Source organism: Bradysia coprophila, chromosome II (genome assembly GCF_014529535.1).
Source record: "Bradysia coprophila strain Holo2 chromosome II, BU_Bcop_v1, whole genome shotgun sequence".
Taxonomy (NCBI): domain Eukaryota; kingdom Metazoa; phylum Arthropoda; class Insecta; order Diptera; family Sciaridae; genus Bradysia; species Bradysia coprophila.
Window position 1 is genome coordinate 4463391 of NC_050735.1, and position 142484 is coordinate 4605874.

The 142484-nt window shown below is 36.1% G+C and overlaps 13 protein-coding genes and 2 long non-coding RNA genes across 20 annotated transcripts in view; 7 read left to right on the top strand and 8 right to left on the bottom strand.

The window, feature by feature from the left end:
• Window positions 1-15834: 15834 nt before the first annotated feature.
• Window positions 15835-21761, bottom strand: LOC119067692. Of its 2 annotated transcripts, none has more exons than XM_037170820.1 (11): window positions 21572-21761; window positions 21121-21289; window positions 20912-21045; window positions 20589-20709; window positions 18540-18624; window positions 18234-18468; window positions 17990-18170; window positions 17391-17891; window positions 16819-17328; window positions 16053-16192; window positions 15835-15989 (listed from the first exon to the last, which is right to left on the bottom strand). In XM_037170820.1, the coding sequence occupies exons 2-11, from the start codon at window positions 21270-21272 to the stop codon at window positions 15868-15870; spliced, it is 2181 nt and encodes a 726-aa protein (XP_037026715.1). In that variant the 5' UTR covers window positions 21273-21289; window positions 21572-21761; the 3' UTR covers window positions 15835-15867. The 2 variants fall into 2 exon arrangements, with proteins under 2 accessions (XP_037026715.1, XP_037026717.1); XM_037170822.1 differs by having other exon boundaries at window positions 18540-18621; window positions 20586-20709.
• A 1961-nt stretch (window positions 21762-23722) lies between these two features.
• LOC119067713 (phagocyte signaling-impaired protein) lies at window positions 23723-27945 on the top strand. Its single transcript, XM_037170831.1, has 11 exons — window positions 23723-23803; window positions 23989-24213; window positions 24290-24483; window positions 24618-24916; window positions 24980-25100; window positions 25160-25300; window positions 25365-25496; window positions 25586-25778; window positions 25867-26954; window positions 27107-27308; window positions 27367-27945. The coding sequence occupies exons 1-11, from the start codon at window positions 23746-23748 to the stop codon at window positions 27534-27536; spliced, it is 2823 nt and encodes a 940-aa protein (XP_037026726.1). The 5' UTR covers window positions 23723-23745; the 3' UTR covers window positions 27537-27945.
• Window positions 27946-29589: 1644 nt separating this feature from the next.
• On the bottom strand, window positions 29590-32439 carry LOC119067772. Its single transcript, XR_005086035.1, has 2 exons — window positions 32048-32439; window positions 29590-31602 (listed from the first exon to the last, which is right to left on the bottom strand). It is a non-coding gene; the product is annotated as an uncharacterized LOC119067772 (long non-coding RNA).
• A 1082-nt stretch (window positions 32440-33521) lies between these two features.
• On the bottom strand, window positions 33522-47288 carry LOC119067761 (protein tipE). 2 transcript variants are annotated; one of them, XM_037170909.1, is made up of 3 exons: window positions 46900-47288; window positions 45310-46728; window positions 33522-38904 (listed from the first exon to the last, which is right to left on the bottom strand). In XM_037170909.1, the coding sequence occupies exons 2-3, from the start codon at window positions 46062-46064 to the stop codon at window positions 38835-38837; spliced, it is 825 nt and encodes a 274-aa protein (XP_037026804.1). In that variant the 5' UTR covers window positions 46065-46728; window positions 46900-47288; the 3' UTR covers window positions 33522-38834. The 2 variants fall into 2 exon arrangements, with proteins under 2 accessions (XP_037026804.1, XP_037026792.1); XM_037170897.1 differs by having other exon boundaries at window positions 45310-47288.
• A 2878-nt stretch (window positions 47289-50166) lies between these two features.
• On the bottom strand, window positions 50167-57868 carry LOC119067722 (ATP-dependent RNA helicase bel). Of its 2 annotated transcripts, none has more exons than XM_037170840.1 (7): window positions 57575-57853; window positions 53793-53995; window positions 53645-53724; window positions 53387-53578; window positions 52894-53320; window positions 51686-52818; window positions 50167-50857 (listed from the first exon to the last, which is right to left on the bottom strand). In XM_037170840.1, exons 1-7 carry the CDS (start codon window positions 57617-57619, stop codon window positions 50736-50738), a joined length of 2202 nt encoding a protein of 733 aa, XP_037026735.1. In that variant the 5' UTR covers window positions 57620-57853; the 3' UTR covers window positions 50167-50735. The 2 variants fall into 2 exon arrangements, with proteins under 2 accessions (XP_037026735.1, XP_037026741.1); XM_037170846.1 differs by having other exon boundaries at window positions 50523-50857; window positions 53645-53721; window positions 57575-57868.
• Window positions 57869-59335: 1467 nt separating this feature from the next.
• Window positions 59336-61554, top strand: LOC119067740 (CXXC-type zinc finger protein 1-like). Its single transcript, XM_037170871.1, has 3 exons — window positions 59336-59539; window positions 59604-59722; window positions 60152-61554. The coding sequence occupies exons 1-3, from the start codon at window positions 59516-59518 to the stop codon at window positions 61440-61442; spliced, it is 1434 nt and encodes a 477-aa protein (XP_037026766.1). The 5' UTR covers window positions 59336-59515; the 3' UTR covers window positions 61443-61554.
• A 655-nt stretch (window positions 61555-62209) lies between these two features.
• LOC119067750 (gustatory and odorant receptor 24) lies at window positions 62210-73764 on the bottom strand. 2 transcript variants are annotated; one of them, XM_037170888.1, is made up of 10 exons: window positions 73699-73764; window positions 66443-66592; window positions 66197-66379; window positions 64523-64666; window positions 64440-64468; window positions 64231-64315; window positions 62959-63011; window positions 62597-62888; window positions 62440-62535; window positions 62210-62385 (listed from the first exon to the last, which is right to left on the bottom strand). In XM_037170888.1, exons 2-10 carry the CDS (start codon window positions 66542-66544, stop codon window positions 62248-62250), a joined length of 1122 nt encoding a protein of 373 aa, XP_037026783.1. In that variant the 5' UTR covers window positions 66545-66592; window positions 73699-73764; the 3' UTR covers window positions 62210-62247. The 2 variants fall into 2 exon arrangements, with proteins under 2 accessions (XP_037026783.1, XP_037026774.1); XM_037170879.1 differs by lacking the exon at window positions 73699-73764 and adding an exon at window positions 66662-67220.
• LOC119067737 lies at window positions 71515-74039 on the top strand. Its single transcript, XM_037170858.1, has 4 exons — window positions 71515-71696; window positions 71777-72900; window positions 72959-73237; window positions 73296-74039. The coding sequence occupies exons 1-4, from the start codon at window positions 71653-71655 to the stop codon at window positions 73601-73603; spliced, it is 1755 nt and encodes a 584-aa protein (XP_037026753.1). The 5' UTR covers window positions 71515-71652; the 3' UTR covers window positions 73604-74039.
• A 2416-nt stretch (window positions 74040-76455) lies between these two features.
• LOC119067780 (beta-1,3-galactosyltransferase 5-like) lies at window positions 76456-81986 on the bottom strand. The gene is made up of 4 exons (XM_037170923.1): window positions 81922-81986; window positions 81731-81853; window positions 81160-81675; window positions 76456-77132 (listed from the first exon to the last, which is right to left on the bottom strand). Exons 2-4 carry the CDS (start codon window positions 81827-81829, stop codon window positions 76635-76637), a joined length of 1113 nt encoding a protein of 370 aa, XP_037026818.1. The 5' UTR covers window positions 81830-81853; window positions 81922-81986; the 3' UTR covers window positions 76456-76634.
• A 4697-nt stretch (window positions 81987-86683) lies between these two features.
• Window positions 86684-87625, top strand: LOC119067802. Its single transcript, XR_005086049.1, has 3 exons — window positions 86684-87329; window positions 87399-87488; window positions 87555-87625. It is a non-coding gene; the product is annotated as an uncharacterized LOC119067802 (long non-coding RNA).
• A 1030-nt stretch (window positions 87626-88655) lies between these two features.
• LOC119067794 lies at window positions 88656-89870 on the top strand. Its single transcript, XM_037170944.1, has 3 exons — window positions 88656-89597; window positions 89661-89750; window positions 89817-89870. The coding sequence occupies exons 1-3, from the start codon at window positions 88788-88790 to the stop codon at window positions 89868-89870; spliced, it is 954 nt and encodes a 317-aa protein (XP_037026839.1). The 5' UTR covers window positions 88656-88787.
• Window positions 89871-90551: 681 nt separating this feature from the next.
• On the bottom strand, window positions 90552-93726 carry LOC119067787 (aspartate aminotransferase, cytoplasmic). Its single transcript, XM_037170934.1, has 6 exons — window positions 93419-93726; window positions 92013-92120; window positions 91882-91955; window positions 91340-91817; window positions 90966-91274; window positions 90552-90901 (listed from the first exon to the last, which is right to left on the bottom strand). The coding sequence occupies exons 1-6, from the start codon at window positions 93531-93533 to the stop codon at window positions 90753-90755; spliced, it is 1233 nt and encodes a 410-aa protein (XP_037026829.1). The 5' UTR covers window positions 93534-93726; the 3' UTR covers window positions 90552-90752.
• Window positions 93727-95696: 1970 nt separating this feature from the next.
• On the top strand, window positions 95697-99440 carry LOC119067808 (probable serine incorporator). 2 transcript variants are annotated; one of them, XM_037170961.1, is made up of 8 exons: window positions 95697-95877; window positions 96029-96276; window positions 96337-96554; window positions 96625-96815; window positions 96880-97128; window positions 97194-97308; window positions 98763-98922; window positions 99007-99440. In XM_037170961.1, exons 1-8 carry the CDS (start codon window positions 95842-95844, stop codon window positions 99152-99154), a joined length of 1365 nt encoding a protein of 454 aa, XP_037026856.1. In that variant the 5' UTR covers window positions 95697-95841; the 3' UTR covers window positions 99155-99440. The 2 variants fall into 2 exon arrangements, with proteins under 2 accessions (XP_037026856.1, XP_037026866.1); XM_037170971.1 differs by having other exon boundaries at window positions 95699-95877; window positions 98772-98922.
• Window positions 99441-104951: 5511 nt separating this feature from the next.
• LOC119067819 (UPF0687 protein C20orf27 homolog) lies at window positions 104952-110930 on the bottom strand. The gene is made up of 2 exons (XM_037170985.1): window positions 110463-110930; window positions 104952-107847 (listed from the first exon to the last, which is right to left on the bottom strand). Exons 1-2 carry the CDS (start codon window positions 110485-110487, stop codon window positions 107345-107347), a joined length of 528 nt encoding a protein of 175 aa, XP_037026880.1. The 5' UTR covers window positions 110488-110930; the 3' UTR covers window positions 104952-107344.
• A 22143-nt stretch (window positions 110931-133073) lies between these two features.
• Window positions 133074-142484, top strand: part of LOC119067832 (fatty acid synthase-like) — a 10693-nt gene continuing 1282 nt past the window's right edge. The window contains exons 1-8 of the mRNA XM_037171009.1: window positions 133074-133220; window positions 133594-133807; window positions 134297-134393; window positions 136474-137059; window positions 137214-138646; window positions 138705-138934; window positions 139272-141371; window positions 141980-142484. The exon at window positions 141980-142484 is cut by the window's right edge and continues 120 nt beyond it. Coding sequence (XP_037026904.1) covers window positions 133119-133220; window positions 133594-133807; window positions 134297-134393; window positions 136474-137059; window positions 137214-138646; window positions 138705-138934; window positions 139272-141371; window positions 141980-142484 — 5267 coding nt within the window. The 5' untranslated portion in view covers window positions 133074-133118. The remainder of the gene's footprint in view (window positions 133221-133593; window positions 133808-134296; window positions 134394-136473; window positions 137060-137213; window positions 138647-138704; window positions 138935-139271; window positions 141372-141979) is intronic.

Sequence of the window (142484 nt, forward strand, 5' to 3'; positions counted from 1 at the left end):
GAGAAACGTCAACCTTGTGAATTAATAAAAAAAGTCGTTTACTCAGCAATTTTCGAGAATAGACCCTCACGACGTGACGTTCTCAAAGCGACTGAATGAATTCGTTTGTTGGCTGTTTGTTGAACGAAATGCTGTTATGTTTCACTTTTCGTTGGAAGTGAAAGAAAGAGACAACCACATGAACTGCGATAATTTCCTGTAGTTTGGTTGTGTTTGGATTTTACTGCAATTTTTGTGTGATGTTTACAATGAGAGATGAGCAGTGGAAAATCGGAAAACAAACCTTAGTACTGATATAGTTCTAGAGTATTGACTATGCTCTACGTATAAGTATATGTATCTGTTTTTATAGCGAATTCAGTTCAGACTATATGAAGGAATTTGAACCAAGTGACCACAAAATGCCTGTTTATTTTCAATCAACATTTTTATTAACAAAATTCATATGTACCTACAGTGCAGTTTGGAAATTGAAGAAAAAATTACAACAAGAAATATATGTACTTCGTTAAGTTTCTCTGAATCTGGCAACGAGCCCATGATACAAGCTGCATTTGACCTCTGGATAGTAATGCTGATATTTTGTATTAAAAACGTTTTAGACCTCGGTTCACCGGAAGTCTGTCTGATCAATGAACCCAGGCTGTTCACCAGATCAATAGCTTCATCACACCAGGGACCAATCGCACGTGAAAGGAACAAATAAGTAATTCTGTTCGATGATGTCGGAATAAATTGACCTTTTCCGCGTTGCAGCCATCTTTGCGACGGAACCAGCCACCGCAGAGGAACTTTTAAGGATGCAGCCACTGTGTCCCAACAGGTGGCATCTCACACCAAAATCTGTCCATGCGACCACGGAACTAGCGTCATTCCGTCCGGGCGCTTTCCGTCATTTCTACGCAAAGCTTCCGGTTCCAATTTATCTGAAATTTCTGCTGAGTGAAATGCCCTCTTAAGAATGTCATTCAAATGACGATCAACACTTTTTGTCGCATCAATATAAATAAATAAAGCATTTATGCTTTGGGAAATACCGTCTTAACATTTGGGCGCGGGACGTACATTATAGTTTAGTGTAAAGTGTGGAAAAGAGGGACTTCATACAAGTATATGGGCTTTAACCTATCTGATACATGTTAGTAAAGTGGAAAATCGACTAAAACTATATATATATATTACACACTTGTCACGAAGAAGTCGAGGCTTGCCGAGACTGATAGTGACAAGTGTGTACTCTATTTTATCACATAAGCGAAAACGACACAACAACATAGACCTCAGTGTAATTTTTGAATTATTGTTCTAGTTAAGTAATTTTGACATCCGAACCAAGTCTGTATACTTTGGGGAGGTCACGCAGATACAGATACGCGGGTTACACACCACAGTTGATGATAAAATGGCCGATTTCATACAAAAATTCACCTACTCTGATGATTCTCGTCGTCTGGATGATGTGGTGAATTTTTTGTATATGTAAAGTCATCAGAAGTGGTGTGTTCCCGCGTATCTAGTCACGCAGATACAGATACGCGGGTTACACACCACAGTTGATGATAAAATGGCAGATTTCATACAAAAATTCACCTACTCTGATGATTCTCGTCGTCTGGATGATGTGGTGAATTTTTTGTATATGTAAAGTCATCAGAAGTGGTGTGTTTCCGCGTATCTAGTCACGCAGATACAGATACGCGGGTTACACACCACAGTTGATGATAAAATGGCCGATTTCATACAAAAATTCACCTACTCTGATGATTCTCGTCGTCTGGATGATGTGGTGAATTTTTTGTATATGTAAAGTCATCAGAAGTGGTGTGTTCCCGCGTATCTAATAAAATGGCGGTCTGCGTGACCTCCCCAAAGTATACAGCCTTGATCCGAACACCGCGCGTATGTGATAAAAGTTCTTAATTACTGTATATTTTCAAACTAGCACAAAGAAAAATAAGGGACTCTGAGGAAATCTAATAATCAAGTCTGTTCCAATAACCAAAAAATTGTTGTTCGGTGGTTGTTCGTTTTTACAGTACGATGGAATAGACCTATAGCAACACTTGTAAAAAAAATCATTTACCCTTACAAGAAAGGATGCACTGAGTCTACTCTGCATTGAAATTAATGCAAGAACTAATTGGCTCACTATATTTAGTTCACGAAACTTTATTATCGAGTGATACATGAATGCACACTAGTATTTATAACTTTGTGGAATTTGTTACAATTTATTGAGTGAAAATCTAATTAATTATTTTAATTTGAAAACTTTCTGCTATACGCTTCTTCTTCTTTGATTATGTTAAGAATCTGACAATAAATGTTAACGGAAACAATAATTTGTGTAACTTGTTGTCGATTTTAAACGGGGGAAAGTATTCCTCTATACCTGGCGCAATCTGCGCTGGTGTATTCTTAAAAAAGAATCTGATCTGCATTCAAGTATCTTTGAAAGTATCCACAGTTTGGTGATTAGTGGTGGGTTGTGATTTTCGCCATTTTAAGAAGAAGAAGAATGACGTTTCAGGTCTATGACGCTCAGTAAATAAACAAATTTGTGAACTATTTATGTTTCAGGCATGTAGTATACGTTGAATAAATTGGTTTATTGAGTCTATGTCTGAATTTCAATAGAAAATGTTGACATTGGCATTGGCGCTGGCGATCAGTTTCGACGGTCAAACCATGAACTTTCATCACAACCCATTGTTGCGATGTTACTGAAGAAATTAACTTGTTTCTCTTTAAATAAGATAAAACGAACAAGGTTCCATTCACAAATTACAAGCTGTCCTTACAGTGATGATAAAAGGTTGGTTGGTAAAAGCGACCGTACATTGTGAGTATATTATAGGTGAGTGAGTATATTATAGAGGTTCAATGGTTATTTATGACATCGAGTGTGAGGTACTTCATGAGGCTCTAGATGCATAAATATGACAAGAGGCAATGAAAGTGGAAACGCTTTCATTGGAGATTATATACCCCTAGACGAGGATTATCAAGACGAGCTTACAATTGTTTGACATGCTATGATATTCTGTGTCAACGCAGCACTTTGCACTGAGATTCATAACGATTCATGCAAAAAAAAAGGAATCTAAAGTTTGCAACTTTTGATGCTGAGTTGCATAAATTAATATAAGCAGTGTGATTAAGTAAAGCAAAAATGTGTGGGATGCAACTCCGCTAATGCATCAAACACTGATATTTGTTTCAAACAAAAATCGTTGCTTTTATGTGCAGTAATTCTCAAGCATATTAGAGTACCAGCTGGAATGGAATTAACTTAGCTCCATTTACAGTTTAGCAATGATAAAAAAATCCTTTTGTCGCGCGTTGGTTAGTAATTCGTTCTTCGTTTTCACATTTTCATGACCTAAGAGATGAATGCATTTTTTTTATTAAATTGTAGAATATTGTAACTATGACACTAAAGCACAAAAAATTCTTCTTTGTGATTTAAAAAAAAAGTTATTTTTCTTTGATATGACAAATTGGAACTTTTAAGATGAATTTATTTTCGCAACGAGCGAACAAAATATTGATTATTGCTCGGATTATGGCGGAGTGGAAAATATTTTGATTGATTTTAAAATACCTACAGCCCGATTCACATTTGTTCGGTGAATATTAACGATTCAGGTGTCGTTGTCATTTCCTTTAAATGTAATCCTCTCAGATCTGAAATGGTTATGGTTATTTGTGTACCTGTTTTGGACGATTGATTTTAGGCAATTTCGCGGATTGTAGGCCGAACGAAGTGAGGCTTACAAGCGAAAGTCCTTCCCTTGTATAGTAATATACTATTTTTACATGTTTTTGTTTTCCCTAGGGTCGAAAGTGGCTTATTACAAACCTAGGGAAAACAAGAAATTTGTCTAGTTTGTCTAGTTTTCGTACGAAAACTGTACTTTTCAACTTTTTATCCCTTGTTGTGTCATAGTTATTTATGCAATCGAGGTGCAAAGTACTTTATTAGGATCTAGATGTGTAGGCCGTCATAATACACATCGTGAGCCTAATAAAATACTTTTCTGTATACGTGAGAGTGTATTGGTGAGTTACGATATGATCGGTCGGTAGGGAAAGTAAACGGTCGAGAAGGAAAGTAACGGTTGTTTTCCCTAGTGATGTAATTCGTCACTTTCGACTGTAAGGAAAAAAATAGTATTGTAAAATACTATTGATGGTTTCAAGGCTCTTATTCTTAAGCTACATTTCAAACAAAAAAAGCCGAAAAACTAGTAGTCTTTTGAGATTTCACTATACGTTTGTACTACGAACGATGATGGACTTAAGCGAAGTGACCAGATCGGTTGGTATTAATTTTTAACCTTGATTTATTCGTCTACATTTTTGTTTTAAACATTCATCAATTATCTACACTTGCATCTGGCGACATAGCTATTTAGGAGTGACTTTTTTTAAAAGTCCTCTTGGCCGTAGTTTCTGTAGTTATTATTCTCCTGAACAAATGAGCAGCTCGTCCTCCTCAATCAATAGGCGAATAGATTCCATAACATCCTAGTCTACGAACAAGTTGCAACATTAAATTGCCCAATTATGTGATCATATCCAGATTTCCTCGTGTTTTTTTTCTCTCTCCTTCTATAAGCAAACTCAAGAGCAATTACTTAATTGAAATGTCTGATTTTGTCAAGGTTCTCAGCTTTATAGTCAATAGTCAATAGACCAAAGTAAACCTCGAAGTAAACAACACTATCATTTTCATCGTTTTAGTCGATCTATTGATATAAGAAGACCTCTATATATACAATGAAACCCTCGTCATCGATAAGACCACCCAACCCCCAAACAAAATGTCACAATAATCACACAATTAAAATCACAATCATTTACACAATTAATTAATTATGTCCAAAGCAACATGGCCTGTAATTATTTTCGTATCTGAGACTTTGTTTATTTTCCATTTTCTGTTACTCTACATTTATAACATCTGCTTGAAAAGCTCTTTTTTCTCCATCTCCAGCGAAACGTTCGTTTCGTTTTGGTGCACACAAATTGAAGTGGAAAGCTTCGTTAGGTACTATGTAGGTTTTTAGATGAGTGTTTCTTATGTATAATGGGTATTGTGCTATTTCCGTTGGATATAATGTGAAAGGATTAAACTGGGAAGAAACAAAGACAATTGTCTCAGCTTTTTGTGAAGTTCTTTAATTCTAACTCAATTTATGAATATAGCTTCGTTTTAATTGAAAAACTCAAAAAAAAGGAATTTCAAACAGTTTTTAAGAAGTGTACCGATGCGATGTCTACCGATTTGTGATTGGTCCTTATTTTTCAGTTTTTACGCAGACATTGCTTCATTATGATCAACTTGAAAAAATTATGCAACAAAGACTCGCAAGGACTTACAGAGTTTTCTTGCCGTAAAGTGCGAATCCAGAGGCTGCAATTTTTTTTTACGATTTCTTTATTATCATCCCTTGACTGACGTGTGTGGGATACGAACGATGATTTATACATATACATACAAAGATAAATACATTTAGGTCGATAGATCAATCCTCTTAAAGAGATTTGTCAAAGAAAAACAAAATAGATAAATAAATTAGATTAATTCGGATAATTAAGGGACTAGAAGGTTACATAAAAAACAAATATCACAAAAAATAATCATCACAAAGGCAGCACTAAATTTCGAATCAGTTAAGGAAAACATAAAGCGATATCACACTGTATTTTCGATCGCTGACTTTCATGACGTCAAACTTGACTCTGTATCTGAAAGACTTTATGCTCGTCAGGTGTCAAAGGCCACCACAGAACCTGTTGTATTCCATCATCGATTGCATCAAAGCGGGATGTTTGTCGGAGCAATGCAGTTGGTTCACTTGACGGGTCCGATATGAATGAGTCTCATGATTAAACCGGACGTCGAAGTTATTCTTTGTAAGCGAGTTGATGATTTTGTGGATGTAGGTGATACGTTCGACAACTGCCAATTTCTCGACCGGAAGTATGCTGATTGATTACAAGAACGTCGATGGCGTGGACCGATGTAGATGGCATTAGGCCTTTATGCAGCGGTTCTGTATTCTCTGTAATTCCTGCAGTTTCGTCTTCGATTCGACGCTGTATATGGGCAGCATGTATGAGATGTTACTCTCGACGTAAGCAAAATAAAGTTGCTTACGTTTATCAATCGAAATGTATTTTGCTTTACGCCACATGAGTGGGATGAACGGCCGAATTTTATTTTTAACATGTTCGATGTGCTGCTTAAACGACAAACTTTCATCAAGTACAAGCCCAAGATACTTGAACGTACTCACACGTTTAATCACCACACCATCTATACTGATGTTCAAGTCTTTGTGGTGTTCATGGTGAGGACGTTTTGACAGAGCCAACTGTGTAGAGCTACCATATCGTCCTGCATTGTGCGTTCAAGTTCTTCCGCCGTCTCACAAGCATAGTACAGAGCGGTATCGTCAGCGTACAATATTAATTTACCAATCAGTCCAAGAGTGAGAACATCGGCAATGTAAATTATGAAATGTAGAGGCCCCATCTTCGAACCTTGTGCAACACCGACGGAAATATTACGAAATTTACTCCAGCTGTCCTTCATTTTTGTGGCGGTGGTTCAACTCTATCTTACGATTAACTACCTGCTACTCTATGTAAGAAAAGTAACAAACCATTTAACGCAATGTTGACCATTCCCTTGGATCTCTTTCGCATGCCCATAAAATTAAATTTGTCTTAGTTGGTCTGGTGTGAAGTTTCTTACATCATGACGTTACGGATGCTGTTGAGTACCATTTGCTCGATTTATAAACTCGTCGCAATCGATTCTACCTCTGTAAAATTGATCATGGCAAGATGTTATAACGTGTATTGGTGTTTCCATGGTGCACCTTTTCATCCTGTATGTTTGAGATTGTGATAGGAGGTACATAGTTTGAGATCAGCCTTTTTATTGCCTCAATACTGCCTTACGGTTTGTCGTTGTCCTAGATTTATCAGTTTCAGTTTGAATGCAATTCAATTATGAAAACACAGAACAAAAAAATTGTATTCATTAACAATGACAAAAACATTTAAACAATAATATCGACCGAACGAACCACTAAAATACCTGGATACATTTCACCCGTTTCTGTTTAATACATCCTATGTGTAAACCGTCACCACATAACGAACGTTCCTATCTTAGCGAGACCATAATGCATAATGCAATCGAAATGTGGATTGTATACAAATACTTATTTATGCAACTAGTTGCGAAAAATGGTAGTTTTTGTCACTACAAACACATCGTGTGACAAAAACTACCACTTTCGCATCGTGTTGCACTGTTGCATACAATGTTTTCTGCAACAAGCTGCGAAAAATGAACTTTTGAAATGCAAAACATAACTCTATCTTTAACCAATGAAAGTGTAAACCACGTATGGTCTATTGTCCGCCTGGAGGACATAAAAATTTGATTTTCGTACTTAAACGCACTCATTTTCATATTATTTTGACATAAAATGTGAGTGCGTTTAAGACGAATTCGCCAATCTACCATACCTGTTATCTACTTTCATTACCTTTAACATACATTCTACTGTATCAACAAAATATTGTATGAACGATCAAGTAGACTGCATTTATGTACGCTTCAAAAGTTGGTTCACTGCGATTATATATCTCAATAGCCGAATGATTACAGGTGTTGCTCGATAAGCATTGGGTTTTGGTGTCGGCGGTTCGAAATTTGGTCAAGGCAGATTTTTTATTTACGGTTAATGGTTCAGATATTCAGAAGTAGTGGTGAAAAGTAAATCCATTTCACCACTAGTGACGAAACCTTCGATCGCCACCCAAATCACGCATGAAAAAGTTCAGTTTTCGCAGTGCATTTGCAGAAATGCATTGTATGCGCACACAATGTATATATCTCTTACCATACCAGATACGATACATACAATTTATTGGAATTGTTTGGTTAACCATTTTCAGTTGTGTTCCACGAAAAACTGAAAAATAATCACCCAACTTGACCATATTATTTGCGATATTTTCATTTTGAATGGTTACCAAGTCAAAAGAATTGTATCTATCGGAAAATGTATCGGTTTATGGTTGGAAAATTCAATGAAATTGGGGAATGCATTGGACACAATAACATTAAGCGCGCGTATAATAAATTATACGTGGTCCCAGCGATTGCGATGCCACACTGTATATATGGGTACTAATGGAGATAATTTATTAAAATACGAAGTTCTGGTAATAATTTATCGGACAAAACGTGTATCGTCTTTTCCAGAAAATGTAATCGTGATCTGTGCAATTGAGGTTTTTGTTCTATCTCACTATTTTTCGTCAGCCACAAATCAGGCTCTCCCCTGACATAAACCAAAACCGTAGTCTTGATTTTGAGTCAAAATCGAATCACAATGTCGCACCACAAATATGTACCGGAGTCGCTAGTAATTTATTTGAGTTTCTCATTCTTTTCTTCTTGTTTTCGGCCGTCTAACGCCATATGTTTCTCTAGCTGAATTTAATAAATAAAATAAAGTCAGGGAAATTCAAATTTATATCCGACGAAAATGGTGAAAATTTTCTTTTTTATTGTTTGCAATAAATTGGTGGAGAGTGTTTTTTGAATGATAAAAACTTTCAAGTTGCCATTTTCGTATATTAAATTTAATTGTGAGCTTTTGAGTTGATTGTATCTGGTTTACGGAAAATAAGGTATTATATTGTAGTGGGATGGATGTATATATATCCCGTGTAGAATTTTAATTTAATTAGCAGCAATTGCAAAAATCGTTTTTAACAAAACCGTCACCCAGCTACAGTCAACTAGTGTTCTAATTTAATATGTCTATTTATACTCCAACCGATTTAACACATAATTGAGCATTTAATTATTTCACATAGTCACGTTTGCAGGGGGTTGAAGAATTATTTTTTTCTCGATCCCATCCAGGATGTATTAAATTTCGACGCCAAATTGACATGAACAAACCGAATGGTTGAAATTTAAATTATGCAATGAAGCTATTTGCCATTTGATTTTCCTACACGTTTTGAAAAACACTCAACGAATCTAATTTTACGCTAATACGAGGGTGAATTGCTACCATGTCAGTGTACATTAAAACATTTTTTTGCTGATTATCATCAGTTGGATGGTATGATTGGATTAAACGGAAATGTTTTGCTGTCGAATGAGTGTTAAACGAGAATTTCAATTTTTAGATTGGATTTTTTTCTTTATTAATTAGAACAACGTGTAGAAGGCATAATATGAATCAATTAAGATTTGAAATGCTTATTCATTCAGATGGCAAGGAATATTGTTACCCATTTCAATTTATTCATCAGTTTGCCTCTAAATCACTTAGATTGCCAGATATTCAACCATTAGAAACAGCAAAGTAAATAAATCTTCTGAAGATTTCATTCATTTACATTGTTTAACTTCTCTAAATCGTATGCCTGATATCGAATTGATGTGAAAGTATAGTTTTCGCAAAGAGAATCCCTTTTCTCGATGAAGGAAATCTAAAGTTCGCAAACAAACTTTAAATTTAATTTCCTTAAACTTTTGTCATATGTAAAGTTGAATTCGTTTTTGCTATCAGATCAATGTCAGAATGGAATCCCTGTTGAATCAACTGTATAACAAATAGAAATATTTTACAGTGTACTGGAAAATTGAACATTTTTTGGAAGAGAAGGAAATATTTTTTGACACGATATTAGGGCGATTGCGATTTTCAATAATGTCTTTTTTATCTCCCTAGCTATCACACTGTATAACATTAGATTATTAGATGAGACAAAACTCTCGATTGTCCGTCTCATGTATCGATTTATTTACTCGTATAGGATCGTAGCACAACATTTTTACACGTTTATTACACCTAAGTTCGTTTCTCTAGGCTCGACTAGTCAAAATAAATTGATCATTCAAATTCAAATTCGTGAAAAACAAGAAATAAAAAAATAAAGAAAAAAAAACAGAAAAGAAGGTTGAAAGCAACGCACTTCAAGCAAAAGTGCTATTAATGACAGCTGCCAAATAGAGTACTATATTGAATGAAATTTTATCCCCACTCTTTTTACAGTGTAAAATTTTGTATGGAGCACTGTCAAGTTTCAGTATACTATTTAGAGTACCAAGTGCGTTGTTGAAAGTAAAAAGAACAACAAGATAAGAGTTTTGAGCTTACGCATTTCACAAAAACAGTCCGTTCATAGTTCAACGTCCAATTTGTCCAGCCATTCAATTACATTATCCGTGGCACTATTAAGTTCATAGATTCCTCCAGCAAACTTTCGTGCCTCACATTCGTTCACTAAATGACAGATATCGTTTGATTGGGGTGTCCACAGTCATATTCCGGTGAGATTGATGCGTACCACTTATCATGTATCGATAAAATATAAGTTATCATGTGCGCGAAAACAACAATAGTTTACACTATTTCCAATTTATCAGTCTAGATAAATAATAGTGACGTCACAACATGGTGCGAGTATGATAAAATCATGTTTCTAACTAGTGTTGAAATATTCAATTTCGTCGCGTTGTATTTTACTAATGCTGGAAGGCTTTTTTAGCGAATTCGATACCAGAACTCTCCTCCGGCTTGTGTTGGAATCCTCTCATTCGCTAAAAAAGCCTTTGAGAATGTTAGGAAAATAACTATTATCTGCCTATCTGCTCAATAGGAGTTTAGAAACTAAGTGTAAAATCTAATACAATTTAGTACTTTTCTTCATAAAAAAAACTGCTGTCACTCAATTATTTTTTCACTTCACTGACTTCACTGCTGTGACATTTCATGGGAATGAATCAATGTGAAGTTGTTACACAAAAAAATAGTCCAGCGAGGTTGAAGTACTATAAAAAAATGTGGCGCCTCTACAGGCCAACCGACTAGGCGAATAGTCTGGGGATGAAAAGTATAGTTTTCATGTGAGTTTTGTTGATCCGAGACGTAGCCGAGGTCAATAACCACACGAAAACGAGACTTTTAATTTTTTATGCTGAGTTATGTAATGGATTTAATTTCAGCACCCTGCGAAAATGAAAATTATCGCAAGTATAAGATGTGACACTTGCGATGCGATAACTTACATACAAACAAATTCACCAAAACTGAATTTGTTTGGTGTGGTGAATTTTTTATATGAAACGTGGTGTGTCACCCGCGTATGGGACAAGTTGGTTGGCCTGTAGAGGCGCCACAGTTTTTTCATAGGATGTACTTCATAGGTTTGTTCCAAGGCCATATGAATTGTCAAATTTCATCCACAGAACCATAACCTCAATAATATTTCTGTGTAAATGGCGTAGGCGATGCTGCTCGATTCGTATGAAATATCACGTAAGCGACGTTGCTGTGGATGAAATTGTCGCCACGTTACCGCCACGAGAGTTCCATTTTCTTTGTCTCTATTAAGCGCTTTCATTATTATTTTGAAGGCACAAGGGGTTCTTTCGAACATGAACGAAGACATTCGAAAACTTAAGGATTTCATATAAGTCTTTAAAGGTCGATCGTCGATATTGGTAAATTACGAATGAGTAATCCTTTTAAGACATAATACACTTGGCAAACAGCTTCCGTGTGTTATGTTGCCTATCGCACTGAAACATTAACTCTATATTAAACGAAAAAGAAAACAAATTGAAAGAGTACGTGACTATGTAATGTAACCATTTTGGCACAATGAAAACAAAGATATGTGTTTGGGATGAAGTTTTCTTAATTATGAAATTACATGTAAGAAACGAAATAACGATGTCAATTTATGTGAAGCGGGTAAATGCGTCTGAAGATACTTTCACAAACAAAACGGAAATCTTTTCAAAGCATTTTTAATTACTGTTAAAAACTGCGCTCGATTATTTAGCTGGAACAGTTCAAGTTTTCGTATTCTGATAGCTTAAGATAAACCAACAAATAATATAAAGAAAATTTTAATCACAATCACAGTTGGAAGGAAGTAAATTTAATAATGAGAGGAATGCAGCACACTGCGAACAATGCTACGAGCTACCATCCAATCCCACCGACAATATATACGCGGAGATAATTTCACATAAATGTTATTCTGAAAGTCGAAAGTTTTGGCAAAGTTCGGCGAAAGTCATTAAAAGTTTAGCGCAAAATGCTGAATTGCAATCGTACGAAACTATACCGAAATTTTACACAATTTATCCATTGTATTCTGCTACAATTATTATACGTCTATTGATCTGTCCAGCAATTTCCGCGTTTAATTTTCAATTTTGAAACTGTAATTGCTTTCCAGTTGAACGTTATTGTACTTGGTGGCCTTCAGTAAAACTTTTCGCCAAGTTAAATGTAATACAAGTTTGTTGATTGTATTGGGGTTAGTGGTGAAATTTTCAAGGTTTACAATGAAATTGAGAGTTTCGTGAAAAATTGGTTCTGGTAATAAAAAAGCTGGACCAAGGCAGCTCTCCAGCAACCGAATACACATAGTTCACGAAATTAGGAGAGCTAAAATTGGATATCGTTCGCTTGTAAATCACTTTATCGCATCGGCGCCCGCTAATTTGTGTTTGCTGTGTATGATACAAATTTCGGTAGTAACATCTTTACATCACCATTCTGACTATGATGTTGCAGTACTTTACATGCTTATGCACGGTAAAGTGCACTTTACATCACTGCTTGTGACAGGAAAAATGCGCTTACCGTCCACAAACATGTAAAATGTGTTACGTCACTGCTTGTAAATGCTTGTTTAGGCACGTGTGATTACTCCACTTGCCTTCGACTCGTTACGAATTCCGCAAACCTCACACTTGCCTAAATAAATATTTACATACTATTACCATCGCATGTACCTATGACTGTAATATTTATTTACTTTCAGCACCATCCGAAAGAGAAATTTTCGCAAGCGACACACCGTTGACACTTGTGATAATTTTCATTTTCGCTGGGCTTCGCACGTAAAATACCTTACGTAATTGTTTGAAGATTGTTATTTTGCCAACGATGGATTATAACCCTCGCCTTCGGCTCTGGCTACAAACTTCCCTCTCGGCAAAATAAAAATCTCCAAACAAGGATGTAATGTACTATTACGTAACGATTGTGTCGTTAGTGTCGGTACTGAAAACGGTGGTTTTGCAGAAATTTTCTCCTGTTTTCGTCCCCTTACATGAAAGCGGGTTTTAGGATTTTTCACATGTGGCTGCCCGAACGAAGTGAGACGAAAATGCATTTTTCATGCTTCGGGCCGAAAATGAGGGCAATTTTTCGAATTTTCTCGGGTTGCCGGCCCTCTGCATGAAAACTTACAAGTGCACCTGTTTGGGACGGTTGATTTAAGGCACTTTCGCTTGTAAGCCTCACTTCGTTCGGCCTACAATCCGCGAAATTGCCTAAAATCAATCGTCCAAAACAGGTACACAAATAACCATTGTTTTAATTGATTGAAGGGAAATGATTCCACTCGTTCCGCCTTCGGTTTCACTCGTTCCACGAACATTCACACTCAGAAGTATACTCTCGGACACATTTAAACTCGTGCAATCATGACTCACTTCCTTGAAAATGTATAGTAGTATACCATTACGTTAGAAGTGTGTGAAGTGCTAGGAGCAATGTAATGAAATTTAGAAGCGCATGTTGTGCTATTCTAGGCCTCCTAATTTTGTAAACAATGTGTTTGCAGTTGATAGAGAGCTGCGTTGGCTGGACTTTGTCGCACATACCTTTGGGACGATTTTCGCAATGTCAGTTATAGGTAGATGGATTTGTATTTGTACTCCTATACCAACGGGAAAATTTGATTAGCGCCGCAATCACGTTACCTACATCTGATCTATCTGAAATCCCCACACAAAGGACATCTTTTATCGCGTTTTATTCAAATGAACACACTCATTTTACGAGTAATTTTATATCCAAGTTGCTAGCATAAAATTATATTTATTCTCACATTACAATCTTATGAACCAACAAAATGTTACACCCAGCCATATTGTTCAGATCGCGATAATACATAATATATTATGCGGCAACAGAGACCATTCATCTTCATGTAGAAAAACAAATATTCATAATGCTATAAAACTTTCCATGATATGCCATACACACACCATTTCCATGCAGAAAGTGAAACACAGACTCAAGTATCCCCTTCTTCCCACATTTATGATTCGGATGAATATAAATTCTGACATTGATTTTTATCGCGAATGTACGAACCACTTAACCCAAATACATAAATTTTCATTGATTACACATATCAGAAGTGTAATCCGAAATAGGTTGTGATTTGAGAGATGTCATCTTGGAGGGAAGTATTCGGAATTACTTTGCCAACTTTGAATTTATCAATCAATTTACGAAAAATTTTGCCCCATTTTTTTAGAGTCGACACTTATTTTCCAGACAATTAAAATTTGTCAATGGAATTTACGAGCAGAGTAGCCTTGAGATTCTCAGGTCAACGAAAGTGCCTTGAACACACTTGTAATGACCTACCCTGAGACTATGTATGTTTGAAGTAAATGCGAACTCAGCGCACCATCTTCCAGCAGATTTGAATCAACCCACCCAAATAGACCCCCTAATTAGGTGGTAAAACTCACATTAACTTTCAATAACGCATGATTTAAATCTGCTGACAGCACTGGAAAAAGCGGATGTCATTTATCCCTAAACATAAGCGATGATCTACGGTTTAGGTTATATAGTAAAATGAATGATAAAATAAACGATGTAATGTGCCACTCATGCTTGAGGTGCGTTGACTCAACTGAAAAGCCGTTACTAAAACATGATATATAAGACTTGAACGCCAACCAAACCAAATTATTGTATATCAGTAGACTGTATTATGAGCTAGAATTCTTGACTAGAGCGTAAGTCGAGCTACAATGCTCGAGTCTGGAATACTCGGATCAGGTCAGGTTCCTTTTTTTGACCTGAACCTGAAATTCAAGTCGTCCTGAAAATAATTGACTCTGAACTGTCGGCGTGAGGTAATTTGGTGCTAAACTACGTAAAAGATGAACTCGCACACGATTTTTCGATACCAAAATTTTGTAAAAGGAGTCATCAAGTCGATGAAATGGCTAAAAAGCATTTGCAGCAATAACATTGCGTGTGCGAGTTCACCTTTTACGTAGTTTAAAAGTGCATTCTTTTGTCACCAGGTACCAGATTCCCCGCGACCGAACTGTCTTGACCTGAATTTATCTGAAATTTATGTGTAGTATGCGGCCATAAACTGACTTTAATTTTCAGATTTCAGATAAATTCAGGTCAGGTAAAAGTTTTGAATTCAGGTTCAGGTGCGATCAGATTCAAATCAAGCTGACATGTTCCGAGCCTCTAAATTTCAATGTTTCAATGTATAAAGACAAAGACAAAGAATGGCCGGGATGGCCGGCCTTCCTTTTTTGAAAATGTTTTGGCCGCATATTACAAATGTCTCAAGTCTTATTTGGGCAGTGAACTTTCATGATTAAGCTATTTGCAATTTGTACGACATTTAGGAAACATTTGACTTAATGGAAACGGATCTGATCTATCTATGCAAAGTTTCAATCTTCAGTGAATCTTTGGTGATTCGCCGATGACAATTTCTTCCGTAATTCGATTTTGGTCACCGAGATGATCAGAAGCTGATTTTTTTTTAATAAAATGCGAACATTTATAACTTTTGGAATTATATTTACATCAACAACGATAAATGACTCGATTAAATAGTTTTCCTCAAAAATAGATAATTCACCGAATTTTACAAAAAAGAATAAATGACAAAATAAAAAAAAAATCTTCTTAAGATACACGTAACGAGATACAAACAAAATTCTGCCATCCTCGACACTTAAGTCTGATTACCTTTCCGCAAAAATTCCATTAACTTTTCCGACATGGCAATGTTGTGAATAGCATTGGAATTTTCCACTTTTTCGATTACAATCAGCCCAATGCGCGGCGAATTCAATTCTGAAAATGTTCAAAAGTTAGGAACAATCAAAACCAGTGGACGCCATTTTCATAATGAATTACCCATGATTGAATAAAATGCCAAAGCTGCGGCTAGTTTCTTCTTTTCAGGATATAGTAAGTCCATCATACCGAGCGGATAAACGTTTTTATACCAGAGCTGGAATAGATTTTGCAGCACTCCGATTAATCCCCAGCTCTCCCTGAAAATGTGTTAATTGGTACACATGAAATGTCTGGATTTGCATTTCGAAAGAAATTGGTGCTTCAGATCTTTCACATACGGCAAGGCGAACATATTACCGATATAAATAGAACGAGTCTGTTTTTGATATTGAACTAAGTGCTTCCAACAGATTAATGCCAAGTCTACTACTTCACCAGCTAAAACGTGCTCATTAAAATGACATTAGCTATCATTTCCCATGAGCCATTATTGAGTCTGACCAGTGACTCAAAATTCTAGTTATTCAAAATTGGGTCGAAAAGTTAAGACATCGAACTCTTCACCAAATGTCCCAAAATTGATCTGAAAAACTGGACCCAGAAGAATGAAGATAAGCATCATCGATTAACCTGGCTTTAGAGATTGGAGGAATGAGATAACGTTAAATGTAACAACGACTATACGTAGCATTGGTGACCTCACTTTAGTATAAAAGATCGAATTCATCGAACTACAACGATGATCTACAATAGATTGGTGGAGCTAAAATTCACTAACTGAACTGGAGTGAAGTAGTTAAGGAAGCAGTCAGGAATAAAAGAATTTTCTGTCTTACTGATTTCAGAGAGACTTCCATTAACAGTACCAAAAGCATTCGCTTACCTGTTCTTCTGATTGTTCAGCATTAACGCCACTTGCGATCCGGACCTGCATAGCTCGTTTGTGGCGCTAACAGTTATAAACTGATTCAACAGTTGTAGCACTCTGCGTGGAATAATATCGCTTTCGAGACGAAAGTTCTGCGTCCTTAGCACATTTGGAACCGGGGTGGACATTTGTTGATGCTCAGTTGTTGGAGCTTGACGCTGGCTAACTGGAGATCGATGCTCAATTGCTGGAGATTTTCGCTCAACTATTGCAGGTCGACGCTCAATTACTGGAGATCGACACTCAATTACTGGAGATTGACGCTCAACTATGGGAGAACGGTGAACACTCGGTAGATTCGGTTCATGTTCAGGAACATGTTCGTAGTTTTCCTCCGGCTGAACGATTGGCTCAGGATCACAGATGGAATCTGGCTCTAGGATAGGCTCGGCCTCATCCGGAATGTCCATAGAATCATCGTCCTGATATCCAAAGTCCAGATCGCAAAATTCATCTTGTGGTAATCTGAGAAAGAGGCAAACAAACTGTGAAAGTCGTTCCGTTGAAAATTTAGTTACGACACTGACCTTTCATCGCAAGCCTGAGGATCTCCATCAATCATATCATAAGTAGAACTGGAGCTCTTACGCTTTCGATTTTGCCGTGCTTGATCCTCTCGTTGCAAATGTTCCAACGGTATATCTTCCAGTTGTTCACCTTCCTGACGATTTGAGTTTAAGAAATCTTGAACCATGTTCAAGTCATCCGGTTCCCTTCGCTTTGCTTTCTGTACACGCTTCATTCCCACCATCATTGCAGCTGTATCCATTACGCTTCGAGGCTGCAGCGATCGAAATGCATGGGCCGGCTTACGAAAGTTAATCAGTTTCAACTGAAGCATTATGTATTCCTGCGTAATAGAGTCCGACCTTGAATCGGTGCACCGCATGAGTTTCCTTCCAGTCTCTTTATCACATTCGTGCCGAATCTGTATAAAGTCATCGAATAAACGTCTACGACTTTTTCCCTTGTTAGCTCGTCTTCCCAACAGAAGTCGGCGGGGAAGTGGTGCCAATTGAATACCATCGCTGAAATGACAATTATGTGAACACTTTCAATGTGAATCTGTTCCATCTATTCCAAAATAAGAACCGCATTGAAATATTAGCAACTATTCAAATATTACCTTGATGCACTTTCAGCCCTCTGAATGTTCATTTCGACATTTTCATCCTGATCTGGGATATATACGTCCAACTCTTCATTACATCTTTCAATGTCAGAGAGTGGAGGTTGAGGCAGTGGGCTTAATGGTTGGGGTGACATTGGTGCGTAATAATCATCTTCTTCGTACGGATCACCGTCCGCTGAACCAATAGAAAAACTTCAATTTAAAATGAATTGTGTGGAATGTACACAATCGAATTTACCTGCCATCATGGAGACGCGTTCACTCTGGATGGCGTTCACTATGCTTCGACCTTGTGCAACTAAGTCTCTAATTTCCAGAAAATTTTGCGTGCTGCAACTTTCAGCCGCTTCGAATCCATCGCACTCGGTTAGGTCATCCGGCAATGGTTCAGAAATTACTTCTCGAATCGAAATTTGCTCTCGGGTCATTACTTTCGAACTTTGCAAGATTTTAATTGTAGATTCGTCGTCGACCTTTAATTATTTTTTTTTGAAAATTGTTGGGATCACCATGTTCAGTCACTGAACTTCAGTGTTTCACTTACCCCATTGTCATCTGGAAATTGCCAATCAAATTCGACATGAGAGAATCTTACGCGCTTCGCTGGTAAATGCTCAATTGGGTCACTAAAAAGGTGTTGTGTTCAGTTAATAGGATCTTACAATTTGAAACTGTATTTCACGCTGTCCCTCAGTCGAAATAAAGTCTTGGTGAAGGATCTGATCGGAATCGGACTCAACCTATTTTAAGGAAATTAAATTTCCAAAAATTTTTCCATCACTTTTCGTCATTTCATCTAAAAACACAACAGATTGCATCGTAAATGTTGTTTTTACTGCCTTTTTCGAGGGGTGACTCACTTCCATTTAATCCATTAAATCCATTTAATCCATTTAGTTTTACCGAAATAATTAGGCTACCCACCTAAAAAATTTGTAAACTAATTACGAAAATTAGATCTGCACGTTCTCCAGGGCGTTTAAGTACTCGTGAGGTATAGATATTTTTTTTTGGTAAAAATGGTATTAAATTTATTTAATCCATTTATTCCATTTTACACCAAAAACTTCTAAAAGTGGAATTTTACGCTTTTTAACGTTGTAGTATAAGTTGTCGTACGTCGTTCAATCAAAATCAACCATTTTTAAGACTTCTAACTTCTATTTTGTAAAATTAAGTTTTTTCCTATTTAATCCAATTTTTATTCCATTTAATCCATTTAATCCATTTAATCTAGAAGTGAGTCATCCCTCGGCCTTTTTAGTTGTTGTTCATGTCTTTGAGCTTAACTGATTACTTCGGAATGAGATCTAACAGAAAACAAAATTCGTGAAATTTTAAAAATTAAATTCCTTTAAAAAGCCCCTGGACTCAACTGATACCTGGTTTAAACTCCTTGCAGATCTATCCTCTTTTATTTCTATAATAACTTTGTGGGGGACTCTCTAAAGACCTTCATTTTGGACTGTGAAATGGAAACTGTTTCAATAGTATTTTTCATGCTAGCGATGCGAAAGTCCTTATTTTGTCTAGTATGAAGCGTTTCGAAAATTTTCTCACCTAAAATATGCTATTTATTTTATTTTCGTCAAAGTGGACAAAAATACGGATTTTCGCAAAGCGCAAGCATGAAAAGCGTTGTGTTCACCTCGGGGATAAATAGGAAATTACACCTTGAGCAAATTGCGGCCAGAGCGAAGTGAAAATTGGTGGAATTTACTATTTTCTCCCCTTGGTTAACAAATAACTATTTCTTGTTTGCGTTGTATTTTGCCTTATTTTCTTCCCTCAATACGCCACGAAAAAGTTGTGTTTTCTTGGCGACTGGTTGAATAACATTTCTAATGAGGAATGTGCAGAACTTTGTCTCCCGTGGGGAGAAAATAGAACTTTTTTCATTCGAACTGTCACTTTGGTAATGTTTTCGAAAATGGTATGACTAACCGTTGTTTTTCTTTCGTGGAGAAAAACGGCAGGACACAACATGCACGCATGAAAAACGTTGTGTTCACCTCTGGCGAGAAATAGGAAATTCCAACAAGAGCGAGGGTTGCGGCCAGAGAGTAGCGAGGGCAATAAGTCACACATCACAGGAGAATTAGTAATTTATGCAACTAGTTGCGAAAAGTGGTAGTTTTTGTCACTAGATGTGATGTTATCAAACGAGCGAAGCGAAAAAAATTGGTTCACTGGGATTATGTATATCCATAGCCGAATGGTTAGAGGTGTTGCTCGATAAGCATTGGGTGTCGGTGGTTGTAAATTTGGTCAGTGCAGAATTTTTATTTACGTTCAGATGTTCAGAAGGAGTGGTGAAAAGTAAATCCATTTCACCACTAGTGACGAAAAGCATATATGAAAATCCATTTCACAACTAGTGGTCAAAAGTAAAACATAGAAAAAAAGGCTCTTTGATCGCCACCAAAATCACGCATGAAAAAGTTCAGTTTTCGTAGCGCAGTTGCAGAAATTCTTTTAAGGAAAATCCTCCTGGAGAGGTTTCTTCTATTAATTTTCGTAGTAATCACCCTTTGTGGGTACCTTTTCATAAAACTTCATTTTTATTGAAGGGACACCGTGATTTCCTTACCCGTTTTTCCGCGATCGATTCTTCTTTGCCAGTGACGATGGTTTTGACTTTTGCCACATAGTGATAACAGTTTGACTTCTCTTAAAATATTCCATTGTAAAGTGTGTTTGACGCAAAGTTTCATCTGAAATGTTTATTTCGTAACAATCTCATCGTTCAACAATTGAAAATTGAATGGCCCTGCGTTGAACAGTTTAAATTAGATGAAAAATTTTCCAATGATTAAAGTCTCGCAATATAGGGTGGATATACCAGTAATTCGACACTTATCGGAAACTTTATTTTTTAATGAATAAAACCACTGTCTTAATTACAACGCAACTTACCGTACAAAACGGTGACCTGTTGCTTAAACACAAAAAGTATTCCCGACCAAATGTAGCCCAGTTCGGAAAAGGCGATCGATCGTAGTTTTTTCTTCCTATTGGTCAGTTCTGCTGTGTACTGCATAACGTCAGAACTACCAAATATGTAAATTAGCAAACATGAATTGAATATCTATCACCACAAGGCATTTCTTTCTTCGATGGCATACCACACTGATGCAACGCAAATCGTTTCGATGTCTTCCATGCGTGTAGCTCGTGAAAATTCTTGCGAATTCACACCGGCCTGGTAGATCCGAGTCAGCACTTTGTTTTCCGTTCGCATTACTAACTTTTTACAGACAATCTCTTGCAGAGCCATTGAGTTGATGGTTGACACTACAGAAAATGAATGGATAAATTGGTGGTGGCAGTGATCAGAAAAAAAGAAATGTGATCCTATTCAAAATGAAGAATTTGTTCGGCGATATCATGATTGTGAATCGTTGATAAATAGTTAGAAATCATTGAGAACACTACGCCGTTTATACAGCAGAAGCTCCTTTTTATCAACAACGCAAATGGATTTTGCCCCTAATTCACAGGCATGCTACTTCCGTAAATAATGCGACGAAATCGTTTATAATCATACAAAAAGCTCACAAAAATGAATCGACTTACCTCACCATAGGACAAATTCCCGACGATAGGGCTTTTTTAACTCACACAAAAGTTTAATTGACTGCAAACGCGACACACGAACAACGATCAACCGGCGTGGACAATGATTTTAGAGGAAATATAATTGGAGATATTGCACAACTACGATGTTACACGATACCGTTAGAATTTTATGTCACACATATGGGTGACGCGATTCATGAGAGAAACTAAAAGTGATCTAGGACAAGAGAGAGTATTGTCTAGAACGAATGAATCGACTGTAGGGTTGGGTAACTGCTTGATGTTGAAATGATTCGAAAAAAAATGAAACTTCCTTTTCATATGGTTTTACCACTACCACGTCCGGGCTTGTAACAGTATAAACAAACATATATAAACACGTATGAAAACTTTTGTTTCTAAGAGCGGACCAGCTGAAAAACAGCTGAAACAAATTTCGTTGACTTCCACTGTCCCTATATAACAAAGTTGAATTTTTCATTAAATTTCGATTTCATTCATAAATTACGTAAAGTTTTTTTAGTGTTATCATTTAGAGCAGGTACGAAGGGGTAGAGCATAATGATTTTAAAAACGGATTCAAACACACTCATTTTCATATTAATTTGACATACATATTGATTACGGCCAATAAAATCGACCAATTTTGAAGAATCGGCCACACCTGTTATGTACAGTCAATGGTCAGTTTCATTTTGCTTCTGCTTCTTTTATTTAATTACAGGGTCAAGCAAGTTTAATTTTTTTTTTTTTTGAAGATGCTAAAACTTTTTATTTTTTTGTTTGGTTCAACATCCTAAATTTGTATCAAATTATGAAACAAATTCCACCCATGGAGTGGCTTCTATACTTAACAAAAATTTCCCTATTCTATTTATCCAGAACCATGGAAACTGGCCTGATTCAGGAGAAACAGGAGAAAGGCTTAACTAGAAACTTAGCTAAGAGAAACTGGCTAACAAATTAATCAACAAATCAATCACAGTATATAAAAAATCTCGTCCAACCGTTCGAATTCATTTTCCCTAAACGTTCCCATAACACAAGCTGCATTTGAGCGCTGTAAAGCAATATCTATTCTTTGCTTCAAGTAAGTTTTAGACCTTCCTTCACCAGTTCTTTCACAGATCAAATTGCCTAGGATATCCACGAAACGAATAGCTTCCTCACACCAAGGACCGAGCGTCTCTACTGCGAACGGTGAAATGAAATAACCTTGATCCGAAAGCTCTTTGTAACGGTTTAGCTTGACGTCTGCTGCTTTTCTTGCCACTGAACCAGCCTTTTTTGAACTAAGACGCAGGTATGACGGCGCTAAGGTGTCAGAACATGTCGCATCCCAGACCAACAATTGACCATTACACCATGGTATCAATGTGACTCCGTCCACTCTTTTCTTATCATCTCTGAACATTCCAGGTGGTTCTCTCATCGATGGAAAATTCGCTGTTTTAAGTGAACGATGTATTATATTGTTAAATTCAGAATGACGAGGAATTCTGCCTGTACTATAAAGACAACTTAACCCATGAGTTCCATCTTTACTCACAAACTCACCACACACACACACACACACACTTGTGATGACTACAAATACCTGTACTTATTGTAAAAACTTTTTTTTGACGAATCGTAAACGAACGATGCCATCCTCAAGCCATCACTTTAACACATTTGTGAAAATTTCGGTTATGTCCTCTGTGAATGACGTTTTAACAACTTGGAAGCGACCTATAGCACAATATATGTGAAAACATACAGATAACCCCAGCCGTGACAGAATTCTGAGTATGGAACAGCTGAAAAACAGCAGAAGTAAAGGAAATTGCGTAGCAAATTTGGTTGGGGTGAGCGACAAGGACAAGTCGACAAGGTTAACTATACAGATTCTTTTGGTAAATAATCCACTCTAAAAATTCTTAAATTGTCATCCATTTTCAAATTTAAAACCGAATATAGACTGCTAATGCAAGGACAGCCATGTCAGAGTTCGTAATAGACAAATTTTGACTTCAACCCAAAAATTGTTTAAACCCTGACTAAAATTTGAAAGATTTGTAAAAACCCGCCAGAATTTTGACATTTTTTTATCGATACTGACGTCTCTATTAGCGCCACCACCATGATATCCATAATGGCCATAATGTCAGTCAGTCTACATAACAAAAATTATGGCGCAGAACGTGCAGGACAGCTCTGTTATGGAACGTCGATTACGGCCGGTTTACGGTAATTATCTAGCCCAATCACCAAAAAACCTATCGACCAACATGTTATTCGGTTAAATCATATCGAATTTCCGCAATGTTCTTCATAGTTTTCGTTTTATAAACTTTGTCAAAATCATGCACTGTCAAAGTGTATGAGGAAAATGCACTGTGTGCAGGTTGAGTTATCAGTGAATGTCGTTTCAGATTATCTGGAATCGGGGAACAATAAAAAGGCGCTGCAAGAAGCAGAGAGGGTGCTGAAAAAATCTCCAAATGTTCTGTGTTTCAAGGCGCTCAAAGCATTGGCTCTGTTACGAATGGGTAGAGACGATGAGGGCGATGCATTAACAGGACAGATTGCTGCCGAAAATCCCTTCGACGATTCAACACTACAAGTCATGACGTACTGTTATAAGGAACGGGAAGAATGTATGTTCATTTGAACGTTTTCATTTGCGCATTTCGTGATTGTTTTCATTGATGATTTTGTGGTTCAAATTCACAGTCGGCAAAATCTGCACGTTGTATGCCAATGCCGCCAAGCAAAGTCCCGGATGCGAAGACATTTTATCCCATTTGTTCATATCGTACGTCCGTGTCAATGATTTTGCTGCACAGCAATTGGTGGCGATGCAACTTTACAAGTTGAAGCCGAAAAACCCGTACTACTTTTGGGCTGTGATGAGTGTCTATTTGAAGGTAAAATTTGGAGATTTCGATTTCACGAATTAACGTACGACGAGGTAACGATTTTATGTCTAGTGGGTTGCCTCGAATTGTTTTTAGCCATTGGCTGACGATCGACTCGTTTCACCAATCAAATCTATTTACAGGCAGTTCGAGGTCCGGATAGTAAAGTGCCGGAAAAGAGTAAACTGTTGCTCACTCTCGGTCAGCGAATGATAGACAAACAAATTGCCGAAAATAAAATCGATGCCGAACAAGAGGTGCAGCTGTATTTAAGCATTTTAAAGAGTCAGGGGAAGAATGCAGAGGCTCTGGAATTTTTGGAAGGCGATTTGGGTAAAAAAATTTATCCCGGCGCGCCGGTCGAACTTAAAATCGAACTGTTGAAATCACTTGAGCGCTGGGGTGAATGCAATGTTCTGTTGAAAGATTTGTTGCGAGACAAGTAAGGATCAGCACTTTTTTTGGCATTGAATGCTAGAATTGAGATTTTTTTTGTCGTTTTCAGTCCTGATCGCTGGGACTACCACAAAGATTACATTTTGTCTGTGATCAATTTGAAGCAATCGTCATCGACATTCGCTGGAGCCGACTGTACATTCGAACAGTGCTACGAATTTCTTTGTCAAGTGCGTGAGGACATTCGAACACTTTCGAAATTCCTTTTTATTCATTTCTCCTTATCCAGTTAATCGAAAACGGTACTAAAGCTGTGCGTGGACCATACTTGGGACGTTTAGAGTTGCATCACACAATGACTGAATTGAAGGAAAATGGGGACGAACTGTTGGGCGATTTTCTCGAAATGCTGGTCGAATACTTCCGAAAGGTAAAACCCAAGTCGATCGATCAATCAAGTAATGACGATACTAATGAGCGATTCTATTCACCAGTTTGGGTGTAAACCGTGTTGCACCAACGACATAATTTTATTTTTAAATTTTTTGCAAATCGAACGAAGAGCCGAACTAGCATCGAGATTATTGGCAGAGTGCGAAATTACATCGACTAAGTTACCACAAAATGTAAGTTGGACCAAACTTTGTTCGATTTTTCGATAAGTCCTCCGTGACCCTGACGTATGACTAACACGGTTCCAATTTTTCGTCCACAGAAAGAACAAATGCAAAAACATATCTGCTCGCTGCAAGTATCTCGAATCTGTGGTGCTCATGCTCTAAGCACTGAACATTTAGCCGCTCTATACACGGCATTTAGTTTACATTACGAGCATGGAACGACGGCGTTCGGTAACGATTTACTTCCAACTGATATGGGTCCATCAGATTCGTATGCTCTACTAGCTGGTGAGTTAGGTCTCACATCGTTTACGAACGACCCAATTTACTGTGACTGCTTTGCTAATAAGAATTTAAACATTTTTCCCTCAAACAGTTCACGTTATGTACGATCTGTCGTTGAAACTGCAAACTTCTGAGCATCTAATCGAAGCGCTGTGTCTGTTGCACTACTTACTTAGCAACAGTCCGAGTAACTTCCACGCAAAATTGTTGTGTTTACAAATCTATCATCTGCTCGGTTGTGGTTGGGGTGCACAAAAAACTGCCGAAAGTCTTGACATCAAATACGTTCAGCTCGATTCAATGGGATATTTACATGTGGCACAATTGCCACGGGTGGGCATACCGTCTATAACGAAGCCGTGGTACGATTCGACGTTGCGATTTTTCACGTCCAGTTACAAGGACAGTCTCGAATATCTGGCCATGTGCTACAAGTTCGGTTCGTTTTCGAAACTGGAAGAGTTCATGGATTTCCGTGACAAGCTGACCAACAGTTTGCATTTTCTGACAATATCAACCGAAGCGGTTCTGCTGGAATTCGTTTGTCTGTGCGGAATGTTTGCCCAAAATATGGCTGCGATTAAGGCGATGAAAATCGTGCCGGGTCAAGATCGGGTGAGTCAGGATCGAGTTCAATGGGATCAGCTGACCGACAATCGGGACATATCCGTCATAGTCAAGTGGAATGCCGAGACGAACCCGAATGCTGACGATGAGATGAAAAGGGAAAGCTTTACGCAGGATGTGGAATTGATGCGAATTCGCCTTATGCTAGCGCGCATTATTGTCGGTTGTGTTGAAGCTGTCATGAAAAACGATTCAAAAGCCGGTGAGCTAGAAACAGTAAAGCAATTGAAAACGTCTTGGACGGAATTGTGGCTTCGAATACGGGCAGCCAACTACGTACCAACATCAAATCAATATCTAGTCAATCTGTTGCCATCTCGGTTGCATGGAATTATGGCAGCGCCATATGAAATGTCGATCATGCACTTGATGGAAATGATTTTGGAACTGGAAGAAAGGAATGTTTCCGCGGAAAATAGTTGCAATGTCTTGTGTGATGACTTTAAATCAATCGGTCGTTTGCTGTGTGATACAGTGGCCGAGCACAATCAAAGCGTTGATTTAATGTGGAAGCGGAGGAGTACATTGGAAACTATTGTCAATTGCATTGAGGTGAGACCTTTTACCGTCTTCAGTTCTGTTATTTTGTGAAGAGACAGACCTCGGGCCTTGTCGATAGCACGACCGCACGTCCGAGAAATTTTATTAATCCAATGGAACTGCCACCACATCGAACAGTCACGTTAATTCATTAATTTTTCCAGATATTGTCGCTGGCTACGTTGGTGTTGTCTGTGTGTTCGGAAATTTACTCGAGCGCAGCGAATGTTCCTGCTAAGCAAAATCGAAAAGAGAAAAAGGAAAAGCAAACGATACAGCTGCTGTCGGAAAAGGCCAGGCTTCAACTGACTGTGTCTATGAGTAACAAATTGAAATCGGAACTGAATGATTGTGAGGCTGCTTTAGGTAATTTAATTGATCAAAGTTCGTGATCAATTGTCTTGATCAAAAAACATTTTTGCAGACACTTGGAAAACACCTTGCTGTCCGGACAACATTTTGGATCGTCTAGCATCGATGTCGCTCAACCCTAAGGTGGAGCAATTAGTTAGCGGTACGCTGAAGGAGAGTCACAACATTACTGTGAAAGAACTGAAAACAATTGTCAAGGAAAAAATTCGAATGTTAAAGTAATTCTAAACAAATTCAATGACACCGGATGGAAGTTGATGGCGCAATTTAGTTCCTTTAACTTTTACTCAATCTTATGTGAGCACTCACACCCAAGAATTGCAGGAAAATATCTTGATAAAACTGTCAAAAATAATCATATCATCCGACTGCATTGTGCTTGGGTATGAGTGCCATATCGGAAATTCGACAAAGTTTCTCCTCATCTCTTTGTTTACGCTTTTCTCCCTCCCCCCGTTTCTCTCGCATGGACCGTATTGTTAACTGAAAATGTTCATTTGCAGATCAAATTACGAAGTCTGTAAGCGAAAAAATTTGAGTTCCCCCATACCCACGAAAATTATTTTCATTCAACTCCCAATGCATTGTGACATTTGAATTCGTTTTGAAATAAAAGAAAAATTTTGAAGTCGAACTGTGGTTTCTATCGCAGTTGCATGAGGCAACGTTTAATAGGTACGTCCAGCAAATAATTCTTTGTCTCAATGTAGGTCCATCAAATTGGTTAAGTGGATTAAAAACTGGCTCTGATAGAAATGGCACGATCTTTATGGTTTTTCATCCATATTGCCCGAAAATCTGACGACCTACGTACCAGGACCAGTTTCAGAAAAAAAATCTGAAGAAAGACGAACAGTCGTCGCGACTTCTCGTATTTTTACAAAATGTTAAAAAAAACACGACTCTTGAAGAAACGTCAGCAATTCAAACCATCAACCAAAATTTTATCCAATACCTTGCTTCCCGACTTGGAATTTCTACGATGTGTCACGGCTAAGATAAATGTTATCGTCAAGGCGGCTCTAGCGTTCAACAACAATAGTCATAATAGGGCACTCTACAGCTAATTAATGTCACCTTTCCATCATTGGCACTTTATGGACAATTGCTCCAATTAAATATATCCCAACGCACAAGGTTAACATTTCCTCACATCATCCAGCACATCAGAAGTAGGAGACTGTCACTAAAATGGTGAATCTCGAAATATTCATTGACCAGTAAATCTCCCATGGAATTATTTAGAGTAGATCTCTTTGGATTGTGATCCTATCCTTTAACCGCTTACCTGGTTGTCTTAGCGTATAATATTATGGAATGACGACGGTTGTTGTATAATTTACTGGGTCAACCGCGGAGTTGGAGTGGAAGTAACAGTACTATAAAACAAGTTGCTGCCGGCTTCCAAACGATCTTTCAGATTTATTTTCAATTTAACAGGAAGCTTTCGAATGTCATTAATTACTGTTGTCAGAAAAGGTATGTTGACCTGAGGCTCGTCTTGGGCTTCGATAACCCAAATGGACAAGAACAATTAGATGAGTGTTCTTCAGAGGGAATCGATTTTAAATTTTTGTACTTTCCCTAAGTTTGAAGTTTAAAATTTACTCAATTTTTCGACTTCAGGGAACCAACAAAATATATTTGTTCGATCACTTTCATCGAAAATGTATTTTTTATTAGATTAAGTGCATACTATTTTTTGGGTCAAAGGAGACGGAGCCACAAAATTTCTCAAAGAAAATTGCTGATATGAAACAGAAATAGATTTACCGAATCTACATTTATAAACATTCCTTCAATATGGCATAGAAGTTACAGAAGTTTCTTAGGCTGAAAACACGCGACCAATTTTAGGCCTTCAAACGTTGTAAACAATCTGTGTGATATAGAGCTGCCTAGGTATGTCGCAAATCGGGGTATAATGGAAAACGCAGCGTAATTGTCGATCTCTGTAACGCAAAATTGCCCGGCCTTAAGGCCATTGAGGTTGAATTGGAGACGTGTCATTCCCCTTTTCATTAATCTAGTTCTCAGGGGAATGTTACCAGTATTGCCGGTGCATCTATTGGCGCACTATTTCCTTCTATTGGTCACCAATAGCAAAAAGCAACTATCCCAGTATTTGCTCGTCTAGTCTCGCTGTCGCTGTGTCCCACTGATCACAAGGTACCACTCATGGTATTCATAAGGACAAATCTAATAAACCCTTGAGGCAACTAATTAAATCAACGGAAATCAACGGTGCAGCAAAAGGAAAATCTTTAATTTTTTTAAAAAATTTATTCGTCTTTAATCAATGGCGAAATGGAACTACTTTCACAACTATGTTCCTGGGCCAGGTATTTATATAGCTATGTAGTTAATCCGTGTAATTAAATTTGCTCTTTACAATTTTATAACTAAAAATAACATTTTACATTTTTCGGTTACACGGTTAAGTATCAACACACTATACTGTGTCGTTTAATATAATATGTTCTTTGTTTTTAATTGTTTTAATAATTATATTTCTCTAAATATATACTTTTTGCAGCCGTCAATTGTGTTCAAGTTTGGTCTTACACTCAATTCTCCTTTCGATCTTTTGACAATGTTTTTCCATTCTTCGTTTTATAACCGTGTTTATTGTCGAACAAATTTTAGTGTCCAATCTGATTTCGTTTCGATATAAATGATCAGAGTAATGATGTAGTTGGAATTTTATGGAAAATTACAATTTCGCGGAGACAAAATTTGAACACAATGACCTATTTATATTTAATGTATTATACACTTCAACGATTCAATAGAACATCAAAAACATTTAATTTCATTTCATTTTTATCTATCTAAAATTTTTTTAATTTTTTTTCTTTTTCATAATTTCTTTTTATTTTCAATTCATCTGTGCTACTAGTCTCTAAAATAGTTTTAGTTATACCTAAGGCCAATACAATTAAATTATTTTTTATACATTTCTAATGAGTGCATCTTTGGATCACACGCAGGATAGTTTAGAATTCAGGGACTTATTTTCCCAAATTTTCCTAAATTATTCCAAATTTTTCAATTTTTTTTCTTAGAAAATTAAGGAAATAATGGGAAAAAGTCTAGGAAAATGTGGAAAAATTTCCAAAAAAGGTCCATTGTCTAGATACGTAATGTAATTATCGGCAGCCACTAAATCATCACGAAGAGGGAAACACAATCATATGGACAAACGTTTTGAGGATACATCTTCTTCCAAATTGTAGAGGAGTTAGAGCAGGCCTAAGAGATGGTACATTAAAATTAGAAGACAATGTTTTTCAGGCAAAAGCTTTCTCGTAGAACCAACTCTCATAAAAGCAATTACAAATTTACCGACGAATGAAAAAGGAAAAAGACTCGGGCTGGGAGAGAAATCTTGTTACAACATTTACCTGTATTTGAATTCGCCCAGATTCTTATCACTCATATTTATCAGCTTTTATTGGAAATTCACCGGAATCTACTTAACCACCGTACTTTTTAGTGCTTTTCACCCAAAATTACCTTACCCTCTGCGACCTTGATCGAGTATAACCGAGTCAGTTACCTTTGTTTTACAGCTTACTCTCTGAATCTATTGTTTTGATATGACAATCAATTTGATTTTATCACCGACAATATGAAACAAAATCGAATCTAGAGCATAATAATAGCATTTTAATAACTAGTTAGTAAATGGGTTGTTTTGCGCAATATACGTGAGATTGCCGATACGAACCGATGGCGAACTCGGCAACACATAGTATGCGCAAAGCCCACATTTACTAACGTGTTAGCAACAAGATTTTGTGCAATTCAGTGATAATATTTGATATTTTATTTGCCTCGGATTGGCAATCTGACGTCTAGTGCGATAATATACCTGCATATGATTCTTGTTACATAAATAACTATTATGTACAGCATTCCATTTATGAATCCATTTATGCACAACTTTGATAGCACTGTTGAACAAAAAGTATCGTGAGCCTCGTGAGTACGAGGGGCAACCTAAAAGTTTCGGGAATCGGGAATTACCCGATTCATGAAAGTATTTGATTTGAACATATTGCTAAATTGGTAACAGATTTCATCAGCAATTTTCGGAAAAATCGGAAGAATTAGGTTCACATGCAGTTTCACTGCGAGAGCGGCCCTACAAGATGGATCAGTTTTTTTTTCAGAAAATTTGAGATGTAACATGGCCTGTTTCCTTGTGAAACAATAGCTTATGTTTCAGTTATGAAATTCCATCCCTGTCGAGGCAGAACCTTTTTCCGCTTCTGAGATATTGAGGCTAAGAAATTTAGATCACGACAAAGCCTGATACTGAAGTCTCACTTTGAGATCACATTTTGCTTGCCTAGGCCTATCTCGTGGCTGTTTCTTGGTTAATTTGCTTTGAGTAAACGTGAGGAATTTATAATCTATAAAATACAGTAAAAACATAAGTTCCCGGAAAGTTTTTAGTGAAATTGTTCAAGGACTACACAATTTGCCAAGGGCCACTGACTAAGATCAAACTGGTTTTATCTGCATATATCAAATTATTTCACATGAATTATGACTTTTCTGATAGCTGAGAGTCCAATGCAACAGCAAAGTATAATGTAACATTCAGTCATCAAAACCTGTTTTTGAGGCAGATCTGTGGAGCTCTGAATCCGTCAGCAGTAGGTATTTTTATTTTATCGCATTACTACGAAGTGTCAACATTTGAAGGCCGCGTATATGACTTTGACTTATTACCATTTAGATGGACCATACTTTACATGTAAACATGAAAATATTTTAATAAAAAATAATTGTTTAAATAAAAATAAAAAACGAACAGCACATCAGAAAATGAATTCCTCCATTTTCAATAATGGCCGACAAGCCTTTTTATAAATGTTCCTCAACTCACATCAAAAACTTTTTTTTACTATGTTAAAACGTCATTTTACTTTAAAAATGTTGAAATTTACCAATATGTTCAAATTAAATAATTTTATGCGTCGGAAATGCCCGATTCCCGAAATTTTTAGGGTGCCCGCTTGTAAATACTTGTTTAGGAACGTGTGATTACTCCACTCGCCTTCGGCTCGTTCCGCAAACCTCACATTTGCCTAAACGAATATTTACAAACAGTGACGTAACATACTATTATGCCACAGAGGCATTTAAAGTTTTGTATATTATGATGCTGAATGGCATAAATAACTAAAATTGGATGCCCAGCAATACAACGTTTCCCAATAAAATTAATTTTCATTTTTGCCTCGAGTTAAAACTTTCCACACGAACTACAAAACAAGAAAGCTTTATAACCCTAGGGTTGTAAAATGTATTTGAAAATTCATTACAACACGGAGATGTGCTGAACATATTATTATTATCATTTTCTCTCAATCAGTTTTGATCAGGGATAATTTATTATTAACACGATGAGTAAGAGTGGACAAAATCGATATTTTGTTCCAGTGAGTGCATGGAAATTCGAGTTGATTTGTTGTGAAAATGTTGTGTTAAACTTTTCTCCTGTGTATTGTGGCACCACTTTTCCTCTTCACACCACGCAAATGATCCAACAACCCACTCATTATTTCACAAAATTTAAATAAATTTCTACATTTTCTTCGTTCGTTTCAACAATCACTATAATTTTCTTTAGCTGTCTAACCCCACCACCGTTAGGGTTGATAGTAAATATGTAGGCAATTGAAATTGTTAGCTTTTCAAATAAATACACTTTTCTGTTTTAAATGCCAAAACAAATTTGCTTATTTTTGTTCTATTTAATTTTTACTTTTCCATTTTATATTGCAAAATAGATAATTTTTTACAGTTTCTCCTGTTTTTCGACAATATCGAGTCGATTATATTTAATGTGTTAACAATTTTCCTCTAAAGATATGAAGCAGGGGGACATAAAAACAGTGTCACAGGTGGGTGTTACGAATGGGATACATGCCATTACATCGATGATAATTTATATATTATAAAATAGTCCGTTAGAATGTTGTGCGTTTGGACGAAGATCATGGTTTCTAGTATTTTAATTTCTTGGTTTGTTTGCAATAGCTTCGCGTTCAAATAAGCAATAATTTTAATTTCCGTTTTAAAGAAGCGACAACATTTCTAGATTATTTATTGAGACGTTGAACAGTATCAATAGTTTCTGATGGAAACGTTTACGCGTTACATTGATTATTTTTTGTAGATATTTTTTCCAATCCAATTTTTTTTTCTGTAAATTATTTATTCATGATGGTTTAACCGACCGTCAACCTGTTCATAAACGTGTACTTGTTCGAAACGATGTACATATTTTTCAAATAGTCAACCAAAAAAAACATTAATTATTTATGACACTCATATTCTCGTGCCATAGTGCAAATGTACTACAAAAAAAATCGATTTTTCCTGTTACATATTTTCCATTCCATCTATACGAACGGATATAGTTAATATAAGTAGAACAAGAGACACCAATTTCTTTCTTTATCTATATGACTACTGACTACATATGTTTTCCGCACCGAACATACTAGCTTCTGGACTAGCTTTTACGTTCATAATTCCCGTATAATGATGTTAAGTAATCTTTATGAGCACATTTTTATAAATAAACATTGTGTCATGTTTGGCCGAGTATTGCCTTATATTTACCCTTCCAGCTGTAAGTAAATTTGTTCGTACCTTCTAAAACGGGCTATAACACAGCAATAAACATCAAAATACTCTCTCTCTCTCTGATGTGCATAATATGTGGCGTAGATTAGAAATTGAAAGACACTTTGTGACTGATGTGACTCTTTGACCATGTGATTACACATGGTCGATAACGATACACCACATATGTTGGGAAAATGAACGATTAATTTGAACGCTATTCACTCGATGTGTATAATTTACATTGTATATACCACATCAACCCAGGGCAGGACTGGATACTGAAAGGCGCTCTTGTAGCAAAAAGCGCTTGTAGCAAGAAGCGCTTGTAGCAAGAAGCGCTTGTAGCAAGAAGCGCTTGTAGCAAGAAGCGCTTGAAGTGAAGAAAAGGCGCTGAAAAGCATATCTGAAAGGCGCTAATATAGCAACTTGAATGAACTCAGAAAAGCCGACTTGTGATTTTCCAATATATGGTCAGTCCGGACCTGCATCAAACTTCGGAAAGCATGTGATGTGTATATTCATTTTTGACTTATTATTGTCACGCAAGAAATTCAATAACCCCACCGAATTACGTTCCAGGTTTTCCAATCACATTTGTCTCGTTAATTACTTAATTCAATGGCTTTAATTATACTGTCGCAATGCTAAACGTTTTAAGTTTCTATGGTAAACATTATTGATCCGGTTCAGCTATAATTAAAATTGTTGTGTATTCTGTAATGCGCTATTTCAGATCAGCAATTAATTTGAGTATATTTCGGCTATGCCATTACCATTGAATGATTAATTTTTCATGTAAATGTTTGGAATAATGTCGACTGTCGGCATTTGAAAATATTTTTAGCGATGAGATTGACCAGCAGTCTACCACGTCAGTTTCAGATCGACTTGTTTAAGTAGAGGCGTACCTGAATCTGAAGGTAATTTTTCAGGCTTCAGGTCAGTCTCAGATTTACGAAACAGAAACCGGAACCTGGAAGAAGTTCAGGCTTCCAACATCAGGTTTTCGGTTAATAACAATAGAACTTATTCAAGCTTTCAGGTAAGTCATCTGTTATCAACAACAGAGACAAAAATAGGAATGAGATCCTGGATATTGTTCTTTCTTACATATCAAAGCGTATGCTTAAACTAATGAAGTAATAGATTTTGCATCAAACACTATCAGATAAACAAAAGAAGTAACAGTGATAATATCAAGGCGATTCTATTGACAGTTGCCAAATAGAGTACAATTTTGAATGGACAATTTTTTCAAACAACTTCTATGTTTCACTGTCCAGATTTTGTACCCTCTCTACAGTACCAGTCATGCTTGAAGTGCGTTGGTGATACACTTGCTGTTTGTAAATGGTTTACAATAATCTTTTTATCACGGGTGTGACACTATTCACGCTATTCACATATATTTTTCCGGTGTGTCTAGAGGATGCTTTTTATCTATTTCAGGCTCCCAGTCTTATCAACAAATCAATTAACTGATGTTTGCATATTTTTGATTCGAGAAATATTGTTTTTGTGTCGCATAGCACGGCTTCTAGCATTAAAACTCGCTCATAAATCATCCACACTTGCATGAGTGTTGTTGTGTTTTAACGACATCGGAGAATCTGGCTACTGTGGAATCGCACTCTTGAACTACGTAAAAGATGAACTCACACGAGCAAGTTTAATGCTACAAATGCTTTTTAGCCCTGTTATCGACTTAATGATTCCTTTTACAAAATGTTGGTAAAAATCGTGTGCGAGTTCACATTTTAAGTAGTTAAAAGATATGTTGTTTTAGCACCGGGTGCCAGATTACCCCACGCCCAGTTCAATAGAACTTCGGGGTTAAATGTCTACCATTTTACTCCTTTTAATCAATCATCAATCAATCCAACATTTATGGTTTTTATCCTACAAAAATCTCAGCAGAAATCCATCATTTTATCTCAGAAGTTGGATAATAAAATCGAAAAGCTTTTCTGATTCCTTTTAGCTTTAATTTTCAAAATATTAACTGCAAAAATGTATCATAATGACAAGTTTGAAAAGAAAACTCAGTTAAAGTCTCGAATGAAAACCTGTTGTGAGAACATTAACTTGGACAGTTGTATTGATTCGCGTTGTGGGAAATTCATTGTAATCGATATATTATCTGTTCTATATAAGCTTTTTCATTTTATTTTTTTCCCTATTGTCTTCTATTATACATATATTGTAACACATTACCGGTTAATATATGTATATATAGTCTCTATCACTATTATTATATATTAGAGGACTCGATCCGAGTCTCATGTTTGACACAGAGTGACATGCTGTTTATTTTAGAAAATCGAGTATTATATTGGGATTTTTTTAAAAATTGTTTTTTCTTTACTTTCTTCTAGGAATGTTTTTCGGTTCATATAGAAAATAGACACGTGACAACACGATATTAAACACAAATCAAATAAAGAAATTAGAAAATACTGTTTTTTTTCATCAAATTTCTTATGGCAAAAAGTGAAATTATATTTTCATTTTTGTGTTATAGACCCTAAATCATTTTTATGATGTATTTTTAGAGCGATTCAACTAATAATATATTTTTTTGTGTTATTTTCATATTCTTTTCTTCCTCCCCATTTTTCTTTATTTTATTTCTCTCTCATTCCAAAAAGTAATAAATTACCAACTGCGACCGATAAACAACAACTAGATTAATATTCGACATTCATATATACTTTATATAGATTCGTATTATCACTAAAACATTAAAGGCCGTTTTTACAAATTTGGGCAAACATATTCGTTCGAAAAGAAAGTCGACAAACTTTGTTTAAAAAATATATTTACAGGCGGACAAAACTAAGAAGTCACAATTTACAATCCAATTCTCTTTATTCGTTCCACTAATACGTCTGCGTACGTGGATATCGTTTGTTAAATGAATAAGATCAATTGGATTGTAATCGTTGAAAATGTTACTTGTTTATTTTTTCGCACTGTAATTCTTTAAAAAAATTTATTTGTTTTTCCAACGTGGCATATATAACATTCTGTGCCATCTACATCATAATGAAACTATTCTTGGCTATTTTTTTTTGTTTTTTTGTTTTTTCTTATTTTCTTTTCCACATTTTATTTACTAAAAATTCATTCTGATGCGAAAAACCCGATAAATACAAACCTATTTTAAATGTTGATAGTCAAATTGCTTTTGGTTTCAAAATGATCACATACTTTTTCTATCTTAATAAATAAATCTGTAAATCTGTTAACGAAATAAAATTTGCAAAAATAATAATCGCAGGGATAGCATTTCAGTTTAGGCGATGAAATTGTTGTACAAACTTTATTTTAATTTTTGTAAATTGTTTTTGACTAAAACTGGGGTATACGCATACACAGCTCAAGGTAAATAAATATTTCTCTAATAAATGCACGTCAACCAAATTATGTCAAGGTTCTGAAAGCAGCTGGTATCCAAATTTGAATGGAGTCACCAACATAATGTGGAAAATTGTCACATTTTCGATGCCTGCATCATAAAATGCTATATGAAACACTTTCCACCTACAAACTCATGTGAAAATACAAATCTAGTGTCGAATAGATCACTAACTTCGTAGAGGTGCCACTAGAAATTTTGAGCCTTCGTGAGCAACTCAGAATAAACACTGAAGGTAATGCAAATCTTTAGCGTACCATAATAAATATGGAACCCAAGTTTTAGGTTTAGGTTTAAGTGAGGAAAAAGTGACAAATTTGGAAAAATGTCCTTGGGAAATGATCTACTATATTTTCCCATTTTTCGCTAATTTTAACAAAAAAATTGGAAATTATGAAAATTTGCAAAAATCTGGGAAAACTCACGAAAATGTTTTCCCAAGAATAGTCTCTGGTTGAATATGATAGCATGACTGTTGGAACAGTATTTCAACATTGATATTGCAAAAATTATATTGGAATCGACATCGCTGCAATAATGGCGTGAGTTTACGCTGCTCTTAAATTTACCCAAAACTTGGGTGCCGTCTGCTTTTACCTTTTTTACCTTTACCACTCGCGTAAGTGTGTCTGATATTCCCGTAATAACACGTATACTCTGTGTGTTTTGAATGAGTGGATCAGCTGAAGAAAACGCATAGACACAATTCTGGTTCACTTTAACTTTATCTCAGTGACTGTGATAAATTAATTCATTGTGTTTGTTGCATTCAATACAAGAAAATAAAATCATCTGTCACTAAAATGTGTCCCGAAAAGGTTAAGTTGCCGTTTGTCATATCAACTGCAGTTGGCATAAGATAAATTCTGTGAATATTGCATTATATAATGCATTGTGAGTGGGTAAGTTGACCCATATAAACGTTTCTTTAGAAATTTTCTGGTTTTCCAGTGAAGAGGAAAATCGATGACATTTCCGATAATTTCATCATTTTAATGTCTGCCTGCAGGCTGAGCTGAAATAAAACTGGCATCAACGTTCCCGGGGGGCGAATAACGTTATACAACCTTTCGTTCAAACGATGATATTTTTCATCAATAAATTTTCTATAGCCAAGCCATAACATATGTTTCATTCAATTGAAAAAGATAAATTTTCCTTTAAAGCTGAAATTAAATTTCTAGCTTCGCCAATTTCAACAAGCTTTTATCTAATCTAAAACTTTAACTATTTCCATCACGACAGATATATTTAAAAAAAACCAAATCGGTAAATTTTTGTCGCAATGCAAATTAGAGCTTCCTCTGCTCGTACAACTGTGATTTCTCTCTTTTGTGTCACTCGTAAAAATAACAAATCGCATTTTGTATTACTATACACTCTTACAACTAATATTACAGATCGCTACTGGTTGATGGATTTCCGAGATTGCTCTCTACCGTATCGTCTTTGTGTCAAAGAGGAGGTTTATACACTTCAATTGCTGGTGTTAGCATATCTACTCGTGTCGATATCGATGAGTCGCTGAAATAAAGAACAAAATTTACGATTATTTGATGTGGGAGGAAATGGTTAGTGAAATGGAATGGTAATTGATTCAACAACTTCAGAAGCTTTGATATGCATTTATGATGGTGAGTCTGCTACTCTTCTGTGGTGCCTCAACAAACGCTCATAATGGCCATATAAACCTGATTGGATAACCTTCTAGTGCGAGGGCTGTCTTGGATTGTTCATTGAAATACGAAGAAGATGCTTTAATTTCGATTGTAACTAATTCATTGGCATTAGAAATACAAAAAAATAAAGATTACCAGGAATGTCCCAGTCTTTGTCTTTGGTACCTGGCTGTACGTTACATTTTTAACGTTGCGGTTCTTGCAACGGATCATCAAAGTACCAAATGAAATGAGTCAGTGTAATGTGTTGTAGTGTGCTCTTGGACATTTAATTTGAAATGAAAAATTGGTGCACGGGTGGGAGACGAACCCACAATCTTCACCTTACCGTGGTGATGCTCTTACCACTTAAGCTACCTGGCACACTTTTCATTTCAATCTTTGTAGTTTCATATTGTGGTCATCAATGGTGTAGTGATGTATTTCAACGGTCATTTGATACTCCAATAGTCGAACTTTTTATGCCTATTACAGTTAGTGTCATCGAATGTATGTCTAAGTTTTCCTCAGCCTTTTCACTGATGCAGACCCACACTTATATAGGTCTTTGAGTCTTTGTATGGGTTTATACGTGTAACTAGCGCGCACATGGTAGTGCTAAAATCGTTTCGTCAAGATCGTAAAGCTTGTAAAACAGCTGGAGTAACTCTATACAAAAATTTTGTTGACATTGAGAACTCTTGGAATGGAGTGGAATTTGTTCAATGCTTGGCCGCATTTTAGTACGTTTTAGTACTGCAGCGGTCTGTGTATACACAAAATTTCATATGAGAATAACTCGGTACGTAAAAGCATGACTTCTGCTGGTCTTTAACTTACCTAGTTTCTTGAAATTACTCGAAATAGAAATAAGGTAATTCGAGAAAATGATTGCTGAAAAATTGTCAAAGTTTCGCAATTTTTCAATTTTTCTTTAAATTTCTCAAAATTGAGAAAATCAGGAAATTTGCTAAATTTTCTCGAAGTTTTCCAATTTTCCTAACAATTTCTCGAAAACGATAAGATCAGAAAATTTGAAAAAAATATTTTTGGAAAATTTTTGAATTTCCAGTTTTTTCTGAATCTTCTTGAAGTTTCGCAATAGTTCTTGAAATTACTCGAAATCGAAATTTAGTAATTCCAAAAAATCATTTCTGGAAAATTCTTGAATTTTCCTGAATTTCTTGTTGCTTGATTTTCTTGAAGTTTGTTGAATTTTTCAAGTTTTTTTTTAAATTATCTAAAAGTACGTCCTCCTGGTGCACACCGATTCCAAGAAAAATTCGTAAATTGAATTTAATAATTCAATTAAGTCATTAGAAACTACGGAATTATTAATCCCATCCAAATTACTTAGACCAGCATCATGACTGCTTCAGAAATGTATAACAATTGGCTTCCGTTCAAACAGTTTCGATTCAATGCATTTCGGTCAAGGCCATCGCAGACCATGTTGCAGTGAAGTTTAATGAAATCTATTCAATCTATTCAAACTGCAATATGTTCCACTTAGTGCCATATTCGACAAGTATAAATATGAATATAACTCGACTGAGCGATGCGGGATATATGCACTTTTTCGTCATCAACCGAAATAATTTCGGTGAAATGTAATTTGATAAAATGAAATTGTTATAATAAAAATTATTGCATCGCGTTTGACATTCAAACAGAACATAATTTTATGTATAAACACCCAGCTGATAACTTCGAACTTCCCCAATACCATCAAACCTAATTCAAAGTTACAAAATGTGACACTGACACGAAACCTATTTGGTTCGTTGAAAGCGAATTCGTCTATTAAAATATATAGAATTTATATGTAAGTGAATGTTATATAGGATCAGTGTTCATGAAAACATTACCGACAAACATATATAAATACGAAACACGCTAACACAACACACTCCATTACTTATCCATCTTTTTTTTAGTATATAATTTGGATCAAGTTGTTTAACCTAACCGAAGACTTAGACCTAAAGTCAGGAAAATTGTTGGAAAATTGTTTCGTTTCGAATATAAAATGCATTATTTAGTTGGTAGTGCCTGTATAATATACACATCAAGTACATATTGACTCAGAGTATTTATACAAAGCTGCACACATTTCGATATAGGCACCATGGAAAATGGAGCATATACCTTTGTGACACATATTTATAACTTTTCATATTTAATATTATTCAAATTTGACTTGCAGTTATAGAAGGTGAACGTAAGCTGCACAAAATTTATGCAAATTCATTGATTATTAGTTGGAACAGCATATAAACAACAACTTTGACGAAGGAAATCTGTTATGCTATGCAAACAAATTAACTTTTACTAAGTAAAACTGGAAGCAGAGTTGATGGTTATATAGGTAATATAGTTACAGCGGGTGAAAGGCCCTGGTTTTTTAGACAATCACACAACTAGGTCATCAATTAAAAGACTGAAGCATTTTCCATTAAAATTAGAATTTCATTTTGAAAGCAAAGCTTAATGTAAGCGATGACGGTAGCTAGCGCTATGCAAGAAGTAAGGACTATTTACGTAGGAACGTTTATGAATTTCTAGTGCAGAATAGCAACAGTTATCCATCAGTAGTATGATTGCGAATCAGCACTAACAACAGAATTTTGAACACCAAGTAAAGGCAGCGCCACCTGTACACAATTTCTATATTTTTCACTTTGAAAACGTGAAAATTCTCACTATCGTATCTAAGATAAGAAGCTTATGAAATTAGAGAAATCGAAGAAACGAAGATGAACAGCAGTAACAGCTTAGATACGAAAGTGGGACTTTTTAAGTGTACAAAGCAGTATTTCATTAGATGTCAGTGATTTGTTTTCCAAATTTCAAATGTTGCGTAACAACTTCACATTGATTCATTCCCATGAAATGTCACAGCAGTGAAGTTAGTTCATGAAAAAATAATTCAGTGACAGCAATCTTTTTATGAAGAAAAATACTAAATTGTAATAGATTTTACCCTTAGTTTCTAAACTCCATTCTCCTATTCTCGAAGCTCTAATTAATGGTTTAAGATTGAATGGGTCTATAAAATGAAGATTATAAATTGTTTGTTTGTAAACGTTCCTACAAGAATTGTCACCAGTCAAAGTCAGACAAAGTGCAGAATATCCAAACATACTCAATGTCCTACCCAAGTCATAGAATCGCATTTTCAATAACATTAAGGAATCATTGCAAAACAATTTGAGCCCTGTGTTAATCTATCGAGAAGTATAATTGCCCTAGTTTTGATGATTACCATTACCCCTTTCTGCCATTTTTGTTTTGTCTTTCCTAAATCGTCACAGTAACGCCTAACTTTAATTTTGATTTTAACTATGCCAATACTTCGTATCTAATGTTCGTCGCTGAATCTGATCATGTTTCTTTTCTAATTATCGTACTGTGTATCGTCGTTAATGTCTTGCCCATATCAAATGTAAATATTATTATTATCCTAAGTGTATTCGTAAGGACATTTGTATAAGGATTCATTTCCTTCTTGTTCTATTTATGTAATAAAAAGTTGAAAGTTGAAAGTTGAAAGTTGAAAACAATCAATAAAATATTTGTTTACCGTCCCCTGTTTTAACGACATTTTAATCTCCGTAAAGTCAATTTACTTACACCAACCAACGTACAAAAAATCACACCCAATTCTGATCCAAGCTTTATTAAAACAACTCGACAAACGAACACAAATTGGGTCGATTAGTAATGTAAACATTTGACGCCAACGGGTATCGAATGAAAGTTTATTGGCTTGCGTTATGAATAAATCGAATTTGGGTTTAATTGATTGAAGCTGTTCCATTCGAATGTCCTGCAGTCTCATTTTGGATTTTCTTTTGACAATAATTTTTGTTGTGATGCAATAATGTGCATCATCAGTGATGCAATTATTATGCTTTACGTTGTACTAATGAGAAAAATTCAGAATTTGAGACAAATGCTTTAGGTGGACACATACCTCCACATCAAAAATTTAAATCTTCGTTTAAAGTGGAAGATATTACACAAACTCTGAATCATTAATGCTTAATTTTCCATTTAAATGAAAATGCATAATTAATGACTAATGGTGTGGTTAAAGTTTGTCCTTCTTCCGAAAGTCCAATTAAAATTCAAAAATGGATCAATAATTCATGTGTGGGTATAATATTGAGTAAATATATAGGGCGGACGACAGCGGTTTCGTGGAAAACTATTTTAAACAGGTGGTTGGTGGGCTGGATCGAATTGAAAGCTTTTTATGAAACACCGGATAAAAATTTACAAAAATGAAGAACATGTTGGCAAATCATTGTAAAAAATTAAAACTTTCTGACCTCGGGCGGTTGGAATCTAATAAAGGTTTGGCAAGGGTGATTTAATGAAAATTAATTGGACGTATGTTAAATTCATGACTAAAGTACGTGACTACCATATCTCTGGAACTATCATTTTCGCAAGGTATGGATTTTACTCAAGTTATGAGCGTGGGGTGTCCTCAAAGTTCACCGAAATTTTTCGAATATATATTCCGAAGTTGTATTGCCATTAGGAATTCCACAAGTAGTTTTTACTGGTTAAAAATGGAATCAATCAATCCAGTAAGTCAGAATAAACATGAACGGGCAACATGCTCTAATAAAAGTGTTTCATTCTCAATAGAAAGAAAGAATTTAGTTTTCTGGTACTGATGAAGTGCGGGAGAATATCATGAAGTGCATCCCGTGGCTACAGTTCTGTTGTTAGTTTAGCTGAGCCTACCGACTTTTAAAATTTCGAACAGTATGAGGCTCAAAAAATCACAAATAATTGTTTATTTGAGTATAATTCCAGTGATATGGTAGTTACACCTTTTAACGATGTCGCCCTCGATGTATGGTTTCCTCAAACTACTAATTGTCTATCTTCACCTGCGGTCATGTGTCGAGAAGAGGCTCTCAAGTGACTTCTTGATTTTTGTGATGACTTGGTAGTATAATGGGTCGTACGTGACCCCAACTCTCTGACCTGTATCCTTCGATTAGAAATGATCGGCCCAAACTGACAAAACCTACACCAAAAAAATCTTCACCTTCGATAAAAGGGAAGTGAAGGAATTCAACCACCATTACCGATTTCGTGTAACAAGTTTTAATAATTTTCGTCTGGAAGAGTTGTAGAAGGGGCCATAAATTTTACTGATAAACATTCTGTTGCTTGTCTTGAGCAGGTGAAAGTCTGATATAGATATGGATAAGTATAGATAAAATGTGAAATATATTTTCACAAAACTAATGTCACAACATATATGAGTAAATTATGCACAACCATAACATGCACAGAACTACTTGTCGTGTGTGTTCACACCGAATGTTATAAGGTTCGTCTTAACCTTTCGCTGAGATTGCGTGCAACAATCCAAAGTTTACTGCTGAAAAGAAGTTTTTTTTTTGTAGTAAAAGTTATAGAATTAAGCAAAGAGCATTGTTGTATACAAAGTTTTCATTCTAATGGGCCCACATGTTCATTTAATAATTTAGAAGAAAAACATTAATTTTTAAACTGAACACGAACTCTCTGGCCTCCATGTCATTTCAGTTAATTTTTGTGTGTTTACTGGACTCGTAAATGTTTTTGTTTTGTATGAGTATCGTTTATGACACCAACCAACGCACTTCAAGCATGAGTGGTACTCTAAATAGAGTTTTTTTTGGACTGCTTTTCCTTTTAGTTTAATTACAAAATCTTTTACTTCATTCTTTTCAACATACATTCGGCCAGCACAGCATAAAAATAGAAAATATTCGAGGGCCGATGAAATCGCAGGACTGTGTTACATTTTGTATATAGTTCACCTTTATGCTGCTAGTACATCAGTGCCGAGGCCAGTACCGAAGTTTACATATATATTGAAGGTAGTGCAAATCTTCAGCGGATTACAAAAAATATGAAATCCAAGCTACGTATGAATTTAATGGTGAATATGATAGCATGGATGTTGTACTTTACATCACTGTTTGTTGCTGTGAAAAATTGCTTTCGCTAGCGTGCAAAAATTTTAGTGAAATCGTAAGTGCTACAATGAAGTACCCTGGCGCTGCCGTCGAATTTACCCTAAACTTACATAAAACATACAAAGCAATCTTTATCACTGACACCCCCAAATACAGTCCTATGATTTGGATAATTAAAAAAGCTATATAAGGCAGAGATGAAACACTATCAATCAAAATACTGTCAAGGTATACCAACAATGAAAACGGAATGTTGAATGGTGTACAAAGAATTATTTTACCTTAAATTTTCAATGCGTGGTCTTCGCCGATGCGGTCGCCTTCGACGTTCCTTTTTGCAGCGACAATCGCAGTGCATAACGCATAGGGCAATACTCGATATCACGGTTACAACAAATGGCACCACAAAGAAGTGAATAATTATCGACACTTGATCGTTACGATCGTATGAAGTCATGACTACCGTCTTATTCAAACGCGAATAATGGCACGGAAACACTGTACCTTCAATGCCGTACATATCCGAAAAATTTTTACACGTTACACTGGGCGGATAACCGCATCCTTTAATATTAACCAATAATATTGCTTCTTCGGAATGTTCGGTCAAATTGGCCAACATCGTAGTCGATATGTTGGGCGAATAAGTTAAATTCGATTCGATAAATGTGACATAGATGTGGGTGCACTTATACAGATCACTTGTACAGCCCTCTCTGCACGACGACCATGAACAATTCATAATACCGATGACATCTTCGCGTCTCTGTGTCGTGCACCAAGTGGGCTCGTCGGTGAAGTCTGACACCAATGTTGATATAGCCGGATCAACATACAGTGGCACGAGAAACAATAACGATGCACCAGCTGTGACGCTAAAAAAAGCTAACGTTGATGTGGTGTAGAAACTGACTCGTTCGCGGAATGTTCTCTTTTTGACAATAACTTTCTTTTTCGAGCTTAATTCTTTTATTTTAAGTCGGCGCTGTTCGTTCTGCTGCTGTTCTAGAAGTTGTTCCGAACTGCCACTAATCATTGTCAAAACAAAGATTTTTCGCCTGTTTTCGCATATATGGTGGTGATATCCAATACATTTCCATTAAATCCAAAATCGATGGTAGTTTTTCTTCGTTTTAAAGTTCCATGCGATGGTGTTCGTAACGTAGGTGTGTAGTGAAAATGGAAAAAAACAGAAAGCTTCATTCATCAAGTGAACCGTGTTATATGGAAATTTTTTATCGCAATAAAATGCTCCCTCATGTCCAATTTACTTGCAGGCTGATGATATTTGTGTGGATGTCGGTCACACACATGTGTATAAAACGGGCGAGAGGAATAAATTTGGTTTTTGATTATTTCTATTCGCTTCGTATGAAAGTTGAATGGCTGAGAAGGTGTTTGTCAATGAACTTTTTTTTGAATATTGATTAGTTCTAGTCGTAGTTATAGGCTAATGTGTTCATAGGTTAACCGAAAATTCATCGACAAAAACATATTTGAATGGTCGTTGTTTCCATGATTTTTTATGATGCTTCACTTTGTGGAAGCACTCACATTTTGTAATTCATTAGGCGGTCAGTAGAAATGTTGAAAAATCATTAAAGAAACCACACCACCTTCACAATTTTTTTTTATATAACACGTAAAATGTTACCGATGTATACAATAATTATTGTTGCTTTTACGGCCAAGGGAACACACTTTTCCAATTTATTTATTTCACCAATCGAATCAACAAAATCCTTGTACTGTCCATCTCCGACGACATGTCAAGGCATTTTATTTTTTACAAAAATGATACATTGCAAATCGCACCCATTTCGAACAAGACATTTAGGGTTATTTGTTCGTTTCGTTTTTTTTTTATTTACCAGTTGTGCTTGACTTCTGTTCGACCATGCTCAAAACAATTCTATTGATTCGATTGCAATTAATTTCACCACTAGAAGCCGTCGTCTTTTTCTTTAATGAACACAAATTTGTACGATCAATTTATCGCTGATCTGATCTGATCTGTTAACGAGACATCTGGCCGATGATTACGATCAAAAGTATTAAAACGTTAAAAATGATAAGAATATCTTTCTTTTTTTTTTCTTTTTAAGATTATATTCAAACAGGGGGGTCGATCAGGTTAACACTCGACGATGAACATTATATAAATTTGTGTGTGGGAGAAAAATGTTTTTTATCGAACGTTACAACGATGACTGAATCGTTGTCTTTTTATTGTGATGGCATTTTGGAATATGCCAGCCGCTCCCAGAATAATTACGAGCAGCGCAGACGCGTCGATCCGAAATTGGTGAAATTCTCCCATTTTATTAGAAAACGCGACAGGGGTAGTAGTTTCCTGTAGATTTATTTTATTGAATGGAAATAGACTTGCGCATATTAGTTTCACTTCTCTCTCGCTTTTTTTGTATTAAACATATCGATGATTCATGAGCAAAACGTTATATAAAGATCAACAACATCCATGTGTGTGCTGTGTATGCATTCGGTTTCAAATTCTAAGTCGTCTTTTTGATTGGAGAAAAATATTTTAATTTTTTAGAAAATTAATTGCAATTACTAGAATGCACTCTCTCTCACTCTCCCTCTCACGACCTGCATTCATGTAAAGTTCACTTTGGTGTACTATCTTGTCGATTTCGCTCATTAACCTATTGACCTAATTGGAAATTTATATTGAAGTAAAAATCATTACGTTGCGTCTTGAAGGACTTCGAAATGCACGACATGCGATTCGGTTGAGTACTGAAACGATTGATGATTGTCGATTGTCTATTGGCGGTTGGAATAGTAATTATCAATAGTCTATTGTTCGGGCATCTAGATGTTAGGTTGAATTACATTATCAAATTAATTACAACTCGGAGTGTCCGAATCGATCAATTGTCAAATTTGATGTCGTTGAATTGAGGTTGGCATTTAATCTTTCAAATCGACATAATGTATGGACACATTTTCCGTTGATCAATCAGAATGGTTTGTTGTCTTGCACAAATTCGTAATTTACTTAGCAAAATCGGCTGAAAGTGATTTTATGTTTGTGATGCAATGAAATTAATAGCTTTGGTAGTTTCTCTGGCATTACATATTTTCAACTGTTGTTAAAACTCAATAAATTAGTACACTACCGTAGGTAGCTGGTGTAGCGATTTCAAATCAATTGAATTACACTCTGTCCGTTTAAATTGTACATTATTTGAGGTCTGCTAAATTTACGTCGCCCGAAACTCTGTCCTAAAAGCTATCCAATTTTTCATATTTGTAAATATTTAAAGTAAAATATTCCGAAAAATGTCGTTAGCTTTAAGTTGAGAGAACTTTCAGTCGGAGTAAGTGGACCTCCTGTGAACTCTTTGACCAAGATATTCATTTTCTTTCAGAAGAAATATAAATCACTTCGAAAAGATTTTGCACTTCCAAGATGTGTCCTGTAAATTTGACTGCATTTTTCTTCTTTTCAGCTAAATTTTATTAAGGATCCCAAAAATCAGCCAACAAATTGGAAAACTTAGGAAAACACGAGATAATTTGAGAAAATATTTTTCTAAAAATAGTCTCACTGGTCTTCAGGCTTTGGAACAGGTCCAATTCAGATCGATTGGTAAAACTCAGAGTGAATTTTAGTCATTGCTAGCTTTCTTCTCGTAAGGTTGATGCTGAATTTAACCTGCTTGGAGACTTTTTGAATTACGTTCCTACTTTTACTTTAGGGCAATTTTCAAATACTGGATTTTAGTTTACTTTTGATGATATCATTCCATCAGAATCCTTTTTGAAAAATGTACAACCACAATAACGACCACGAATGTGGCAGCTTTCAACAGAAAATACATTTGGTTGTAGCAGTTTGACCGGCTCTGAGAAACGTGAGCAGTTTATGACAATTTCGTACCGGTGTCTCATAATCGAATTTTTCATTCAAAATTATGGATTACGAGAGATGAACTCAGTTTGACCTGAAATAGAACTTATGTTCCGGTTACCCTTAAAGGATCTGATGTTGCTTCATGTAATATACAACTAGAGGCAGTGAAAGTTCATCATGAATCTGCTTCAGCATTTTTTCAGCTGATCGACACAAACAATCGAAACTGTTTATACATCTTCATACAGTTTTACTACTACCACGAACCACTACCAAGCCAAAGGATAACGTATGTTTTTCGAGTGTTGGGTTCCTTAAGCTTGACACACACGAGACATTGAAAATACGTTTTGGTCCAATTTCAATGCTGCCTCAGCTTAAGTGCCTCCTATTTTACATGACCTGAAAATTCCCGATTCAATGATCAATTACTAATTTAATTAATTGTCAAAATGACACTTAGTGAACAGGTCTGACCTGACCTGAAATCTGACAGGTTGACCTGAAAATTTGTATGAAACATTTAGGTCCAGTCAGGTTTCAGAAATTCATGTTCAGGTTTATTCAAACATAAAAACCTGACCTGACCTGAAGTTTCAGGTGAGTCAGTTTTTTCACCGCCGTCTAACTCTGTCGACCGATTTCTTAACTATCGGAGAGAAGGTTTTTTTTGGATTCCTGATTAAATGAGAAATTAGTTCGGAAATTTTTTAAATAATGTTTCAAGTACAGTCAAAGGCAGTCAATTTTCACCATAAATTTGCTTCAGCTGTTTTTCAGCTGATCCACACATACAATAAAAACTGGTTTTCCTTGTTCATACGGTTGAAGCTGCTACACGCACGCGCATGATAGTGGTAAAACCGTATAAAGACGTATAAACGGTTGTGATTGTTTGTATGGATCAGCTGAAAAACAGCTGAAGCTAATTTATGCTGAAAATTGACTGCCTTTGACTGTATGGAACTCTGAATAACATGTGCAATTGAGTGAGAACTTAAAGCTGACATTCCATTTTTTTTTGAGTTTTAGGATAATTCTTGAAATTGTAGGAGTTTTAAGAGGAGCATCACTGCAATTTCAATTTCGTTAAGCAGTAGTGTGAGTAATTACGTTCGATAAGTTGAAAAAAATAGTTGAAGTTGTGGCTCGCCTTTTAGAAAGATTTTTGTGACAAAACAACCGTTTTGTAAGGGATCCCAAAAACTGATTTTTCCATACAAATTGACTTGATTGATGTAGAAATAAAAACTTCGCCTAGTTTATCGTTTCCTTTTATTTTCTATTATTAAACGGAAAGTTGATGTTGTTAAAAGAATTTATCGTTTCCTTAATCATTTTAATTTTTTTTTTAATCTGTGAAACAATAAATGAATTTTGTATTGTACGTCTTACTAAATTTACTGAAAGGATTTTTCTTTTATCTATAATTCATCAAGAGTTTTTCTTTGATTGGTTTTTTTTTAAATTAATTTTTTTATAATAATTCGGTGTGTAATTGTGTTGCTTGTTGTGTTTGTTCCGTTTTCTGCTGTAACTTCAGAACAATTGGTTGTTGTTTTTAGATTATTTTGAAAAGGTGCGCGATATTTGATTCAGGTTCAAAGAGACAGATTCTGTTATTTAAATTATATCTTTTTTGTAATTATTTTACTTGCTTGTGTTCCATTTAATTAATTATTTTTCTCATTTTTTTTTGTCTGTTTCATGTTTTACTTGGTTCCGCTTTGTTTTGTTGTGGTTGTTTCTTTTTAAATCATCTGTTGAGAGCATAATTTATATAAAACACGACATTTTCATATAAATAACGAAAAGAAAAAAAATTCTTTAGTTGTCTTTGTCCCACCAGTCTGGTCCTGATTGATTTTGATTATTATATGACGGCTGATAGCTTCCACCGTAATTGCCTCCGCCACCGCCACCTCCGCCATTTCCATAGAATGCATTGCCTTTGGGGAAAGATAAGGAAAAGACAATTATATTTAACCAATCGTTTCTGTCACATGCATAACATCATATTCGGCGATCACTGAGATCACAAAACATTACGCCAAAAATTACGATTTTCCCACTCACTTCGGTGTACGCAAAAATGTATGGAGAAAATGTGCGAACGTTTTTGCTTCAGGGTAATTCCACGTAATTTATGAATTGGAATGGAAACGGCAATTTTGAGGGTATTTCACGCGTCCTACAACTTTCCCATCTTCTAAAATGTAGTTTATGTACTTCCTAGACATCTACGCGGTACCCAGTCCACATCCCTATGATATTACCCTTTATCTACTAGCTCTCAGACACCAATAAACAATCCAAACACAAGCTACGTCATCTAAGTGCGCACATTTAACAAGTATCAATTCAATATAGCTAATGCGCTGTATTAACCGATCTCTAGATTGTTTATTATACTGTGTGTCGGTGCACCAGCTGGTTTGCTATGTGTGACGCAGCGGGTGAATTTTGCGAAATTCGAGAACATTACTTTTGAGATTACTGAAAATTCGCAAGCACCACAATCCGATATGTGTCAAGCGTACAACCCGAGTCAAACAAAAAAAACTACTACGAAATAAGGTACTCTGAATTGTCTGATACTTGCGTCCTGTACCTGATTCACACCAATCGCTCTAACCCACGAGCCGGTCACAGCAAGCCATAACTCAGAAAGTCTTCTCTCTCTTTTTTTTGTGATATAAAGACACAGAACATGACTGACTTACGGCTTGTTGTATCCGACGAACAAAAAAAAAAGTTGAATCAATCAATCGACTCACCTCTATTTCCACCGTAACCGCCAGAATTGGAACTCGACGATCCATTTCGGCCGATCGGCCCAGTCGAAGATCCATTTCGATTACCCATTGATCGACCATTGCCCGACGACGATGTTGTACGATAATCGCGTGACACACCGAACGAACTGCCGCCACTGAAACGACTGCCTCGGCTGCCGCCACGTCGTCCACCGCCGTGCGATCGATCCGATGACATGAAATCTTCGAGGAAGCTAGGCACTTCTTGTTTCGTTTCGCTTAGCAACTCCACCAGATCGGCACAAATTGTACGATTTTTTTCGTTAAAGAAACTGGTCGCAACGCCCAAATTTCCCATTCGACCCGTACGGCCGATACGATGAACGTACTCCTCAATGTCAGAAGGCAGATCAAAATTGATGACATGCTTCACATGTGGAATGTCCAAACCACGGGCAGCAACAGCGGTGGCTACTAAAATTGGACAGACGCCATTTCGGAAAAACTTCAATGCCTCTTCCCGTTCACGTTGAGTTCGATCGCCATGGATACTGGTCACTGGATGCTGGTACCGGTGCAGATATTCTTCTAGAGAATCGGCACCTTTCTTCGTTTCGACGAAAATCAGTGTCAAACTGTTGTCGTCAGTTGCCGGCGAGTCCTCCTTGAAACGACTCAACAGATCCAGCAGGTATGATCGCTTGTCTTGCTCACTGACCCACAAAATATTTTGAGTAATATTTTCCGACGTTGAGCCAACACGACCAACAGCCAAGAAAATGTAGTGACTGAGAAAATCAGCAGCCAGCTCCTGAATAGCTTTTGGAAATGTGGCCGAAAACATGAGTGTTTGACGTTCGCCCGTTGGTGGCATGTTACTTTGTTCGACAATGCGGCGAATCTGTGGTTCGAAACCCATGTCCAGCATACGATCGGCCTCATCCAATACAAGGAAACGGATATTGTCCAATCCCACTTTGCCACGTGTTATCATATCCTCTAAACGGCCAGGCGTTGCCACAATCAAATGGCAGCCACGATCCAAATCTCTCATTTGTTCGTTTGTATTGTTACCGCCATACAAAACAGCTGGACGCATACGCGCACGGTAAGAAAATTTTTTCGCTTCTTCATAGATTTGTGTTGCTAATTCACTGTGGTAATGGAAAACGGAATTGGGGGTGTGAAACGGAAGTTTTAACTGGGCAATGGAAAGCGTTAATATTTACCGTGTTGGTGCCAGTACCAATCCAAGGGGATACTGTTTGCGACGATTGCTAAATGGTCGATTTCCTGGCGGTGGCATACTAGCTCCACGTTCGTACATCTGATTTAGGATAGGCACTAAAAATGCAGCTGTCTTTCCAGAACCAGTTTGAGCACAAGCCATCAAATCTCTGCCATTTATAATGATTGGTATTGCGTACTTTTGAACTGGCGTCGGCTTATCGTAGCGTGCCATAGTTATGTTGCTACGAATAATTTCTGTCAGCTTAACGTCGGCGAAGGATGTGATATGTGACGGAACTTTTTCACCCGTCGCTTCCACGGGTATGTCTTCGTATTTGTTAAAGTTAATGCCAGTATTGGCAACGCCAAACAACTCCAACTCAGCACGTTCATCACGTTGCGAAATCGGCATTGTGTAGTCGTTATCTGAAATCATTACAATTCACACACGGTCAGTGTCGTATTGTGTCGTCATTTAGCGTGTTATTTTACCTCTTGAGTTTCCGCCTCTGTCCTCCTTCCATTTGCCACCATAATTATTGGAATACTCACGCTTGTCCGGTTCCTGCCATCTATCATTCGTGCGAAGTGGGGGATCTGACTTATCTCCATTGAACGATCCTCCGCGATTCGATCCACCACGACCCCAATCTTCATTGCCTCTTCTCTCGAAATTTTCTCCACCTATCGGGAATCATTGAATAAATTCCCAAATGTCTTACATTCCATTGTTTCCATTTGTACACTTACCGTTTTGCTGATCGTCGTTACGACGACGATTTGGATAATCGTTACGACCACCGCCGTTTCCACCACCGAATCGTCGACTGCTTAGCATTAAAAATAAATTTAGTAAAGAGAATCTGACACGACGAAACAATTCGTTTTGGTTACTCACCCGCCGCGATTATCGTTTCTATAGTCTCGTTCACCACCTCTGTAATCCTTACTTTCCCCGTACGCCGGTCGGGAAGATTTCTCAGAATCAAAATTGTTATTGCCACCGCGTAGATGGGGGGGCACGTAACGGGCCGGAGCACTTGAAGAATCTGAAGTGCTAAGGGAATTACCCTTGCCTTCATTCAAGTCCAGACCAGCAATCTGTTGATGAAATTAAATTTAATTAGAACAAACTGACAATGAAGAAATGTGACAGTATATCTGGGTCACTGCTTCAACATATAAGCAAAGAATTCTTGGAATATAAAACTGAAACAAAATATTGTTTTGCTTAACAGACATTTTATGTTCAACATTGTTGACTTTATAGTTTCAAACGTATGCAAGTGAAGGGAAGTGGAATTCATAGGAAGAATAGAACACTTGAAGTATTGGCACAAGTACAAATCACTTCACTGTCTTAAGTCATCCTTTCTGTAGAGTGTTAAATGAGAGCGATTTTGGTATAACTGGTCGGGGGTTCATACGTCAAAGTGAGAGAAACCGTAAAGAAATTTATATTGGTAGTAAACAGAGCTTTACGCCCAATTTCATTTTTCATTCGTGAATTTTTAGCAGCTGACCTCTAGACCAGTTAAACTTAACTGGTTTTCGCTCTCCTTAAACACTCTATACAGTTTTAACACATTCACATACATACACACTCACACATACACATTCAAACTTGAAATTACGAACTATTCTCATTCATAAATATTTGACATTGTCCTCAAGGCCATTTAAATTTAATTGATCTTCGCTCTTCCTTAACACTGTACAGATTGTTCACGAAGTGCGACTTCTGACAATTTCTGTGGGTCACACGTCAAAATGAGAGGAGTTATATACAGTGTTAAAAAAAAGTCGAAAATTTGACACATCACCCATCGAGATCAGTTGAATTAACTGGTTTTTCCACTGTTTTTACGCTCTGTATACGAATTTAAAACCTACTCTCAATGTTATTTGTTCATGATTTTTTGACCTCTGACTAGTTAAATTTAACTGGTTTTCGCCATCCGTGAACACTCTGTAGAATGTTAAGGAGACAATATTGAAGCCAGTTGATTATAGTTTGCCTTGAGATATTTGGTATTTCATATCCCCCAAAGCAACTTAAACGAACTGGTCCGAATTATATTTCCTTCTCTGTAATTATGTACAGTATACAGTATTAAAAGAGCGTAAAAACAGGGAAAAAAACCAGTTAATTTAACTGAGCTCGATGGGTGATATGTCAAAATTTGTATATAAAAAAGGGAAAAAACCGGTTAATTCAACTGATCTCGATGATCGGTGATATGTCAAAATTTCTTATTAAAAGAGCGTAAAACAGAGAAAAATGACCAGTTTCTTAACTGGTTTGAATGGGTGATACGACAAAATTTATGTGTAAAAGTCTGGTTAACTAAGAACAAACCAGTTAATTTAACTGAGCTCGATGGGCGAACAGTCCTTTTGACATTCTCTTTGAACACTATATCGTGAAGACTTCACTGTGAAGTTGTCTATTTATAGTTTATGCTAACAGATGCAAAGTAATCTATTCGAATGATCCATTCTAGCGAGAATGCAGGTAGTTTTAAAAAGTCTCTAGCATTTTTGTCAGTACATTGCAAGGAGTATTGGTAAATGCTAGCGCCTAATATGTACATCACAAAATTTAATATTTAATCGAAACTTGAATCAGAATCCTTAGCAAAATTTCTGGGACTAATTAGTGTTTTAAGATGAACACCGGAAAAATTTGCCTTTTCACAACACACTTCGTTGCTTTCCATCATTTAAATTACAAGAAAAAAAGTTCTTTCCATGTGACATTAAGTAACAGTAAGTTAAGAAATAATGTTTCGAGTTTCCAATGACTAATCCTTTTTCCAGCGTCTGGACGTAGACCATAGATGACTTCCATGAAAAACTTTTCGGTTAGACGTTATAAACTAACGATGAGAACAAAATCTGAATCTTTGTTCAGCCTTCGACTCTATACTCGAACAAGGATATTCAATCGATTTTTCAATAGAATGAAACAGGAAAAACAGTCTTAAAATGACATTGAAAAAATCACTTTAGCGTGCACAGCTCTGTTGATGGAATAATATAAATTCAATGACAGTAAATGACAGCTTTTGAAAGTGATATTTAGCAGTTTGGTATTTTCGGAGAAAAGGTTAAGTCTTCGATCTTACGTCATCCGCTCAAAAATTATTCAAATTCTTTCAAAATTTATCTCGCTATAGAATGTTCTAAATTTTGGAGTTTTTAACTAGCCGGACGACACACTATCTTTGGTGCAGATTATTTAAAATTCTGACAGAGTTTCAAAACGTCTACCAATCGATGGACTATGTTGATCAGAAGTAGATGTCAGTTTAATAAACTGCTTAATGGAATGACCACTGGCTTGACCTATTTCCATCTTTTTTGTAACCTAATCGTTTAATCATCAGCTTATAAATAGAAGCATCAATGGCAGTCTACCATACATTAGAAATTGGTTAAGACTACACGTTTTTGGTGCATGCACAATAGCGTCAAGCGATAGAACATCTTAACGGAGAAAATATGGAGCAGTGCGTGTTGACATAAGGGATTATAATACAACATTAGCAACGTGTCTGTGTAACTGTCAACTTAATGCCTAATCAGTCAGTTTATAGGAGAAATATAATTGCAAAAAATTAACCCTGAGGGCTGAAGACTGACTGCAAACACAAATTGAAAAAGGGATATCCAAAATGAATAAATTCGATACGAATAATGTCCAATTATAATTCATAATTGACAAAAAAAAAACTTTCAACTAAATCATCTAGGCAAGTCAAACAAAGCATAATCAATAATCAATCACAAAAGTCGGATCGATTTTGATTTAAGCGCCAAGTTTAAACACTAAGAACTTACACGTATTAGAAAGATTACTAAAAATCCAACTACAATCTCACTGTACACTTAAAATAGTACAATAATTGCGAGATAGTGTCCTTGGTATATTACCACACATATGCACCGATTGGTTTCGCACATCTCAACCACATTAATTTTCATTTTAAATACACCAATTACACCGAACAGTGTAATAATTTTCAAAATTGCTGTAAAGCAAGCAAATCAGATTATGAAATAAAGAAATGTAAACGATGAAAAAGAAAAAGGGGTCATTGAATCACTTATTCAGGGGGGGAAACATTGAATACACAAGCAAAACCATTTAAAATTGAACAAGTGTCCATCCCCGGCTGATGTGGAGGTGACCGAGAGGGGACCGTGAAACATCGAAATAGATAACCTTCAACAAATCTTATTAATTGAAATACGAGATTTTTGATCATCGAATTACAGAATATATGTGTCATTGTATTAGAACGCACTAGGATTTCGCATAAAGACGAAATTATGCAGGTTACGCCAATTCCTATTATTCACAATGAATGTCTCGGTGCGAGTCACGTATAGACAAATTTTTTTGATTAAAAAAAAATTCAGAAAAAATCAAGATTGCCCTGATTTTATTGTTCATTCAGAAGAGAAAAGAAAAAATTGGCAGCCATTATGGAAAAGCCAATTTCTAGTAGAACATTGATGGTTTCATGTCACTGTAAGCAGTCACACATTTCAGATAAAAATGACTGGTTTCCGTTTCAATCGAATGGCAGTCGACAACTCAGCAACATTTTAATTTGAAACACCATTCAACACATTTGAATTTGGATTGATTTAACTAAAAAACTACACAATTACCTGCTGCTCTAGACCTGCACCATTTTGGTTGGTAGCATTACTCATATTACTTCGACAGGCAGTTCTTTGTTTTTTTTTCGGTTGAACTTTTCACTTTAAAAGTTCGATATTTTTATTCAACCTGATCACTAAACGAAATGTTCACGAATATTAACAAAATTTGTTGAAGTTTTTGCACAATTTGTACAATTTGCAATTGAACAACTTTTTTTTTCTCTCCGTAATTTAATAAATTTATTGGATCCAATTGTTCTCCCTTTCCTCAAATGACATTTGACTGTAAATTTTTTGACGGTAATGAAGTAGTATGTTTCGAAACGGTTCAACCGGTTCCACTGAATGAACGAATCAGACTGTACAAAACTATATATTTGCCACGCTTCATTGTCTAGCATCTAGTACAAATACAACAAATTTTATTGATGGAATGGAATCTGTTGTACAAAGAGAAACCTTTACTATTTGCGTAATTAACATTGTAAAGGAGATCCGAATAAACAGACAGGACGTTACTTGTATAGATAATTTGTGGATTCCCTGTTTGGAAACATAAGAAATTCAATTGGAGCTCGAAACATTCGTGATCCGCTGAGGGTTTCTATGATCATATAGAGTGTTATGATTAAAGAGAAGAAGATATTTTGACAAGTACCCCAAGGCAAGTTAAAATAAACTGGTCTTCTGTCCTCTCGCTCTCAACGTACCACGTTGAAAGAGAAGCAAATACTTTGACAAGTACCCCAAGGCAAGTTATAATAACTAGTCTTCGGTTTTCTCGCTCTGATCATAACAGTCTATATGTCCTTTGATTTTGAATTTTTATATTATCTTGACATAAATTGCAATGAAAGTCTAGAACAGGTATGGTCGATCGGCGAATTCATCTTAAACGCACTCACATTTTATGTCAAAATAATATGAAAATGAGTGCGTTTAAGTACGAAAATCAAATTTTTATGTCCTCCGGGCGGACAATAGACCATACCTGTTTTACACTTTCATTGATAAATTGTTCGTGCGTTGAAGACAAATCGTCCGATCTAACCATACCTGGTTGTATACTTTCATTGCGAATCATACTCTCTAAATGTTCAGTTTTTGATGACAATTTAAAATTACAAAATGACCGAGTCATATGATTTTCTATCACAACATAAACGTTTAGTGGACAGAATGCAATCTGTTTTTGTAGAACAACATATGGTTAAACTTCTAAAATTGACATTGGTCGCGCTAAGGCCGCAACGGCTAGAAATACACTCTCAATTTTGAATGGCTTAAATCGACAATTATGCTGTGTCGACATCATTAATTGAAAATTGAGGGTGTGTTTCAAGCTTAAGGTGAATATGAACTTAACGATGATAAGATAGGTCTGTACCAAGGCCATTCGAATTGTCAAATTACTGTCAAAGTTCATCCATAGAGACATAGCCTCATCAAGATTTGTATGAAAACCGATCTCTGTGGATGTAATCGTGTTCCTTCGGCCAGTCAATATTCGTGTTTACAGTTTACAGTGGAACAACCTATATGTCTCGCCAAGCTCATGACAACTTGACGTAAACAAACAAAATGATTGTCATTGTATTGATGTATTCAATGAAAGAAATTAATTGTCAAAACACATTCGATGAAAAATTTCAACCGAAACTCTCATGAAGTACTAGACGAAGTGAATAATTTGACTGCGTTTCATGCCATTAGCATGAACCGTATGAACCTAGCCCCGGCCGCAAGGAAAAATATATTTTTTTGAATGCTCCAATGCAGCCAACTGTTCAGTATAATGAAAGGTCTGATTTTTGTAAATTGTTTTTCCTATCGTCGAATTGAGAATTAATGTACATAGTTATACGAAACGTTTTACGATTTGTCGAAAAAATATTCGCGTTGTGCAACACATATTTCATTGACTGAATCAACTATCAATCGAAAAAAATGTTCAAGAAAAGTAAACGATCGGTGAGTACATAAGGTTGTTATTTTCTGTTGTTGTGTACGACCTAAAAGTTCACATAATTTACAGAAAGAAGAGATAGCCAAGGAATTCGATTTACCTGAAAGGAAGAGCAAAATTGCAACTATTTTGAAGCAGGGCGAACAATACTGTTTATGTCGTTCATCAGATTGTTCCCGCTTTATGATGTGAGTTTCTCAGATCCTCGGACCAAAGAAATATATTTTGCATCGGATGTTATGAGGGACTCTTTTGAAAATCCACCTATCAAAATCGGACCCATTTCGTATTGGATTTTCTATATACATGGTTTGAAAGGTCTTTGCCAGTAGACCTCAAAACAGGCCTCACACAGTCTCGAGCCACACCTGGTTGCTGGTGGTAGGTGTACGAAGTTCGAAAACCCTAATTTTTTGGCCATTATAAATGATCGTTCCGGGTGAGAGTGGGCTCGTTGGAAAGCTGAGTTCAAGTACTTTCGGGTCATGTCTAGTTTGATTAGATTCATGGGGTCCGATTTTGATAGGTGGATCTTCAAAAGAATCCCTCTATTCATTGCGATAACCTCTGAGTGGCTGCCTTCATTTCCCACTGCTAATACGAATTTTCCTTTCCAGTGGTTGTGACGGCTGCGAGGAATGGTACCATGGCGATTGCATTTTCGTTTCGGAAAAGGAAGCCAAACATATCAAGCACTACTACTGCCAACGGTGTAAGGAAAACGATCCCAGTTTGCAGACCGTTTTTCGTGCAGTACCGGTGGCAGCTGTTCCAAGCAATCCCAGCGACGATCGCTTACCGAAAAAGCCGAAAGAAAAGGTTCGTGAGAGTGATGCGAAAGAGGGCAGCAAATCAAAAGGTCGTTGCGGAAATTGCGACGGTTGCAGCAATAAATACAATTGTGGTCGGTGTGACAGCTGTCGAAGTACTGGTAAGAAGCAACGATGCGACAAAAGAATATGCATCAATCAACGGGTGAAAAAGGAAAAGCCAGCAACGTCACGAACGAAAAAGAGACGGCGATCGCCTAGTCCAGAAATTACTAATCCGGAATTGGAGGGTCCGCGTCAGTGCTATGGTCCTGGTTGTAGAATGACCGCACGGCCACAATCGAAGTACTGTTCGGACTTGTGTGGGAAAAAACTGGCCTCGAGTAGAATATACCAAGTTCTGCCTCAACGCATTCAGGAATGGAACTTATCGCCCTGTATTGCCGAAGAGGAGAACAAAGTTCAGCTGGATAATATTCGTGCTAAAAAGATGACCGTACGTGCGACATTGGCTCAACTGGATGAACGACAGAAAGAGCTCGATTTGCTAGTTGAAAGGGCGAAACGTTGCGTTCTCGATCCCAATGCTTCGGAAACGAATGAAGTTGAAGATGAAATGTCCATGTACTGTGTCACATGTGGCTTCGAAATACATTCACGGACCGCCATTCGACACATGGAGAAATGTTTCAACAAATACGAGAGTCAGGCTAGTTTCGGCAGCATTTTCAAAACTCGCATCGAAGGTAGTTCCATGTTCTGCGACTTTTACAATCCGGCCAGCAAAACCTATTGCAAACGCCTGCGAGTTCTGTGTCCCGAGCATTGCAAAAAGCCGAAAATCAGCGACACCGATGTGTGCGGTTGTCCGTTGGTGAAGAACACCTTTGAATTGACCGGTGAATTTTGCTGCGCCCCGAAAAAGAAATGTTTCCGGCACTTTTTCTGGGAGAAAATTCGACGAGCGGAAATCGATTGTGAACGTGTCAGACAGTGGTTGAAGATGGACGAATTGATGGAACAGGAACGTCAAGTCAGATCTAGTATGGCATCTCGTGCGGGTGTATTACATTTGATGTTACACTCAACATACAATCATGAACTCATGGAGCAATTGTGCCGTTCTGGCAGACAGTGAATTAGTGGCTAGCAACGTAAGAATCATCAACGCATACTAAGGAAAATGGGGTGTATGATGCTTGTATACATTGAAGAAATGCAAATGAATAAACTAAACCGAAAAAACTGAGCTGAACGGATTTTCATTGGAATTTGTTGCTGACATTAGAACGGTAAGTTATCCAACATTAGACGTAGCTACGCCTTTGCGAGGGATATACTAAATTCGTTTAGTGTAAAAGAAATCATGACCTGTTTGGCAATTTGGGTCGCAGCTTGAATGGTATCCCAGGGTTTTATGACATTCAACATTTACACTTGAAACTAACTAGTCCATAGGTACACACCAACCACTCTTTTGACCTTTTCCAACTCTGGATTTCATTCCGAACGATTCACTTTAACACTCACAGTTGTGTAGAAAAGTCAACTGTCCTCGCCGACTCTCGTTGGCTTATTCACTACTTGTAGAGTCTGTCCTTATACCGCAGTGACCAGATAAGAGAACTCACTTCAGCTGAAGGTTTGTAAGGCAAAACAGCTCTGATAGTAAAGATACTATCAAGGAAGATTCGACACCTACTCGAAACTTACAGCATTAGTGGTCGCCTACGACAGTTTTTCCGAGTTTTTATTCCCTACTTGGTTGACTCTTTGTGTTAAAATGGTGATAATGATAGAGTGATCTTACTTCGAACTGATCGCAAGGCAAAATTCATTCTCTTCTCTCATAGCCTCTAGTGAACGCTCAAATCACAAAGGATTTATTTTGAAAGACAATTTGCATAGAAAAGGTTTTTATAAATCAATCAACCAATCATTTATTAATTACGCGATGCATTAGCGTTCGACGCAGCCATAGCAGTTGAGTTAAGCATTCCTTGAATAGCTGCCGTATCGTCGGGAATGCTAATTTGAAATTGCAGCAACACCACCAAATATGTGACCATTGTAGTGAGCAACTGTAAACCACTGAAATTTAGAAATCTGTCTGATGGATGTCCGAACAAACTAACCGATTTGAATAGATTCCGATTCACATCAAAGTATCCACCGCAATTAATTGCTGACGGATTCATTTCGGTAGCTCTGAGGAACATATTAATCTCAATCTGCAAGACAACGACCATTCAGCACGACTTGATTTAGTTTCGATTTGGAAAAAATATTCACCTGCGCATCGGTGTTCATCCAACTCAGCTCCACCATCAGTAATTTCTTCTGGAAATTCGTTCTTACCGCCTGTGACGCACTGTGAGCCTCGTCGCAAATAACAAATAGCAGACAGATGTTACTCACAGCCGTAACGAATAAACCAATATCCTTAATGCCGAATCCCTCTGATATTTGGGACAATAGTCCGTAAATTGATAGGGTGATTTGGAAAAACAAATACAGATTGATGAAAGTGAATGTTATGCAGGTGGCTGTGCCCGTGTCTCGGGTGAGTTTACTCAATCTCAACCTAAATCGTTAAATTGAGAATTTTGAGATTATTTCGTTGGGTGGAAGTTACACATTCCATGCAAACTCACCATAATGCCCTATAGTCTGCTATCATAGCCGCTGGACCGATATGCTGGAGTGCCTGTGTAATGATTAATGTTCCGATCAGGTTCAAGTCCGACCTGATTTTTAGTTAAGTTTTTCCTGATTGCAGCCTAAACCTAAACTCAACCTAAATCTTATTATCTAGATTTTTGTATTGCTAAATCTGTTGCTCACTTTAGGCTAGATCAATTTGAAAACAATGGTTCGGCGATCCAGGCAAGCTATAGCTCGTTTGAATCGTCTTTCAATTCTAAGAAATAGGGATCTTTTAGTTTTTCTGTTAGTTTCCCATTTTCGGAGTGAACACGTGAAAAGTCATAGCATGTCAAGGGGTGGTGAAAACAGTTTTTTTGTGATAGCTCAAGATAGACTTGTTTCTAAAAGTAGAAAATTTGTAGGAATATAGGCCTTTGGCAGACCTTCATAAAGAGTATAATCATCGGTATGGGCCGCCACCCGTTCTAGACTTATGACTCAAAATATGGTCAATGTTTGGTCAGTGCTACTGGCTTGCAACAGAATTTATCCGCGGAACTGACTATAGGGTGTTGTAGCTGGACTTACCCTCTTTCATTCCACGCATAAAAAACCCCAGATAAATTCTGTTGCAAGCCATGAAGTTAGTTGAAGTAAAATGTCGCTCCAGGAGACCCATATTTTTCAGTGTTTTCAACTTGTTTTTGGTTTTCAAACAGGCTGGAGCGATGGGAATGAAATAAACTAAATCAAAATTACATGTTACATAGAAATATGTCTATCTTGAGCTATCACAAAAAAACTGTTTTCACCACCCCTTGACATGCTATGACTTTTCAAGAGTTCACTCCGAAAATGGGAAACTAACAGAAAAACTAAAAGATCCCTATTTCTTAGAATTGAAAGACGATTCTAACGAGCTATAGCTTGCCTGGATCGCCGAACCATTGTATTTATTTTCACCAAAATTGGTTCAAGTTTTGGCGATATCACTCTTAAAGTTTTTCAAAGTTCAAAATCTTGAAAATTCCTCAAAATTCTTGATGATTCTTAAAATTCTTCAGAATCTCCAAATTCTTATGAACTTTCACTAAAATAGGCAATGATATGGAACGGGTTTCCCTCAGGTTAATCGGGAAAAATACTTTGAAGTTTTAGCTTCACCTGACCTAATCACCAGGCCACATCACCTGATATGTTTCAAATTCAGATTGTTCTTCAACCAACCTGACCTGATTTAAATCAATACCCACTTGTTCAATTCAAGCCAAGATGCTTACCGTTTGAAAATCATCGGCCAAAATTCCTGCAGAATGGCTTATTGTTTGGCATGTCATGTACCAGTATCCACCCATCATGTATGTCCTGAAATAAAAGCTCAAGACATTACAGCATTTGTCTTAGAGAAACCAGGGCCTATTTTCGACACTTTTTCTGGCTCATACTGTTCTTATAGTTTATCGAAATTAGACCCTACAATGAATCTTACAAATTGTCCAGGATGCAATAAGGAATAACCTGAAGGGATTGAATATATATTTAACGAAACATTAACTAAGATTTGAATCATACCTGAGACACTTTAAAATCAACCATCGTTAAGTGTGTAACAACTACAGACAAACTGCTCAGAAGAGGTAAGCAAATCGCTACCAACATTCCGGTATATTTCAAATTTAGTGGTAGTATTTTGCCGGACACTTTATAGTAGATTATCTGTGAATATTGTGTTAAGTTTGTGAAAATAAGGATTTTGATGTAAACCGAGGGGGCAGATAATATTGTGTTTCGAGTGCAAAAGGATTTTTAGACCCGTACGAAGTACTGGGGTCTTATAGGTTTACGCATACGTTTGTAACACGTCGAATTGGACTCCCTGAGTAAGGGGAAACCTATTGTAGTTGTCTAGAGATGCCAAATCCGCGAAAAAAAAATGTCCGTCTGTCTGTCCGTCTGTCCGTCTGTCCGTCTGTCTGTCCGTCTGTCTGTCCGTCTGTCCGTCTGTCTGTCCGTCTGTCTGTCCGTCTGTCCGTCTGTCTGTCTGCACGATAACTTGAGTAAAACGCATCCGATTTTGAAAAATCTTTTTTTTTCCCGTTTGGTAATGTCAAAAGACAGGCTAAGTTCGAAGATGAGTGATTTTGGATCGACCCCTCCCGAGCTGTGGCCCAATAAGTGCTTTACGGTTTTTCGAAGATATCTCCGGACATTTAAACGTTAAACTTGTAAGTGATACGTCAAATAAAAGGTATTTACAATACCGATCGACAAAAAAAAGTTTATGGAAATCGGATGACCGACTCGTGAGTTAGACCCCTTGGTGTGGAACAGGCACAGGGCGGCAAGCAGTTTTTGCTTCGTAGGTCGGCCACATTTGAACATATTTCGTCTGTTTTAGCTTTATTAGATAGGTATTGACCGTACCAATCATGGAATTTTTTTTTTATGAAATTATGTTCTCCGGAGCGTGAGCTAGGTCTCTTGGAGTGAGCTCTTATCTGGCTACTCGGAAGTACAGTGAACGTGGTGTATTTTGACAATATCTCGAGTAAATTTTGACCGAATTTCATGAATTTTTTTTTGTTTGAAAGGTATTAACGAATATAAAGCGTCGGTACTATTTCCGGTCTCCTAACAAAATGGCTGCCGGCGGCCATATTGGATTTTATTAAAAGTGATATATCTTGGGAAAAATGGTACTTAGAGAGTTTCTGTTAACATGGAAATAATTTGTTATGGACATCTATATATACCTATACACAGCTATATTGAGCTATATACAGGCAGATAGAGTTATATAATAGCATATTCCTCTGTGAAATGTTTATTTATAGGTAAATATAGCGGTATATAGCTGTTTAAATAGGAATTTATTAAAGTTGACTTCGTACGGGGCTGTCTATATTGCCTCCGGCAATTTATTTGTGTATGATAACAAGGCAAAGAGTGGATAATGTAAGTAAAACAAATGAAGAGTTTCACATTAAAGGCTTTTGATACGAATAGGTGTTTCGTACGGGTCGGCGTTAGCTATGTTTCTAAAAGAAAATCCTCAAAGGATTTTCTGGGATTTGAAGGGATTCAAAGCATTTTTACATGATTATCCCTCGATTTTCAAGGATTTTCTTTAAAAGATTTTTGTGTGAATTTATAACAAAGGATTTTCGTTTGAGTGTGCAAAGAATTTTCTATGTTTATCTGCCCCTCCCTGGAAACGATGGTTATCCAACCCTTCACGAGTTTTACCTCAAAATCTGTCCAAGCATTTAACACCTCGGTAAAACGTCCGGTTTCGGCCCATATCATTGGTATAATGAAAACTGGCAAAATATTAACGAGAAACAGGTATGCAATTACCGATTCCTCGAATTTTCCTTCCAACGATCGAACAATGGTTATTCGATTGATTGCAATGAAAATGACGTAGATCTTTAAAATTGAAAATTTATTTTTTGTTTTCGTCCGTTTTATCCCAATGAGGGCAGTCCTTACCAATAGTAATATGAAAACTAGAACCGAGTAGCCCATGGCTGGCGCTATAAGAGGAAATGTGGCACTGCCTGGCTTTATTCTTGTATATGGAAACACTCCCATTGCTCGTAGGAATAGGAAAACTGGCCGAATCGATTTGTAAACGACATCCTAAAATTGGACCAAATGAGTTAAAAGAATCTAGCCTTGCATCAGACAAAAAAAAATCAAAACAACAACAGTTTTACAAAATTAAATTTTGTAATCGCTTTCGTACACCAAATTTATCATCAAAATATTATTTCCATTCGTTAAGACATAAAAAAAATCAGTGACGAACGTAGTTTGTTTTCCATAAATGCTCCCAGCAGAGAACCATCCTATAAAAGGCCAATAAATGGGGCAACCGTTCGAATAATAATCTCAGTTTACTTTCAACGACAGTCATGCATTCATCACGTATAGTAATCGTTGTGCTCTTAATATTATCTTGTGATTTGCTGGCACTTGGTGGTCAAAGCCAAACAGTTTTACTGTATAGTCAGAAGCGATTTCGTGGCCAACCGATAGCAGTGAATTTGTCGGACAGTTCCTGCTACAGACTCAGCATCAACGTTGCATCCATCAATACAGCGGTGAACTGCGTTCGCCTATATGCTGGTCGGAATTGTGCCGGTACGAGTTTTGCGATTTATCGTCGTTGCAATATTGATCTGGGACGGTGCAATGTTAAAAAGGTCGAATCGATGACTTTGTGTTGAGTTAAGAGTGGAAAAGTATTAAGTCAATGTAAGACAATTATTTATTAAAAATGTGATCGATTTATGTACGATTAAATTATGATTTTAAGTTAACAACTTCGGAAACTTTATTTTCTTCTTATTTGTGCTATAACGACTAGGACTGGAGTTAGTGCAAAACGACCAATTTTTTATAATTAAATTTTCCGTAAAACCTTTGTCAAACTTAGCAATTCATCTGATTAACAATTCTCTACTAAATTTTCCATCATCATGATAAGGTTAGAAACAAAATCGACGACAATACATCTTTATCAGACCTCGAATTTCGTTATTATGAAGCGGTACATGGAATTTTTTTTTAAACCAAATTTAATAAATAAAATTTCCGTAAATATGGTCTGTATGATCTGTATCAGGGCTTATTTTTGGATTTTTTTTAAAAAATTTTGTTTTCAAAATTTCCAAAAAAAATGCCAAAAAAATCCAAAAACTTCGAACGTCCAAAAACCGAATTTTTCGATCATTTCGAACGGTTTTGTCAACCGCTGAGCTGAGCTGAGCCTTGTGTTTTAGCCGGATCTCAATGATTTTGTTTGATTATTAACGCAATCATGCTCGACTTCATTTGAAAGCTGATAGTGTCAAGAATCAAACAAAATAATTGAGAGTCAGCTAAAACGCAAGGCTGAGTTCACGAGCTGCCCAAACCGTTCGAAATTTTGGAAAAATTCGGTTTTTAAACATTTGTAGTTTTTGGAATTTTTTTGGAAACTTTGAAGAAAAATTTCAAAAATTGGCCCTGATCTGTATATTGCAAATGGACCGGTATTATGATTGGGATACGTTTATGTACAGCTTTCAATAGGTACATATCATGCTTTCTAGAAAATAATGGTAACTACTTATGCGATAAATTTACCAGTAAATTTGTCACACAAAAGCTTACTCCAGCTAATCCAATAATCAGAAGGACTTAACGAAAGATGTACCACAACCTATCCTAATCAAAATAATACCAACCTTTTACCACACACACACATACTCAACTCACATCCAATATCTTCTGATCAGAATTATCGAAATTTTATTGAGGTCGGAAATGGATTCCCCAGCCGTAGTTGCTTGGAAACGATGGGGATATCTGTCTGTCTGTTGCCAACAGCAACAGTTTCATTAGGAAAACCATTCTAACAACTACAACTTCAGAGTCTCTATCATCGTCAATACTCACTCATCGAGAGTTACCCCTGACCCTATAAAGTTAGCTATAACTACTCCTGAAAAGTAATGAGCAGTCAAGAGTAGCAAATAAAATGAAAAATTGAATTCGTGAAGAAATCTACGTTATACCACTTATTTCATGTACCATCCACCGAAACTTATTACCATGACATTATTGCAATCGGTCAACATTGTAGCTAAAATGTTTCGATTGAAATGATCATGGGGCTATTTATAATTACAACTAAGATTAATTATTGCCCCGTCGCTAAATCGAATAACAAAAACATCGAGATACGAGAAAAATATTGAATTTAACCTTTAACTTCTATTATGCCTAAATGACAGTTACATGATCCGAAATGGTCATAGAGAAAATTAAGCCATTTCAATTGCTACAGATTTGAGTTACATATTTTTCCTGTTCTCCTATCCGTGTGGTAAGCATATTTCGTGAATGTGCACAGCTTGGTGGTATTTGTAAAATACAATAGGTATATATTCTTCTTCTATTGTAAGGGTAAGGGCTAGTGTTGTTGATTTTGATTTGTTATGTGCTGAGAAGCCAAAGTAATAGTGACTTCATTCTCGTCTAAGTGTTTAAGTCTACTCTAGTGATTAATTTAATTGAAGTACTCATCTTCGATGAATATTAAACACTGAATTGAAGAAGACGAGATAAAATTTAGCAATTAACGAAGGAGCAACATTGCAGAGTTGAAGAGTCTGTTATCAGTTATTAACAGTTATTATACATTGTACGTTCAATTAGTTGGTTCATTAGTAATTCGATTCAGTTTTAAAACTGTTGATAAGTTCAAGAATTTTTTGTTGTTTCTTTGTTGCATTTGCGAAAGACTTCGAACAGGGAACCTGGCTTACAATGTGTATACAATTTTCTTAAAAAAAATTTTGTTTGAATGGTTGAACTTTACACCTAAACGTCTAGTATCTCACTTCATCAACATCAAGTCATTTCGCTACGAATTTTATTAAATGATGAGTTCATAAGGAAGTACGGCCATTAGCAGCAATATAAAAGGCATGTATTGATTGACTTACATGCCAATTTCTACATTATTTATAAATAATTATTACTGGTATAGACTATAATAGGTCAGTTAGTGGACATTTGTTCAATATTAAATTCGGTAGTAAATGTTGAATGCAGGACTCCAACATCTTCTAAATCTTCCTATTTTCAGTCACTGTTTCAAGCTTCCTATAATTTGAAAGTATTTAAGAATACAGTTACTGTCACCGAAAGAATCATAAAACTTACTGACATATTTCTGGCCAAGACATTCTTTAAATCGATTTTTTACCATGAAGCCATGATGGCTCATTTTTGGTCAAATGGAGAAAAATGTAGACCACAACCAGATCTACGATGTCTTGGCCAGAAACATGTCAGTAAGTTTTATGTCTAAGTTTGCTTCAGTTGTTTTACCAACCGGTTCACTCACTCATACAAGAAGACTGCTAATGGCGCGTGTACGCCTTTATTAAGGTTACACATGGTATGTCATATTACTAAGATTCTAATTTCAATAGAAAATTTCCGTTCATGCACAACCCAAACAATACATCATGAACCTTTTTAGAATGACGGTATCCACTGTTATCGACAAACCAATAATAATAAACGATAAGCTCCAGCTAACGTCATCTTCCATTGCAAAATACGTGTTAAAACGAATGAAGGACAAGATTTCATTTCAGTCTGTCTAATGCACTTAACTCAAATAAAAGAACAGAGTCGATAACTGTTCTAAATCCAAATTAGAAGCTTGGAAGTATTACTTAAAATGCGAAGGATAGATTGAGCTTTACAGTGAGATTTAAGAGTTCGAATACTTAAATTTCCATCGAGAGATCGAGCCTCTTTCGACTGGTCCATGCTTATGAATACGTGCTTGATAACACGATCAGTTTTTTTCCTCCATGCAGACACGTTTTTGACAAAAACAAAAAAAGACTCGGACGATAATTTATTATTCAATTGGTGTATGTGCCGTCGATTCCGTTTTATTTTAAGAATTGGTGATTAAATTTTGTAATCTAAGTATTTTTCCACTTTTTTTATTTTGTTTACACTACATACGAATTATTTTTACATTGTGGATGCTTGTTTATGAAAGTTTGTTGCTGCCCCAAAAAAGTAGAAAATATTTTCATCAACAAAATATTGTTGTTCGTTGAGGTCGTGAAAGTTGCGAAAAAAATATTTGAAGAAAGACGTCGGACGGATAAAATTGTCGCTTTTGAGCTAAACAGACTTAATACAAACACACTCCCGTAGAATTTGAAAATTTTAGATTTTTTGAAAATTTTAGATTTTTTGAAAATTTTAGATTTTTTGAAAACTTTGATAAAATCAGTGCTCACCCTCATACTGTCGAATGAGGGCCTACAGCAAACACATGTCATGTATAGAAGAATTGTTCCCTGGAGTGCTATTACGGTGTGAGTTTTCTATATTCTAAACTCTTCTATGTTTTTCTATTTCTATTTTATTCTATTTTTCTATTCTGACGTCGCTTCGCTATGTAAAATAAGATGTCGTTACAATAACCCCTGTGTCGGTATATTGTTACCAGAAAAATAATTCTGGGACTCTAGTATAGTAATCAGTATTCAATTGGCTACACAAATAGGCCTATTGAAATACTAATTACTGTTAAGGATTCCTGAGACACGTTAGGATTACATTTTACTAAAATCCTTCGAAAAAAATGTAATTATTTTTCTGTTCACATTACATCGACATTACAACGACATATTGCTTGAAATGGTAGAATAGGAAAAGAGAAGAGTTTAGAATATAGAAAACGCAAGCCGTAATACCGCTCCTGGTTCATAATAAACAACTCGTGTATACTTCATTTTTGGACGTTATAATGCAAGGGAAAACTTGCATGTTTTGCGATTTTCATTGAAAAATAGACTCGACCAACTGGGAAGCCCCAGTACAGTGTGCGCTGTTTGTATTAGGTCTGTTAACTGTTTACTAATTTCTTTCAAATAATGCGAGGTCGGGCTATAATAAACATGATCAGGTACTCCTTATCAAAAGAAAGAATTATCACCAGAGATTCCACGCACCTTTTAACCGACCTAATTTTTAGTACATTCAAATCAACAAGATAAGACCACCGACAAAGATAAGGGGAGTCTGTACATTTCCTAGATAAATTGATTAAATGTGATGAATTGTTAATAAGTCGTAACTGAAACTTACGAGTGATTGGTTGTACAGTACATACAATGAAAAAATACATTTTAATACTTTTCCTGCAAGTGGCGCTGGCGTGAGTGTAAACCATTTATAGCAATGTTTATAGACAAATGTTTAATTTTTCATCGAACAAACCCTTTCTTATCAAATCAGCGCGAACGAAGCATATTACACCAAAATTCATATTTCTCCAGCAAAGAAATGTTTGATTCTCGAAGAGCCTAATCGACGAACGTTTAAAGGTCTTCATTCATCTGACAGCAACGGACTGCAAGTTCTTAGAAAACCAGCGGTATCGGTACCGTCTGACGTGTCTGAAAACAGCCAAGATGAATCCGAAATAATTGAAATTTTCGCAAGGGAGTTGATCCTTTTGGAAACGTACGTCGATACGATTTGCAGAATAAAAGAATCTGTTCGTTCGCTTTCACGACACGGCCAAATCATGGACGAACTAGAAATTTTAAAGATTGTCGATGGAGGTGATCCGGCTAATCGAATCGACGTCGTTTTTATGGGAGATGGGTATACACTGGATGAACGCGATCAATTTTTTGACGACATTCGTCGACTGACAATTGATATGTTCAACGGAGATACTTTTCGGTCGTATCTTCCTCTGTTCAATATTTGGGCTGTGTATGTTGAAAGTAATTCAAGTGGAATTGGTTATAATGGTGCAAACGATACACCATTTCGACTTTATAGAGAAGCTGGACAATTAAGAGCAATTTACACAGCTAATGCTCAGTATGCCCGACAGGTTTGCCAATCTATGGGACCTGGCGGGTGTGATTATCCATCCCTAATTGGAAACGATGATTACTACGGTGGACTCGGTGGTGAATTTGTTATATCAACGAAATCAGACCGTACCGGAACAGTTGTGTTGAGACACGAAATGGGACATTCATTCATAAATGTTGGTGATGAATATGATAACGGGCCAACGTATTATGGAGTAAATTCGGCTCCCAGTCTTAATGCAGTCGATACTACATGGGGGCATTGGTTGAATAGCGAGAGTCTAAGGGTGGAACGAGTAACTTACAGGCTACTGGAATATCCATGGGCAGATCTCAGTGACGGCGAGCAATCGTTCACATTTGTTTCTGATGGACAATATTCTAGATGGTACCTTCTGTTGTCTGTCAGTGCTGCAGGTGAAGAAGACTCTCTAGAATTTCTGCTAGATGGCGAAGCATTACCTTGGGCATCGAGAGGATCAGATGATAGAGAGTTCTACGATTGGTATGGTAGCGAAGGCTTTCCCGCAGGTATAACTTACGCCTATCTCTTCATTACCTCATTATTTTGTAAGCGCATCCAATGCAGGAAACCACTCATTCTCCGTTCGTTCGAAAACGGCATCAACAAATCCCGATATACCACGAATGATCTGTTCCGTTCAACTTCATGAATTCGGAAACGAAGATGAATTCACAATGGACAATGACCACATATCTGCTTATCCCATTTGGGATGAAAGAAGACGTGTGACCTACCGGCCGACTAATGCTGGATGTTTAATGCGGAACATGACAACCAACCAATTTTGTTCTGTGTGTAAAGAGGGGATGTGGCATCAATTTTTACGTAGAATCTCGCTCATAGGTAAATTCGATTCAAAGAAAAAACTTAAAAGATTTCAACGCCATTCATTCGTATGCAGATGATGTAGAAGTGAGTAAAGTTCCCATTGGTGATACCAAACGAGTAGATCTGCACACACTGAAATTGGGTCAATTGAGGGAAAGTGGAAATGAGGTTGCAGACGAACGTCTTGAAGTACGTTGGTCACATAATGGCCAAGAACAACCACAACTCAATAATCAGTTTGAAATTGATGCTAAAGTTGGTACGTGGTCCGTGAATGTACAACTAATATCTAATGAAGTCAGGAATGATCCAAATGCTCTGCTTCAAGATACGTCGCACTTTACAGTTACATTACCCGCAAATTCTACGATTCCTCAGTAGAACAGTTGCTCAGATGTGTGAAGCCAACAATAAAGATTTTTTTTATATTTTCGTTTAATGATTCCTTAAAACTATACACAAACAGCTGATCTTACCTGATTTAGAATTTTCTTATTCACCACATTTCCTTGCTTAGTCAAACCACCATTCGGATTGTTCGACGATGTGTTAAAACTTAAATTTATTTTATTATCTAAAAACACAGAACGACGATGCCGTTTTAACAATTTATCGTCCGGCTTAAGAAAACCATCCATATCGGATGCAATGAATTTCTCTTTGTAGCCCAAGCACTTTTAGTGGTTTAACGTTAGCACACACAAGACGTATTAATTGGAATTGAAAAGAATGTCCTCACAGCCTGTGCCTTTTATAAAGTCACAATCGGCGTAATGACTTAATCAATAAACGGGTGGTGAAGAAAATTAAAAATTGATTGAATTGTACATTGCATGTCTTGGTCCTCGGTGCGATACCTGGTGAAATTCGAATATTTTTAGTTTTATTTTGAAAGTTTAATGAATATTTAATGTGTGGCATTGAATTTAATTCGTAAAGTAGGGAATGTGTTTCGTCTACAACCTACATTTCATAGAATTTTCTACTTTCATTCCTCGAGATACAGATATTTTGTGCATTCAGTGGTGTTGGATACATCGATTAATATTAGGAACTTTTCGAAGACGTATACTCTAAGTTTCAATTTTCGTCTTCAACTTTTTAAGTTTAGTCTATACTCAACAACAACCAACTTTTAAAAGAAGCTCTTGCTTAAATCGCACCTAGTTATAACCGAGGTAAATATAGTGAGGAGGTAATGCCATATACAACCGAATCAGACAGATGTGCAGTGGCACGAAAGTTTGCTATAAACGCCATCTCTCCCTGTCTTTAAAATAACAAAAATGTTTAGAAACCTGGGCCATCTGTATCACAAAACAGGCACAACATTTTGTGAAACACAAGTAAATCTTAGTCAACCATTTAAAAAAAAGATGTCAGTAGCAACGAACTATTGTGCTAGGCCGCGGGTCTGAATCGCATTACCTTCGTCTGAATGGCATTACCTCCGCCTATCCATTTACCTTGGTTATAACATTTCCAAATGTATGGAAGTAAGAAGAAGTAAGACGAATTATTAACAACATACTTATGTTGTCTCTTCTTATCGGGAAAATAATCGAAAGAATTTTAGTTTTCTTGAAATTTTTTCGTGAGCTACAAGTAAAAAGCACCAACAATCAGGGCCGGCTTACCTCATCACATAGAGATAGACTACCTAGAGGAATTATGACCCGAAATTCATTGAAAAATTATATCACACACACCACTAACACGAAAATTTCAACTTTGCTTTGCTTTTGACGTTAGGAGGTCCCTTTTCTTTTGACATTAAGAGTCCCTTTTTACTGTCTGTTCACGGAGTTGTCACACACACATACATTTAAATATATGATTTTTCCAAGGTAAATATACTGAGGAGGTAATGCCATATAAAACCGAATCAGATGTGCGGTGGCACGAAAGCTCGATACACCCGCCATCTCTTCCCTTCGTTAAAAACAAAAAAAAGGAATAGAAACTCGAGCCATCTGTTGTGAGGTAGCAAAAATATTTTGTGAAACACAAGTAAATCATAGTCAACCATTTAAAAACATAGCTAACGCCGACCCGTACGAAACACCTATTCGTATCAAAAGCCTTTAATGTGAGACTCTTCATTTCTCTTACTTCATTTTCTTCTCTATTCTTCCTTTTAAATCACTTACATTATCCACTCTTTGCCTTGTTATCATATACAATTAAATTGCCGGAGGCAATATAGACAGCCCCGTAAGAAGTCAAATTTCATAAATTCCTATTTAAACAGCTATATACCGCTATATTTACCTATATTTCACTGTTAATAAACATTTCACAGATAAATATATGCTATTATATAGCTCTATATGCCTGTATATAGCTCAATATAGCTGTATATAGGTATATATAGATGTCCGTATATGGAATCCCTGAAACCCCACACACATAACAAATTATTTCCATGTTAACAGAAACTCTCTAAGTATCATTTTTCCCAAGATATTTCTATTTTACTAAAATCCAATATGGCCGCCGGCAGCCATTTTGTTAGGAGACCGGAAATAGTACTGACGCTTTACATTCGTTAATACCTTTCAAACAAAAAAAAAATCATGAAATTCGGTCAAAATTTACTCGAGATATTGTCAAAATACACCACGTTCACTGTACTTCCGAGTAGCCAGATAAGAGCTCACTCCAAGAGACCTAGCTCACGCTCCGGAGAACATAATTTCATAAAAAAAATTTTCCTTGATTGGTACGGTCAATACCTATCTAATAAAGCTAAAACAGACGAAATATGTTCAAATGTGGCCGACCTACAAGCAAAAACTGCTTGCCGCCCTGTGCCTGTTCCACACCAAGGGGTCTAACTCACGAGTCGGTCATCCGATTTCCATAAACTTTTTTTTTTGTCGATCGGTATTGTAAATACCTTTTATTTGACGTATCACTTACAAGTTTAACGTTTAAATGTCCGGAGATATCTTCGAAAAACCGTAAAGCACTTATTGGGCCACAGCTCGGGAGGGGTCGATCCAAAATCACTCAACCACAATAGGTTTCCCCTTACTCAGGGAGTCCAATTCGACGTGTTACAAACGTATGCGTAAACCTATAAGACCCCAGTACTTCGTACGGGTCTAAAAAAGATGTCAGTGGCATCGAACTTATGTGCTACACCGCGCGTCTGGATGGCATTACCTCATCACTATATTTACCTTGGATTTTTTATTTTAATTTGTCGGTTTGTTCTGCCTCATCATGACCATAAAAGTCTTGTTAAAATTTGTTTGTGCATCGCTGTAAGGTTAATTGTCCAGTGTGATGTAAATGCTAATCGGCCCCTGCTACCAATACAATGTAATGTTTTATATTACGTAACCTTTGAAAATTCTATAAGTCTAACGCAAAAAGGAGCACAACCGAGCGAAAATGCAATTTTTTCTCAATTTGAAAAACTTTTCTTTATTATTTGCCATAATCGCCGTAATACCCCCTCAAACTCTTCATTGTGAGTAATTAGGAAAAAAATGGTTTTGTTGTTCCTTTCCCGAAAAGACCGACAATTTTCAATTTCCGTGTCCATGGTCGCATTTTTGACAAAATTCAATAGAAACTGGTCGTCATCTTCTCGACAAGTTTCCAAAGCAATACTGAACATGTGCCGTAGTGACACAAGTTTGATGGGCTCAGAGTTCGGATTTGAATTTATGTGCGTCACGACAACACCTGTCATAAAAACGTCTTCGTGCGTACAAACTCTGGCCGGAAATGATTTTGAAATATCATCCATAATCCGTTCAATCACATCGAATGTCGTTACATAACCAAGCCCACTGCAATGATTCGGGAACTTGTCGTTCGGAAAGTCTACTGGTGAAGCGTAAAATTTGCTGCTTATATTGGTGACTGTACTTTCGTTTTGATCTACGCGACACCATATGTTTGATGATACCATATCAGCTGGTGATAATGAATCCAATTGCCTAGTTAGTTCAAAAATATTCACGACGACATCATCGTCGGTTTTTACCACAAATTGAGCCTCTCTGCAATGCAAAGTTAGCCACTCATAAGCCATTATCGTTTTTAGTGTGAGATTTCTGTAGGAATCCACAAAATCTCCTATAATAATATCGCCAAAAAAATCACTTTCCACTTGTAACCTAGTATTGTCGTCCTCATTATCGTATGCGTCTGAATTTGCCAATACAAAAACGACCGCTAGAATTTGTAAATTGTTTGCACTTTTAACAGAACCGTAGGTCTGGCGAACTAAATTTCGGCGATCGAAATTGTTTCTAGACGAGAGTACTACAATAACTGCAGTTCGATGATTAGTATACGTGGCTGCAGATGAAACGCATAGATTTCTATTCATTAAGATAAATTTGGTTTTTGGACGATAATGTGGTAAACTAGAGTCCATTGGTACTGTGAAGAATGTGAATGTTAAGCTCTGCAAAATTAAGTAACTTTTAGTGTTCGTTTAAGGAACAAAAAACCACACAAAACAAAACTAAAGATGAAATTACAGTTAAGCTTAGAATGAACACCACTCTCCATTTCGATTTGACTAATTGATTCGATAGAAAGCAAACAGATTTCAGACGAGATAATGTTCCCATGTTTTAAGTTGATTTGATAACTAATGTCTGATTTTTAGGTTGCTTCTATAATTCTCCACGGGTGAAACCACTTCGTTCGGGCTCAAGACAATTATAATGGCTACAAAACCATAAACAAATAAATAAAGCCCGGCGATTCTTTCTACACTAATTGCAGAAAAATTCTTTTCTACGTGTCTTTTCACATCGAACCTTCTTATCAAAACATTTTTGTTGCAGGTTTTAATACTGTTACTATTAATACTACTAAGGTAACAAATGGTGAATTGCGGTAATGCGATAATTTTCGACTCTGTGTATGGTACTTATATTGTGTATTGTTATGCGGACGTAGGATGAATTGTTCGTATTTTTAGTATTTCATACAAAGTTCATAATGGTAGGTTGTGGCAATATGAAACCAACATTGGAACATTCCTAATCGTGAGTCGTGCTATGAATTTTTTAATACATTGACACCAGCACTTGATCTATACTGTAGAGGGCGTATTTTCTATGAAAAAGAGAGTATTAGCAAAGATCGTGAATCATTTCTTAATCTCATTTTTTTCCATTTACTTTTGACGTATCGTGATCTTTGCTAATGGTGTTGCCAGATTGCACCTGAAGTGCAGATTACCAAAAATTCTGCTACATCAATTCACCACATTGACATTGGTTCAGCATGATTTACATTCCTTAACACCCCTAAAATTCCCCTAAAAATACCAAAGCCTCAAACGTTTCTGTTGTGCTAGGGTGTAGCGGTTTTTACAAAATGTGTTAGTTCTTTTAAGGCTCAGCCGGAAATCCACTCAGCTGGTCCATCTGATCATTTTATGGAAGAAAAAAAAAATTCAAACTTTGATTTTGTGCTGCCGCCAGATCGATTTTTGAAAATTTCGTCGTTTTCGGTCCACATCACATATATCGATTTTTTACGGTGGGCTCAGTGTACATAAAAAGTTGAGTCAACATGGTAATCTAATCTCCAGGCTTCACAGATTATTTTATAAAAAAGATCAAGTCTAAAAAATATTTTTTTAGATCATGACTGATTGTCAAAGTTCCCCGATGGTGATTTTGAGACTTTAATCTCGCCTCGAAATTTGATGAAAATGTGCAAAAATGTAAATTAAACTTTAAATATGCTAAATGGACCGCGGTGAGTCAAATACAACATCTGATTTGATTTGGGACACCTAAATTTGATATTTATCTGACAAAAAGTTGTGTTTTTGGTACATGGAATATTGGTGGCGAAAGTCGAATAACCTCAAATCAATAATTTTTTAGCTTAAAATGTATTCCCAGGTTCTGACAATGCGAAACCTTCAATTTTAAGCGTTTTCTAAGCTAATTTACAACATTAAATACATCAAAATTTGAAAATGTAAAGAGACGTAGCCACTGGCTCTAGAACTTGTCAACAGTACGTAAATTAGCTTAGAAAACGCTTAAAATTGAAGGTTTCGCATTGTCAGAACCTGGGAATACATTATAAGCTAAAAAATTATTGATTTGAGGTAATTCGACTTTCGCCACCAATATTCCATGTACCAAAAACACAACTTTTTGTCAGATAAATATCAAATTTAGGTGTCCCAATTCAAATCAGATGTTGTATTTGACTCACCGCGGTCCATTTAGCATATTTAAAGTTTAATTTACATTTTTGCACATTTTCATCAAATTTTGTGGCGAGATTAAAGTCTCAAAATCACCATCGGGGAACTTTGACGATCAGTCATGAACTCAAAAAATATTTTTTAGACTTGATCTTTTTTATAAAATAATCTGTGAAGCCTGGAGATTAGATTACCATGTTGACTCAACTTTTTATGTACACCGAGCCCACCGTAAAAAATCGATATATGTGATGTGGACCGAAAACGACGAAATTTTCAAAAATCGATATGGCGGCAGCACAAAATCAAAGTTTGAAAAAAAATTTTCTTCCATAAAATGATCAGATGGACCAGCTGAGTGGATTTCCGGCTGAGCCTTAACAGAACTAACACATTTTGTAAAACCGCTACACCCTATGTGCATACCCATATTTTAGAGATTTTACAATTGTGAATTCTAAATTATAATATTCATCTATATTATAACCATTATAACATAGCTTTACATAGGAGTCTGGGTTTATCTTTGCATCGACACATAAAAAATGATATGCACCTATGCCCAAATGTTCATTTTGACGAGTTGGATTATGATTCGCGCCTTCGGCTTAGGATCACAATCACCAACTCGTCAAAATAAACATTTGGACACAGGTGCATAATATTTATTAGAGTCACGCTTGTGACTTATGTTTGTGACGACGTCACATTGTGACGCATGAATAGCTATTTTGCTATAGTTGGTAAACGGGGTTGTTTAAAGCGCTAGATGGAAGATTGCCGATACAAGCGAAGCGAGTTCGTCAACATAACAACGTGTTAGCAACAAGATGTTTATCTAATTTAATGTCAGAATCACCATAAATAAACACAATTTTAAAATATTCATCATTGCCAAGCTTAAACACAACGTGTATGTCAGTGCAATGACAGTTTGTAAATTTCCTCCATGTAGATACTGAAACAGGTATTATGAATATTTTGACATTACAGTAGATGAAAGTGTTTTCAGAATCGTGGTTTTTCAAAGAGATTTATTACGGTAGATAGAGCTGATTAGCGATTAGAAAAACCTATAAGAACTATGTCTGACACAGGAGTCGATCCCGTGACATATAGGGCGTGAGTCCAGCGCAATCTAAAGAGTTCCATTACGGAACCTTTGAAAATTCTATAAGTCTATAGCGTCTATAGTAGCGTCTATAGTAGCACACTCGAGAAAAAATACAAATTTTTCTCAATTTGAAAAACTTTTCTTTATTATTTGCCATAATCGACCATATATCTCTTCAAAATCTGCAGTATGGGAAATAAGAAAAAAAATTATATTTTGGTTCCTCTCCCGGAAAGTATGATAATTTTCGATTTCCGTGTCCATGGTCTCGTTTTTGACAAAATTTTTTAGAAAGTGGTCTTCATCATTACGACCATTTTCAAAAACATAACTGAACATTTGCCGTTCTTGCACAAGCTTGATGGGCTCAGAGTTCGAATTTGAATTTATGTGCGTCGAGACAATGCCTGTTATAAAAACGTCTTCATGCGTACAGACTCTTTCCGGAAATGATTTTGAGATATCATCCACAATCCGTTCAATTACATCGAATGTCGTTATGTAACCAACCCCACCGCAATGATCCAGGAACTTCCCGGTCGGAAAATCTACTGGCGAAGCGTAAAACCTGCTATTTTTATTGTTGACTGTACTTTCGTTTTTATGTATGGTACACCAAATGTTTGATGATACCATCTCAGCTGGTGACAATGAATCCAATCGCCTGGTTAGTTCAAAAATATTCACGACGACATCATCGTCGGTTTTGACCACAAATTGAGCCTCTCTGCAATGTGAAGTTAGCCAGTCGTAAGCCATGATCGTTTTTAGTGTCAGATTTCTGTATGAATCTACAAAATCTCCCATAATAATATCGCCGAAACGATCACTTTCAACTTGTAGCTTATTACGGTCGACATCATTATTGTGTGCGTCTGAATTTGCCAATAGAAAAACGACCGCTAGAATTTGCACATTGTTTGCACTTTTAACAGAACCGTAGGTTTGACGGACTAAATTTCTGCGCTCGGAATTCTTTCTAGACGAGAGTACTACAATAACTGCAGTTCGTTGTGTGTTATTCTTTGCAGCAGATGAAACGCATAGGTTTCTGTTCATAAAAATTAATTTGGTTTTTGGACGATGATGTGGTGAAACAGAGTCCATTGGCATTGTGTAGAATATGAATATTAGGGTCTGCAAAAATAAAGAGCTTGTTTGTTTGAAAAAACAATACGTGAAATAAATTTACAGTCAAACTTAGAACGAGCACCACCCTCCATTTCGATTTCAACAATTGATTCGACAGAAAGTCAACAGATTTCAGGCGAGATAATGAATGGACTCCCATGTTTTAGTCGACTCGATAAGTTTTCTAAATGGATAAAAACAAAAAACTAATTAGAAATTACTGGAAACGTCTCACAACAGTACGGTACAAACGATATGTCAGCTTTCCTTCACTTCAAGCTGTGTTCTGAAATTAATTATTCACTTACATTCTGAAACTGCTATGGCTGCTATGGCTCAGAAAAATGCAACGCTTATATATACAAAAAGTCCAATGAGACCATGCGCGAGACGTTTAAATTTTTTTGCATAAAAAATGTTAAGTTCAACACCTGCGTAAATTAACCCATTTTGATTTGAATTTATGTGTCACGAAACATCTACTATGTGAGCACCAAATAAACTGTCTTTGAATATGTTTCATCTACAATCCGTTCAATGACCGCCATGGTCTGGGAAATAAACCAGCGACGGTGCATCTACCATGTTAAAATTAAAAAACTACGAAGAGACATAGTCCATCGGTTTTTAGTTTTTAGTGTCAAAACTTTCCTGTACTAATCAACAAAATCATCGACAAGAACGGATTTCCGGATTTCATATAACACATACATTCGACTTACACTTGCAAAACAAGTTCAGGTACTTTTCCGGTTAGGTCAATCAAAAGAGCGATGGGTCCAGGATTGAATCTCCAAGGTGATGAAGCTCATATTTTTTTCCTAATCATATATGACTTTAGTCTCACAAAAAAATACAAAGTTCTCATTTAACACCACCTTTATAACACTCACGTCGTACTTGTACATTCAAATAGCCAAAATAACTTCCTACTCCAAATAAAAATGTAACTAACACTTTCTGTCTAAAAGACGGGGAAATGCACAACAGGTCCATTGGCGGCTTAAATGCCTAGGAAATGTGGCTTTGTTTACCCATTCTATCCTATCATCAGATACTTTTCATGTCAAAATCGATCCGAACTCTTCACATGAAAACAGTTCATGAACTCATTCATTCAGAAACGCACAGGTCTTTGTTCATGCAAATAAATATTTGTGTTGGACGGCTAGACAATTACGACATTAACTAATTTCAGACTGCAGAAATAAGACTGTGTTAAATACGAAAGATCTTATTTGTCTAAAGAAGAATGTTCGCAAGACATGTGAGATGTCGTTCGAATAATTTTGGGTAAGCAAATAGTAATGAAAAAATACATTACCTACAGGTACTTTTTCAAAAAAAAAAACAGTAAATGAACTTCTTGTAAACAAAAATTCGACAGTCTGAAATTTAAAGCGAAGTAAGAAACGCGTTGACTAAGATTTGGTTGACTTGCAAAGAATCGAAAATTGAAGAATTGACGTATTTCGAAATGACATGTAAAGGGTTCGATAAATTTCAATTTCTTTGGCCTAACCTATATGAAAGCCCATCGATCCATCCAACTCAATAACTAATTTATGGTTGTAGCTATTTTTGTCATACGATAGCACGTTTTGCTATTTCAAAAATTGTTGATAATAACAGTTCGCGGGCACGTTTTCCTAAATATGAGATAATTTTCTATGACCTCCAGTTCCGTCACTGATATCACATTTTTTGTTAAATCTTTTTTTTTTTTTGCTTCTTAAATTGTAAGAAATGTTCTTGTGATGTGATTCGAATTTTGAAAAAAATATGTGACGCATGTTTGTTCATTGAACAAGGGATTTTTAATTTCATTTCTTCTTTTCCGTCTTGTTCCATCCACTCTATTCCCGAGAACTTTGCCACTCTATCATCGCTCATATGCCCATCTGACATACAATTTTGTATTTATAAAAATTGCGGTCTTTTTGCCATCTCTGACTATGCTTGGAGTTAGAGAGCTATGCCGAAACGTATTTCTATTTTCAGAAACTGCAAACTCCTGATACCATCTTTGAGTGACACACGGCAGAGTTAATCACTTCTTGAATGAATACACATTCTGTCTCACCCAAATAATACAATTAAAATACACTGTGGCTATTCGCACGCGCGTGCGAATAGCCATTACACTTTGTATTTGACTATTCGCACGCGCGTGCGAATAGCCATTCCACACTGTAGTAGACTATTCGCACGCGCGTGCGAATAGCCATTTCACATTGAACCTGGCTATTCGCAGGCGCGTGCGAATAGCCATTTTACATTGGGTTTGACTATTCGCACGCATCCACATTTTATCTTAAATCAAAACGATTCCATTTTGTCGTTATAGCGTTATTTATTGGCTGAAAACCTGAACTTAACATGTCTTTAGCGTAAATTCATTCAAAATATTTTGAGATCAGAATTAACTCGAAATATCCAAAACTTACGTTACATTAAATGATAGATTTTTTTTAATTAATTCAAAATAAGTAAAGTAAAAATATCGAAAGGGTCACAATAAAAATTCTTAGGGAATTTTTCCTTTTAACGACTTAATCTAACGACAAAGCGTTTCGTTCGATCGTAGTGAATTTTTCCATCGAGAAAATGTAAACGCGTTTGTTGATACTCACTAATTTAGCCTCCTACGAAATTTAACGCAAGATGGTATGTTACATTCTTTTTCATATTCATTGTTCCACTTTGAAACAAACCATTTTTTGGTAGAATAAAGCGAAAAACGTTTTGGAACATTTGAATTTACAATTATTTTATTGGAACATTTTAATGCTGACAATATCGAAATGGCTTAAAGTTCAATATTGAAAATAAAAAATTTCTTCTTCCGAAATTTTTTCAATAAAATCGGACAAAATTCTATGTAGTCCACTGTGCATTGGCTTGACATGATCAATTTGATTATCTGGACGAGCACTGCGAAATTCAAGTTTGTTTTGGGTGGTGCCTGAAGAATCTTTTTAATGCTCAAGTTTAATTTTAATCACTCTAGTCACTTTTTATCACTCCTTTTGAGCCATTAATGGTAAATAATAATTCTGTTCTGACCAAATTTTGAACCCATGATACTAAAACCAATTACTCATGAAGCAAGAACTCTAACCATCACGTAATTTTCCGTACATAGGGTTAAATGTATGGCGAAGGTATAGTTTTCAAACAACCTTGTATGTAACACGTTTCGCAACTTGTTGCATGAATTACTATTTCGACACTTGTCTGTGTATAAATGAAGACACTCTTACATTGCCGTTTGTTGATCTATCAGTTCTACGAGTACTGGCTATTCGCACGAGTACTCGTAGGCTTAGCTATTCGCACGCGTGTGCGAATAGCATCAGCCATTAAAATAAGTCTAATTCATCACTTCGTCTATTTTTGGAAATCAATTAATTAATTCAACGGAAAACTATTAATGATTAACCTTCGCAAGACTTTCATTGCAAGTGAAGTGCGTATATAACTTCATATTTTAGTAAAGAGACATCGACTCAAAGCAGCTGCATAATAGTATTTTACATGACTAGGGATAAAAAGATGAAAATTAGAGTTTTCGTGTGAATTTTGTTGATCCGTGGCGAAGCCGAGGTCAATAAACACACGAAAACGAGACTTTTTACTTTTATCCCGAGTTATGTAATGGATTTTACATGCTGAGGGCGTCGAAACGCGTGCTTCAAACATGAAAAGTTCGGTTTTCGACGCATGTAGCATGTAAAACCCATTTCTTTTTTCATTTTAGTGGAATTAAATTTGTAAGTAATTTAAACTATCATTGAGAAAACACGAGTAGATTCAACGATTGACCTTTTCACAAGCTCTTTTGCGTCGATTAACAATAGCTTGCCAAAAGTACAGCAACCTATTCAATCTAATTTCGGAGCATGACTCAGGTTCCAATTTTATATTCCTACTCCTTAAATTAGGATCTTACCTGTTTCAAATTTAAATATTGTCGAATATCTTCTCTATGTTTAAGAAAGCACATAGAGGTAGACTACCTAGAGAGAAATCATTACGAACTGTATGAGAGAAAATTTGGTGTTTTTATGGCTAATCAGTAGAGCTCATACGTTTTTTAGTGAGTACTGTGTATGAATAATTGATGTGTATAAATGTCTAACTACAGTAGGTGAAATAGATTCGAATATATCCAATCATCAATTAGATCGCAGCAAGATAGGTTCTCCTCTACAGTGCGAGAAAATAACGAAATAAAAGTTTTTCGACATGTTATTAACATGTTAAAGACCATATTATCAGGTCTATTACTTCCAACGATCAAAATATTTTTAATCTGTTGATTTCAAATCTTGTACTTCAATTCTTTTAACATGCATTTCACTATGACCATATAACCCAGAGCTGGTCATTATTTTTGTTTTCATTATGCCTATTGTATGAATAGTATCTATGTGATAGGTTAATTAATTAAAGTTGTTCGCGCGTGATAATACGTTATTGTTCCGTTCCATACACTTGTATTTGCAACTTCTCATTATAACGTATAACGTATTTCTCATGTGGCACCCTGTTGACTGAGTGACATACCATTATTGTCATATTTCTTGGAAGTTTATTCATAGTTTAACGCGCACTTCAACATTATGTTTCAAGACGCGTTCCTCAAAATTGTTTGTAAAATTTATTTAGTCTGTTTGAAGTTAATTGGTCTTTGGCCATTTTTGTATGATTCTAGAAATAAGTCCTTTTCTATCAACTTATTTTATGCAGTCATACCGTTTCTGTTGGTGCCATTTTACACCATTATTAGTGTACGCAATTTTTCTTTCCTCCTCGATGAAGTGAAAATCGTTTTTCGTAACATTGTGCTGCGAATGGTGTCAAACGCTTTTTTAGTCTCCAATCTCATTTTCTCGATTTTCATTTATGGCACACAGTTAAGTCAGTATGGTAGAATAAAGAAATTGTTTCATAAGTTCAGAAAGCTAACTACAAGTTTCGATCGATGGCTACCAATGGACGAAGTGAATTACCTGCCTCAACTAGTCAAATTTACGCTTCGCGTGCTCTTCTTCACAATAGTGTACGAGTTGTATCATATGTCTAGTATGTCATTTATTGCCCCTAATAAATTCGGCGTTTGTACATTGCTTGCATTTGTGTTACCGAATTTTATTGTCAAATGTTATCCAGACCTATTTTATGGAGGTATGTTAGTAGGACATTTTTATTTCCATCAAATGAACAAAGAAATTCGGATCATCCTGAATGCCGTTATTGAATTGAAAAGTTCCGGGAGTGAAAATGGAATGAGAAATTTAAGCCAAAAGCTGGAAAACGTAACCGTCCATTACTTCCAGTTAATTGAAATTGTCAGAGAATTCAATTCGTTTACATCGCTCCGTGTACTTCTATGGCTTTTCATTTTGTTGCTGAATTTCGTGGTTCACTTTTACATGCAGTACGCATTTCTGTGGGCATTATTTCGACATGGACAGAGAATTAATGTTGTCATTTCCATAATCGGATTCATCTACACTTTTTTCCAATTATTTGAATTTTGGCTTACAACATCAATCTGTTCCAAACTGTCCAACGAAATAAACCGAACTGAAATAATGTTAAGCTCAATGTACCTTCATCTTTGCCATACTGATCACGTTCCATTCAAAGAAAAAGTAAGAAGAAATTTCAGATGAAGTAAACATATTCCGATTGTCATAATTTAATTATACATACTACCGCAGGTGTTCATGACTGCCAATCGTATCAAACATGAGAATCTGGAAATCACTGGCTCAAAATTATTTGTCATTGATTCGCGTTTAATTTTCTCGGTAATTCGAATGGTAACTTTGGATGGCCTTCGCCTCAAATAAATTTTGTTTCTTTTACTTTTCCAGATTATTAGCAGTACCTTCTCATACTTAGTGATACTCATACAGTTTGAATTGTCCAACATAAACATGTGAAAATATATTGCAAAAGTTTAATTGTACTTGTGTTTCCTTCGAGAGGTAAATACTTCTGGAAATAATTGAAATAAACAAAAAAAAAATTATTCGAAGTGCGACGCTCCTCGGGGTTTTTTTTAAGATTCCTTTAACATTCTTTTTCTCAACGACGCCCTATGCCCTATATCCAATATCAGACGAACAGGGCAGATTTATTTATCATACGAAACGAAAGGCCGTATTTTCATCTAATCGAAACCATCTCTTTTGCTTCATTAGTTCTAAAAGGGCACGATGTACAATATAAAACCACATTATCCAGAGCTTGACTGCAATCGATATACCTACTAATTGATTAATTCAATGTTCTCTCTATTAATTATTCACCATTGCATGACTTCATTCAAGTGACGCACTTAATTAACATTCGAAGCTTTTAGTAAGGGACTTCGTTGTGTACTCTTCTTCAATGAAACGAACAGAACGGAAACACATTTCTTCACATTGCATCGTTGTCGGAGAGACTACAATTTTTGGCTGGTACGTTGACTGAAAACTGGAAATTACTCCAACAAGTAATAGTACTTGCTGGGACATTTTTTGTTGAGACGTGTGTGAAGGTTGTTTTTTTTTGTCTGGTGAGAGAATGTGACGTTTTTGGTCCGCCTGAATGAAAAATTGATTTGGGCGAGACGGTAATGAGTTGTTTTCTGGCCATAAGACAACAAAATATCCTTCATAATGTCAATCCGACCCGTTTTATTCAATTTTACATAAGAATCTACACAAAAGGTAATTTCCTTGAGTAAACTTTGTTGGATAATCCAACTTGGATTTAATACGGGAAATGGTTTGTATGTAACACCCTGTTGTTAGATGAAAACCAAATTATCGTAAAATATTTTTTGGGGAATTAGTCGTATTTTAGTTATCATCCTTTCGAACATTATAATGTTTCAAAAAGCGTTCCTCAAAATTGTTTGTAAAATTTATTTAGTTTGTCTGAAGTTAATTGGCCTCTGGCCATTTTCGTACGATTCTGCAACTAACTCATTTTCCTTCAATCTATTTTACGCAGTCATACCGTTTGCATTAGTGCCATATTATACCATTATCAGTGTGCGCGATTTTTCTTTTCTCCTCGATGAAGTGAAAATCCTTTTCCGGAACATTGTGCTGAAAATGGTCTCTACCGCTTTCATAGTCTTCAATCTCATTTTTTCAATTTACGTCCATGGTACACAGTTCCGTCAGTTTGGAAGGATAAAGAAACTGTTTCATAAGTTCCGAAAGCTAACTGCAAATTTTGATCGATGGCTACCAATGGATGAAGTGAATTACTTACCTCAATTGGCCAAATTTACTCTACGAACGTTCTTCTTTTCAATAGTGTACGAATCGTATCACCTCTTTAGCGTGTCATTTGTTGCTCCTAATAAATTTAGCATATGTTCAATACTTGCATTCGTGTTACCGAATTTTATCGTCAAATTTTATCCGGACATTTTTTACGGTGGCATGTTGGTGGCACATTTTTATTTCCATCAAATGAACAAAGAAGTTAAACTCATCCTTAACACGGCTATTGAACAGAAAAGCTCCTGGCAAGAAAATATGAATGTAATCACAGCGTTAAGTGAAAAACTGGAAAATGTGGCCGTTCATTACTTTCAGCTAATTGAAATTGTAAAGGAATTCAATTCGATCACATCATTCCGCGTACTTCTGTGGCTTTTCATTTTGTTGCTGAATTTCGTAGTCCATTTATTTATGCAGTACGTTTTTGTCGGGGTGTCACTACAGCATGGACAGAAAATAAACGTTGCTATTTCAATAACCGGACTGATCGATACTATGTTACAATTATTTGAATTTTGGCTTACAACGTCAATCTGTTCGAGATTGTCGAACGAAATAAGCCAAACGGAAATAATGTTAAGCTCAATGTACCTCCATCTACGCCATAGTGATCATGTTCAATTCAAAGAGAAAGTAAGAAGAAATTTCAGAGGAAGTAAACATTTTCCGTTGATCAATTTCATTATACTACCGCAGATGTTCATGATTGCCAATCGTATCAAACACGAGAATCTGGAAATCACTGGCTCTAAATTATTTGTCATTGATTCGCGTTTAATTTTCGCGGTAAATCCATTGGTAACATTAGATGGCGTTCGTATCAAAAAAAATTGGTTTCTTTTACTTTTTCAGATTATTAGCAGTACCTTTTCGTACTTGATGATACTGATACAATTTGAGTTGTAAAATGTGAGTGTGAACATATTTAACAAGGAAATAAATTTGAAAAAAAAATTGTACGATTTTTGGATAGTAACGAGAGCTCATTAGGCATAACATAAAGGTCCAAGTCGGTCTAGAGAAACCTTTTTTATTTGCAAAGAAATACCAGGTTTTTTAGAAGAACAATATGCTCCAGTCAAGAACATCGATGTGTCAAGAATTACATTCTTGTGTCGAGAACGACATCGTTGTGTGTTGTATTGATAACAACATTGTTGTATTGATAACAACATTGTTGTATTGATAACATCATTGTTGTGTCGAGAACGACATTGTTGTGTCGAGAACGACATTGTTGTGTCGAGAACGACATTGTTGTGTCGAGAACGACATTGTTGTGTCGAGAACGACATTGTTTTACTAATAACAAACTAACGCTGATGATCACTGTTTCCTGCAGACTATGTACTCGTATTCACCCACAGATTCACTACTAAAGCTAATGCATTCAAGAAATGCTTTAAGAACCCGAACGTGAGAATAAAAGTGCAAAAAAGTTAGACCGTTAGCCGAATTTGAATTATTGCACCGTCGCTCCCAAGTACATTGTGGTCTGTCTTTTTTCTGTCTTTTTAAGAATACTTATCGGTGCACTTTAGGTAATACCTCTATGTGGACTCTGAGTCCTTAACACAAAAACCAACATTTATTCGAAATATTTTTTTAAAAATTCAATCAACGATGTAAATGCATTCAAAATACCTTTTTCTTCTACAAAATAATAACGGCATAACCTGGTTACTGCCTCTCGGATAAATATTGTCAAACAAAAACGAATAACTTTCTAGCCTCTTACACAAACAATTCTATGCTGGAAACGTTTGGCGTTCTTCTTCCCGTTCCAATTTAAATTTTCGAATTGATGGTGGTAACAGCTTTATGGATAGCTTGTGCCACATAAACGACATTGTTTTCATTCAATCCGCACATGTTTATCCGACCCGTTGACAACAAATAGATGTGATACTCGTTTATCAGCAATTTGACTTGTTGTTCTGCAATGGTTACATAGAAATTGTTAGAAATAATTTAGACAGGCGCTGCGAAGTAAAGCACTACCATTCAGTCCAGTGTAAGAGAACATTCCGATCTGATCGACAATGTGGTTCCAGGTTCCCGGTGTTTTCAATTTTGTCAGTTCACCGAACAACGCCTGTCTCATCTGTTGAATGCGTGACGACATCATTCGAATGCAATTCATCCATTCTTCTCGCAAATCGGGATTACTCAAAATTGTGCTCACGACACGTGCACCATAAGCTGGTGGAGTTGAGTAAGTGGCTCGCACAATCAATGTTAATTGGGATAGTACAGCGGCCGAGGTGGAGCTATCTTTTTGTACGACGACCAAGTTACCAATGCGTTCAGCTGGAATTTTTGAGTGGCAAGAAATTGGTTAATTCATTAATTGAATATGACGCCGTCACACTTACAATAAAGCCCGAAATTTTTGGCATACGATTGAGCGCAAAGCAATTCGAATCCCCTGGATTCAAAGTATCGCACAGCGAAGGCGTCACGGATCGGGTCACCAGATGCAAAACCTTGATATGCCGAATCGAAGAACGGGAACAATTTCTTCTTTTCCATCAAATCAGCGATTTGCTTCCATTGCTCCTCCGTCGGATCGCAACCGGTTGGATTATGCGCACAGGCGTGTAGAACAATAACGGCGTTCTCGGGTGCGTTATTCAAATCTTCAAGGAGTCCGGCGAAATTGATAGCTCGCGACACTGGATCCCAATATCTGTATTCCTTAATTGTAGTGAATCCGGCGCCAGCAAAGACTTTGAAATGATTTTCCCACGTCGGATCGGAGAAATACACAACACTTCTGCCAAGTTTGCGGGCTAAAAACTCGGCTCCGATCTTCAAAGCTCCAGTACCGGAAAGAGATTGAACTCCAACGGCCTAGGTAATTTTAAAACCTTAAATGATTCACTTTAAGCGACCTGGGGTTAATAGTTCTACTCACGCGATTTTCTTTAATTGCCTTAGATTCCTCACCCAACAACAACAAAGTCGATGCTTTAGTAAATGCTTCGAGTCCTGAATTTAAAATTTAGTTTTGATATGAACCAACAACATTTGATCGTCTAGTGTTACCTGTAACTGGAATGTATTCATGATTCAATGTGCTGTCGGTAGCGACTTTTGTTTCTGTCGCTCTAACGACCGGTAGCACCCAAGGTTTTCCATCAGCAGTTCGATATGCTGAAAAGTGGAAAAAAGAACATTATTTGCTGGTGACATAATCAACCGTGTTGATCTAACAAGAAGGCTCACAGAAATAAAAGGTGTTGTAGCGTAGCCTTTAGTCGAATACAGTCACTGAGTGATCAGGTTTCTTTCTGGCTATAATATTACCAAATCATGTCGAAAAACTATTTTTTTCATAAACTTGTTACTTGGCAAGTGGTTTACCATAGCACTGAATCAGATACTACGGGTTTACTTGTCGGTGTAAACATACTTCCATCATTGTCACTAATGATTGTATTCAACAAATTGCCGCAGAAGACACGACATCAGAGGACTATGTGATGCACTACACAAAGAGCTCCACACAATCCGAGTTCTACGTTTTACTGAAAGTGGACCAGGCCCGAACAATGCTGTAAATCGAGCGACTCCCTAACAACCTTTCCAATTTTTTTTTTTGAAAATTTTTAATTATGGAGCATTTTACAAATTAGTGTCCTGAGAGGCTTTTTCGATCCCGTGAAGACCTGAAGCGATCAGAAACAGAAGGTGTGTTCTTATGGTATAGCAATATCGGTACGTCTGAATGCGTATGCGAAAGAAATGGTCATTAACATAGTGATGCAATAAGACACAAATAGTTTGTAATCTTGTCACATTTGTACTACATTACATCAACCGGTGGAAGGGAAAGAATTTATTGGTGAATTTACATATGTTTTTGTGTCGATCAATAAGTATAAATTATTGAAATTACGACAAGAAAATCTTGCAGTTTCTAGCAGAAAAACAATTTTTTTTTACGCCTATGAGATAACAATTATTATGTGTTTCGCGTGTTTCGTCATCAATGTGTGTTGTGTTAGTGTAGTTCGACTTTCATTCAGCTAAAAAACTGCAATTATCTCTCATAGAAACGAGAGGAACATCATCTGTTCTGGAGTAACTGTTACCAGCTATGATAAGATAAAATAATGAAAACAACATCACTCACAAGGGGTCACGTATTACACGATAAAGTAGTATCACTGTGTGGAATGCGCATTTATATATATTATATATAACCTCCCGAGAGAGGCATATCATTCATAAAGATAATTAGCGAAAAACAATTTCTGTAACTTCTATTTGACCTTTGATTTAGTTTATGGTTCATTTCATGGAGGCTGTTACACAACAGCACCAATTGATTAGCCTTTACCAATATATTGAATAGTCTATCCACCATAGAAAAAAAACGATAGAAAAACGGTGCCGAAAAACTGGATTAAAATACCAAATTAAAAAGTAAATCAATTGGTTCTACTCACCACCGACACTTAAATTCACTTTATCTTTAAATGGATCACTATTGTATGTTGCTGTCAACGCAAATACTTCAATTTTTGCTCCTTCCTCAAGATTGGCAAACACGGACGACGACATTTTCACGAAAAAAAAGGTTCAAAAATAAATTATTTTTTGTTATCACCACGAACACTTGCCGCTTAATGAATGAAATTCACAAATATTTTTTGGCACAACATATGTGTACCATATACCATATGTATGTACAGCTGCCGTATCTTTTTATAGCGTGAACGACGTGAACGGCAACCACCTATGTCAGATTGAGCCGAGAACGACATAAATTTTTGTAGATAAATTCAAAAAATGTTTTGTCTAACATTTTTCTTCTCCAATTTATCGAAATAGATTGAGGAGATGTAGTGTGATGAATAACCTTTTACTTTAGCGGTTCAGTTTTGAGTTTTTTTTTTTGTACATTCTTAGATGGTTTTACGATGGTTTTATCTATGGACGCAGGGCCTATTTTAAGGGAATTAAATCCCCGAAAATTGAGTAATTTTCCGTCAAGTTACATCTGTTTCTCTAAAATAGCAGAAGATCGGCCTTTTTAGTTGTTATTTATGTCTTTCTACGTAAGACGTAATTTTTAAATTATTAAATCTATCTTTCTGCTGGAACCTGCCGAATTTTGCGGCTCTCAAATCCTAATAGTTAGAATAAAAATAGACTCGGACTGATCTGATTTTTTGTATGAACGGAGCGGCCTCTTATACGTTTACTTCTTTTACAATCCCGAATGGTTTTATGGCCAGTTCAGCACTGGATGAAAAAACTTGTGAAAAATTGACTGTAGGGAATGTAAAAAGACAGTGGGTCTAAATGATCATATTTAGGTTGGGGATAGTCTTTGCTTCTAACTCTAAATTCTTATTACAAAGACACCATCATGGTTTTAATGTAGAAAAAATTGATTTGAAGAATGTCTCGGCCAAAAATGTATTACTCACTCAGTTGTATGTGTCTTTGATTGCAAACAGTTCTTGAGTGTGGTGGAGAGAGCAAGGACTCTACTTTAGATTTTTTATTTGTTTTTTATCATCGGTAGGCCAGTTAATTTTTAAATGATATTTCTTAGTAGCCAATGAAATAGATTAAGATTGGCTCACCTAGTATGTGTATATAACGTAGATGGAAGCACGGGGGTGCTGAACCGTGGTGATCCGCTTGTCAAACGGACAGTACATAAACAAAATTCATCACTTATTGAGTAATTTTCCGAAATTTAATACCATTAAAATAGGCTCTGCTCTACACAGATTAAAAATCAAGGCTACAATCTACCCTCTCAAGTATGGTTTAATGACCACAAGGTTCTAAATTTGGGGAGGTCGCGCAGATTATATAGGCGGATGGCACCAAAGTATATAAACACTGAATATAATATAATATAATGCAAATGCACAATTATGCAGAGATCCCTACTGCCAGGTGAGTTTGGTTCGTTATGTTGCACACATACTGAATTCGTTTGCGTCAAATTGCAACTAGTGTGGTGAGTGAATTCAACTTCATACAAACGTAGCAGATGCAACAGCATTAATCACAAAAACCAATGAAAGTACAAATCAGGTAGGGTCTGTCCATACAAACCGGAGGAAATAGCGATTTCATATAAAAAAACTCATCTTTCAATGATTTTCACTGAGAGGTGAGTTTGTTTACATGAAATCGCTATTTCCTCCGCTTCATACAAATTTTGACCATATCTATAAGAGTTGACAAAAACAAACGAATTCAATATGTGTGCAACATAACGAAACTAAATTCACCTGAAACTTATTTGTGCGTAATTGAGCACCAATACACCAAGGTATATAGACACTGAACGTAGTGCAAATGCGTAGTTTCGCACCAAGGCTGTAAACTTTGGGGAGGTTACAGAATCTGTATCTGTATCTGCATGACCTCCCCAAAGTTTACAACCTTGGTTTCGCACGGATTCCTACTTTCAGGTGAGTTTCGTTTCGTTATGTTGCACACATATCGAGATCGTTTGCGTCAAGTTGCATCTAGTGGTGAGGTGAATCAAGGTTCTGAAAGAACAGGTTAAGACAACTCTGAGTTGATCACGAGAAAAATGATCATGTTGTCGTGTGATTATTGACAGGAAATTCGCCCGGATCTCGCACATTCAAATGACTAATCCTACAGTTAATGTTTTTGTACACGAATTTCAGATCTATTACATGGATTCGTACTAGATGGTTGAATCTGTCATTATTTCGCCACTTTGTGTATGAGTGCATATGTCTGTCTGTTCTTCATTTGTAAACATCTCTGTCAGACTTGAAAAAATTTTGTTACAAAAACTGCAGCAGAAATAGTGAAATTAGTTGTTTAAGATCTTCATCTTTTCCAAAGTAAATTAAAACTATCAAACGATATGGGAGCCGTCCTGGGCCTTTGTTCAGCTGCACAGGTAAACCATCAATCGACAATAAAAATCGATTTTCTTTTTGTCTGTTTTTCAAGTGAAATGACGCATTGCTTTCAAGCATATATACGAAAGTGCTATTGATTCACTCAATAACAAAGACATTTTTCCGTCTGCAATTTTTTTTCTTCTTTAGTTGGCCTGCTGTTGCACTGGAACTGCATGCTCGTTGTGCTGTTCAGCTTGTCCATCATGCAAAAATTCAACATCTACGCGTCTCATGTACGCTGTCATGTTACTTTTCGGAGCAATTGCTTCGGCAATTACATTAGCTCCAGGTTTACAAGAATGGTTAAAAGGTGTACCCTTCTGTAAAGACTCAACGGCAACGGCGAGCGCACTGATCTCTGACTCATACACTGCTGATTGTACTCAAGCTGTTGGGTAAATTTGATAACATTTGAACTCGTACAACAACAGTTTGTTGATTGATTGTCCATTCAGATATATGGCCGTTTATCGTATATGCTTTGCGTTGGTCTGTTTCTTTACACTGATGGCGGTAATTACCATCGGTGCAAGCTCGTCCAAAGATCCTCGAGCAGCGATACAGAATGGATTTTGGGCAATAAAGTATTTTATTGTGATTGGAATCACCATAGCAGCATTCTTTATACCGAAGGGTAGTTTCGGGACGGCCTGGATGTGGGTTGGATTGATCGGTAAATTTAATTTGTTCCACTCGATATGGCAGTTAGACAGGCTTACCGACTCAATATTGTCTTTTCGAAGGTGGTCTCCTGTTTATATTGGTACAATTGGTGCTGCTAATTGATTTCGCTCACAATTGGTCCGATGCTTGGATAGATAATTACCGAGAAACCGAATCAAGAGGATGGTTCTGCGCCCTATTATCAGCAACTGGTATTCAGTACATTCTGGCGATTGCTGGAGTCGTCCTCTTGTTCATCAATTTCACTCGGGTAAAATCAACCTAAACAGTTCCGCCATTACTCACCCACCTAACAATGTCACGTGATTTTACAGGGCGACGAAACGACCAGCTGTGGCCTGCCAAAATTCTTCATCTCAATCAATTTGATCCTCTGCGTCATCGTCAGCATTATATCGATTTTGCCGAAAGTTCAAGAAGCGTTGCCAAATTCCGGTCTGCTGCAAAGTGCTGTTGTCTCTTTGTACACCATCTATTTGACGTGGTCCGCTGCGGCAAACAATCCGAATCGAGCGTGTAATCCGGGATTTATAAGCATCATCGATGGACACAAAGAAAATAAGGTGGGCAGAGCGTTGCGGCAATTAAGAATTATTTCGTTTCGTTTACATTGCAATTCCGAATTTAGGCCGTTTTTGATACGTCCAGTATCGTCGGTTTGGTGGTTTGGATTCTGTGCATTCTGTACAGTTCGTTGAGATCGGCATCGCGAGTCGCTGGAATACCAGATGTTGAGAAACAAGGTACGGATACCAACAATATGTTGCCATTTTTTTGTGATGTTTTTTTTTTGTATACATTCCCGATCCACTGGTTGAACAGGTTCTTATATGTTTTTGGTTAAAAATTTCGTTTTGTCGTAGCATGTGTGTAGAGTAAAGCTAACGGTCCACCAATTTGGTTATTTTCTGAGTGTATTGTGGTAGTGGGAATTTGATGACTTCGTAACTAAACTCTTACAGGTGTGAAACAGCCTCAAATTCATTTTTCAATGTTTTCGACAAAATGGTGATACTCCTCTACCCAAGGTCCAGAATTAGTGACTTTTTTCATTTTTCCATGAATGAAGAGCAATGAAAGGCTTTTTACACATTTTGTCATGCAACGCCCGAACCCGAAGGGATTTTTTGAGCCAGTCTGGCACGGCTTTACTAGAAAATTTTATACAAAAGAGGAAATGTCTACATGCCATGGCATGCCATATGCATCGAAAACCGTACTTTTCATGTTTCAAGCACTACTTTCGACGGCCGCAGCATGTAAAACATATTACATAACTCGGTATAAAAATGAAAAGTCTGGTTTTCCTGTGTTTAATGACCTTGGCTACGCCTCGGATCAAAAAAATTCACACGAAAGCTCTACTTTTCATCGTTTTATGGCCTAGTCATGAAAAATACTATTAGTTCAGTAAAAAACTCAAGAAAATGGTGTCACATGACGTTTGAGTAGTCAGTGACCCCTCGCATGGTGTGGATTCAGTATGTCTAAGGGGTTGTACATTATCAAGAACTCGTACATGACAAAGTTAATTGAATCAATTCAAATAAAGATCCTCGAACATAGAGCAACACTGCTACTAACCATCCATAAGAAAGCTTTGAAGATTCATGAATGCATCATGCATCTCAGTTTAACGCTTTGTCCAGTGCTATTCATTACTAATGAACCTTTTGTCATCGACCAGTTGCCAATTGAAAAATCAAGTAGATTCTTCACGTCTTCACTCCAGGGCCTATTTTTTCAGAATTTTACTTCTGAAAATTCCTATAAAACCTGGAAAAGTTCAGAAAAATTCCAACCAAATATGTTCAGAACTTTTTCGGAATTTTCAGAATTAAAATTCCCAAAAATAAGGCCTGCTCTTCATTCATTTTTAATGTTTGTACGTCCCAAGTTGTTGTTGTTGCATTATTGACTATTCACGAAAGTTCCGACTGATTTTGAGTCTGAATGTTTATAACAGTTGCATGCTTCCATTACCTTTAACCCAATCTCTTATCATTGCCCTGCTGACATCAACATAATTCCGATCACTGTTTTACCATCGATAGATTTTAGAGTAAAAATGTAGAAACTTGTGTGAGTTAGTTAGACTCCTTCTGATTCTCGTATTCGTCTACCACTAACAACAAAATGGGAAATGTGTTCGAAAACTCGATTTTGTTCTTTTTCTGTTTTTGCTCAATCTATTCAGTCTTAACAGACAATGAGGAATCGAAGCCAGTATCTACGGACGACGGTCACAAAGTATGGGACAACGAAGAAAATGGCGTCGCATATTCATGGTCAATGTTCCATGTTGTGTTCATCACTGCCACTCTGTACGTTATGATGACCCTGACCAATTGGTATCAGTGAGTATTAATCCACTTTTTGTTGTTTGGCTTCTATCGATCCGATTGCTAAAGAACTTTTTTTTTGTCTTGTTCCTGGTGCAGACCGAATTCTACACTCGAAACATTGAATGCAAATGCAGCCTCTATGTGGGTCAAAATTGTGTCCAGCTGGTTGTGTTTGGCGTTGTACACGTGGAGTTTGATCGCTCCGATTGTTCTTCCCGATCGAGAGTTTGGAAGTAGTTTTTAAGGAATTTCTTCATCGGACTTTAAGATGTCCGTTTTGTGTATGTGAGATGGAGAGGTTTTTCTTTTGTAATCAAACAAACTTAACAACGCGATATTTATCCAATTAAATTAAGATTGAGTACCATATAGAGTGTGAGTCCCTGTCACCTTGGTATTGATATACGAGAAACGTGAAATTAATTTTTATTGATGTGATTAATGGATAGCCGATTTATGCATTAAGTCTGTAGGCATTTCATCTATAGGTGTTAACTATTCGCTTAATTAAAGCCAATGAATACAACAAATTGACTGAGTTTTCAATCACACAGTAGAGACGTTTGCTGAAGCATGAAACCTATTAATACAAAATGTCCGCTATTCGCCTTGAGTCCCTGATTTACAATAACAACGGTTTTGACATGTGGACCCGAGGCAAAGCAGATTCATTAAGTGGGAACAATGTGCTGATGAGGAATGTAGGTGATGGTAAAGGTGAAATTTGTGGTCGAAAAGTCAGTTATTTTCCTAACGCATGCTAAAATGCATTTTTAGCGAATGAGATGTTTCCAGTTCGAGCCGGAGACGAGTGCTGGAAAAGAATTTGCTAAAAAAAGCCTTTTAACATAGGTTAGGAACAACGTTTTTCCTAAACGACGTGGGAAATAAGCGACGAAGTCGCGATATTTTAACACTAAACTAGTTAGGAGAACTCACGTACACTGTGCGAATGGAGATCACGACTCGATCTTCTGTAAAAGGTTCTCTGTATCATCCCGAATGCAACCAGGGGTCAGACTTTTTTTTTCTTCCAAAAAAATCCTAAAATTAGATCCACCCTATGCAAAGCACCACCTATGAGCTGTCGCCGCAATCGCCCGGTGTAAATGTTAAATTTTTAACCCAGAAAATGCATTAAATCAAAAACTGCCATAGGAAAGAAGTTTTGTTGTCATTCTGAATGCACCTACAGTTAAAGGATCACTGATAACTGACTCCTCACCCATAGCAAACCCTCGGTGTTCGCAATTGTCCTAGGAACAAAAAGTTCCAGACTTTTTTTAAATCTTCAATTTATCAATCATCGATGTATAACAAGGTGTAATCTACTACAAAAATGTGTGATGATAGAATCGTAGCGAAAATGAGTGTGTGTGGAACAGCTGTTTCTGATGACATAATGAAGTAAACAATTTAATGAAAATAAACAGATAAATGGTCGTGTTTCGGTCGTGATCTTATTCAAAGAAGAAAATGGCTACGCAATCCGATAGACTAGAAAATTGTGCCCAAATGGTCGCCAAAGCACCTCGTATAGTTTGTTTTACCGGTGCCGGTATGTCAGCCGAATCTGGCATTGATACTTTTCGCGGTGGAAGTGGTCTGTGGAGTGGTGCTTTAGGTTACATAGTCTTGGGATGGTTTGGCACACCGGTCGGTTGGAAATGGACACCGGACTTTGCTTGGAGTAAATATATTGACCAGTTTTACAATCCGATACGCGATGCCCAACCGAATGACGGTCATCGAGCGCTTGTTGACTTACAGGTAATACATCCGGACCTGTGCATAATTACGCAAAATGTGGATGGTTTGCATCAGGAAGCTGGCTCGAATCCTGACAGAGTATTTGAAGTGCATGGAACAGTTCGGCGTAGTCGTTGTATTAAAAATGGTCACATTTACGACTTTGAGGGAAATATGAATTTGCCAAGGAAATCTCCTACATGTCGGGAAGAAGGATGCCGCTCTAAATTACGTCCCGATTGTGTGCTATTCACGGAAGGTATACCCAACAAGGAATGGATGCGAGCAGAATTTGCTACACGACAGTTGGGAAATGGTGATGTGATGATAATTGTTGGAACGTCGGCTCAAGTGTATCCGGCAGCAAGTTTACCGGAAATTGCATTTGAACGAGGTGCAACACTAATAGATGTGAATTTAGAGAGAATGAGCTCGGCTCCTCCGAGAAACTATGAATATTTGGGTGGTACTGCCGCAACAACTTTGCCAGAATTGGTGAGACGAGTGGGACAAATTAGAAAGTCGTCTCTATGAAATATAGAAGATATCACACAATCTTCGTTATACAATTAACATTAGTATATTGAGTAAGAACCATTTTCGTAGGAACGTTCCAATAGAAACTTTTAGTGGGAGGTCCAACGATTGTTAGATTGTGAACGTTCACAGTTCCCACGAAGATGATCTTTACTCCATACACTATTATGTAAAGCCTTTTAATCTGTGGATTATTTTTTATGTAATGAGGCTGTTGAGAAATTAAAGAAATCAAGACAAAATTGAAACGATTCAGTGAAATTTGTATTAATTTTTAAAAATCCAGTAAACACATCTTCTTTCAGCCAACTAGGGTGGGTCGTATAAAAATTAAAAATTTGCTTAGAACTTCGCGCGTGTATCGTTTTTGATAAGAAAATGAATTTATATTCAGAATTATACAAGTCCAATTCGATCATTTTTTGGATTTATTTTCACATTCTGAACTGAAGTCTAGAACAGCGTACACCTAAAAAATCAAGTTTATAGGCTATCAATGAGATTGAACCGATTAAACTTAAGAAAATTCAAAATGGCGGTAAACAAAAAAATGACCGATTTTATTGCCCAGCTTCTAACCACAATTTTCTTGATTTTACTGTGTTTGAGACTTTAATTCAGAATCCCGAAAGTAATCGAGAAAGCTGTGAATCAAGTTTTGAATAAGTTTTCAAATTTACAAAATTAACTCACCCAAAGCAAAGATCCCCACTGTGATTCCACAGACAATTCCGAATAATATGGGTTGCGATCTTAACATCCCACATGGCGTTTGGAGCTAGGTCATTATTATATTAGGTAAAATGCAGTTGTCAACAGCCAACCTAGCGTTAATAGCAACTTCCAGAACACCAATTCGCAAAACGAGATACGCTACAAAGACCTGCAATTTAATCTGTCGTGTTCTGTCGTAGTTGTCAATCTTGTTTCTGTTTACTCACTGGATAAGGAAAATTTATATCAATTTGTTGATGTGAAATTTCATTCTATTGCCTACTGGAAAATAGGTTGAAATTTAATACAAATTGGTTCTCACGTTCCGCAGACAAATGGAAATGAAGTTAGGTGTACGAAGTTGAGTAGGAAATTTTATAGAAAATTCCCTTGATTGGACCACATTCACTTCCTCCTAAAAGAATCTAAATATTGGTGTCATAGCTTATTGGAAAAGTCTCCTCGAGATCTAAGAAATCGGATAAAAGTTGCGGAATTTGTAAATTATCAAACAATAGCATTTGTGGAAAAGCAAAAAAAAAATCCCTAAAAAATATTCAGATTTTTTGCAACTATTGAGGGTTCGTTGTGCTGCATTTTATACAAATTATATATTTTCAAAATGTACAATGCATCAGACACTCAAACACAACTCTAGATAGGGAATTTAAGAAAATTTAAAGGAAAATGGTGAAGCAGTTGAAAAAATCCTAAAATATCAAAATAATAGTCGAAAAACTACCTTTTTGGTAAATTCCCGCACCTCTTCCAGGTGAAAAAACCTAGATTCCTTGGAAAAAACTAGGAAACCGTAATATTGTTTTATAGCGCCGACGACGCATATCAATTCCTGACAGTTCAACCGGTTCAACCACAAAACAATACTTTGGCAAAACGTCAAATGTTTATATATTTTTACGGGTTTCGCAACAGAAGAAGGAACAATGTCTCTACAATCAACATCTAAGGCCCAATCATTAAACGACGATAGTTCACGTCAAGAACCACCGCAATTCTAACTACGTAAAATGAGTCAAACTGAATAGCAACTTGCAGACAATGAAATATCCGATTTGACTGCAACGGTATCGCAGTACACAATCAAGGAAGAGGAAAAAGCAAATGATTTAGACATCGATCCAACGAAGAATTCAGCAAGGTGTGGTATTGTCGATGGTGAACATTTATCGGTGAATTCGTGCAAAGGAACGCAAATGGAGGCTGTTAACTCATCTGATAGGAACGCAGTTGAAACATTAACAGATTCAACGGATGTCGAACCCGGCGAACACATTCCAACGGTCACAAAAGATGAGGCAAAGAATGGATTAGCCGATGATCGATCTAATAACACAACCCACATTCGCATTTCCAATTTTTCCGAATCAATGGCATTGCCTGATTTAATGAAATTGCTCAAACCAATTGGCCCTTCTAAAAAAGTCTATTTGGCACGCGATCGTGCCAGTGGTTTGTGTAAAGGATTTGCTTTTGTTAATTTTAGATCACCCAAAAGTGCTACAAAAGCTATTAAGATGCTGAACGGTCAGTTATACGACGATAAAATGTTGAAAGTCGAATATTCGACACCAAAAACGAAGCAAAAATAAACTCCGTAATCATTTTCCCCATTTTTCTTTCGGTAATTTATTTTTTATTAGGAGTTAAGAGTGTCATTTGAGCACATAATATTAAAATAAATATTAAATAAAAATCAAATATTTATAACATAGTCAATGATTTCTGTGAACCGGATGACCACTTCGATATGTTAACAGCCTGCATCATTTTTTGCCCATATGAAAACGTCATGGTATCTAACAACTCACTGACGTCGAAAAAATCATTCGGAATGTACGAGAAAAGCTCATAAAAAAACTGGTTACGATGCAGAATTTTGAAGATTAGATAGTAAGTGTTTAAGTGTTTAAAAGGTTAGTTTAGCGATGAGGTGGGAAATTACAGGCCCCACTTTCGGGTGATTTTGCTATGATTACATTACCTTCAGTGTTTATATACTTGGTGGTAAGCTGATCAACTAACCTGGTGCCATCTATGATGTACTAGGAGCTAAACAAGAAGGAGTCGAATACCGGTTCTTCCAATAATATATTTGCCGATAGGCCTTGCGAAAGCTCTACACTCTTAGGGTTCCCATTCGTCCTCTTTTTAGAGGACATGACCTCTTTTTTCATCTCGTTCTTCTTTTTTACAAAAATTCTAGGAACATCACTTTTTTGAAGACGTCGTCTTTGTCCTCTTTTTTCAGCTCTTCTTATTATTTAAGTAAATTTGATGCAGCTCGTACCTAAAGAACGAAAAATTTTCGTTGCCCGGATTTAACTAATAATCTTCTCTGTCAGAGAATCTCTGAACGGTAATCAAACGAAATCTTCATCACAAAAAAAAAAATTCGCTCGCTCCGCTCGCATTCTTTACCACCTCATTTTTTCATACATTACAATAAAAGTTAGTCATTTCACAAGAACAGCGTAGCGTTGTATGAGATACCAAAGATCACGCAAGGATAAGGTAAAACGAAGTCTGTATTCAGGTAATATGGAGTGGATGTTATCACTGATAAAGAATCCAAAAGAATATCAGGAAGATTGCAATGCATATTGTACAGAGAATTTTTTGTTTTTAGCATGAACTGGAGTAAATTACACAGTAGTTGCACAAAGAGCATGTACAGTTGCTGTAATTCCGTGTCAGAAATTCACTTTTCGTCCTCTTCTTTGAATGTCAAGGCGTCCTCTTTTTGTCCTCTTTTTTGATGCCGAAATGTCCTCTTTTTCAAAATTAAAAAATGGGAACCCTAACGCTCTCTACACTTTAACTTGATTTGAACCAATTCATTCAGTTTGGTTGTGTCCACAAATCTGACAATCGGTTAAAATCCCTGTGCAGTTCAGTTTTGAACTCACACACTCTCAATCGAGTGGTGGAAAGCAGTCTTGTTAACCACTTCACTATTGAGCCGTCATTGATCTATAAATTACACTATTGAAAAATTGAAAGCAAAGTCCTTCGATGTTTCATTTTTAGAAACCTCAATAAATTCTTTATTCAACAAATTTATTAATTTTAATTTGATGTTGACAAGCAATTAATGTGATTTATTTTAATAAAATTTCATAAGAAAAATTCATTGGTGGTTATGACGCTCTGATTTCGGAAGATTTTTTTTATCTATTCAAAATGTTAACATTATTTTGCATTGTGTAGTTTAATAATATATAGTGTCTAATATAGGAAACAGAAAACATTACTCGAATCCAACAAACAATTTCGTCTCCGCAATGTACAATATCAAAAATATCAAACACGACAAATAAATTCGACTCGACTCTTTTTAAGCTCGTTCGTTAATATACATCACAACAACAAAAAAGAAACAACCAAATTGGAAATTATTAAATTCATTTTTCAATCTTTACCATGGGTTAGTGTCAATTTAGTGCCAATTTAACTACAATTCGTGTTGTGTACACAGTACACTATAATTTATTATTCAAAATTTATTAGCTATACGTACGTACCAGTTACATTGTATAACACAATACACACGTCTTTTACAAATATACCCAAACATTTCAAACAAAACAATAAATTATAAAATGATAATAATTAGTCAGGCGCATTAACTTGACGATAAATTTGGTGATAACATCAATGTTTGTATTTGATTTTACCGGCTTGTCTCTGTTCTTTGAGTATAAGATTTGAGATGACCGATTGCCGAACAATACTTTTATCACACTCGGGTGCATGTAATTTTTGACTTGACCCACTTGAAGCGATGAGAAAGGTACTGAGGGTATCTACTACTTTCAAATGACTTGATAGGTTTTGTTCCCTAGATCTCTAAACCATCAGACTCAAACATTAATCATAGCCTGTCAGACAGCCAGTGATGAGCCATTAAAAGTCGAAAATGTGGTTATCCTACATCCAATTGACCCCAGCTTTCCAATGAACCAATGGAAACCCATATCTTCCTGCGCCATAAAGAATCTGTATTTTCTATAATCTTTGATGGCATATCCCCAGAAATCTACGAGGTTGAGATTTTTAATGATTTTCTGAGGATTTTCAAACGGTTTTTCTTAACCGTTTTTGCTTGATTTTTCACCGATTTTAAAGATTTTCTATTTACGTTTTGTATTTCCATCGATGTTGTTTAGTTTTTCGATGACTTTTTAAGAATTTTCTGATTTCCAAGTTTATCTGCTACTCGATTATAAACTTCGTTTCGGAACTACGTTTTCCTACTGAAACTACAAATAGGTCGACCGCGGTCAAAAGTCAGTATTATTTGAAATTTTAGGTCAGGTAATTTTGTAAAACAGACCTGACACAGGCTCACCGTTAGCAGATGCGACCAACGACATATTAAATTATTAAAGAATTTCCTACTTTCGTCACCTAAAATTAGCCTTTTGCGCCCAACGACCCAAATGCACCTGACCTGAATCTGGTTTCTATAAAACCTGACTTTTTCATACAAAATTTCAGGTCAGGTCTGGTTTCAGGACATATCGATACTGATAACTATAATCAGGTTTCCTAATTTGGTCACCTAAAATTAGCCTTTTGCCCTCAACGAACTAAATGCAGCTGACCTGAATCTGGTTTCAATGAAACCTGTCAGTTCAGGCTTCAAGTAACCTGACTTTTTCATACAAATTTTCAGGTCAGGTTTTGGTTTCAGGTAAAATTGATTCTGATCACTATAATCAGGTTTCGGGTAAAATCAGCATACGCCAAATTTGATTGAATCAGGTCAAAACCGGTTCAGGTCAAAATAAACGTCTCAGCGTAGGTACTCTACGATACGCATTTTTGCTAAATCATTTCTTATGATTCCAATTTTCAATTTAAAAATGTTCGCACCAAATTTTACCATTTAGTAAAATGCACCCTGACTTTGACATACTCTTGTGACTTAAATGCTATTAATATACACCGAGAGTGACATGGAATTGTTGTATACAATTTTTTTTTCGGACACACGGACACAGAAAAATCTATTTTTATAAAAAGAAAATTTGACAAAAATATTTTTAATTAAAATTGTATGAGGAAGATCACATTGATAAATTTTACGTTGTGTTCCATAAATTGTAGAACGTTTAGAGCATCATTATGAATTGGACAGTCCATCATTAAAATTTGTTCCATTCATTAATTGATTGATTTCGTTTTTTTTTTGCTTAATATAATACAATGGTAGAATGTATAATACAGTTCCGGTAAATCTGCACGTTTGATGAAAGTTCAATAAATATTTCAATTGGAAAATGGTGAAAACGAATATTTAAAAATAAAAATTAAAAGTAAATCTGAAAAGGCATTTCATGTTCATTTATAGTTCCATAGTCTATTCTAAGTCTTAGGTAGCATAGGTAGACCGAAAATTGAGCAATTAATTTCAATTTTTATTCGTTCCGAAACCCTGAAAATCGGACGCTTCCGATTCCTCATCCTCTTGGACACCAATGCAATGTATACCATTACGTAACATTGGCGTCCCCTTACCTTTGCCCAGCACACGTGCGGTCACAATTAATTTCAGCAATTCTTCCGAATTTGTCGAATTTATCAATTTCAATTCTTCCTTCAGCAGCTTCTCTTTATGAGCAAAATATTCCACCTTCAGGTCGATGAAATCCGATTTTTCCGCATTTTTGCCACTGAATTCCACCAATTTACAGTGAATGTTCGGTATGGTGTCATTTTCGGGAACTAGTGTTATCGGTTCGGCGTTGCATTTGAATAGTGTGGCCGGTAGTTTCAGTTCGATCAAATATCTATGGTTGATTTGTAGAAAGCCCAAATGGACGACAATACTGTCGCCGGACTTTTGATATGTTAAACTGTTCTCACCTTCGAATTCATCCTTCAATGTGGTCGTGTCGAAATGAACATGGTGTTCTGAAAGAGTACAGAAAGAAAACGGTAAATGATTAGACGTAATCGAGGTATATATCGATCATTTGGCGGGTAATTAGATTTCCTATATTGGCCTTCGACGTTCACATTCCTCAACATTCCTCCATTAAACAACGGTATAAATCTATGTATATGTGTAGATACATTGGCAGGAAAAGCAAACAATCAACAATGTAAACATTTTCCACTTTATCAATTTCGATTTTTATTTTCTTTTATTTTTTCAAACACATTTGCTATCCAAGCGCAAGTACACATGAATGAAAAGTACGTGTAGTGTATGTGTAGGTATGTGCTGATTGTAAAAAGATATATTTTTAGCTTCTAAGGCGTCGATGATAAAGAGTTGGATAATTCAATTATTCGCTTTCTTCTTCTTCTATTTGATATCTACCTACAATCGTCACAAGGTGCAAATGTTTACTCAGAATTAGTTACAGCTATATCCACACACAATACGTCTATTCGATATGCTATCGAATAAGTTTCATTGAAGAATTTCGCAATTCAAACAACGTTTTGTCATAATTCCGGTTTCAATTTGGCAAACAACAGACGCAGATTGTATCCTCAAGATAGTTTAACCATCACGGCACCGATGAATGGTACGGTCACATTTTTCTTTGATTATCAACATCTTGGTGAATGCAGATGTTAACCAACGAATCGATTTCCATTGTTATATTATTGTCGTAGTCAGAGATTCAAGGTAGTTTCCGTGGAATTGATGGTCAAAATAGGACATTTGTATGCAATATGCATCATCTTTGTGAATTGATTCTCATCAATTACATTGTGGAAGCAAATAGCAAGATATCGAGTTTCTTCGATTGAATAATAATTATTTTAACCGGGCGTTTCAGAATAGAACGAAATATTGTCTTATAGAGGTGTGCAAACCGCCAGAAAACACACCGCCAGCGGTAACCCGACTCGGGTTAGGTTTTGGGTTTTCAAGTTCCTTTGGGCTAGGGTTCCCATTGTTCAATTTTGAAAAAGAGGACATTTCGGCATCAAAAAATAGGACAAAAAAAGACGCCTTGACATTCAAAAAAGAGGACAAAAGTGAATTTCTGACACGGAATTACAGCAACTGTACATGCTCTTTGTGCAACTATTGTGTAATTTACACCAGTTCATGCTAAAAACAAAAAAATCTCTGTACAATATGCATTGCAATCTTCCTGATATTCTTTTGGATTCTTTATCAGTGATAACATCCACTCCATATTACCTGAATACAGACTTCGTTTTACCTTATACTTGCGTGATCTTTGGTATCTCACACAACGCTACGCTGTTCTTGTAAAATGACTAACTTTTATTTTAATGTATTAAAAAATGAGGTGGTAAAGAATGCGAGCGGAGCGAGCGAATTTTTTTTGTGATGAAGATTCCGTTGTATTACCGTTCTGCGATTCTCTGGCAGAGAAGATTATTAGTTAAATCCGCGCAGCGAAAATTTTTCGTTCTTTAGGTATGAGCTGCATCACTTAAATAAGAAGAAGAGCTGAAAAAAAGAGGACAAAGACAACGTCTTCTTCAAAAAGGTGATGTTCTTAGAATTTTTGTAAAAAAGAAGAACGAGGTGAAAAAAGAGGACATGTCCTCTAAAAAGAGGACGAATGGGAACCCTACTTTGGGCTCCCTTGGGCTCAGGTTTCAAAATCTAACATTCGGGACATGTTGTATAAAATGTTGTACAAAGGAATCGGGTCACGATTTAACGGTTTTATTTAAATATATTTTATCTAGGCCGGGCCGAAGCGGGTTTTCAAGAAACGTCGGCCCGCATACCTCTAATATTGTCAGATATTATTGACAGGCAAATATTCCAAATCGAATGTGGAAAGCATCACACTCTTTTCGCTACTCATACCCAATAATTCGATAAATTATTAATTTTATTTGTCATCCTAAAAATAGACATTTACCACGGAACACTTTCGATCGGGTTTTATTTTAAATATTTAATTAGCACGATGAAAGATTGCTCACAGCTTCGGTTAATGCAAACATGATGTAATTTAAACAAATCAAATGAAAAGACTCACGGAAATATGAAGATCTTATAGAAAGCTGAACTTTTAGGTGTATTGTGTTGGGAATAGTACAGGTCCCGTTCTATCATATGACAAAATATTGGTTCTTGCGTCATTAATAAGTCAACTATATCACCGCAGGTGATAGTCGGTCAGACAATCACAAATACTCATATTTCTGGTGATGCATAATTATTTCAAATGAAAAATGTAAAGCGTGGCTCCATCAGCCTGTTATCAGCAGGTCCCCTCATTAATTGGGACATACGGTAAAAAGAATCGACGAAACTCAAATCTATTTCATCTACGTGCCAGATTGAATGGAGCAATGGAGCATACGAATTAGTATGATGACCCCCGATGCATTAGTCTGATGCCAATAAATAACAGAACAATCCAATTTTTAAGGACATCACAAGGAGTATAACGAAAACTTCATGGAACACCGGAACGTAAAAAGGTGCAAAATGTGTATGGTGTTTTATATACGCATTATTGTAGCAATGTCCTTGGTCTCTAACATCAGTTGCAATGGCAAAATACGTAAACACTTACCTGTATTTTCCAATGAAGCAGCCATAATTTGAGTTGAGTATCTGACCGGATTTTATCACTTATTTAATCAGAAAATCTTATCGGAGCGCTTCTTTTACCACAAAATTCGAATGTCATACAACGTAAAACTAATAAAAAATCAATCTCATAAAAAAATGTACCAACCACGAAATGACCCTATACATTCACACGCACAAACTGAACTGAATTAATGCCGCACACATTTGATGATGCACTTTGTTTGACTGGAAAACTTTATCGATTTAAAAAAAAAATCTTATCAAACACAATAAATCGATTATTTTGTTCAGGAGAATAGCTCATACATTCAGCGTTTGGCAGCAGGCACTTGTTTAACGAATTGATACGGTGAGAAGCATACAAAACGGACTATTTCATTTAATTTATGTGTTTGCGAATGTAACGACGTATTGCGGTTTGAAATTTCTATTTATTTTGTTGATCAGCTGGACTCGCTCGATGGCATATTTCGAGGTTTTTGACATTTACTTTGACATTCGAATGTGGCGAAAGTTCGACATAACGAAACGGCGGCAAGACAATGTTATTTTGAATTTTGCCAACTGACAAAGAATATGTGGTATCTAATGCAGGGTAGGGCAGGTCGGATTGAACAAATGATTATACGGACTCAAAATATTGGTTGGCCATTTGCAATAAAAAAAGGCAAAGGCAAATCAAGAGGATATGTTATAATAAAAGCATCCTGCTTCCCAAATATTAGGTTGAGAGTCAGTAGCGTCAGTAGTCAAGCTTTAAAGAAAATTCATCAAAATTCGAACAACAAGACAATGTAGAATTAAGACGAATCAACACAACGATAAATTTCAGGCTAAATTTGTGTGCAAAAATAATATAATTTCTATGGTAACTATCATATGTATTATGGTTTATTTGTGTCCTTACTGGAAAAAGTGGGACCACCGTTATCGTTTTGTGTCAAAATGTGTTTTGTCTTTGAGTAATAAATATTATACACCTGTTTCCAAATGTTTATTTTGACGAGTTGGTGATCCTAAGCGTGGTGATTGATTTTATTTTCCAGCTCACTAGTACATATTAGACCGCGCTTAAATTTTTTTCCGGCCGCGCGTCCAGTGGTCCAGTCCAGTGATCTCTTGGTACAATAAGTGAGTCTTCAGTTGTCTTACTTGTCTTATCAACATCGTCATTTAAGAGTATCGGGGAATCTGACACACTGTGCCAAAACAACGCACTTTTAAACTATGTAGAAGGTGAACACGCAAGTTTATCGATGAAAATGCTTTTTAGCCATGACATTGATGTAATGACTCCTTTTACAAAATTTTGGTATGGAAAAATCGTGTGCGAGTTCACCTTTTACGTAGTTGAAAAATGCTTTGTTTTAGCACCGTGTGCCAAATTACCCCACGTCCATATAAGTACTCCTCTGACAGATATACTTTTTCAATGAATTTTTCTATCTTTATGCCCTCTGGCCTGACCTGACCTCTGACCTGACACAATCAAGCCTGGTGCTTTTGCACACGACCAGAAGGATGTGAACGTTGGAACTTTGGTAGCAGAAAGTGTTACCGACAGAGCCGCCTTTTGATCCTCCAAGTTATGTAATGGATGTGAGTCCAAAAATAACAACGCTGGCCCGCAACTTGACATGTACAACTTAAAACTAACAATATTCTGGTAATCGAATATGTCAATAATTTGCTTACTGAATTGTCATGGAAAAGGGAAGAGTGATTCTGCTCTGTTTGTTTAGTTGTGTTCGATTGAACTTTACTTGCGAGCTCAGGCTCCTTTTGTGAGTAAAATTTGTTTGTTGAATGTTAACGCCACCCCTGGAAAATGATAAAATAGAAAAAAATATTTTCACACAATCTGTTAATTTAATCGATTCCAAACACATTTTAAAACATTTTGGTCCAAATGTGAAAAACCACTTATAACAGCAAAAATATCTCAATTTCAGTTTTCATTTCCATACAAAATCGCAAAATGAAAAGATCGTAACAAAGGAGAAAAAAGCTCTCTCTGACATATAAATTTATATCCACTCCATTAGGATTTGCTACATAGGTCCTTCTTTGTAGCGCACAGATCGTAAAAAATCCACTCATAGTGGCGATTCGATGAGATTTTCTCTCTTTTGTTCTGATGTCAGTTTTTTAGTTTTTTTTGATCAATTTGTTTAAAAAAGTGTATAGAATCGAATCGCATTAACATATTTTTGAAATTTTACTATTCTGTTAAGGCCATTCTAATCCTAATGAATTCTAATTGAAGAAAACGACTTTCCTAAGAAAGTCATACAAAATCAAGTAAAAAACGAACTGATAAGAACAAAAGAGAGGAAAGCGAAAGAGAGAAAAAGCGCATTCGCCACTAATTGCGTGGATTGACGGTAGGAAATACCAGAGCTTTAAAAGCTTTAAATAAAATTTACCATAATACACGCAATTAGTGGCGAATTTTCCTATGTTATATTGAGCTTTTATCTCTTTTGTTCTTATATGTCAGTTAGTTTTTTTCTTGATTTTGTATGAAAATGAAGACAATTTTTTTTGAACCAATAAGGTAAGCGAGGGTATAGCTGACCGTGCAGGTGTACCTGACCAGCTACATCATTTATTAGTTTTGGAAAATAATTACAAATGAAAATACGCAAGTTAACGTTATAATTAATCTTTAGAGCCTAAAGATTAATTTTTTTATGAAAATATTGCGATTATTATGTTTACTTATTTGATAAAACCGTAAAATGAAACCAGTGCACCATCTCAGTACAAAGTTGCACATTTCTTAAGATAATCGTAAGATTGGTGTGGTCTAATTTAAGGTTTTTATTGACAAAAGAATTATTAATGGACAAAGTTTTGGTGTTTTTAGGTAGTAAATAGTTCGACAATTAATATTATTAACATAAATAGCGTCTAAAAGTTAATATTTGATTAATTACATGGTGGTCAAAACATTGCATCAAAAATATGCCATGTTTGTGTAGTTGACCGCACCAAATTCCGTACATTTTTCTTCATGTGACAAATTCACCTTCCATGTGCATTGTTGTGATTAAAATTCGTTGATATTTTGTGTTTTTATGAGTTTTTATCATTGAAATTGGTTAATATCAGTGAATTAAGAGTGAAAATGTGTCGAATAATGCGAAATTATTGCGAAAAATGTGAAAATGTCTTAATTTTGTAGCGGTCAACTACTGCAACAAGACTGGTCAGGTCCGTTTGTTAGTGGTCAGCTACTGCATCAAAAACAGTGCTTCAGTAAAATCAGTTTTTTACAATAAAAATTAATTAATTGTCAATATTTCTGATATTCTACGGAATGGGAACAGATCAAATTAAATTCTGACGAAGGAAAAACTTAGCTTCATCGAAATCATCCTGAGATACTGATGACCAAAGTTGAAAAATTGCTTAGCCGGTCAGCTACTACCTCGCTTACCTTATGTTTAAAATAATAAAATAAAATAAAAAACAACTTGCAGCACCCTGGGAAAAAGAAATTTTTGCAAATGGCACACCGTTCACAATCGCGATTATTTTCATTTTCACAAGTAACATACCTTGGGCTCTGGCTCCCTCTCGACAAAATAAAAATCTCCAAACAAGGAATGTACTGTGCTGTGCTGTAAGCTCAATCTGACATAGGCGAATTCGCCACTAATTGCGTGGATATAGTCATTCGAATACTCTAATATCCGGTGTGGTCTCAAAAGCTCGTAGATATTCTGTTTCGATTCATCCGACGTTCCAATCTCATATGACTTCGCATTTATTTTGCGTGTTCTGCAGAATACCGTTGTAATTATCTCTTTATGGTGACCTTACGGCCATGCCATTTGCGATGCAATTAAGGTCCGTCATAATCATAACATTAGTCGCCATATGAAAAGCTCGGTTCATAATGTGAAGCAGACGCAATTTTCAACTTTACTCATCGCCACGTTATTTTTTTGATTATTAATTTAGTATTTTCCATATTATTTTATATCGGAATATAAATAAAATTTAATAACAATATCCCAAACGAAAACACAATGGATCGATCAATAAATTATATAATTATAGATTGGGCGCAAATTGGTTTGGTTAGTTGATTGTTATTTTCGTTGGTTTTTATTTGTTGTTGTTGTTGTTCATCATCATATACCATACTTCTTTCTTTCTTTTCACGGTGTTTGCGTTCCGGATGAATGGATAATTTTTGTGTTAAATAATTACATTGTGTGTAAGTTAAATGGTTCAACAGAATTTTATTTTTTAATTATTTCAATATATTGTTGAGGGTAAATGATTTTTCGATGAAAAATTAATTGGTTTGGTTTGTCGGTTAGAAAAGCGACTCGGTTTTTTTTCAGCAATTTCAAGATTTACGTGATAACCAAACAATATTGCTGAGTAATTTATTGTTAACGAAGTGAGTACACGTTCATGTCAAAAATTTAGCCTTGTGATTGTCGAAAGTTGGAATAGACGGAGTGAAGCAAAGAAGTGGCTTTTCGAAGAAATGTGTGAATCCAATCTTTATCTTTCCAATAACTTGAATTCAAATAAAAAGATTGGAAATCTATTACACTTATCTATCGATAATGGATATGGTTTTAATTGTATAGAAGGCTTTGCTTAATGTAGGAATAGTTGCTTCCTGCTTCTGAAAAAAAGCTTGACTTCTAATCTTGTTGTCGTGAAAGAAAATGTCGTGGCTCTTACTTCTTGCGGCTTTAGTACTTTTAACAGATTATTGCAAAATCTTTTACCTCATTTTTCTTTAGCATACATTTTGCTATAAAAGGAAAAAAATGGTGCTCATAGTTATCGTTGACGTTCATAAAACAGATGCCATAGCTGTTAACCTATTACAGACGGCAAGCATATGACCAGTATTATTATCTGGTCTATTACTTCCATCGATCAAATTATTTTTAATCTGCTGATTTCAAATCTTGTACTTCAATTTTTTAACATGTATTTTACTGTATAAAGAACCATATTACCCAGAGCTTGTCATTATTTTGGTCATTGTTATCGATAACAGATGAATAGCCATATGTGACAGGTTAAACGGTGATGGTCGTTTTTACCGAAATCGGACGTATTTTCCAGCGGATTTTTTTTTTGTATGCCATTAGAAGCCAAAACCACTTTCAAGAAAATCGTTTTCCCTTTAGAGGCCGTTGTTGGGATGTGATCGAAAATTTAAAACACTTTTCTTCATATTTCTCCAGGTACACAAAAGGTATGCATGGTCGTGTGGGGTGTCATTGGAAAAGTAATTGCATTGCACACACTTTCAGTAAGGAACTGAAATTGGTGCAGGGAAAATGTTTTTAGATCAAATCTTCGTGTAGTTATTCGAGTGAGTCTCAAATTTTCACTTCAAAGGAACATTCAGGCTTGATGTCATTTCAAAGCTGAAGCTTCGCCGAAATATTCAAATTTTTACCATAGTTTCAATTGCTCCAGAGAGATGCCAATATGACGACTGGGTCGTTTCAACGGAACGGATAGAGGAAATTTGCCGAATGATTTTGAAATTGGTTGAGAGAAAATGTATTGAATTCTCACTCAAAAACCCAACTGTCACTCGACATATTCCCTCTATCCGTCGAAACGATCCAGTTGCCATATTAGCATCTCTCTGAATTGCTCATATTTCGTCGTGTATGAATTTCCAACCAAATATGATCTCTTTTATGACCTTATTTGTCCCCAATGGTACATGCAATTACCTTACAAATGACACCCAACAAGACAAGGTACCTTTTGAGTACCTGATGAGTGATGATCCACAGGAAAAATAAATGTTTTTAATAAATGATGGAATTTGTTTATGTACTGTCCGTTTGACAAGAGGATCGCCACGGTTCAGCAGGGGGTTTTGAACATTTGTTTTTTACACGTTGGCACACGTGCTCTTGTCAGATTCAAGATTCTTTTTACGAAGGTTACGCTGATTATACTTTGTGAAAAAGGCCAATACCTTGCAAATATGTCACATCTTGGACAGAATTTGACACTGCAATATCTGCAACATGAAAAAACTAAATGTTCGAAACCCCCTGAAACCCCGTGCTTCCACCTACGTAATATACACAAACTAGGTGAGCCAATATTAATTTATTTGCAATCACAACAACGACCTCGAAAGAGTTGACGTTTTTTAAAAATGGATTTTGGTCTCTACGGTCCATCAATACCTCACTCGGGATAAACAAAAAATGGCACTGGAAAATAAGTCCGATGGCAGTAGGATTTTTCCGTCTTTATATTGGATGATATTAGCAGGACCAATAAATAGTTGGTGATAGAATTACCGTGAAGGACGTGTGAATTCGAACAAATTTGATTTCGTTTAATTAAGTGATTATCTCTTTCGTAAATTGTAAATGAAACGTACCGCGTTACAACAAAATCACTGAGAACAACTTTGCTTGCAACCAACAACATAATATGTCATCAGGCTAATGTTTATTTAAGCGATATAATTCATTTCACGTCACCCTTCTAATAAAATTCCAAATATTGACCGACATAATAATACCATTAGTATTTGAATCGGATTACAGATGTGCGCGTTTTCACGTTATCGATGTACGAGAAAGAATGCTGAACGAAGAAGTGGTTCACCTTTTGCAGACGGCTATGTCACCGTGCTGTCGACAGCTATGCAAAAAAGGAACAATAAATGTTAACTAATGTCCATGTTATTATAGTAAAATGTATGTTGAAACTAATGAAGTACAAGATTTTGTAGCAACTTTTGTTCACTGAAAAGACCAACGGCAAGGCTGATGATCGACTCGTTCAAATTGTACGAGTGGGACAGGAAATTCTTAAACAAACAATGTTCATTGAACATTCTACGTACAAGATGGCGTATTAAAATCTCACCACAGTTAGAAGTGGAACGATACACATATTGGAGATTATTGATACTTGATGCTTACCGTATTAAGGCCAAATGTACAAATTGTGTGTATTTAACACGTATTGCGATTGGCAAGAGGCATTGAAAATGAAAAGCCGTCATAAATTCCAGACAAAACATTCTTTATTGCTTCCAATTTTCAGAGATTTTGCTTCATTGTTTCCGAGTGCAACATCCAAAATACCGCTTCAACGGACTTATTAATTATAAGCGGCATAAAGTAACTTTTTTTCTTCTCGAAAATGCCTTGAAGCATCCCATTTCTCCTACTTAATAACTGGCACTGTACGAAGTGTATCTACTTATTACATACATTATACAAACTATTCACCTCAAACATTTATAATAACACAACAACTTAAGACATCATAAGGAACAATTAATGTTCGAAAAATAAATTCATTACTCGCTTTGGATGTTGGTGTTTTACAAGTATTATCCACAAAGAAACATGCAATTACCGGACTGAAGCTTAATTTGAAAAAGGAGAAAAAAAATAATTACGAGTTTGAAGAAGAACAAAATGAAGATGTATATCGTCGTAAAGAAGAGTCGATTTATATATTACCTATATAAGTGTGTGTCCGTATGTTTACTGATGCGCACTTGTATGCCGAACGAGTGAAAAGATTACATTGAACCTACACTATTTAAATGACATCTTAATCAATTCAAATTGCATTTCTTACCTAGGTGACTATAGTAGATGTCTGCAAGTACGACGGTAATAGTAGATTAGATTGGATGTGGTGGAAGTAATTCATTACATGAGGAATCAATTAGTGATACGATTGAACTCACAAAAACCACAGCTTCCAAACCGAGTTGCTTAAGATACACGTATAGTTTGCGAGTGCTCAAATTGATTCTGAGATTATTGTCACATGAAGAGAACAATCGAGGCTTGCCAAGATTTTCCCTCATATGACATTACGATGTTTTATTGCATAAGCGAAAAAGGAAAAACCGATTTGAAGCTGAACGATGAGGGAACTGTCAGAAGAGTTGATAAGAGTTGACATGTTGATTTTCGCGATATGTTGGCCGAAACAGTAATTAAAAATAGTTAAATCTTTGACCTCTGGAATTAGTGAAATGGAAAAAGCCCAAACGATAACTCCTAAAAATCTCAATTAACAACACTCTCTCTAGCAACCTAACTACATTCATGCAACGTTCATTATGTAAAATTAGAAATTAGTCAACAGTGCATGATTCTATAAACAAATGGCATTTTGACAGTGTCAACGAAGTTTATTTGCTAGATAGAGTAATTAAGAGATGTTTTATGGTTTCTTTTCTGGCAAATACATTACTACGAATCAGACTTCTTGATTTTCTTGAAAACTTGTTACGAGTTTCCGCGATTTTCTTGAACTACACATTTTCGAGATTTTCTTAACCTACAAATTTTCGAGATTTTCTTAAATTCTTACGAATTGTCGTGAATTTTGCTGAGATTAATTTTCAAGGAGTTTTTGTAAGTTTTCGTGATTTTCTGGAATTTTTCCGATTTCTTGAACTATTTCAAGAAAATTGCCTTCAATAACAAAGGTAATGTAGGACCTCGACTATAGGCAATTCTTTACACCGATCGACACAAAAACCGGCATCAACATAATTTTTTCGGAGACTTTTTTATCACGACATTTTCTACTCGTCAAACCTAAAGTACACGAATGTTAAAAAAATATTTTAATTTATTGACCGATCTTTTTATGAAACGGAAATGTCGTGTGGTTTACATCAATATTATTCTGATGGCTGGGCGCCAATCTTTATAAGTATATATTTCTTTAGTAATGAGCAGTTACGCTGTAGATGGTGTCTCAATTAAAAGGTTTATGAAAAAGAAATGAAATTGGTTTTTCTTATCAAAAAACAATTTTTTCTCTTTTCCATTCAGATATGCTGTTGGAACGTGAAATTTGAATAAAACGTAATGATGGCGTTGAATGAGTAAACGATTTTTGTAAAAGAATACAATTCACTTTAAATTTGTAAAGTAATTTAATTTTTGTGTGTGGAGATGAGAGACAATCCACCTTAGAAAGGAGACCAATTTTTTTCCTAATGTTATTAGAAAAAGTGTGAAATGGTCTTTCGGGCGACCGGAACAATCCGATCTTTTTTAAGTCATTATGAACGACCGTTATTCTTCGTCAATTTTTTTGATTTAATTAATTGTGTATAGAATAAAACTGAGTTTGATTGATGTTGCAGGAAGACATTGGATTTCATCATTAACATAGAAAATATTCGGAGGCTGATGAAATTACAGTAGGCTCTACATTTCTTTCGTGAAAATAGAAAACTTGTTTTCGTTGTGGATCGTATCACTGACGCCTCCAAATTTAAGGCTTTTTAATTCAATATTGATGCTAAGAGAAGTGCAATGTCTCGCGATTCTTTCTACCTTGATTCACGAGTCGTTCCGGTGTCGTTTACACCTTGTCCACATGAATATAATGGAGGATTACATTGGATGGTGCAAAAGTAATATTCATTATCTGACGTCACAGTTTTGTGATGAAAGCAAACTCACAAGTGTGTTTGTGCTGTTCGAGCCGAAGGCAAAAAGACTGGTCGGACAGACCTTTATCAACACTCTCCAAGAACAGGCAATAGAACAGAATTTAAATAAGAGGCTTCCACGACACAATGGTCCAAAATTCACATATAAATTCAGTTTTTTATGTTGGTATAAGCCACTGCGTTACGGGCGTTCCTTTTACCCTCGTTAGAAAGGTAATTTTCATAGCTTTTAAATGACACCAAATTTGACCATATATTTATCACTGCAACTGGACTTGAAGAATAATTTTACCTCTAACTTTGGACGGCCATAAAAAAAACACAGGGAAGTCGTAGCGTAGCAAAGTGGGGTTCGTTTGAAAGCCACTGACATTACCTTTTAATTGACACTAAACATGACCTGCTTAAAAATCTGACACAAATGACGTTTTTCGTGTTTTCGAAATATTTTTTGATTTTGGGCCAAAACCGGTGCCGTGACGTGAGAAGTATCGAACTTCTTTGTACTCCCATCTATTCCTTTCACAGCAAAAAAAGAATCACGAAAATCGATTGATTTTTCCCTGAGATTTGACTCACGCCGATTTTTCGGATTTTTGAAACACTGTGCCGTGCCATTCGAAAATTGAATATCACAAAGAAATTCACGTAAAATGAACCGATCATATTGTGCATGTAGCAGTGACTATATTCGCGTAAATATTTTCACTAATTTTCACGATTTTCTCAAATTTTCGCAAAATTTTTTTTTTGAAAATTTGAGAAATTTGAGAAAATTCGTGAAAACATTTTCGCGAACATAGGCACTGTCATGTAGTGGTGCATTTTTGCACGGAGGAAACTGTTTTGTAATAATTACCTCCCCCATGGGGCAATTAAAAAAAAAGCAATTAAATTCCTGAGAGATTCCACAAAGAGAGCGCGTCTGTTCGAAATCAAAATGGCTATTAGAATCGTCATCCATCCCATATGGATGGGGATGGTTTCCAAAGGTAGAAGTCGATTAGTTTTATTCTGCATGCACCATGGACAATATGGTACTGCAATGAATTTCACATTTTAATTGTGGTATCACTTTATAATTCCAGTATTCCATATTCACGTATGGTAGGTATATTATGTACCGTTAAACCGGTAATGTTTCATTATCATAATTGTTGTCTACCCAATGGGCACACAACGAACATTCAACGAAATAAAATATAATAAAAGAAAATCCATCTCTATGACAGATTATATTGAAATATCTCTCGTTTCTCATAAACTATCCCGGACCAACATGAAAAAGAAATTCGAAAAATTATTTTATGATTTATGATTGAAAGCATTAACATCACCATTTTTCGCGCTTCGAATATCACGTTTTTAAATAAATAATAAAATCCAAACGAAACTTCTATATACATCTATAAACAACACCAGGCATGTATAATTGTATGTATGTAGTGTGTACCTACCCACCTCATCTAAATAAAGTATAAAAGTACAAAAATGTAATGCAAAACCCATTTACCATTAAAGTACTCTACTATCAATCAAATTTGTATTACAGAGCGAGAACATAACCACTCCAATATAACACAATCGACCAACCAATAAAAAACAATCAGCTTCACCATTATCATTACAATATTATAAATAACAATAAAAAACCGAGATATTTTTATAAACTTGACTTAAACGAACACCTTTCCTTAGCACCAGCGAGAAAATCATAATAAACATAAATAAATCGAACCAATGTTGGGATTATAATGTGCTTTTTTAACACATTTACGTATTGGCCTCCTCAAAAACCTCATCTTCAATCTTCATTGCCTTCGTTTCGTTTTTTTTGTTTGCTTCACAATTTTTAACCATTTTCTTCAACAGTTATATCGTTCCATATATATTTATATATATCCATAAAGTATAATATACTTTTCGAAGTGCGATATATCTCTCATATTTCTTATAAAGATATATTATGGGATTAGGTTGCCTTTGTATAAAACACAACTATTTCGTTCGCACTAATTTAATTTACTAAAAATTATTAACCATCTGAGTTGTACAAATTTATGTATAGCGCTCTATTATTAAAAGCCATAAATCATTTTCAGATCAGATTGTATATATATATATATATATTCGTATATATATAGTATATATTACTCGGTGCCCATTGCCCATCTAGAGAAGAAACGAAATCAAAATAAGAGAAGAAAAAAAGAAGTTTAAATAAATTTTATTTTGCACCGCGTGTTTTTCGTTGATAGTATTTATACTATCTCGGACGGTATGTATTGGACCACGAGAGAGGACGCAGAGAAATATGACTAACCAATATGAATTATTTTGACAGTAAATTTTATTGATTGGAACAGCAAAAACTTAGTCAATTTAGATAATAAATATAAGTTTTTTGATTGAACGGAAAATTTTCAAAGCTGAAAGGTCACTGGAAATGCAACAAAGTATCACCTTGAAACAGTGTAAAAATGTGAAATTACATGGTACACTGTCGTGTCACACTGCGTTTTTCCAATAGCTATGCTTGGTGCTTAGGGAAATTGAAAAAAAATCCCTTTTTTTAACTGTCGTGTTTCCATACTTTTCAGCGATTGTATCGAAATGAATGAAATGCGCCTACAGTCTATGTACTTTTATTTGTTAATTATTTCGATGTTTGCCATTTCGATGTTTGCCTAAATTCACGGATGGTACAATTGTTACATACTCGTGTTCCTCCAAAATGATCCGGGCTTGATTTCTGTGTCAGATAATTCCACATTTTCTAGAGATTTTATCGCATTTGTAGCGTCCTAATGTTAGCACAAGCTTCGTAATTTGGGTAGTTGCAGACTGCAACGATGTACGTGCATACTGAATGACCTAACTTTACTGAGAGAGTATTCCCATACTTTGAGGCGTGGCATCACTATACCACGAACGTAATTTTAGAGATCAGATGTAAACCATTATGGTTCGTAAACTTCTAGAGTATGGTCATTTCGTAGACTTTTGACATAAAAGGGGTAAACTATTATGGTTCGTAAATTTCGTAATTATGCTAATTTCGTGAACCTTTGGCATTTCTTCCGTATATTTTATGTCAAAAGTATACGGATTGTCATACTCACGAGATTTACGAACCATAATGGTTTACCACTAAAATATACGGAAGAAATGTCAAAGGTTCACGAAATTATACTTACAACCTTTGCGAACCATAATGGTTCACCCCTACGAACGAAACTCCAATTTATTTGTTGATCTCGAATATTGTTACTAGTTTTTCCGACTGTTTGACCATCTATCATCATTTATAAATGTAATTGATCTGCACCTATACAGACTGTCTTTATGTCAAGCTTAGAGCAATTCTCTATATTTAGCTATATTGTAAAATCAATTTTTGAATTTATCAATTCGAATTCCACTATTGGGGCCTATCTCACATAATTTTTGTTCTCCTCCACTATGAAGTATTATTCTGCACCCATAGGCTGAATGTTCAATGCTCCCTTTGGTAGCCATGCCTGCCCTGGATCTTTAGTAGATCTTTATTCACAAATATATGTATTAGATGTAACGTAGTCATCGGAAATGTGATTATAAACTTTGCCAAAAAATCTGCGCAGAAGTCACTCCGCATTATTTATCTGTCCAACGAATTACAAGCCAATATTGTTTAGTTGTAAAATATTATTTTATAATTTATTTATTGTAAATGTTACCAAGTTTATTTTTAATAAATATTTTTCTCCTTTTTGAAATTTAGACGTGTGAAGATAATTAATTTAGAAAATAGGAAGACGGCCATTCTCACGATGCTTAAGAAAGATATATTATGTTTTGCTGCCCACGAAGGTCAATTTAATCAGAAACATTTTTGTTCGGTTGGAAAAGAAACGTTTGTAACGTAAATATGTATACAATGAACGTACTTAATTGATCGCCTTATTCGGAAGTCTGCTTTATGTCGCAAAAAATTTTGTTTGAGTGGATGGAAGAACATGGCTAATTTGAGATCGTGTCAATTTTGTTATTTAGAAATAAATATCGAAATTTTGTTATTTTTATAGATAGCAGCTGTATACATTATAGACACACGGCTGCAACAGAGCTTAAACGAGCGGTCTGGTAAAATTTATGAATTCGTTATATAGACGGTAATATTCCCCAGCCGTCTGTTAAAAAGTGAAAACTTCATCTGAATTCTTTTTTGAAAGCAATGAGCAAACCAGAAGCTCTCATCGAAAGCCTGGATCAGTTTAGTGGTTGAGCGAATCCTAAAACTTACGTTTGGCATCCTCTAAATCAACTTAATTAAACTTATGGCCAGTTCATGCTCGCATATGTCGCACATGCATAGGCGAGATGAACTGGCCATTAATCAAATTAAAAATTTAAAGATTTTTAGCGAGTAGAAGGAGTTTTAAGAACGTGTAGGCTAAAAATAGGTCACGAATAGTAGTGAGTTTCGCCATTGATGCTTTTTACTTACCGCCGAAATTCGAGTTTAACTTCAGGCTTTATATCCAGCCGTAGCTAGGTCCATTGCTGACGGCATGTTTATCATATTCAAAGTGGAAAAGATAGCATGAAGAAATACGTCAAAACACCAATCCTCCTAGCACATTCTGCAGTAAGAAAAAAATAATTCAATTTGATCGCATGCCACAATGATGACTGTATCAAAGTTGAATCGAATAAATGTTCAATGACAAATAGTTAGAGAAGAACAACAAAAACAAAATTATTCGAAACGATCACACAAACAACGAATAAAAATATTTTGATTAATAAATCAGACAATCGCGTCGTAAATAGAAACATTTATTGTGTTCAATTCATTCGGATATTTTACTCGCATACAAAAGTTAAATATTGAAAACATTTTAATTTTCTCATTTTTATAAACTGTCAGATCTTTTTACAGCATTGTTAATTACCCGACCATTGTGATCATCGGCGCATCAATACAATTTTACAAAGAAAATTATTTATTAAATTTTCTACAATTTAATTTGTTTGGTAATGTTGAGAGGTATAAATCGGCTTACATTGAAGTGGTGTGTTATTGCTGATGGGATTGTAGAGATGAGGTGCTTTCAAAGGTAAAGGTAATGAACGGCTATTTTCAAGCAACATGGAATTGTAATCAAAAGTACAGTGAAAGACAAACACGTTTTTCATCTATTAACCATCATTGAAATTCAATAATTCAAATGAAATTAATGGATGTTAGAAATTCATTGGATGCTTGGCGAATAATTTCTTCTCCAGTTTTTATTGCTGAATATATTCATCAGTAATATTCGACTATCTAGCGTATTATGCAGGCAAAAAATTATTGAGAAATAGGGAAACGCTCTTTGGAAACAAGAGTTCACAGGTTTTTGTGTCATTCTATTGCATTTCTAGTGCATTTCGTCGCAAAATTACTAGTGTCAGAGCCCTATTTTTTTGGGAAGCAACTTCACTGCTATGACATCTCATGAATATTTAGCAAAGTGAAGTTGTTTCACCAGAAAATAGATCTCAAAGAATGAAGTACTGAAACAAAACAAAACTGTTGCGCCTCTTCAGGCCAACCGAGGTTTCCTCATAGGAAAGAAATGCAATTTGAGCGAATCCTATCAATTTACTGCTTTTTCCAATCAATCTATTCATTTCGCGAAAACTGAGCTGAACTCAAACGAAAGAAGCATATTGTTACCACCACAGCACTGCTAGTCCACTCATGGCATTAACATTGAACTAACAAGAGCCATCAGAGGCTATTGTGATAAGAGAGCTTCAGATTGTTTGCATTGTATGTTTTGTTTTAACTATGACTATGGCTAGCATCAGCGCTACTGTGTCATCTCTCGAGGAGCAGGGACTATTATTTAGTTTCCCATAAATAGTCCCTGGTCGATTGTCGTTTGAAAAAGCTTCTATTTGAGCTAATCGAAAAGCATCATCTGGTCGTCATGTAGCTCGTTTCGCGTCTTATTTGGAATATTAAGAATTAAAAAAAAACGCATCAAAAAACACCACAATCACTCCTTCCGTTCCCTGTAATCGTACGAGTCTAAACGATCAAATAACACCGAAATCCATTCCATTTTCATTAACCATTTGTGATTTATTATTAGATTCGATGTTTTAATTAACCATTTTATAATTTTATAATTAATTGTGTTGCTCTCTGTACGAGAAGACTTCGTTACATTTAAAACAGTTTATGGGTGTGTTGATTAATTGGATTTTACATTTTATGCTCATGAAATTTGATGAATTATTGGTGATTTAATTTTTTTTTAACAAAGAATTATTATTGTTCGAATGTTTGTTTCTTTTGTTTTCGAGTTTTATACAAGCTATCGTTTTTTTTTAATATCTCTATGCACTTATTAGTCCATTTTCATGGCTGTGTTAGTGCAATTGTAGGTAAATTAATGGAGCACACTTTATGTTACTCCTAAGCGGTCAATGAACTCAGTGGCGGTTGTTAGAAAATTGACTTACAAAATTGACTTAAATTGACGTTTTCCTTTACAAAGGAAGGAAAGATTTTTCCCAAGAGACGGAAATCCCATTTTCCCTTCCTAACAAAGGAAAATTCGCTTCGAAAGCCTATATTTTTAGAGTACAGCTCTAACTAAAATGAAAGCAAAATAAAATGATCGAGTCTGGTTTTTGACAATTGAATTTCAATTGTCAAAAACCAGACTCGTTCATTTTATTTTGCTTTTACCTTACTTAAAAAACTTGAATTTGAAAAAATAAACCTATAAATAATTAAAATCGATATGTAAACGAAATTAAGAAAAATTAAGTCTTGTGTCACTTTAGTTCACTTTAGCCCTCCGTGGATAACTTTTTTTGTTAAACTTTTTATTTTTTTTACAAATTTAAAACGGAAACGAATTTTAATGAAGCTTAAATAAAATTTTATAAATTTTAGCAAAAATCAATTAATTTCATGAATTTTAATTAATTTTCAAGAATTTGATGAGTTAAATGAATTAAAAATAGACCCTTTGAGAATATGATTATCGTTAATTAAACATACACGTGTACACACTTTCAATTTTGTCCTACCTCAATGTGATGACTTCAACAGTTTTACTATTTGCTTATAATTTAAGGCAATTAAGTTTATTTTTGTCGTCTTACTGTCTATACTGCTAGTTTTTCACCAAAAAAGTATACTCCGTGTGAGAGATAAAATTGATTTTTTTCAATTTTTGCTTTGTTTATTTGACAGCTCGCTCTCTCGCGGCTCTCTCACTGAGTACTTTTTGTTGAGTGGAAAACATACTTAACACTGTCAATCCTAACAACATGTTTCTCATTATGCGACTTAATTCGTATAGAATTTGCATTATGGCTGCACAACTTTCATATTATTTATTATCGTCGTTGTCAGATCTTATTAAAGTGTGATTATTGAATTTCAAATTCACAATCTCATACAAACACACTATAAACAGATTATTTATATCGTTGCGTCCACAATAAATTAATTCATCAATTTTAATTAATGAAGGAAACCAATAGAAATCACATCAATTCATGAGACGTGAGGTCACAATAACTCAACTCAACAGAAAAATGAAGACACACCGATAAAAAAAAAAAAATTAAAATTAAAAAATAACAGCAAAAGATAATAATCATGTAACATAATGATGATGTTGTTAAATCTGGGAATAAGTTTGTAATATTCGGTGTTTTGGTCACTCTGCGTTAGTTGTACGTATATACACACATTTATGTAATGTGTAATAAATGCGAAAGCTCAGCGTGATACTGAAGGTGTGAAACCCTGCTGGGTCGAAGTTAATAGGCCGAAAAAAATGGATATACATAGAAGTGAATAAAAATCGTGTATAATGCACCTTTCTTTGACTGGGAACCGACAGCACTGTTTAATGTGTGTATATTTATCTGAATATCATCGAATATTTTTCATTTTCAGATGGTTTGAATGCACTTCGAATATTATACGTAGATATACATATTCGATCCAATATATCCAATATCCATAGGGAAAACGTCACTTTTACGAATTAATAAGTTAATTGTATCGGCTCATATAGTGCGCGAAGCACCTTGATATTTATTTATTGCCGTAAAGACTCTTTTAGGATGTTATTTTTAAAAAAGATAAAAGAAACTTCAAATTATTTTTGGTTCCTGGTGATGATAATTAAGTACTCTGGATGGATGCATCGTTATACATAACAATTCATTCTTCATTAAAAACAGGAATTTGATTGAAATAATTGGAAGTTTCAATGTATTCAAAAGTACTCCTTTCTTCCACAAAAAGAAAATATGACTACACACTTCATGCGCAGTTTCAGAGTTTCTTTGACCATTCATAAAAAATATCTGAAAAACTAGCAATTCCATTTTTTTAAATTAGTGCACAGCTTTGGTATACCAAATTGTCATTAATTAAAATTTCCTAAAACTCCCATAATCAGACTTCGAAAATCTCATTAAATTCCTATATATCAGGATCAAGGTCAATACAATCGCTAAACCGAACTGGTGTGCATACGTTATTTTGCACCAGCTGGTCACATACAATTCCAAATGGGACCAGCTGGTGCAAAATAACGTATGCACACCAGTTCGGTTTAGCGATTGTACAATCAGTAGCGTTTCTCATTTCTTAGATCTCAATAAAGAAATTGTTTTTTGTTATTTCTAATAATTGATTAGTGTTGCTTCATTCTGGATTCAGAAACTGCCAATCCACATGAAACATAAAATGTTGTTAAAAGACCTCCGAAAACTCCTCAAATAGGTGAATTTTTAAAGCGTTGGAGGCCTTTAGGTTTAGGACTAGTTACTCGAGGACGAATTGAGGACAATTGTTTTGCCTCTTTACATTTTTAGTCAGGGTGTTCTTTCCTATTTACTTGGAAGTCTCGTACCTTTAGTAAACCCTCGTTACTAACAATCGAACTCAGATATGAATAAATCAATGCATGAATGGTAATAGTTCTTGAAAAGCCGATCTACTTTGACTTTCAATGGGAAACTAGATATTTGGCAGAACGTCCACTTTGCAAAACAAAAAATGTTTTCGGTTTGTTCCTTTATTTTCCTTAAGTGTTTCAAATTTCTAAAATAAATCGGTGACTGATTTCAATATTTATACCTGAGGATTTTTAATCAAATTAACTCACATCTGGTGTTCTCAAAACTCTTGACTTCAAATCCTTAAGATAGTCGGATTGGTCCTATTTGAATCTAATGAAAACATCATAATTTGAACTGTGACAATAAACAAAATTCTTACTCATAAAATGATCCCGTATTTGGATTTAACAATGTATTCATCGGATTGTTCTTAGTTATTTATATTATGCCCATTGCCTAATTAATTCAAATAAAAATAAATGATTTTCGTCTAATTAATTGAAAACATGAGTCATAAAATGACAAACAAAACTTACGTTGATATTTTCGTAAATTTAAATAAAATATTGGTTAAAAACGAACGCGATAGAAAACATTATTACTGTCCGATCAAAATAACTTTAAACTGAATATGAAACAGTTGATATTTAGATAACATCTGTAAATACTACAGAAACGTTGGCATGTGAATGGTGATGCCTGATTAATTTATTTAGTGGAGTTGCCACCCACTCCTCTAAAAAAAATCCAGGCAATAAAAATTCATTTCAGTCTGGAAATTCACACCGTAAGTCCGCCGTAAGTTTATTTTTAATTCATTCGTTTATCTATCGATTCAACGAAAATTCAAATTCTTAGGCGCACTATGAAGTGAATTGCATAAATATCGGTAACCATGACCTGCGTTAAGTATATACGCATTATCACTAAAAAATATAAATAACTGCTACACAATAAGGTCAACCGTACAACTAATTAAAAAGTCCTAAAATAGAAACGAAATTTATTTTATTGAATACGATGATAGTGTATTGATGTAAGATAATGAATTGGTCGGGAGACACACTCTCATCTATTACAATAAAACTAAGGTAAAGTATCGCGGTTCGACAAGAATTTTGGAAATCTGAGTTTCAACTCAATTGTTTACGTTTCTTGGAAGATATGTATGCGTAAATTGTTTTAGATCATAGAGACAATTAATTTTCTGCGAAACTAGTCTAATTATGTTAATTTTAGGTAATTATTATGGTTTTAATCGAATTCCAGCTTCGACATTTTCGATCGCGGTTCGACAGTATGGCAAAAATCGCGTTATGACACGTCATGGTCATGTTGATAGAGGTTTAAAAACAAAATATGAAAATCACAAATTGGTATTAAAAATGCTAGTTATCACTTAGTTTGAGCTCAAAAACATTTACTATTGCGTTTTATACGCTAAAAACTCACTTAAATCGCTTATTTCATAAAAAATCAGCTTTCCGTGCAAAATTAAAAGAATATCAACTTTCGATGAATTTTGTATGCACAAACCAAATATTACTTGATTAAAAGGTTCAGTATCAATAATTTCACTAATATCGACTGTTATAATGCAAAGAAACGAAAATTTTCCGATAAAATCGTGGAAGTTGAGTCACAACAATCACTGTCGAACCGCAATTTTTTCCGTGTCGAACTGCGAACCATATTTACTACACATAATTTCACATAAATAATCGCTTTCTACAGTTGTTTTAGATTAAATTCATAAAAGTAAACATTATTAATGCTAGTAATGTGATTCCCAAGTTCTTATGTTAATTAGTTGTTGAACAATCTTCAGCCAAAAATCACGAAAATTCATGCGAAAAAGTCACTGTTTCTTGTGTCAACATTTCGTGCTATTTAAACTATGAAAACACATTCTATTTTGATTAGATTTTACTGATTCACTTCGAAAAACATTTAAATTAATTAGAAAAATTAGATTTTCCGCTAAATTATTCGATTTTAATTCACGTTTTCACATACTAAAGATGCTCAACACGAACCATTTTTGACATGTCGAACCGCGATACTTTACCTTATATTTAAAATAGCCCAATACTCCCCTCTGGCTTCGCTCTCGGTGTACGCACACATTTCGTGTTTATTAGGCTATGTGAAAATATGCTATTTTCTAATGCGTTTACTTTGCTAAATATGTTTTTGCGTTGTTTATTTATGTAGTCAATATCACTGAACACAGAATAAATTCTGCTAAGGAAGCGTGCATATATTTCGCAAGGTTCTGAAAGAATAGGTAAAAACATTTCTGATCACGAAGGCGGTGTAACACTTGATATTTCGTAGGCACTAAAGTGAGATGGTTTAAAAGGAGTTGATTCCGAAACTGTGGTAAAAATTCTTAACCATCGAACTAACGCGAAATGGCGTAGAACTAATATTATGATAGTATTATATATTACACGAAGAAGTCGAGGCTTGCCGAGACTGATAGTGACAAGTGTGTACTCTATTTTATCACATAAGCAAAAATGAGACAACAACATAAACCTGAAGTGTAATCTTTGAATTATTCTTCTAGTTAAGTAATTTTGACAGCCAAACACCGCGCGTATGTGATAATAGTACATTACTATACCAGTGAAGTAATTTGATATCTCGTATCCAGATGAGTAAAAGTATCCGAGTGCTTCAGCCCGAGGTACTTTTACTCATCGTGATACGATATATCAAATTATTTCACGTGTAAAGTATGGCGTTTTGCTTTACGAGCGAGGGAAAGGGTCTTCACTAGTGAGGGAATGGCCATATTACCTCACTAGTAAAGTAAAATTATTGTCAATAGCGTAGGAGCATCCATTGTGATCCATTGCACTTCAAGCAAAAGAGACCGTAGTCGACAGATGAAAAGGACAACGTATTTGACATCTCAAATGACATTGACAGTGATCTAAACAAAAGGATATATTTCTTCCAAGGCCATTCAAAATGTCAATTGTCATCCACAGAGAAGCCAACACAACCTCACTTTGAAGTTTTAACAAACAAATTTGTTTGAGTAGCGGTGATGTTTTCTTCTGTGGATGAAGGTTGGTTGTTTTCGGCCTGTCAAAATTCGTTTTTACCTTACTATGGAAGAAACCTATTGTTCCAATTCACTGTAAGCCCGAAAATTGACAGCCCGAACATAAAAACGTCAACAAATTTTGTTGTAAATTTTTCGTCAATCTAAAAATTGAGGTTAAGTTGCCTTCTGTGGAAGAAATTCGACATTTCAAAATGACCTTGTAACAAACCTATAATTCCAATTTCTCTATGCCAGACAATGTAAACAAGATTCTGATAGTTGATTCACGGCAGAGTAAAATTAAACCTGGCAGGAGCGGTTCATTATTGAAACGTCAAATGAGGGACCTAATACACTGTATGAAAATGAACTCAAATGAACACTGACATAAGTTGAAAAATTTAATTCAAAAATTTTTAGGTTATTCAGGTCCCTAGTCAAACAAGCGCTCCTGCCTGGGTTACTTTTACTCTGCCGTGGTTGATTACGGTAACCGGCGAGTCACCGTATTTTCGCAGAGTTCCGTGGCAGAACGCCGTACAGCGGTATTAACTGTAATAACAATAAGGTTTACGGTTTTCTCTGTTTATTCAGATTCCATTTAATTTTTTCATTACGTCACTAACCAAAAAAGTGGAGTGAGTCCAAAGTCCAGAAGTATCTAGTGACAATTCTTTCACGGTTTAATGTAACAAATGACTAATTTTGGATATCACGAACGTACTTCCAGCATGAGTGTTACCCTAAATAGTGTACTGAAACTTGACAGTGTCTCACACACTGTAAAAACCATTTCATACAAAATTTCATACCCTGTCGCCAGTGACCTTTGGCTTGAAGTGCGTTGATATCATGAACGGGAAATACATAATCTGAGAATGAACGTGTGACAACTTACCGGGCTCTGGTTCAATCAAACCAAATTTAAATTGAATTTAAATGCGTCTTCAATTACTACTACGACCACTTTACATATTCATTAAATTTCTCATGTATTTCTAATGTAAACAAAAGCGTAACTATAAAAGTCGTAGTTATCACCTCGAACTGGTGAGTGCGCAAAAAATTTTCAAGAGGTGTGCCAACTTTGAATAATAAAACAAATTGTGTGGAATTTACCTTCGAAACCGAGCTTTTTAGTGCGCGCGCAGTGTAACTTAGCCAGAAATAATAGCAGATGATATTGCTGTCTATTCTGTTACAAAATGAATGACAATAATGGGGAAAATATCGTAATTTCTGGAATCTCAGGACGATTTCCAAAGAGCCAAAATGTTGAAGAATTATCGAAAAATCTCTATGCCAAGGTATGCCAAATTAAATTAAAATTCTATCGTTTATTTAGATGGTCGAAGATGGTTCTGTTACATTATCAAAAATCATAAAATCTAGTTATGTTGTAAAAGTGTGTATTAATAATGCTTAGGGCACAACCTTTTTATAATTTAGTCAACGAACGATTTTAAAAGTTAACGAAAACGTTCGTGGGAAGCAGTGAAGCTACACGGCTCTTAGCCATCCTCACGATTACTCTAAACATAGTGTATTGAACGGTGAAAGTAAGGAACGAACTTCCCAAATTCAGCAAAAATTTTCCAAATATTGGAAAACTTTAGCAGAAAATAATATGCCCTGAAGTGCAGTAAACGGCAATAAACGTTTTTTTCTTTTACAATTTAGATCGATATGATAAGTGATGTAAAAACCGGCGATGATTTCAATGCGAAAGTTCCAAAACGGAGAGGCATCATTGATAATTTAAATAAATTCGATGCATCTTGCTTCCATGTGAGCACAAGACAGGCGGAAGCAATGTCACCAGAAAATCGAATCTTATTGGAGGTAGCAGTTGAGGCGATATTCGATGCTGGGATTAACCCTGAATCGTTGAGAGGTAATTTCGGATTTTTTCAGTTAAAACATTCTTTTATTGTGCACTGCACAATGGGCGGTGTACATAAATGAGTGACCGTGTTGTCAAAGCACATAGCAAAGTAATAGTTTTGGGGTGGTAAGTGTCCATTCCACTCAACAAAAAACACTCTGTGAGAGAGCCGTTAGAGAGTGAACTGTCAAATAAACAAAGAAAAAATTGGAAAAATTCAATTTTGTCTCTCACACGGAGTACTTTTTTGGTAAGAGGAAACTAGACATTAAGATGGCCAAATTACTGAGAACCATTAATACCATTCATTGGTTACCAATAATATTGTTGCACACCTGTAAAAGTAATAACGTATTTGGAGTGCCACAATGTTACTCTTTAATACTATTAATGGCATTGTAAAAATATGAAGTGATTCAAAGTACTGACTTACTATCCTTTTCTATTATTTCGCAAGGTGCTTTGGTGTATTGCATCATTAAAATATGAAGTTTTTAGGTTCAAACACAGCTGTATGTTTGGCTCAATCGACGTACGACTCAATGTATACTAATGTTTACGGTGATGCATCTAGCGACATACATTCTTTCTTGGGGTAATTAGCTAGTCAGTGTATTACTAATATGACTTTTAATCTAAGCATTTGTTTCTTAGCTGAAAGAATTATAGAACTGAAAGTCTGAAAGCAAATGCTCATGGCGTACTTCGAGTCGAATACGCATTTTGCTTAAAAAAATGTTTGTTGCTAGCCATAATCAGTTTGATTACGATTAATATGGAGTGAAGTATCTGGGCAGCAGTTTATGTGAGAATGTTGTCTTCAACGAATCGACAAACGTTTACAGAATTCTGAAATTTTCGTTCCTGAATGAACCCTTGAACAAGTTTTTGTCACAGAGCAAATAGACCAGTACATTCCGTCATAAAAAATCTTTGCAGAGACTGCAGCCGAACTACTAAGTATTTAAAGAACAATTCATCCACTAGATGTAAGGGATCGGTTTCAGATCTCGCCGCTTGCCTCCGTCATTTGTACTTAAAGGAAGCAACTAAATTAATTTACGAGAAAAAAGACTGCTCACGAGAAAAGAAACATTTTTAGGACCTTCCACCGAACTTCAGTGACTGAAGACTTTGCTTCACATGTGATAATGATTTGGAAGAAAAGCCGAGCCGAGGCAAATTAATGGGTTTCAATGTTTTGATCAATGAGGTTGCCGAAGGAAGAAGGAAAATCATAGGGAGCACCGGTGCATTGCTCCCAGAATTTGTTTTCGATAACAAATCTTATTAGACCCTTACGAAGTACTGGGGTCTTATGGGTTTACGCATACGTTTGTAACACGTCGAATTGGACTCCCTGAGTAAGGGGAAACCTATTGTGGTTGTCTAGAGATGCCAAATCCGCGAAAAAAAAAATGTCCGTCTGTCCGTCTGTCTGCACGATAACTTGAGTAAAACGCATCCGATTTTGAAAATTCTTTTTTTTCCCGTTTGGTAATGTCAAAAGACAGACTAAGTTCGAAGATGAGTGATTTTGGATCGACCCCTCCCGAGCTGTGGCCCAATAAGTGCTTTACGGTTTTTCGAAGATATCTCCGGACATTTAAACGTTAAACTTGTAAGTGATACAATACCGATCGACAAAAAAAAAGTTTATGGAAATCGGATGACCGACTCGTGAGTTAGACCCCTTGGTGTGGAACAGGCACAGGGCGGCAAGCAGTTTTTGCTTGTAGGTCGGCCACATTTGAACATATTTCGTCTGTTTTAGCTTTATTAGATAGGTATTGACCGTACCAATCAGGGAAAATTTTTTTTATGAAATTATGTTCTCCGGAGCGTGAGCTAGGTCTCTTGGAGTGAGCTCTTATCTGGCTACTCGGAAGTACAGTGAACGTGGTGTATTTTGACAATATAATTTTGACCGAATTTCATGAATTTTTTTTTGTTTGAAAGGTATTAACGAATGTAAAGCGTCGGTACTATTTCCGGTCTCCTAACAAAATGGCTGCCGGCGGCCATATTGGATTTTAGTAAAATAGAAATATCTTGGGAAAAATGATACTTAGAGAGTTTCTGTTAACATGGAAATAATTTGTTATGTGTGTGGGGTTTCAGGGATTCCATATACGGACATCTATATATACCTATATACAGCTATATTGAGCTATATACAGGCATATAGAGCTATATAATAGCATATTCCTCTGTGAAATGTTTATTTATAGTGAAATATAGGTAAATATAGCGGTATATAGCTGTTTAAATAGGAATTTATGAAATTTGTCTTCGTACGGGGCTGTCTATATTGCCTCCGGCAATTTAGTTGTATATGATAACAAGGCAAAGAGTGGATAATGTAAGTGATTTTAAAGGGAGAATAGTTTTTCAGCAGAGAAGAAAATGAAGTAAGAGAAATGAAGAGTTTCACAGTAAAGGCTTTTGATACGAATAGGTGTTTCGTACGGGTCGGCGTTAGCTATGTTTTTATTCAAAATGGGGAAATTTTCGCCTTTTTGCTCCCAGGAAGAATGTCGGTTTTCCATAGGTTCCACAACAGTGCTGTTTTTAACAACATTTTTAGTATTAAACATACAGCATAGCTCACATTAAAGACGCTCCCAGTGCTCCCAACACGAACAGAAACACTAAATTTTTTTACTAATTTCCAGAACGTCGTCTCCAATAGCCGCAAATCGTGTCTCATTTAGCTTGGGTTTACGCGGCGTCTCGATTGCGATCGATGTTTCCTGTGCTTCATCATTCGTAGCATTTGAATTAGCTACAAACTGGATACGTCAGGGAGTCTGTGACGCAGTTCTAGTTTTAACAGCAAATGTGCAATCACATTCAGTTATTCCGAAAATGTTTGCAAGGTTAAATATGTTAAACCCGGATGGTTGCAGCCGGCCATTCGACAATAATGCAAACGGATATGTGCGTTCCGACACAATATCCGGAATATTAGTACAAAAGCAAAAACATGCAAAACGAATTTATGCGAAGGTGGAACAGGTCGCATGCAATCATGACGGGTTTAAAGTTAAAGGAATCACTCATCCAAGTGGTGAGAGTCAAAGTGAGTTATGCGACATGTTGTACAAGAGAGCCGGAATCAGTCCGTTAGATGTTCATTTTGTGGAAGCTCATGGTACAGGTACCAAAGTTGGTGATCCGGAGGAGTGCCATGCTATCGATACGGTGTTTTGTAAGAATCGTACGGAGCCACTGTTGATTGGATCGACTAAATCAAATATGGTAAATACAAATAAATTTGGGAATGCACTACCGGTAACGTTTCGAGCCAATAGCATTTTTAAGATGACCCTTGGCATTAGGCATTGCATTTGGTAGATTCCCATATATAAATGCGGCAATCACGAAATTTATATTTACTATTACTATGAAACAGGGACATGCAGAAGGAGCTTCTGGAATAATCTCGATTATGAAAGCGATTTTCACATTTCAAACTGGCCTCATCCCGCCAAACATTAATTTCTCGATCGTACGTCAAGATATACCAGCATTGGCCAGTGGTAGATTGAAAGTGTGCACAGAACCGACTCCGTTAAAAGGTTCTCTCATTGCCGTTAACGTTTTTGGCATTGGTGGCGTCAATGTACACGCGTTACTGCGAAAGGCCGATAAACGGGATAGACCGAATCGCGATGAAAGCTTACCGATCTTAATTTGCTGGTCTGGACGAACAGAAGAGGCTGTTCGCACAGTATTCGAAAGATTAAAATCGATTCCGATTGATGTGGAGTTTATTGCGCTTTTGCACAACATCCAAAAAACAGAGTTCAAGGCACATCTACACCGCGGCCACATTTTATTGAAAGGTGATGAGGGCGACACATTACCGCAATGTATTGACGAGAAAACATCGGCGGTTGAAGAACAAAATAACCGACCGATCGTGTGGATGTTCTCCGGATTAGGATCACAATATCCAAAAGTTGCACAGCATTTAATGCAAATTCAACCGTTCGCAAATTCCATCTCGAAATGCCATGAGGTCTTAGCGCAATTCGACATGGATCTAATTGCGTCGTTAACCCAAGATGAATCAGCGTTTGACAATCTGGTAAATTCATTCGTTTGCGTGACTGCCATTCAAATTGCTCTTGTTGATGTACTGAAGTTGCTGAATGTACCGGTTGACTTTTACATTGGTCATTCGATGGGTGAAATTGGTTGCGCGTACAGTGACGGGGGTTTGACTCTGGAGCAAACGATTATCATGTCATATTATCGTGGTAAATGCAGTGTTGATGGGAAAACTACTGATGGTGCAATGGCAGCTATCGGATTGGGCTATGATGAAGTCAAGAACAGTTTACCGCCATCCATTCAAGTTGCATGCCGCAACAGTTCCAATTCATGTACGGTTTCTGGTCCCAAAACGGATATTTTGGAATACATAGACAAAATGCGATCGACAGAGATCTTTGCCAAAGAAGTGAACTGTGGCAATATTGCTTTCCATTCAAAATATATCACGGAGGCCGGTGCAAAATTATTGGAAAAATTGAAAACCGCGATTCCAACAAAAGTTGAAAGATCACCGAAATGGTTAAGTACAAGCAACGAGCAGCATCAGTGGCATACGGACCTGGCGAAATTTAGTTCAGCCGATTATTTTGTAAATAATTTTCTGAATCCCGTCCTCTTTGAAGAGACGTGCAAACTTTTACCGGAACGTGCAATTGTTATTGAAATTGCACCGCACCGATTGATGCAGTCGATTGTGAAAAAATCACTTCCAAATGCTATTTACGTCCCACTCACATTCAGGCAACACAATAACCAAGTCGAATTTTTGACGATGGCTTTGGGAAGGTACGCTGGAACAATTTCATTTTCATTACACAACAGCTGAATATCTCATTTCAATTAGGTTGTACATGAGCGGTGTTACACTACAAATCGATCGCCTGTATCCAGCCGTTACATTTCCGGTGTCGCAAGGAACTCCAATGATTTCACCGCTGATAAAATGGAATCATGAAAGAGATTGGCCAACAATTCAAAATAAAACCGTAGAGATGGTACACCACGTACAAAATACGATCTACGTCCGGTCTTCGGATGGCAAATACAAATTCATTGACGGACATCGCATTGATGGTAAGAACGCAATTCAATCGATTTTTATTGAAACCCAGTTCGGATGCAATTTTACTTGATGGAGTTAAGTTCAAAAAGTTCCACTGGCCTCCAAGTCATACACGTGGAAGGGTGGAAGTGTATGCCATTGCCATTCAGGCCAATTTATTTTTCCAAGTGAACCATAAGCGGAAATGAAACAGATTTCAGGATGCTCAAGGCTGTAACCTTTGAAAAGGTCTAATAAAATGGCGATCTGCGTGTCCTCCCCAAAGTTCACAGCCTTGTCACATGCGGGACTGTAGGATTTATTTGATGTTTGATTTTTTTATAGAGCGTTCACTTTCTATAATTGCAGGACGGTGTATCCTTCCTGTCGCATTCATACTGAATTTTGTCAAGGATACTGCAATTGGTGCTGATGCCAAAGCATTCGGTTTGAATGCTCCGATTGAGAGTTTAGTGTTCGAAAATGTAAAATTTCTGTCAACGACTGAATTAAAGCCAAACAATGACATCAAACTGTCGGTCTCGCTTCAGCCCACAAATGGTAAATTTGAGGTGTACGAAGGAACAACGGCTATAGCAAGTGGATTTATTAAATGTACCAGTACTCCCAGTTCAATACGTGATGTCGCAGCAGAAGTTCTTCATAAAGATCTGCCCATTTTGACTTCATCGGACGTTTACAAGGAATTCCGTTTGCGAGGCTACAATTATGCCGATGAATTCAAAACGATTTGTTTATCAGGTATGGACGGCTGCTATGGCCAGCTTAAATGCAAGAATAACAATTGGACCACACTTATGGATGGTATGATACAATTGGTTCTATTATCGAAAGACACGCGATCATTGCTAACACCGGTAGAGATTCATCGAATTCAAATCAACGTCAACAATCACTTCAACCGGTTAAATGGCACCCACACCCATGGTGAACAGTTATTCGCCACTTATTACTCAAATGAACATTCTACAATAGTTTGTGGCAGCATTGAAATGTCTGATGTCAAATTTGATCCAGTGGAACGAGATGGGCCAGATGGTATAGAAGTATTGCAAACATATCAGTTTGTGCCACTAATCGACGCTGATTTGCCAAATTTTATTGATGCTGTCGGTGTTTGTATTGAATTGGCGTTGGAAAAAAATCAAGAAGAACGAGTGTTATTGCTAGAAATTCATTCCGGCGACGGTAATCCTGCAATCGAATGCATTTACGAAATTTTTCAAAAAATGCCCCTGATTGTCGCTGATCTGACGTTACTAATTGGAGATGACGATATTGTGCCGCTAAATTGCGAATCGATTAAGCGCAAAGGCTACAACTCAAGTCTGGAAGACGAACACTACACCTTCATAGTAATGAAGGAGTGCATGCAAAACAATCGATTTTTAGAAATGGCGAAGCGCAGTTTGTCGAAGGAAGGATTTTTTATCTCTATTGACGAGATTCATGTGAACATTACAGTACCGCATGACTTTACAGTAATATCCCGGATTAGTTGTGATGAATGGATAATAACTTTACTGCAACGGATACCGAGTGAGAGCGACGACTACAAAATCATCCACATTGACTCTGAAGACAGAAATTTCAAATGGTTGCGAAAAGTACAAGAAGCGAATGCATCGGATCATGTTCTTTTGGTGGCTCAGCATGACGAAACGTCTGGAGTATTAGGATTAATCAAATGTTTGCGTCTTGAATTAGACACGAAACGGTTACGATGCATAATTATCGAAGATGTACATGCCTCGCCATTTGATGTGAATGTTTCGTTGTACAAGAATCAATTGCTGTTGCAATTGCCCATAAACATTTATAGAGACGCGAAATGGGGAACTTATCGGCACTTAGATCTGAAACCAGCTACTGTTCAATGTGAATCGAAAAAACGGATGATTGTCAATGTCGAACAAATTAACGGACAGCGGACGTACCATTGGATGCCTCAAGCTGAATTGGACCCAGCAAATGATATCGTCAAAGTTCAGTATGCTACGCTGAATTTTTGCGATAGATTGGTAGCGAGAGGCAGCCTGCCGAACAATGTAGCTATCAAAAATCGCTTGGACGAATACCGTCCATTGCTTGGTTTTGAATGTGCTGGCGTTACAGATAATCAGAAACGTGTGATGTGCTTCTCATTAAGCGGTGGTCTACTGTCCACTCACATATGTCGCGCAAATGCCGATATTGTGTTGGAAGTACCAGACACTATGTCACTTCGAGATGCTGCCACCATTCCACATGCATATTTCACCGTTTACTATGCGTTTTTCGTAAAAAATTCTATCAAATCAGACCAATCAATTTTGATTAATACGGACTGTGGTGGCGTAGGATTATCAGCAATTCGTGTATCACTTGCATACGGTTTGAACGTTTTCACGGTCGTTCCAACCCGACAAACTCGGGGATTTTTGCTAGACAACTTTCCACAATTGAAAGGTAATGAATTTACTTAAATTGATCAGTCTTTCATTCCACAATTCACAACGTGAGTGCGCTGCAAATTCGAAATGAATAGATCATTGTCAATGTCGTTTGAGCTGTCAAATAAGTTGTCATTTTCACAAAGCTAACCTCAAACCGAACAAAAAAAGTATTGGATGGTGAGACGCCGCACAAATTTTCATACATTTCAAGGGGCGGCTCTGTGAACGAAACATCTTTTGAGGTTAGCTTTGTGAAATTGACAACTCATTTGACACTTTTTGAGAAAAGAAACCGCTATTTGACACTGATCTATAGTGAGAAGGGACAAACTAACGCGTCGTCCAGCGTGACGATATTCTTATATTAGAGAGTGTTGCTGATTTGTTCGCAGGAAGTTCACTTAAAGTTCAAATTCTGAAATAAACTTCAACGCTGCGTTTGATGGGTTTTCAGCGTACTTACGACGTCAATAGTTATTTGAAGCACGAAATTTGAAAGTAACGACTTTGCAAAATTCTGAAAAAAATGAAAAGTTTTCGTGTGCTCTTTGACCTCGGCTTCGCATCTGGTCACCTTTTGATATCTCGTTATGTAAATGACTATTTCAATCGCATTTTCAGAACAAAATGTTGCGATCTCTAGTGACTACTCCGTTAAAGATCTGGTAATGAATATAACAAACAACGAAGGCACAGATTTTGTACTGAATGCGTTATCAGACAACAAGCATCAGCAGGCAAGCATTCGATGTTTAAAACGCGGCGGAACATTTATGGAACTGGGAAAATTTGATGCGCATAAAAGTTCGGAATTTGTAATGGATGCATTAAGGAACGGCATCAATATCCAATCAATTGTAATTGAACACGCAATTCAACGTTCGCTTGAACGAAACACAGTGATCGAACTGATGAGAGACGATATAAAACGCAGAATAATTCATCCATTACCGCTGACAGTGTTCGAAGCTGACGACCTTGAGAATGCATTCAAATATTTGACAAACGCCGAAACAGTTGGAAAAATTCTTATTGAAATACGTCGCACTGAGAATTCGGAATGTACGTTACCAGTTACAGTATGGCCAAGAGCATTATTCGAGCCCGAGTTGATCTACGTTTTAAT

Bases quoted from the DNA above. Each gene is read 5' to 3' on its own strand.
- LOC119067692 (XM_037170820.1), bottom strand. From the start codon at position 21,272: ATGGCTCTGCAAGAGATTGTCTGTAAAAAGTTAGTAATGCGAACGGAA. The intron at 17,329-17,390 runs GTCAGTGTCGTA...CCTCTTTCTCAG, and splicing joins CCTCAGGCTTGCGATGAAAG to ATTACCACAAGATGAATTTT. The intron at 16,193-16,818 runs GTAAGCGAATGC...ACACATTTTCAG, and splicing joins CTGAACAATCAGAAGAACAG to GGAGAGCTGGGGATTAATCG.
- LOC119067713 (XM_037170831.1), top strand. From the start codon at position 23,746: ATGGCGCAGAACGTGCAGGACAGCTCTGTTATGGAACGTCGATTACGG. The intron at 23,804-23,988 runs GTAATTATCTAG...ATGTCGTTTCAG, and splicing joins TCGATTACGGCCGGTTTACG to ATTATCTGGAATCGGGGAAC. The intron at 25,301-25,364 runs GTAAAACCCAAG...TCTATTCACCAG, and splicing joins TGGTCGAATACTTCCGAAAG to TTTGGGTGTAAACCGTGTTG.
- LOC119067761 (XM_037170909.1), bottom strand. From the start codon at position 46,064: ATGATTAGTGGCAGTTCGGAACAACTTCTAGAACAGCAGCAGAACGAA. The intron at 38,905-45,309 runs GTAAAATAATTC...TCTTTATTTCAG, and splicing joins CCACGCATTGAAAATTTAAG to CGACTCATCGATATCGACAC.
- LOC119067722 (XM_037170840.1), bottom strand. From the start codon at position 57,619: ATGAGTAATGCTACCAACCAAAATGGTGCAGGTCTAGAGCAGCAG. The intron at 53,996-57,574 runs GTAATTGTGTAG...TTTCATCAACAG, and splicing joins GTGCAGGTCTAGAGCAGCAG to ATTGCTGGTCTGGACTTGAA. The intron at 52,819-52,893 runs GTAAATATTAAC...CCATTACCACAG, and splicing joins TTGGTACTGGCACCAACACG to TGAATTAGCAACACAAATCT.
- LOC119067740 (XM_037170871.1), top strand. From the start codon at position 59,516: ATGTTCAAGAAAAGTAAACGATCG. The intron at 59,540-59,603 runs GTGAGTACATAA...CATAATTTACAG, and splicing joins TCAAGAAAAGTAAACGATCG to AAAGAAGAGATAGCCAAGGA. The intron at 59,723-60,151 runs GTGAGTTTCTCA...TTTCCTTTCCAG, and splicing joins GATTGTTCCCGCTTTATGAT to TGGTTGTGACGGCTGCGAGG.
- LOC119067750 (XM_037170888.1), bottom strand. From the start codon at position 66,544: ATGGGAGTGTTTCCATATACAAGAATAAAGCCAGGCAGTGCCACATTT. The intron at 66,380-66,442 runs GTAAGGACTGCC...TCAATTTTAAAG, and splicing joins TAGTTTTCATATTACTATTG to ATCTACGTCATTTTCATTGC. The intron at 64,316-64,439 runs GTAAGATTCATT...CTTTTATTTCAG, and splicing joins TATTGCATCCTGGACAATTT to GACATACATGATGGGTGGAT.
- LOC119067737 (XM_037170858.1), top strand. From the start codon at position 71,653: ATGAAAAAATACATTTTAATACTTTTCCTGCAAGTGGCGCTGGC. The intron at 71,697-71,776 runs GTGAGTGTAAAC...TTATCAAATCAG, and splicing joins TTCCTGCAAGTGGCGCTGGC to CGCGAACGAAGCATATTACA. The intron at 72,901-72,958 runs GTATAACTTACG...CATCCAATGCAG, and splicing joins TAGCGAAGGCTTTCCCGCAG to GAAACCACTCATTCTCCGTT.
- LOC119067780 (XM_037170923.1), bottom strand. From the start codon at position 81,829: ATGGGAGTCCATTCATTATCTCGCCTGAAATCTGTTGACTTTCTGTCG. The intron at 81,676-81,730 runs GTAAATTTATTT...TTATTTTTGCAG, and splicing joins TGCTCGTTCTAAGTTTGACT to ACCCTAATATTCATATTCTA. The intron at 77,133-81,159 runs ATTTGGTGTACC...GTATCATCAAAC, and splicing joins CTGAGATGGTATCATCAAAC to ATATGGTGTCGCGTAGATCA.
- LOC119067794 (XM_037170944.1), top strand. From the start codon at position 88,788: ATGGTCTCTACCGCTTTCATAGTCTTCAATCTCATTTTTTCAATTTAC. The intron at 89,598-89,660 runs GTAAGAAGAAAT...ATACTACCGCAG, and splicing joins ATGTTCAATTCAAAGAGAAA to ATGTTCATGATTGCCAATCG. The intron at 89,751-89,816 runs GTAAATCCATTG...TTACTTTTTCAG, and splicing joins ATTCGCGTTTAATTTTCGCG to ATTATTAGCAGTACCTTTTC.
- LOC119067787 (XM_037170934.1), bottom strand. From the start codon at position 93,533: ATGTCGTCGTCCGTGTTTGCCAATCTTGAGGAAGGAGCAAAAATTGAA. The intron at 92,121-93,418 runs GTGAGTAGAACC...TCCACTTTTCAG, and splicing joins AGTGAATTTAAGTGTCGGTG to CATATCGAACTGCTGATGGA. The intron at 91,956-92,012 runs GTAACACTAGAC...TTTTAAATTCAG, and splicing joins TGAATACATTCCAGTTACAG to GACTCGAAGCATTTACTAAA.
- LOC119067808 (XM_037170961.1), top strand. From the start codon at position 95,842: ATGGGAGCCGTCCTGGGCCTTTGTTCAGCTGCACAG. The intron at 96,277-96,336 runs GTAAATTTGATA...TTGTCCATTCAG, and splicing joins GATTGTACTCAAGCTGTTGG to ATATATGGCCGTTTATCGTA. The intron at 98,923-99,006 runs GTGAGTATTAAT...TTCCTGGTGCAG, and splicing joins ACCCTGACCAATTGGTATCA to ACCGAATTCTACACTCGAAA.
- LOC119067819 (XM_037170985.1), bottom strand. From the start codon at position 110,487: ATGGCTGCTTCATTGGAAAATACAG. The intron at 107,848-110,462 runs GTAAGTGTTTAC...GTACTCTTTCAG, and splicing joins TGCTTCATTGGAAAATACAG to AACACCATGTTCATTTCGAC.